This window comes from Pantherophis guttatus, chromosome 4 (assembly GCF_059756535.1).
Source record: "Pantherophis guttatus breed Tessera chromosome 4, ASM5975653v1, whole genome shotgun sequence".
NCBI lineage: Eukaryota > Metazoa > Chordata > Lepidosauria > Squamata > Colubridae > Pantherophis > Pantherophis guttatus.
In genome coordinates, this window is record NC_142066.1 from 45,033,549 (window position 1) to 45,177,727 (window position 144,179).

Consider the following 144,179-nt stretch of genomic DNA (forward strand, 5'->3'; position numbering starts at 1 on the left):
ATTTAAAAATAGAACCACATCTCAAACAAAATTGATATTAAGGGTTATCTAGGTTAGGTTTAGGTTTAGCTGCTTTAAGTTCCTGACTATGTCAAAGCTACATCTTTTAAAAAGATAAAAGAATAGTGCTAAGGACTTAGGAATGGAATAATACAATGGGATGACTGCATGGAAAAGCCACAATGTCCCTTAATGGTATGGAAAGTCAATTACAGTTCCACTTTTTTATAGTGTGCAGCTGAAGAAACATGTTCCACTAGTGCTATAATCAATGTTTACGAAAGTACGCTTGCTTCAACTGAGCTTCTAAAGGTAAACAGGTTTGGATCTGAGGACAGGAGACCACCCGTATACTAAATAGCCCATGCATATTGTGAAAAAGAAGACGGATACAACCCATAGAATGGAATGATTTTGTTGAATGATAACTCTACAAAGGTGCTGCCCTCCAGAGTAGTTTGCTGCTAGCTAGCCACACAGCAGTCTTGGCTAATCACCAAAACTGATTAGTTGCTAATCACAATTCATCAATTAGTTGAAATGAACTCAAACACATATAACAGTTTAACATAAGCCATGGACTCCAGAACATTTATCATTAAAAGCTAACATCTGCGTCTGTGCTGAAATGTCTGGAACAGCTGTAGGCCCATTAGATATGTTTATCTAAATCTGCTCAGTTTGTCTTTTTTGATTGCAAAGTAAACTTGGAGGGCTGCAAAATTTAGGGGATATTTTGTGATGTCAGTTTGGTTCAGGGAATAGGGACGAATGAGGGCAGAGAAATTCAAACCTCTTAAAATGCAAGAACTGCATCTAGGGGGAAAAAACCCAACTGAACAATTAATATAGTGTACCCTTTCCTCATCTGAGTTTTGGAATACATACATAAGGTTGTGGGCACAACTATGCCTGCTTATTCATATTTGCACAGTACACATGTACATCTGGCCATGCAGCTGTTGCAAAATCATTTACAGTCACACAGATGTGTCCTTTTTCTCCTCAGAGTCTCTTTTAAGTTGCCCATCCTTGCCAATTTAGAAGTGAAGGGACTAGATCTTCAGTCCACCTTAGTGAAACCTACTAGCTAGCCACAGTGAAACCTACTAACCAGTCCAATGCTTCTGTCAAGAGAAATATTTATTCAGGATTTTGGGATAAGATATAAAACCCCCACATAAACAAATGAAGAAACAAAAGGATTTGAACTACAAATTGTCATTCAACCAAGATTGGAGAAAAAGTTCTAATTTTCAAGGAAGAAATTCAGCTTTGGAAACTTCCTTTTTCCAGTGGAATGGAGGGAAGGGTTTTCCTGAATCCATCAAATCTGGAAATCCAATTGCCTTCCTTAAGTAACATGGATTCTAGCGTAGAAGTGTGTGTATACACACACTCTCATACACATTTTAAGTAGCCATGAGAAAATAACCAATTAGTCTCCTTCAACCCTCTAGCAGGAGACTAGCAGGAACTATTGAGCTTTTTGGATAGTCTGGCATTTGAACCCACAAAGGTTTACTGTGCTCAATGCAGTGAATAAGATGGAGACATATGCCAACAATGATTTATAATAAAGTGTTATTCTCCCAATTTATTCTCTTCTACACATGTATCTTTACAACTAAGCATGGCCCTGATATAGAGATATACTCTATTCAGGATAATTCATTCCAGGTAAAATAGGCCAAATTTCAACTAAGTAGGCTCTACCTTTCTTTGCCCTATCATATTTCCATCTCTTTTTACGGATTGTTAGCATAAGAACTCAACATCCTTTAACTTCCTGGTTAAAAGAAAAAAAGAAAAAGTTGTACTCCAAAGACACTGTTATTCACTGATACTGTGTCCTTGTTAGTCGTGTATGAGGAGGAGTCTTCATATGCAAGTACTAACAGCGCCTATCAACCACATGGTTATGATAGTCAACATAACTGTACCACATTTCTGATTTCATTCAAAAAAGCTTTGAAAGACAAACATAGGATATCTTTGCAACATTTTAAAACAGTCCAATCTTTTCCTAGGATTATGCAGCTGAAAACATGATTTTGGAAAGAGATGTAGCTGTTGCATAACACAGTTACAATATGACACATTTATACCTCAGTTTATTATTCAGAAATACTAATCATTCAGTCTCTTATATTTATTGGTTTTCTTGTTCCTACTCTGTCTTCAGAACAATAAGGAACAGCATTTAGAAGAAGAAGAGCTTCCTTTCTTTTGCACAAAAGCTCCAACTCATGTGTGTCATGTGCCAAAATTTACCTGCCATTTGCTATATTTTGCTATAGCTGCTTGCTGTAATCTGAAATTCAAGTGGGGTTTCTATCTTGCCTGTATTTCTTAATCTGTGGAGATTTGGTTGTCCCAAAAGAAAAATGAAGGGCTTAATGAAGTGGACCTTAAAAGGCAGAGTTGTTTAATGGACTTGCATGTTCAAGAAAAGCAAAAACATTTGGCACTCTGTTTGCTTCTTTAGGGATAGTTACTGCACAACAAGGCACATATCTCTACAAAAAGAGAAAAGGGCCATTAGAGTTATCTGCAAATTGTATACCAAGAGGAGGTTGAACTAGATTGTGAGTTGGACTTCTGAGGTAAAGTGCCTGCTTTGTGTGTCTTCACAGGCTTTTTGCCCTTCATACCATAAAAAGGGAACCTGGGTTTCAGAATTGACATGAAAAGGCTTCTGTCTGAATAAACGAAGGTTGCTGCCAGATCAAAGAAGAATGTTAAGCTAGATAGGCCAGTAGTTAGACCCAAAATCAGCAAGGCCACAAGTACCTCCATGCACCTCCATATTTTCCTTCTAAACAATTTAGGAGTCCATTAGATATATTACTACTCTTCCTCTGGCTCCTTTATTATCATTATGTAATAGCAACATTCTACGAATAAAGACATGGTTCTAGTTGTTCTGTAAAAAGTTTTTAAATAGAAAGCAAAAAGGTAATTAACTTTCCTCAATCTGTTTGTACCATCCTATTTAAAATTGCTACTAAGTTTTGTTGACAGAAAAAATGTCAAGGTTAAAATAGAAGTTTTCTGGTGAGGCAAACCATTAAAACTGGTATGATGACAGAAAAATGATCAGAATAGCAACACTTTGTGCAGCCTGACAAGCTTCCCTAATCATCTCTTGGTTGAGAAAGGAAATTAATTAGCATTCCTAACTAACATTCCCCAGGAAGTATTCCCATTACTTTCTAAGTATATATTTATATATACGTGTGCGTGCATACATATGATGGAGAGATTTCTTCTCCACAGTTTTAAACCAGAGAAACAAGATGAGCAGCTAAAAATTCCCATGAACAACCCAGACAACTGTTTAAAACGCTACCAGCTTTCAAATGCCACCATTTTTTTTCCATTGGGTCTATATGAATATCATCAGAATAAGAATAAAAGAAACCAACATAAATCTTGTAATACAGATACAGAGGGAGGGCATTGTTCAGTTCCAGTTCTTTCTCTCTCTCTCTCTCTCTCTCTCTTTTTTTTTTTTTTGCCCAAGAGCTTTTGGTGTTTCTTGTTAGCTTGTAGAATATTTCCTCACCATCCTATCCCCGTAATACTTTCATATCCCTCTAATATTTGAAAACAGAAAACACCAGGTTGCTTTGGTGGCTGTACATCACTTGACACAGGAATAACATTCAGCAAAATTCTATCTCTGAGAGTAGCTACATTTTCATATCGATTGCCCTACTTTGTGCATTAAGGCCACTAAGGGATTTTTTGTTTGTTTGCTTCCCCTTTTAATGCAACAGAGATAACAGCTTCTTAACACACAGTGATTGGTTTACCAGTTTGAAGAAGAACGTAGGGCTTCATCAAAGCAGCATCCCTTGGAAAATGAATGAATATGTCTGACCACTTGCCTTGTTTGCTTCTGATCAGGTCCACTCATCAGTGTGGCTTATTTTATTTATTTAGGGAATTTATATTGCCGTCTATTCGCACATGGCGACTCAAGGCGGCCATTACCTGGCTCCTTTAAGCAAGGGTTTATATGACTTTATTGGTTTCAGTCAAACCCTGAAAGAGGAAAATGGAAGAGGGTTTTTTTAAAAAAAAATCCTTATTAGCTAGGAAGAATGCATCTGAGCAAGAAAACAAGGGCAAGATCAAATATAGTCTTGATGTGGTCACCAATACTTGGATGGAAATGTGGTTATTTTCTCTTTTGGGTTCCATCCTTTAACTTCCCACTTTGATCTTCATATTGTCAGTTTTGATAGCTAGAAACTTGGTCCACATTTCTTTTCTCCCCACTCAGAGACCCTCCAGGAGGTTGCCTCAAAACAAATGTTCACTTTGTCCTGTAAACACCATATGTCTTCTTGTTTCAAGCCCAGCATTCCTGCTCTTTCTGCCTTCTTTGAATCCTTCATCACTCTGTAACATATCTGGCTGGTCTCCTTGGTTTTTTTTTTTTTCTTCCTGATTTCAGATGTGCTTAAATAGGGTAAACTGGTGACTGAAGGAAAGAAGATGTAGAAACAGAACTAATGTCGATGGGATAATGAGAGAAGCGCATGGGATAAATGTCAGAGGCACCTGAAAGAGAAGTCAAGCAATTGGCTTTGGACAAATGTCTGTCTTCATTCTTGTCTCAGTTCAGAATCAGCAGTCCACTATCAGTCCAGGAGATTTTAAGGAGCACATAGACTATAAGCAAGACATAAATTCCCTTTCTCTTCTTTCATTTCCTTTTACCATCTTATTGTCTGTTACTAGCAAGAGCTATTGGACGAAAATACCAGGACAGCAGGGCAGAGAGAGAAAAACAACTAAACCAGTGCTTACAGGATTGTTCCAGTGCCCCAGAAAGAATGAGCTCTATTTTTCCTTCACATGTTCTTCTTCCAAGAGGCACCAGTGGGGCAGGGTAAATGAGGAGCTAACTCAGAATGCCTCTGCCCCCTCTTTCTCCTTCACACTGGAGAGCTAGCAGTGGATTCACTGTAAAGGCTTTCCACAATGTCCCCCCTTTGAATCTTGCGCAAGGCTGAATAAAGGGCATCCATGGTGGAACTGTCCTTGCTGGACCAATCAGAGAGCAGTGCACGAACAGGGTATTCCTCTTGTGTAAAGGAGTCTATGTGATCTTCCTTGTAGCCTAGTTCTCCGGCCAGGTGGCGCCATGTCTCCTCTGTGGAACCATTCAAAAGCTTTTCAACCTCCTCGCGTTTGTTAGGGGGCAGGCTGGTGTAAAGATTCCCATCTCCTTTAAGACCTGAAATTGAGGAATGAGTTTGGGATAGAGAAAGGTTAAAAAAATATAACTGCATGCGAGTCACTCACTCACTTATCTGTTCCATGTTCCCAAAGTTGATTTTAGCAATTGGGGCAATTCCACACATTGCCGCAGAACAATGTGACAAATTTAAAATGAATTCAGATGGTACAGATTAACAGAATCGGAAGGGACCTTGTAGGTCATCTAGTCCAATCCCCCACCCAAGCAGGCCCTGGTACACCAGACCTCAAGCAGGTGTACCATTAGGCTTTAGTTGTCCACAACAATCCTCAGCAATTTCCATGATCCTGGGGGGAGAGAGCAGGAGGGAAAGGGGAAATGATCAGCTATTATTATGGGAGCCATAGATATTCCTTTACTGTGGAGACCCAGCATTTGGCTCAGATTCTTTTTGGTCCAAGTCAGTTTCATGTGAATTTACTCCATCCTATTTCTGTATTAACTGATGACACAGACACACACACACAAACAAACAAACACACACACACACACAGATTGGCCCAAAAATGTTGTAGATGCATTTCACAATAAAATATCTAGGTTTGCATTTCATGTAAAATTCCTTCGATGAAATATTCTTTTTAGCACATATTGTACTATCCTTTCATAACAGCATTAGAACATTTTGAAAATCATAGAATTATTGATGTTTGTGTTCTGTGATTTATAAGAAATATAAATAGATCAATATGCTTTCAAAGGTAAACTATATTCAAGATTTGAATGAAGGTTTTTCTGGATAATTTCACTGGGTAAGGCAGAATATGAATTATTCTAAATAATCCAGGTAAGATTATAATCACCATTATTTTCACATAAACATAAACATTCAAACCCCCTTTAATATTCTGATATTCTTTTCTTTGTCTGTATTACAATTAATGTTGTAACCACTCCGTTCCGAACATCTCTCAAATTAAAAATGTATAAATGTTCATTTTAGTTCCAGGATTTCTCATTTGGTACAATCCCAAAGCATTTGTACAAAGAAAGAATTTGGTGGCTCCAAATTTTGAGAGATCACCATCTGAGCACAAGTGGGTTTATAAATGAGTAAAGGACAAGACTACTCATTCACCCTTTCCATCAGGGGTGGTACTCACTTGCCTTCGCTACCGGTTTGCAAATGGGAGTCCGCTCACTCACATGCATCACCTCTGCGCATGCGCAGAATCTTCTGCGCATGCACAGAGCATCAAAAACGGGATGATTGGGTGGGTGGGCGGAGCCTCCCACAGCCGCTGCTACCAATTCACTCGAACTGGATAGAACCAGCTAAATAGCACCATTGCTTTTCATACAGCTCTTTCTAAGTGCCAAGCATTTAGCCTGAAGGACAGGCTTCTGTGGAATACAGTGCAGCTTGCTGTGTATTCTGGGACTCCAGATGACATGGAGAGCTATGATATTTAAAATAATCCTTGTTCAATTTATCTTCAGGCCTCCTAGCTGAACATGTGGGTTGCCTGTGAAAACCCAGAATCAGGCAGAGGAAGTTCAAAGAAGATTGTAGCGTTCTTGAGCTTCCTTAGTTAAGAAGTGACAGAGGTCTGAGTTTCTCCAGCCTCCTTGGCTTCTGATACCTCAAACCAACCTCAAGGGAAAACCTCAGGCCAAAATTCTTCTCATGTGGCTTTTTCAGGGGTAATGTTCGTGTCTCCACAGAGTGGAAGTCCTATCCCAGGGGTCAGCAACCTGCAGCTCTGGAGTCACATGTGACTCTTTCACCCCTCTACTGCGGCTCCCTGTCACTCAAAATATGAGTCACAACTGCCAATGAGCAATACCCACCAGCATGCGATTTATTGAGCTTTTAAACCCCGATAGGCCAACCATGGATAAATCCAAGAAAAGAAAAGTTTCAGAAGAAAACATTGTTTAATTCAACTACATATGCTAGTTTTGTGGCTGCTTAAGAAATAGTCAGGCACGAGAAAGGTTTTGTGGCTCCCGGTGTTTTTTTTTTTTTTTTTCTGTGGGAAATGGGTCCAAATGGCTCTTTGAGTATTTAAGGTTACAGACCCCTGTCCTATCTTTTGTAGGAGAATTTGTTGTTCACTTAGAGAATTGTTTGACTTAGAGAAAGTCAAATAAATGGTCTATCCAGTTCCTCCACTCATGAATATGTTGGAGAATTTTGAAAGGCCCCTTGGGCCCAGTTCAGTTCAAGTCTTCATGCAGTTTTTATTACACTGTTTACTGTTGTAAACTGCCAGAAGTGGGAGTGGCACTCAAACCAAACCAAACCAAACCAAACCAAACCAAACCAAACCAAACCAAACCAAACCAAACCAAACCAAACCAAACCAAACCAAACCAAACCAAAAGACATAAAAAGGTTACTGAGAGGTAATGCGCTGCTCTTCCACATACATATGATCTTGCCTTTTTCCTTCTTCTCCTCCATATTAACATTTATTCATAACAGTCCAGTTGGCATGGGCTTCCAGAAATAGAAAAAGAGTAATTTTTCTTATTTACTCTTTGCTCTATTTACTGGTTTTAAGGAAAATGTGGCTTGCTCTTTTTGGTTTAGCATAATCCATGAACTCAGACACTGTAATTTATAATTTATGGCTTGCTATGTTTTATGAAACTGGCAGTTATGAATTATTACATACATTATGACTAAATTAACTAGTGTTTATCATGACAAGTAATACTATTCACTAATTATTTGTTTGCAAAGAACACAGCGGTAGAAATTGTGAAGTGGAACAGCAGAATATCTAACGATCAAAAAGCAACAAATGCCCATCCTCTCAAATGTAAACCTCATGCCATAGGTTAATATCAACCACGTAAAATCTTTTGGGGAAGAAATGGGCTCATAGAGTGAATCATAACTAGTGAGTGATAGAGTTGCAATGATAGGCAACATACTGTAATTTGATAAAACAGCACCAGTCAGAATCTAAACTGATTCTTTCTCATCTACTATGAGTTATTGAAAATTGTGCATAGCAATTGTGCTAGCAATAGCATTTAGACTTATATATCGCTTCACAGTGCTTTATGGCACTCTCTGAGAGATTTACAGTGTTAACATATTGCCCCCAACAGTCTGGGTCCTCATTTTACTGACCTTGGAAGATGGAAGGCTGAGTCAACCTTGAGCTGGTCAGGATCGAACTCCAAGCTATGGATAGAGTTTGCCTGCAGTACTGCATTCTAACTACTGCGCCACCAGGGTTCCTGCTGTATATTTAACAAATGCCACACTTTTCCTAAATTATGTTTTTTTAAAGTATGATCTCAATGGTTTATTCTCCTAATCCTAATCCTGAAGTGAAACCCTTGGGTTGATCTTTTCAGAAAATTCTAAATTTAACCCAAAATAACATGATGAAGTAAAGTGAGAGTTGACATAATTTTGACAAGAATACTTTTGTTTTATGCCCTTAGATATAAAAATCCCAGTTACTAAGTAAAATATGATTTTAATGACCATACCTATTTGCTTAATAGAAGTAAATTAGCTTTTATGCCAATTGCACATAAATCCATCCATCTAGATGAAAATTGATCTTGACTTTTAGTACAGGAAGCAAAAAAAGTATAGTTTTGAGAGCTATTGTTTTTATTCTGCAAGTATTTGTATTTCATCTGGACTTAACCTTCCAGCATAAATAATTTGAAACATGGTAGAAAAGGGGCAAGAGACCCAATTTGGTGTAGCGGTTAAGGCATTAGGCTAGAACCTGAGAGAACATGAGTTCTAGTCCTACCTTAGGCATAAAGCCAGTTGGGTGACGTTGGGTCAGTCACTCTTTCTCAGTTCTAGGAAGAAACCAATGGCAAACCTCTGAAAAACCTTGCCAAAAAGACTGCATGAACTTGTCCCAGCAGTTTCTAGGAATCAACACTGACTTGAAAGCACTAAAACAACAACGATGGATTTTCCAAACTATGTCCTAGGACTGAAATCTGAGTCTAAATTCAGCATCAAGCAAACACTGTCCTATAGCATTTCTTGAGAAACTAATAATTTCCCACACTTTTGATTGGTATAGGTATCTATAAAATAGTGAAGACCATTCTCAGGAATGGGAGAAAAATATGTTTAACTTTACCTTTGACAGCAACTTGATCATATTTTGCATTTTTAAATAAAACATAGATCAAAACTAAGATATCCCCAATTTTCAAATCTCTGAAGATTGCATTGCGGCTCACCAACAATTATAAGAGATATTTATTAGGGAAAAGTCTAACCCCAAATGCATATATTCATGAACTATATACAAAAGGATATTATATTACTAATTGTCTACTATACTTGATAATTATTTGTAAAAATGGTGTATATAAGTAAAATAGATAACAAAAAAAGTTTAGAGCAATGTGCACCCCAATGCACCCCAATTTTAGTACAAACTAAAATAGAATTTCCAGAGCAATCAATTTAACTTGACATATGTGCCAAAAGAAGTGAAATGGAAAAACACTAAATCTGATATTTCTGGAAAAATGTGAAATGTTGAGGCAGAGGAATATAGCTATTTGCCCCACCTTGCTTATTTCCCCATTGTAATTTTACTTGGTTTGTTAGTTACAGTTGCATCAACAAAAACTTGTGTATGCTTGCTATCTGCCCGGAGCAAACTATAGTTGGGATTTCATTGGTGGTTTACAGGACAAGCAACAAGAGGGATGTGATCTAGAAAGTAGATGGTTCTTGGATTAACTGTCCTCTTGGTGTCTGCCAGGGCTATAGTATCTTTTGGTAATTAGTGGTTTCCTGTCTCTCTGAATTGCATTCCTGCTCTTTGGTTTCTTCCCCTCCCAGCTTCAGCTTGACCCCTCCTCTTGCCTTGTAGAGATGCTGTTTGTGTTGGTGGCTGTTGATCGTGGAGGCTTTGGCTATCAACCGAGATGCCGCTGTCACTATGAAGTTTCTCTCCTTCTGGGGAAGGCGTCTGGTTGACAGGACGATTGTTGGCACCTTGTTTGTTCTGTTTGCAGCTGTTCCATCTAGAGGTGAAAATGTTTGACAGTTGAGCCAAGCATACCTGTTCTTTCTTCTGACCCACAGTACACTACAAAATTGGCAGGGCCACTGAGAATTAATTCCTTTCTACATATCATGAAGTCTGGGGCGTGGTGAATGCTATCTTTTCAAGGCTTGCCAAGACAGAACTCTCACTGTAGGGATTAATTTGCCAATCCAGATAAGGGTGCTTTCATTTATACTGGCTTTTGAAAGACACTGCAATTGCCAACACTGATTGTGAATTCGTAAGATTAGCTTTATTTCTTCATACAGAAGGAAAAGCATTGGTGTATGCCTTGGATAGGGCAGAAGTGAGACCTTCCAGGCATTACTGAACTGCAAATCTCATCTGCCCTGACAAACATGACAGTGGTAAGGAATCAGGGGATTTGTAGCCCATCAAAATCTGGAGGATCCATCCATATTAAGATGCTTTCTTAGAAAGAGCTGGGCACAACCATGATGAACCAGGAGACTAAGAAGCCACTTTTATAAGAGTTTGGAGTTGGGTCAATGAGCTCCTAAATATCTATGGAGATTCTCAGTCATCCAGGTCACCGTTATCCCAAAGGTGCTATTCCAAGAGGCAACTGAACTTTCTAGTTTTTCTTTGAAGATGTTTTGCTTCTCATCCAAGAAGCTTCTTCAGCTCTGACTGGATGGGGGGGAATGGAAGGATTTATACTCCTGGCAGACAGCTGGACAGTTGCATTTTTTAAAGTGAGTCATTAAGGTCATCTAGAGATTTATCTATGTCATCGGGGCCATTTGCACCACTCAGGTGACCCTGATGACACAGATAAATCTCCAGGTGATCTTAACAAGTTGCTAAAAGAATGCAAATGTCCAGCTGTCTGAAAGGAGTATAAATCCTTCCATTCCACACCATCCAGTCAGAACTGAAGTTGTTCTTGGATGAGAAGCAAAACATCTTCAAGGAAAAACCAGAAAGTCCAGTTGTCTCTTGAAAAAGAACCTTTGGGAGAGCTCCTAAATAGATAAAGTGATTCAGCTATATGTACACATATGGTAATGATGTCATCTAACATTATTGGTTGAAGATATTTGAACTGGAGAATGAAGGAAAGGATGGACTTGGATCCACAAATGATCTACTTTCTTATTTCCTATTTGCTTTTTCCTAATAATTTCCTAGGCCAATCCATATGTTGCTGATTACAAGATAAAGCAATCATATGATTCTTATTATTTTCAACTCTCATTCTTGGAGAAGGAAGTCCAGTAGGCATCAATGGAAAGGAGAAGGGATCTTTGGGTTACACTTTAGGAAATGCTTCCCAATGTAATCCAAGACAACTGGCTTTCTAAAAGCAGAATATGTTATATTTAGTGATTAAAGCTTGAGATATAAGATAATGGATTTTATCTTATAATAGAAATCAGCATTCATGCAAAAAAAAATGTCTATCCATCATAGGAAAAGACAACAAACCAACCTATGTTTGGCTTGCTTCTATGTCTTTATCAATCACTTGAGCTATAGGAATCAGCAGAGGTAATAATTCATAGCATGGATATAATCATTATCAATTTCCCATTCTTTTATGGCCATATGTGTAGAGTAGCCACTTAAAAGTTGGCAATCTTAGAGGCAAGATGTATCTGGATTGGCACTGAGAAGGATCTAATTTCTAATAAGAGCAACTTAGAAATTTCAATCCTGAATGTTTATTTCTAGAGGATACTCATCCTTGCCATTCAAGGATAATTGCATGTGGTCAGATCTGAAATTATTGAAGTACATCTATTTGTCTTTATAAAGATGCCTATCACTTAAGGGAATGGTGTAAAATACAGGTAGAAGGAGGATGGGAAGAGAGAATGATTCCATTCTTCTCTATTGCATGCCAGAGACATGGCCCCTGAGCTCCACCAAAATTTTCTTATTAGAAATTATTAAAATATGAAGAATAATCATCATATGAATAATTTATCAAATTAATTTGCATCCTATCCTCATCTACTTTCTTGAGAGTGTCCCAGGAATTACATTTAAAGGTCAAATATGCTTTGCAGTACTATATGAAAAATGTGCCTCTGTTGTTAGCACATATTCACAAAGTGGCTTCCTCTTCCGCTGCTATCTTTTTCTCCTTTGCCTCTTAGCCTCCCCTGCTTGCAAATTATGTAGGGTTGCAGGAAGGCAACATTATTTAGGCCCTAGGGGACTGTTCAAGCATAGTCAATGATATGACATTTTATACACTATTTCCTTGAAAGGAAAATGAGAGTTGGACACAAATCATCATATTGTCATTGGTAAAGCTGGAGTTTATAGTTTTAACTGCAAGATGTGCTAGTCATGAATGTGTTTCGCTATGACCAGCCAAAATTACATCCTTAGAACAGGTACAGGAAGTAATTTGAACAACTGAAGGGCATCTAGTCAGTGAGCAAGATCAACTTTAGACACTGCCTGTCACTGCTCATCCATCACAACATTCCTCCTGCACACCTGTCTTCCAGACGGTCTCTGCTACTTACCTCTTGAAGGCAATATATGCCACCAGACCCACCACCACAGCTGCCAAAATGGAGCAGTAGACAGGGATGAGGTTATCAGCTGTCCCACTTCTAATGACAGGCTGGGAGCTGCCCATAATAGTGGTCATTGTGGTGCTCATTACAGTGGTCTCCAAAATATCCATAGTCTCTGAAAAATTTGTAATAGGAAAGGGACTTTTGGGAGTCCCTGGGTAAAAATCTGGAAAGGTAAGGAAACAGAAGAATAACTGTGGAAACAATATGCAAAAATAAGGCTGCATTTAGGTTAATCTATTTTCCTTTGCATATATGTTGTATCTATAATATTAATGATCCAAAAGCCAATAGTTCAGATGCTGGCTAGTGCTGGGGAATCCAGATTCAAATCTACTCAGATTCAAGTTTACATTTAGTCATAGAATCTTGCTGGGTGACTTTGGACCTTTTACTATTCAGCCTATCACACAGGTTTGTGGTAGAGAAAAGAGAAAGAAGGAAATGTTATGTTTACTATCATGAGCTCCTGAATTTGTGTGGTGGATAATGATCTAAACCACCACAACAGCAATACAGATTCAGGTCTCTATAGAAAATCAGAGCTTTGTATAACAATATGCAAATATTTATTAGATCGTGCATTCATTTAATGTCTTCTAATAAGAAAGTCCTTCAAGTTTTATGAGGTTTAATCACTAGTAAGTAGGTATTGTAGCTTCAATCACTCTGGAATAATGCTGGATAATTAGGTCACTTCACATTCTCCATCTTTGAGTTAAAGTTGAAAAATCATTTGTTGATTGATTTTATCATCAGAGAAGTTCATGCATCAAAATGAGCTTTCAGAAAAATGTAAAATTCCCTTGGGGTCCAGACACCTTTTTTATGAAACAAGAAATATACAATTTTTTTTTTTTTACTATTCTAGGTATTTTTATCTGCATTTGCAAATAGTTAGTGATCTAATTCATGTCAAAATTTCTTAAACATTCTTATATCCTGGTGGGAAGGCAAATAGAATATATCCACATTTATCATAAGCATTCTAAAATTCTAGAATGAAATAAAGCTGGAGGAACATTTCTATACTGGGGATTAAAGGAAGTTCTTTTTTTGGCACCAAATGAGGTCACTGATTCTGTTAGTACTTGCAATCACATCATACTATATTACCTGCAAATAAAGCTATAACGGTTAGTTATACTTTCACTTTTATGGCTTTCCTCCAAAATGCTTGGGAATAATAATTCCCTCAGGGCTCAGAAATGTTGGTTTAATCTGTGGTCTTAACTATTTTATGCAGTCGAGGGTTTCGGTAGTTGGAGTGAGACCAACTAAGCAAATTAGGAACTGTTTCAGCAGCATAAGGAAAAGACAACAAGATACCATGTTCTATATCTATGACTGCATCTGGGTCAATGTCTACATCTGGGTCTATGAATGCATCTGGGTCTGCATCACTGGCATTGGAATCCATCGGGGTCTTCGTTGCCACTGCAAATTGTGGATTAGTTGCTGCCAAGGAAACAAGGAGGAAGAACTTAACAAAAGAGAGTGAAAAACTTTGAGACAATTAGGAATGTAACACTTAATTAACATTTCAGTAATTAAGCAAGTGTGAACATGATCAAAAGTTCCCACCCCATCTTTGCTGAAACAATGTAATTCCCTCAAAACAATTTTGTTTGTTTATTTAACAAGGCTTATAGCTGCTCCAATTTGGAGAGACTCTGGAGAAGGAACCATTGATAATAGAATCAAAAATGAAAGAAAAGAAAACATCAAGACAATGTAATCATTAATTCAGTAAAGTTCCTATGGTAGATACCCACAATCAACCGGGGCCAAAGGTTTTTTGTAGATGGATTGATTTCATTTGCTTATGAAATATAAGAACAGTAGGGATCATATGTAACTTTAGGAAAGGTGAGATTAAAAAAATGAAAGCCACTACCAAGAAGGTTTGCTGCCTGTCCCATGATTTATGTACCTCTTGAGGAAGGGAACTCTCAATGATTCCCTCTTGATGTAAGGACCAGACAGGCAGATTCAAGAGTGACAAGATGTTGCCTGATATGTCCCAGTGTTACATCTCTATACAGCTTTAAAAGTAATAACCATTACTTTTATAATTGGACCAGAAGCCTACTACAATAGTGGTCAAGGCAACAACTTGTCAATGCAACACAGTTAAGTAACATAAGCGAGAACTCTGAGTTCTGTGGGACCTGCTAGTACCAGTGAGCTTAAGCACTTCCTTCCTATGTCCACGAGTTGGCACTACTAAAGATAGGAAAGGAGTCACCATAAAGTGATAAATCTAACTCTGATCATTATTGGTAAATTTATATCTATGGCTTCTCTCCAGAAAATTTTTGGAACAATACCTCCCTGAGTGGTTCGAAAATGTTGTTTTAGTCTGTGGTTTTATTTATTTCATGAAGTCAAGTAAAGTCCTTGTGGGAGTTAGATCAATTGAGCAAATGAAGAACTATTTCATCTGTGTAAGAAAAGGAAAATAAGGTACCGTGTTCCACATTTACGATTACATCTGTATTTGCATCTGCATTTCTATCGGTGGTGTAGGGATCCATCGGGACTGTGGTTGTCATCGCAAATCTTGGACTAATTGCTGTCAAGAAAACCAGGAATAACTTAGTAAAAGCGAATGAGAAATTGTGGCAATTGGGAAGTTTAGAAATGAATCACAATTAACTAAAGATTTAAAATACGAAGCAGATGTGAATACACAGAAATTCTCATTACACCATAATTCTTGCAAGAAAAAGTAGATGAGATGGTCAGACATGTGACACCGTTTCAGAAGTCAGGCAGAAGTGGCAGATGTGAAGGATTCTAATTTTGCAACACAGTTTGCTTTAAGGCCTGAGGTAAATTGATGTCCTGCCATTTAAGCTTAATCCGTAATAAATACAGACTGCCACATTAGGGATATTTGAACAATCCTAAACTGATCACTTCCCCCTCCCCTACAGTAATAAATCATTTTGGTAACAAAACATACATATATATCATTTTTCCTGTTAAGAACCAAAACGAATTAAAATAAGATAGCGATCAAATCACAGAGTGAAACTATTCAAAAACCATTACCCCAATAAAATACAGGGAACAATTTTAAAGGTCAAGATGTGCTTGTTTTTCTTAAGAGAAAGGTAAGCAATCATAATTCTGGAGGAAGCAGAAAGTTCTTTCTCAACATTTCTGATCTTAGTCTCTGTGGAAATCTTGCTGGTAAATCTTATTGACTGGTCAGATTCAAAACAAGATAGGTGGTCTTTAGAAAGTCAGAAATCCCACACAGTATCTTGAGAAATGTGTTCCTTCTTTTCAAAATAATCTGTAATGTAGGGTTTCTCAACTTTTGTGGCTGGGAATTCTGAGAACCGAAGTCCACCTATCTTAAAGTTGCCAAAATGGAGAAACTCTACTATAATGGCTCTAAATGTGATGGAGGTTTTAGAAAAGAAAAAGAAAAAAACCTGTCCTATAATATCCTTTCTGGCACCTTTTGTGCATCTAACATTATGTGGGTGACTGGGTGGGGCAAGCTCCACCTTTTGATTGTTTCATTCCAAAGAAGAAATCCAAATCCCACACAAAGAGTTTCCTATTCAACTGCAGGCTGCCGCTCCCTTTCCTTGAGTGGCTTTTATGAAATTTAGCCATGCCTGTGGGAACGATTGAACCTCTGCACAATTTTTCTCCATCTGGAAACAGCTGACGTCAGAACAATACTGACTCCTGATTCATCTTCAGGCAATATGTTCCAGCCATTACCTTTCTATTAATTGGCTAGAAATTAGCATTTTGTTCTCTTCTTTCAAAAGGTAAAGAATGTCCATTAATTTATCATGTTTTTGTTTGAAAGTTTCATTTGGTACCACTGACTTGATTGTGATATCTTTGAAAGTTCTTTGCTCCAATTTTCTACAATTCTGCCCTGCTTGGCTACATATGGCCAAAGATGCTATCCCAGTTATTTTTGTAAATTCCTCCACTTTTATTGTTACATGCTTGCTAAACAAACAAACAAACAAACAAACAAATGTCAGACGATCAATCAATCTCTATCTTCAAACCTTGTGAGAGCAGGATTTCTATGGAAAGTCAAATTAATAACATAGTGCTGGCTCTGTTGTAACAATCCTAATTCAAAGAGAGCCAGTTTGGTCTAGTAATTAAGCAACTGGGTTACAAGCTAGGAGACCATGAGTTCTAGTTCCACCTTAAGCATGAAAGCTGCTAGGTGACTTTGGGCCAGTCATTCTCTCTCAGCCCAACTCACTTAACAGAGTTGCTTTTGGGGGCTGGAGAGGAGAAAGGAGTATCACGTACATTTACTAAGTCTGCATTACTATTAATCTTCTCATTGTTCCCATCGACCATCTCCTTCCACTTATGACTGTATGACTGTAACTTTGTTGCTTGTATCCTTACGATTTATATTGACTGTTTCCTAATATGATTTGATTGCTTATTTGTACCCTATGACTATCATTATGATTCTTGATGAATGTATCTTTTATGTACACTGAGACAAATTGCTTGTTTGTCCAATCACACTTGGCCAATAAAAAATTCTATTCTATTCAAAATTCTATTCTATTCTATTTGCTACTCTGAGTTATTTATAAAGGATTTATAAAAATCTAAAAAGGAAAAGGAAAAAGACAAGAGTGCTTTCCTTACTAGCTCACAAAAAAGAAGAAGAGAAGTAATAGTATAGGAATGAAAAGAAGAAACTTCAAGTACTTTGTAAAACTCACTTCTGAGTGCTCAATATATTTTGAGCAAGTCCATTCTTCAGAATCCTCCTTATAAACAATATAAAGCTGTGATGGCGAGGTGGCACACAGAGGTGCCACATGCCAGAGGTGGCACACAGAGCCCTCTCTGTGGGCACGTGCAGGCACCAGAGTGCTGGAAAACAGCCTGAAAACAGCCGAAAAACAGGCATTTTTGGAGGCATTTTCAGGCCTTTTTCAGACTGTTTTCCAGGTCGTTTTTGGTGCATTTTCAGGCCATTTTCTGGGTCCTTTTCAGGTCCTTTTTGGCCCTAAAAACAGCCCAAAGAACAGCCTGAAAAACACCCCGAAAAATAGCCAAAAAACACATGCGCACCAGCCAACTGGTCTTCGGGTTTCCGGTGCTCTGGCGCATGCGCATGTATTTGCATACATGCGCATTCCAGTTTGGGCACTCGGTGCCGAAAAGGTTCGCCATCACGGACCTAGAGGAAAGACTGTCCAGTCTTGTGGGCCTCTCTTTATAATCAATTCCATAAAGTACAGTACTTAATGTTGCTTGAGTATCCTATGATATCTAAACTGGGAAACTACACTTTCTTTGTCCAAACCATGGTATAACATACTGATTTTAACAAACTAGAGGCATGAAGAAAAATTAAAATGAAAAAAGTTTCAAAATCTCCTGGGATGTTGGGTAAAAACACAAAGCATCTGCCAGAGTTTAGCCCTTGTGGTTGATTTACATTTATTCCATTTCATTATTTTAAATAAAGAATACCAAATAGATATTTTTGAAGAGTCTTCATTTCACAAATGACAACTATCAGTTGCATTAAATATGTTTGCCATTTTGAGATATTTGTAAAAATAATAAAGACAGGATGCAAATAAACAAATAGAGAAAGATAGATTTAATTCTCCATACTTTCAGCATTATCATTAGCATTTAATTCAGCTTTGGGTTTTGGCAGTAGGAACTTCAATATTCAAGTCTTCTTTAGTTCAACCAAGATTTATTACTTAAACCCACTGGCCAATACTACACTGAGAATTTGTTTGTATTTTATTTCAATATCCATATTTAATATCTTCAATATCTACATTTAATGTTGCAAAGCATAGATGAAAATTACTTGGTTGCAAATATTACCCCTCAGAAATTTAAATTAAGTATTTTAAACAATGCTTGTGATAAACTGGCTTTGTCACAACATAATTAATCAGGATCACCTTAGTTTCAAGGAAACTGTTTTAACATAAAATTTTTAAAAAGTTTTATTGAACTCAGAATGTTCTTGGAAGTATATTCAGTTTAATCATTTGTTATTTGGTTTATTTAATCCAGATGCTATCACTGCCTTATACAGTAATTAGAGGTTTTGGAAAAATTAATAGTCTTAAGCCAAAACCCCATTTTTATAAAAAGCTGAAGAAAAGTGATGAAATTGATATTTATGTTATTTGTGCATCACATAAATAACAGGCGTCATGTCTCATCTCTGTAAATTCATAGAAGATCACTGTAAATAATGTGAAATTAATCTTTTATCATCTTAGAATGTTAAAACAACAGAAATGTTTGTGGATACAGGACACCTCGGAAATTTTTCAATAAAGCATAGTTAGAATCACCTTGCTCTGGAAATGTAATTCAAAAGCTAGAATAACGATTCATATTATTTTATTTTATTTTATCCTAATATTGTAGTATTTGGAACTACAACAACAAGGATTGAACGTGTAACTCTGCATTACTGTTATATTAACATAGATGTTCTAGCTGCTGTAGGTCAACGTAAGTCAAAATGAAAGTGAAATAAAAATTCAATAGAAATTAAGTAAACAAATTGTATGCTATAAATCCATTTGTTCTCTTTGGATATAGCTAAGAAATATGGTCAATTTTTTGAGTTCTATTTACAACTTATTTTTTTAGCCCCACTGTTTTCTTCTTCCTCCTTTTTCATTCTTATTTTTGAAGTTATACAATTTCACAAATACTGATGATATTGTTGTATAGCTGTATTTATATTTTCTTTTTGTTCATGCACTTAACCCAAAATCATTATATAAAAAGATTTTGGCCTTCTTTTTTAAAAAAATACTTTTAATAAGTTCGGATCCCACTGTTACTCTGACTGCTACCCTGAGGAGTCATATTGTCAATATCGGCCGTGAAGGAAGAGAAGGGAAAAGAGAAAGTGGGCTGGGACAAGATTTATATCTGTCTGTAGTAGCACTGTTTCTCAGATTGGAGTTGTTGCATCTGAATCAGTGAAATTGGAGTGCCAGAAACCTTCATAGCAATCTTGAAAAAAGGATCAGCATAACAAACACTGGGAAGGTTAAGCTTGTTGAAGACTGTCCAGGAACTCCATTGCTCAGCTGGGATCAGAACCAGCTTGCAAATCAAACCACATCAGTTCTGGCATTTATCGTATAAACACAATTGTTTTATTCTCAGATACAGTAGTGGGCATAGAACTGTAATTTTGTTTGGTTTCTTTAAGTCAGATTTGATTTTTCCCCATGGCTCAAATTCAAAACTCTTCTTTACTCATGCTTTACTGGAGAGACCACACTTGGCTCGGTTCACACCAAGCCTGGATGTCAAAACCACAATGGCTAAGTTCAGACATTGAATTACAAACAATTAAACCACACTAGCACAAATGAGAACAGTGGTAGGTGATTATCTTCATCTTCTGTTTGTTTGTCTTGTGTCTATTTTATTAAGTTCAACTTCTACAGCCTCAAAATAAATCTAAAGAATGGGATACGTTGAAGAGGTATTTCTTAGCCATTTCTCCTTGTTATCTTTTTCTGCAAATCAGCCCTACCCATTTCCCATTGCTCTTTCTTCCATAAATAAAATATGCAGATATCTGTACTTTGATAATAACTCTACTTGCTACTATTCTGCAAAGTGGGCCATGCGTGAAGGCTTGGGATGACAAGAAATCAATCTCATATTGCAATTCCTATCTTTTTAATAGAAATGTTGCCAAGCAAAAGAGATTGGATTCCATGCTCTGTATTATACTGTCAAATTTTTGCTTTCCACTATGAGAAATACAACACATCAAATAACCGTTGGAATTCTGAGAATCTCAATAAATATTCTAATGACTTAATAAGCAAGCATTAGATAATTGGACATAGCTAAGATTACACAGAAGATGGCACATTTAATATATAGGCTCTTTTTCAATGGTTGAGAAAAAAAGGGGAAAGTGGGATTTGCCAAGAGTACCAGCATCAAAAACTGTACAGTCATTTCCATGCCAGAGCCACCATCTACATTTCAGAAGAGAATCCACTATTGATCCAGGTCCAATCTTCTCCATGCTATTATTCAACTAGGTTGAATCTTTCCTTGATCAGTTTTCATCCATTATTCCTTATCTGGCCTTCAGGTGCTTTAGAAAATATCTTGACCCCCTCCTGAGAGAGCCCCTCAAATATTGGAACACTGCTATCATGTCTTCCCTGGTCCTTCTCTTCACTAAACTAGCCTTGCCAAGTTCCTGTAACTGTCCTTCATATGTTTTAGCCTCCAGAAGGAGGAGGAGGAGGAGGAGGAGGAGGAGGAGGAGGAGGAGGAGGAGGCAGACAAGTGTCTATTAGCCTTAGCCTATCATTCAAACAATGAAAGAGGTTGCACCAACAAGGAGAGGTCATATGTGCAGTAGTAATGACAGTAGGCCCAATCAAATGGGGAATGTCTTTTAAGAATATGTTTTCAAACAGTCCTCCAATTCTAATGTTGGCACTGGTTGCTAAATTCAGAATTGCACCCTATTATTACAGTACAGTTTGCCATTTTCCCTGAAGCAAATAGCAAGAGATTCTGTTGATCTCCCTGCCATAGAAAGCTTTACCTGTTACCTTTTGCAAGTCAAGACATACTTAGGAAGCAAGAAGAGAGCAGGTTGATTTCTGTTTGTGTGTTATCAGTCACAGGGAAAACTCATCCCTCTATGGATTAAGCAAAACAAATCTGCTTCTATGTTTATATTAAAGGATGGGCTTCAGCTTCTGCCCACAGGAGAACAATTCTGATAGTTTGCATTTATGTCAGAAGCACCAAGAAACTTCCAGGGTGAAAGAATTAGCTGGTGACATCACCGTTGCCTGCAGGATGCCTTGTTGGGGACTCCGTTCATGTTTGGAGATGTTGAAGCGAAGGATGGAAGTTCAACCCCACCCCACAGAAGAACTCGGTTCTCCAACACGGGCTTGCCAACCTCCATCCCAGCATCCTAACTACCATGCTCCTCTTCTGATAGTTAACATGGAACTATTTGGTAAGCTCCCCAAAAGAGGAATGCATCTTGGGTGATTTTGTTTTTGTTTATTTCAGTGTATTTTAGGAAAAGAAAGATGATGGGAGAGTGATAATATCTGGGAAGGAGGGACTCGGAAGGGGATATGCTTTAGTTTCATGAACGTACTAAAAAAATTAAAATTGTAAATGGAAAATTGTAATCATAGTCACCTCTCATCAGTGGAGGTTGAATTGGGCATGTCATTGGTTACAAATCTTTGCGTACATTTGTGCAACTACACAATATGTTTCCACTTCTGATTTGATTTGTTTATCCAGCCGAAACATAAACCTGAGAGTGAATTTTTGAATAATCAGGAACAAAAGACATCAGGGACTGTTAACTTCCTTTGCACTACACTAGGAGAAATATTAGCACAATGTTGAGTGAAATCCATGATCTCACTATGAGGTTCCTTGCAAATATTGTCCCCCAATATTTGCAAGCCAGCAGCGCTGGCTAGGAGATTCTGGGAGTTGAAGTCCACCCATCTTCAAGCTTCCAAGGTTGAGAATCACTGATATAGAGGAAGAAAGGAGTTGCTCAATAGCTCCTTAAGCTATTTCACTTTACAGCACCATTCTCAATCTTCCTTATATGCACATGTATGTCAAGATCTCATGTGCTCAGGAATTCTGATATTTGTTGTACTAGTTAAGGTGCTGGCCTAGAAAGCAGGAGACTGTGAGTGCCAGTCCCACCTTTGCCCACAGTAAAAAAATGACAATAAAGGTTATCTATCCATCTATATTTGGATGCAGATCATGCCAGGAATAAAGGTATCATCATGAGAAAGTCACAAAAGGGGCATAGTTTTGCACAAATTTCATATTTTTCTCATTCAAAATGCTGAAGTTTATTTAGAAATAATTGCTAAGCAAAAGAAAGAAAGATAACCACCTCACCATTGAGAGAAACTTGAACTAGGGACTTGCGTGCTTGCATGCTTGCTCAACTGCTGCTGGGGGGGGGGCGGGGGGGAAGGCCCCTGACTGCTTCTTTTCTTAAAGTTCTTTATCTTAAACTAGTTTTGATCTGGCTCACCCACTGGGCAGCCCCATCCTCCCACTTGGGACCATCAGAATTTCCTTGTAGCTGATCATTCCAAATGGCTCTACCGTTCATTTTGTTTTTCAACAGCAAGAAAAAGAAAAGAACAAATCAACATGTTCCTTTCCTTAACTGTGTCTATTAAAGAGTGATGGAGGAAAAAAACAACAACCCAGGACTGTACTGGGAGAAAACCAGGACAGCCTGGGGGCGGGCGGGGGGGGGGGGAATCAAGAACATTATCCAAAGGACATTTTGCTGAACCCTTATCCCTACCTCATTGCTTGAAGCACTAATGCTAGTTGCCTATTTCTGAATATTTGCTAGGCAGGGGCAGGATCTCTGCTGCTCCATAGCAGGATTATGCACATTGTTTAGCTCCATCTTCTCCCCACCGCCGCCATTTTAAGAATGTATAATTACCTCTGCACTTGGCATCTGATGTTGCAGTACAGTCCTCCTCAGTGATCTCATCCTCCTCACACACTGTGCAAGGGAAGCAGGGGTCCACATGGTTGGCTTCATCAGAATATGTCCCCGCCGGGCACTTCTCACATAATGTGTTCTGATTTTCCCCACAAGGATAGACAAGTCCAAAGCCTATTTCACAGATGCGGCACTTTTTACATTTATTGTTCTCATCCCGGTAGAAGCCATAGACACACTTGCAGATGGTGTTGTCCGATTCCACACAAGGAGCCGACATGCTCTCCAGGCCCACACACTCCTTACAGGGCTTACATGGCTCAGTGGCACTCACTGTGTCTGAATAGCTGATGCCTGTAAAACATTGGAAGGTCAAAGCAAGTAAACTGAGAGGTGTGTTAGCAAATGACTGAGTTGAGCACCCTCCATTTGACCACCATGGGCTCCTTTCACCCAGATATGGCTTGGGACCTGGGTATTTACGAGACCACCTTCTGCCACCAATAGCCTCCCATCGACTGGTACGCTCCCACAGAGAGGGGCTCCTCGGGGTGCTGTCAGCTAGGCAATGTCGGCTGATTACTCCCAGGGGGAGAGCATTCTCTGTGGTGGCCCCTACCCTCTGGAATGAGCTGCCCCTGGAGATTCGTAGGATTCCCGACCTTCGTATCTTTCGTCGTGCCCTGAAAACATTATTATTCCAACAAGCAGGGCTGGCGTAAATAATAACATTTTACTATTTTAATGGGTTGTTTTATTAAGAGTTTTTTGGCCAATTTATTTAATTGTTTTAAATTGCTTTTAATTTTTATATTGTCATGGTTTTATTTTTGGCTGTACACCGCCCTGAGTCCTTTGGGAGAAGGGCGGTATAGAAATTCAATAAACTAAACTAAACTAAACTAAAATAAATATAGGCAACCCCAGGGAAAGCTGAAGGCCTCCACAATAGTGCACAATAGTTGTGGGGAAGTCAAGGGCTGAAATAGATGGGACGGTAATACCAATCATGATTCCATCATGTAGGTGGCAAAACTGCATATGCAAAATTGGGGAAGATATTTGTTTTCTTTTGGGCTTATGTCCAAGGAAGTAATGTGGATCCCTTGGGCAACTTAAACACTTCTCACAATGTCTATCAAGTTGACCTTCTAAAAATCCCACAGAATGATAGCACGTATCTTGGGAACAAGTTCACGTTCTATAAATGGGTATTTCGTGATTGATCAAACTTTTGCGGTAGGCCAGGCCAGGAAACATATGCAACAAGTTTGCCTGAAACTATACTTTATCAAATGTTACTTCTTTTTAACTATTTCTCTAACATCATCGCCATGACTTTCCAAATGATGCGATTAATCATTCTGCATCCATCACATCAGGGGTGAAATGTACTTACCTTTTTCTATGGGTTCGCTGATATGCACGTGCACCCTCATCTGCGCATATGCAAAGCCTTCTGCGCATGCACAGATGGTCAAAACTGGGATGTGACAACATCCCAGATTGGCAGAGGTGGAGCCTTCCTCCACCGGCGCTACCGGTTCTCCGAACTACCCGCTGCTGGCACTACTGGCTGCAGCGCGCCAGGTAGAGGCGGCAGCATTTCACCTCTGCATCACATGCTCTCAGATTTCCAAATGCACCATGGCCTTAGTTATTTGTCACTTACATAAATTTAATCTAAAAACTGGAAAACATGGCACAATTTAGCATTTATACCACCAATGGAAAAGGCTTTAAGAGTTGCAAAAAAGAGATGCAAAAATGGGTTTTAAAGACTCAGCTTGCTCACTCCTGCTTTAGCAGAAGATTTAAAAAGGGAAAAATATGGCTTCTTCTCCCAAAGAAAGCCAGTCTGAGCCTAATAAACCTTTATGGTGATGATGACAAGGTCAAGTGTTAAGATCTATGCAGCTTTCCTCGGATACTTATAGCAGTTCTTCCCCTCTGGTCATTGAGGCTTGCTCTCCATGGCCATTTTGGGTTGGGCAGCGAGAGAGATCATACACCTGGTTTCCACAGAGACATCTGACCTCCGATGGTTAAATCTGTTTAGAGGAAAACAGGTGCACACCACCTGCATGGGAGATAGATTTTAACCAAGAAAAGGGCAGGTTCTGCCAACTGTAAATTGCTGGTTCTGTTCCAAATGAGTACATTCCAATTTTCTGCTGTTGCTTCTTACAAGAAAAAATTGTTTGGTTGTGCTTTTTACTATTTTTATCATGGGGAAGGAGTGCTAGTTTCCCTATCCAAATTTTCCATAAGTTGCACAGGGAGTCTTTGGTTTCTCATTGTGCCTAGCATTTGAGATAGTTGAGGGCTGAAGAGAAATTGACAAGAGTTTGGTTAGTGTCTGGCCCAAGTGATGAGTTACAGATAGAGCTGGAGGAAATGGGAGAGGCAGGAGTACATCTAATGCTCCTCACAAGTCCTCCTTCCAGAAGACCAGTAGGCCTGTGCTGTGTGGCAGCCAGAAACAAATTATTGTGATGAAGTACCCATGCATTAGCAACCTGCTGTTTCATCCCTGATACTCTCCCACCTTTTTCAAAATCCATCCATCCATCCATCCATCCATCCATCCATCCATCCCTATCTATCTATCTATCTATCTATCTATCTATCTATCTATCTATCTATCCTCTCTCTCTCTCTCTCTCTCTCTTATCTATCGTCCATCCTATGCTGCCCATCTTTCCCCAAGCCTACCCCACCACATGTAGCTGGGCAGAAATAAACCCAAAGAAATCCACCAACCATTGCCCTAAAATTATCCCACAGATGTAAGGGGTATATAAGGATAGATGTATTCATCAACCTCTTTTATTCTGTAAACACAGATTAGAGTTTAGGTATGAAACTATAGTTTTTTCCCTGTTCAAGAACTGGATGAAAATGCATTCTGAAGAAAAGGTTTATGGCTAGAGAAAAGGAAGAAGGGATCCACTATAATTTTGTCTGGGCTAAGACAAGTTGACAGGGCTGTATAATTAGCAATGTTAGCACAAAGTCTCTTATTCCCAAAGATTTGCTCTGTTTGCTTACAGAGCAAGCAACTGCTCTGTAGTTCAAGATTGAGGCTGAGGTTAATCAAGCAAGTTGTTTTATTTGAAGGAGGCTAGAATGGATGCAGGTATTCCATGGTATCACTGAAGCTTGACTGGTTAGTATTTCTAAGGGTTTTGTAGGCCTGACACTGAAGAGTGGCTTGGTTTTCAAGAGAAGCAACTTTTTTCAGTTATGCATGTTTTTCCATACTGAAAAGTAGCGCTAAACATTCACCTCTCTTCCTTGGCATTTTTTTTCTCATAAAAATTTGGCAGTTTGATCCCTGGGACCTGAAGATTGCAAAACAGGAAGCTACATGTTACAAACTGTTTAGACTTATTTAAATCAAAGTTCAGAAATGTTTTGTTGACAAAAAATAATAACAGGTAATCAGTTCAGTGGAAAATGTTTGCCTTTTCTTCCCATTTTTTTCACTTCAAACAGCAAGATTCTAGTAGGTCAATTCAAACAGTTTTTTTGTTTTTTTACAATACAATCATGTTTAATTGAAGGAACCACAGACCTCCTGCACTTTAATGCTCCTAATCTCTTCTTGGCCTTTTTGGGGTAAAATAAAAAGTAGCATGATTTTAATTTTCCCAGACCAAAGCACTTTCCCATCACTATTGTTTAGTTTCTACCCTCAGAATATCTTTGAAAATACCTTAAGTCTTAACCCACAGAAAAAAGTAGTAAAAAGGGTTGTAATAACACAGAAATTCTATTTAAATATAAAACCTAATATTTCCCTATTCCTACTCCCCACACAAACTTTAAATCATTGAAACCACCATCACCTCTTTTGGTATGAATTGCATGAATTAATTACAGCTTGTATGGGCAGCAAGGCAGGCAGGAAGGCGGGCACAGGGGAGCAACTGGCCGGAAGTAGCCACCCGGGCTACTTCCGGGTGGCTACTTCTTGGGTTCCAGGTTGGTGCAGGAGGCTTTCCAGGCCCAGAACAGAGCGTGGGAGTGCGGTGGCAGGGTGCATGCATGGAGGGCTAGGGTGCATGCACAGGGTAGGGGTGCATGCATGGGGTTCATGCACGCATGCGCAGAGGGTGCATTGCATTATGGGTGTCGGCACACGCATGCGCTGTTGCGCACGTGCACACACACTTTCAGCATACAATGACAAAAAGGTTAGCCATCACTGCTTTAGAGTAATGAAGTATTCAGTGGCTTATTTCATGCTCTACACTGAACATTATGACATAACAACATTTTGGACTGAAGAAAAAGATCTCACAAAGAAAGCCAGATGCCCATAGGAAGACTTCAAGCAACACATAATTGGATCTTGCATTTTCCAATAACTGGTATTATAAGCTAACTCTCCAAAACTGGGTATAATATGTAGAAAACGTGACTAACAGGCATTAATAAATTTAGCAGCCATAAACTGGTCTGATCTTCTATTTTTGCATCATTACCTCTCTTGGTAATGAATTCCACAATTTGGCTGTGCATTACTTCAAGAATAATTTCTTTTTTAATCTGTCCTAAATCTCCCAATATTCAATTTCATTGGGTTGACCTTGAGTTCTAACATGAATCACATCCATTTTGTTCACATGTGTAACGTATTATATACAATTATATTAGGCTATCCTTTATTCAACTTCTCTTTCCTTAAGCTAAAACCCCATAAATATTAATCAAGTTCTTTGATTTTATATGCACATTGGCTATTACAGTGCAATAGCAATTCCCATAAAATTTAATAAATTTGTTTCCAGAAATTGGAAATGGAATTCCATACTTATTTACTTGCTATTAAGTGCTAATTATTCCATAAATTTTACTGTTGGATAGTCATGTATGAATGATTGATTATGTGCAATCAAGACAGCTAGCTCTTAGTGACCATATAGATTTTCCCTAAGATAACCTGTTTCCAACTTGGTCCTGCAGATCTTCTAATAATGGATCTCTTGTCACTGTAATTGAGTCCATCCATCATACTTCTGGCCATCCTGTTTTTCCTTCCACCTTTCCCAGAATTATAGGCTTTCAAAAAGGTTAGGTCTTCATGTATCCAAAATATGGTAATTTGAGCCCGATTATTTGTCCTTTTTTTTGCACCATTTTCAGTCCATAGCATTAACTTGGAATAATCATCACTCAGTGGTATTTTCAAGTCTGAGAGATAACCATGGATTTCAGACAATTCTTTCCACTTACTCTGTCATTCTCAGTTTCCCTTCTTTTTAGGAGAAGAATAAGAACAGAGGGAGAAAAAGAAATCTAGGCAGCCAACCAGCAGATTTGAATGAGAGGGTGGGACACTGGGACATGTTCTCATATGTTGCTGTTTTTTTTAATCAAAGATACCTACGATTCAGATCCTCTGAAGTGTAGAATCCTTGATTTATGGCAATTGTTCAGTCCTAATAAATCATTGCCAGATCAATGCATTTAAATAGATTCCCACATTATAAATTAGGACCAAGACATTTCTGCTTGAGACATACTATTTTATACTCTTTTCAAACTATCCAGTATTATCATGCTAAATAAGGATAAGATAATTCTAATTGATGGTGACATCAATATTCCAATATTTGAGGGACTGCCACAAAGAAGAGGGGATTGACCTATTTTCCAAAGCACCAGAAGGCAAAACAAGAAACAATGAATGGAAACTAATCAAGGAGAGAAGCAACCTGGAATTAAAGAGAAACTTCCTAACAGTGAGAACAATCGACCAGTGGAACAGAAGTTGCCTTCAGAAGTTGTGGGTGCTTCATCACTGGAGGTTTTTAAGAAAAGACTGCACAGTCAGTTGTTTGAAATGATATAGGAGGGTTGAGCAGAGGGTTGGATTAGAAGACCTCCAAAGTACCTAAAACAGCTCTATTCTGATTGATGCAGTTGAACATACTTTCAAGAAAGCTACTATCTGTCACCTTTCCTAAGTGTATTCCTTGCTTGCCTCTTCAGGTCTCAAATTAAGCAGTATCTCGTGAGTCCTGAAGGAGGGGGGAAGATAGGTTGGACTTTGTGTAACTATGTTTGGAAGGCAAAATTCACTTGCTATTAATTGCTGCACAGTTATCATCTGCTCATATCAATAAAATTGACCCAATTCCTTCACAAAGATCTCATAGGATGAATCATACACCACTGAGTATTATAAAAGTGCATTTTACTGCCTAAAGAAGACATATATTATGATTTAATGGGGAGTTAAACTAGTGGAAGGAACTCAGCACACAAGCAGACAAGGTTAAACAATGCATTATGATTTTGCTTTGGCTCCAGTGAGCCGGCCTACATAGAAAACAAGAGCAGAAGCTCTCCGATTTCACAGGTGCGGAGAGCTGGAGGTTGGGCAGCACTAAATGTCTATTGCTAGGATCAGGCCTCTAAAGAACCCTGTATATTTTTGATGTCACAGAAGGAACAACACTACCAAGAGATACTCTTTTTGATTGCAACTGCATAGATTGATCAGAGAATTTGGTCCTTAGTCTCAATAGCTTCTGAGGAGTATTCAGTTGAAAAGAGGTCCATGCAGAAACATTCTTCTGATATTTTTCCTTCAGCTCTAATTCAGTTGAAGAATTAGACAGATCACTTCCAATGTTTCTTTCAAAGAAAAGGATGGTTTGTCTGATATTCTCATCATGAGTAAAACATTGTTGCATTTATTTATTTGGAAGAAGCCCAAGGGTCTATCAGTGAATGTTCAAACATGAACTTGGAAATGAATTTGAGTATCTGCAGGACATTTTTTTTGTATCTCCATTTGTCTTATACAAGGCAAGAAAGACCCAGGAGATGTGATGGGGGCTGGCACAATGATTCTTTTCAGAAGAGGCAGGAGAATAACCATGTGGCCTGATCTTTTGTCTTTTTTCAGACAGTTTTCATTCCAAGCATATTCTCATTTGTGCTCACATTAATTTTTTTCTCTAGTATTATTTCTAAACTATTTCTTAATATATATTTAATATATCATGTTATGGATTTCTTTATCCATGACAAAATCGCTCAGATTCGGGAAGGCTTGGACTCTGACTGGGTAGATGCAGGTGGGGTGATGGAGGCAGGTCTTGAGAGTGTTATCTGGGAGGAGTTTGACCCGGTGACTCCCGAAGACGTGGACAGGATTCTGGGTAGACTTAGCACGGCCATATGTTTACTGGACCCGTGTCCCTCCTGGTTGGTGCTGGCTTCCCGGGAGGTTACACGAGGCTGGCTCCAGAGGATTATCAACGTTTCTTTGAGTGAGGGTTACTTTCTCGCCGCCTTGAAAGAGGTGGTGGTGAGGTCCCTCCTCAAGAAGCCCTCCCTGGACCCAGCTGTTTTAGCAAATTATCGTCCAGTCTCCAACCTCCACTTCGTGGCGAAGGTGGTTGAGAGTGTGGTTGCGCGACAGTTCCCCCAGTACCTGGATGAAGCAGTTTATCTTGATCCATTCAAGTGGGGCTTCAGACGTAGGTACAGCACGGAAACGGCATTGGTCGCATTGGTTGATGATCTCTGGAGGGCTCAGGACAGAGGTTGTTCCTCTGTCCTGGTCCTATTAGGCCTCTCAGTGGCTTTTGATACCATTGACCATGGTATCATGCTGCGCCGGTTGGAGGGGTTAAGGGTGGGGGGCACCGGATTGCGGTGGTTCTCCTCCTTCCTCTCTGACCCATCGCAGTTTGTGTTGACGGGGGGTCAGAGGTCAACCTCGAGGCGCCTTATATGTGGGGTGCCACAGGGGTCGGTCCTCTCACCCCTTTTGTTCAACATTTATGTGAAGCCGCTGGGTGAGATCATCCGTGGTTTCGGGGTGCAGTACCATCAGTATGCTGATGACACTCAGCTGTACATCTCCACCCCGGACCATCCCAATGATGCCCTTGACGTGATGTCCCGGTGTCTGGAGGCCGTGCGGATCTGGATGGGGAGAAACAGGCTCAAGTTCAATCAATCCAAGACGGAGTAGCTGTGGTTTCTGGCGTCCCGATATAATCAGTTGGTGCCATCTCTGACGATTGGGGGCGGGTTGTTGGCCCCAGCGGAGAGGGCTCACAACTTGGGTGTCCTCCTGGATGCACAGCTGTCCTTAGAAGAACATGTGATGGCCGTGGCCAGGGGGGCTTTCTATCAGGTTCACCTGATTCCCCAGTTGTGTCCCTTTCTGGATCGGGACGCCTTGCGCACAGTCACTCATGCCCTCGTCACTTCCCGCCTGGATTACTGTAATGCTCTCTACATGGGGATCCCCTTGAAGAGCATCCGGAGGCTCCAACTGGTCCAGAATGTGGCCGCACAGGTGATTATGGGAGTGTCATGGCGCTCCCATGTAACACCTTTCCTGCGTGAGCTGCACTAGCTTCTGGTGGTCTTTCAGGTGCGATTCAAGGTGTTGGTTACCACCTTTAGAGCGCTCCATGGCTTTGGACCTGGATATCTACGAGACCGCCTTCTGCCGCCGATAGCCTCCCACCGGCCAGTACGCTCCCACAGAGAGGGTCTCCTCGAGATGCTGTCGGTCAAATAATGTTGACTGGTGGCCCCCAGGGGGAGAGCTTTCTCTGTGGGAGCACCTACCCTCTGGAACAGGCTCCCCCCGGAGATACGGATGATCCCGGACTTACAAACTTTTCGCCGGGCCCTAAAGACTTTCTTATTCCACCAAGCCGGGCTGACCTAATTTTTAAATTTTTAAATTGTTTAATTTTATTCTGAATTCTAATGGGGTATTTAAACTGTTGGGCCAAATTATTTAATTTATTTTAAATTGCTTTTAAATTTTGTATTTTGTGTTTTTACCTTTGGCTGTTCACCGCCCTGAGTTCTTCGGGAGAAGGGCGGTATATAAATTTAAAAATAAAATAAAATAAATAAAATAATAAATTACAGGATAAAAATAGCTGATGAATTTTAATAGGATTAATCCTGTCTTAGTTTCCCTAATCTTATATCATAGGTCTTACATTTACCAGCTTCATTTGAATCCAAAGGTTCTGAAGAGTGGAAGCCTGATGGTTGATTAGAGGTTGCAGTGAAATCTCTTCAGTGGTCTGCTGATCTCTTCCTGAATTCTCACATTTCTAATAAGTCTTAAGGAAAGACCTCCTGAGGCAAATCCTCTCACTGGTTTCTTTCACATTGAGGAAGAAGGAAAGGATGGAAATTTTTAAACCAAACGAATCATATCAACAGCAGTGACATTCACCATTCCCAACAATAAAATAGCACTAGAAGAAATTCAAAATAAATTATCAAGCCCCTTAAGAATAAGAAAAATAGGAGCCTCTTTCACACAAAGAAAAAACAAGAGAAATTTCAGGACAGATTTAATACAATATTATTTGAATCCAGTTCTGACTGCCCATCCCAGCCACTTCACAATTTACATCCATTTGAATTGCAATGGACCTTAATCTATGCAAAATGTTTCTCTTCTTCCCATCTAAGCAAACAAATCAGGAGGTTAAGAAAGAACTTCAGCTAAAGAAACTTTGTCTGAAAAGTATTTATGGATTTGATGAAGCAACTCAGTTCTTTCTAAGCTATTTCAAGTTTTTCTCTTGCCAGTTATGTTATTAAGGAATAATAAATTTATATATGTGGTCAACAAAAGATGGAGAAGGACTGGGAAAAATTATTTGTTGGAGGCAAAGTCCACCTGCCCTAAAAAAATCCTTCAAATTTAAACCAGAGCAGGATGGAGAGAGTAGCTTAAGAGGAGGTACTGAGGCAAAAATAGGGAAATTACAAGGAGTCCTAAAAACCTCATAATTAAATAGCTAGGAAAACCTGGAGTTTAATATTCAAGGCCTTCAGTAACTCTCTCTATAGCCATTTATGCACAGTATAAGATATGAGAAATTAATAAGATGAGTCTGAAATGGTAATGTCTCCTTCCAATTAAGCCTGATCCTTGAAGACTTCATGAACAAGTTCATACGGTTTTCATTTCAACAGCAACGGTTGTCTTTTTCTCTGGTGCATTTGACTTTCCAATGTAGCCTAGAGTCCTGGAAATCTTGGGTGCTCCCCAATCCAGTTTTTAATCAGATTTTCTGAGTTTTCAAGCTCAGACAAAATGAATGTGGTGTGTGTATGGTAGAGGTGAAGGATGGGGGGGGTGGACAGAGAGGTTATAGGTGTAACTGAGATATGGTTGGATGACTCCCATGATTGTAATGTAGCCATTTAAGGACACATCAAAGAGATACCTCAAAAAAAAGGATGAAGTAACTTTAATGTCAAAAATACTCACATTGAGAAAATCCAAATAAAGTGAGCAAAATGGAGAGCATCTAACACAGGGGTGAAATTCAAAAATTTTCCCTACCAGTTCTGTGGGTGTGGCTTGGTGGGCATGGCAGGGGAAGGATATTGCAAAATCTCCATTCCCACCCCATTCCTGGGGGAAGGATATTGCAAAATCTCCATTCCCCTCCCACTCTGGGACCAGCCAGAGGTGGTATTTGCTAGTTCTCTGAACTACTCAAAATTTCCGCTACCAGTTCTCCGGAACCTGTTAGAACCTGCTGGATTTCACCCCTGATCTAACAGAATGCAGATGCCAAGTGGGTGACTTTGGAACAGTCATTGTCTCTTAGTTCAACCTGTTTCACAGGTTTGTTGTTATGGTGGTGAAAATAGAGGGAAGAAGGAATATTATATAGATTCACCACCTTGAATTATTTATAAAAATAATGCAGTAAAGGTGGAATATAAAAAAAATAAACAGGAAAAAAAGCATGAAAACAACACTTGCTTGGTCTCTACAAATCAAAGAAAAGGTTCCAGCAACACTTTCCTGAGACAAATTACAGATATTTGAAAAGAGTAAATATAATTGGATTCTAATATACAGCTTTTCTGAATATATATATAAAAATAAGACAGAGAGGGAGAGGAAATGTTTTCTCATTAAATGTGCCTAATAGGATAATGTGTTTGTTTTTTTTTCAAGTGTCATGGAAAAGCTTTCCAATGCAAATTACTCAATGAAAATCAGTCTAGCTGCATGATCAGTGATGCGAAGTGATATTTTTCTGCAGCCAAAAAACTAAGACTTTGGTACATACGCCTATTGGTTTATACATTTATTTACAACTGTAGCAAAATTCATCTAAAATTACAACAGTCCCTATCAGTTCCATACATCACGTTTAATATTAACAGCACTATGTGGCAAAATGTGTTTTGGTACATGTTGGCTGCATAATGATTTGTTTAAGAGATATTTGTGGGAAAGTAACGATGCAATGCTGGAATCCTTGGGTACCTCAAATTCTAGAAAAGACAATTTTAACAATGTCAAAGGAATGCCAGATAGGATTCTTAAGCAAGAGACCAAATGGCTAAGATACCAAGATGTGAGGGAATGGGAGTGAACCGAAAAATCCTAACATGTTCAGACATTAGCTTGAAGACATAAAGATTTATAATACATTGTACCTTGGCACCCCATATCTTCCCTAACATGCTCTCACACAATTAATGCCTTTAATAAAACAAATTCCTAGATTGTGTAGTGGATTGTACTTATTTTTAACTCTCCTTTAGAACTTCCAGATGAATGAGTGGAGACTAAAGGACAAGGTGCTTGGACCACAAGGGCAGTAAAGAGACCAACAGGTCTGTTCCTGCTATTCTACTCAGTTTTAAGCTCTTAAATATGCAGCAAATGTGTGAGAGGACAATTAGAGTAGTATTTCTCAGCCTTCAGATTGCATCATTCTATGACTGGCAATTTGCCATCCGTTTTTATTTCTTTTCTTATGAAGTCAACATACTGGCTGGGGATTCCCAGAATCTAGAGCTCTCCGGATGCTTTAAGCTTCAATTTCCACCAATCCCAACTAGATTATTTGTTTGTTTTTATGATTTATTAAATTTGTTTGCCACTCACCTCACCACAAGCATAAACTTTGTATTTATGTAATAAAATATGTCTTCTCAAACCTACTGGATTGCTTACTTGGACTAAAATGACACAATGAATTGTCACAGACAGTGACAAGGAAACTGAAATTCAATTGTTCAGAGTTGTTCTGGTGGTGAACCATGAACAGGCAGATCTATTCAGTTATGATTATGTATATGTATATGTATATGTATATGTATATGTATATGTATATGTATATGTATATGTATATGTATATGTATATGTATATGTATATGTATATGTACCGTGTTTCTTCGAAAATAAGACTGGGTCTTATTTCTTTTGACCCCTGAAAAAACGGCTAGTCCTTCTTTTTGAGGGATGTCTTAATTTTCCCCCCATGTGCCTTGCCTGGCCACCAGGCCGCTCCTTTCGCGGCCTAAAAGAGTGATCGACGCAACCCACGCGCCTCGCCTAGCTACCAGGCTGCTTATTTCATGACTGAAAAGATCAAGCGACATGATTCATGCACCTCACACACCCTTGCCTACCTGTAATGGTCATTCCAGCTACTAGTAGCCATCCACCCGAAAAAGCCTGCCATTGTCCACTCCGGCAAGCCTGGCCACACATGCACTTAAATAGGGCCATATTTTGGGGTAGGGCTTAATTTTAACGCATGCTATCTGTCTGTCTATCTATCATCTATCTCTATCATCTATCATCTCTCTTCCTCCCTCTCCCTCTCACTCTCCCTCTCATCTATCTATCTCTCATCTATTTATATATATATCGTATGTCTAGCTATCTTAGTGGCTTCAATGTTTCAGTGTTGGCTCCACATATATGCATGGCATCTTAGAAGGAATGAACCAACTTTTGATTCATTTGAAGAAATTTAAGATCAAGGCTTCTTTGTTTTGGGTGCCCTTTGAAGAGGTTTAGCATTAAGCCTATTTTTACTCTCTGAGATTTGATAGGGTTCTTCTTTTTTAACAATGCTTATAAAAATGTTAACTAAGAAAGAAGGAAATAAATAAATAACATCAATCTGGCAGCCTTCCACCATCGCCACCTTTGCTCCATATTATGTGCGGGTGGTAGTCGGGAGGATCGTGTTTGATCATGCTCTGACTTGCATCTGTTTTCCGTCCATTAGTTATGGGAAAGATTTAATATGGTGGTGTCCAATGTAAACATTAGATTAGAGTGCCAAAATTGCTGACTTTCTGCTGACCTGCCGCTTTGTTCCTGTGTCTTGGGTTTCAGTTGCTCTCTGCAGGGAATTTAGTTTTGAATGTAAAGCAATCTTTCCTTGACCTGTCCCACATCTCCAACTTCTTTGTCTACTTTTTTTTCCACAGAATTCCCCATGCCATCATTCCCTCAAAATGTCTGAAGAAGGAACAGTTGTTTTAAAGGTTATAGGAACACAGGCACCGGCTAGCCTGAAAGAATTGGCCTTTTATGTGAGGAAATCAGAACATAAGCATTTATTGATATCCAGGATGATTATTTACAGCACAAGTACTTGGCCTTGGAAGTCTCCCTCTGATTTCTGTAGGAACAGAAAAATACCCACTGAATACTTTTGATCCTAAATTATATATATATATATAAGACAGAATCCATTTCCATCATTTACTTTCCCTTCAGGAACCTGCCCTTTTCCTTTCTCCCACCAATACAGGAGCCCTGGTAGCACAGCAGACTAAAGCACTGTTATTAACATCAGCTGCCTGCAATTACTGCAAGTTCAAACCTCACCAGGCTCAAGGTTGACTCAGCCTTCCATCTTTTCTAAGGTAGGTAAAATGAGGACCCAGATTGTGGGAACAATAAGATGACTTTGTATAAATATACAAAAGTATGAAGGCTATTGCTTAATGCCTTGTAAGCCGCCCTGAGTCTTTGGAGAAGGGCGGCATATAAATCAAATTAAAAAATTAAAAATAAAAAAAATTTCCAAGTTCCTTCTAATGTGGAGAATTACGTGGGTATCATAAACTTTTATGATCATGTAAAACATTTTTAACAAAATCTGTGCTGGTTGAAGTAAGGGTTTATCAAAAGATTTTGAAATGCAATTACTTATTCCTAATTTATTTATTTTAATTTCTCACAAATATATTGCACTTAAAATAGAATATTTATCTGGTGCAGACCTATCTATTGCCATTGCCAGAATCCAGTGCCTAATTTCTGAACTCAATTAAGAGAGTAATCCTTAAAGATACAGTGCCCTTCCTAAAGATGTAGGCAACATGAGAGTCAGGGAAGTAATGTCTAACCAACCCTTCCCTTGATGCCCTAGCTGTTAGTTTAAAAAAATTTTAAAAATAAGAAGCAAAGCAAAACTCCAGCTTCTACCGGTAGCAACGTATTTACTTATTTATTGGAATATCTGTGCTTCTCACAAAAATCCCCAAAAGATTGTATAGAAAGCATCTTTCTAAGGACTCATTCATCTCCCAATAAATAGGAATTTGGGATTGATGATGCCCAACATGGGAGGCATTTTGTAAACAGGTAAGTCTTCCAGAGCAGCTATTTTGTGAGCACACATGCCACACGCTCCCTAAATTCCAAGTTTGCCCCGGGCTCCAAAGACATGCCTCTTCTCTCTTGCATAAAGGATCTGTTGTTGCTTCTATAAATTAGAGGCTCCCATAGTGAAGAATGCAAAATTTGCTTAATCAGACGATACAGTTATATCTACAACCTGGTAAGCTGGTTAGTTTTATTCTTGGTTAGTTTTTTTGTGCAAACCCAGCCCACTTAAGACTGTAAATTGGGTTTTACTAACAAAGCTAAGCGTGTCATGTGACTCTAAGCACAATTTGAGTAAAATCCAACGCACAGAAAAATTACTTGGCTAGAAGATGTTTGTGCCATTTGGGCAGCTAAAGTGCATGCATATATGTATATGTATATGCACACTTACACAAACATCTTTAGAAAAAAAACACTTTTAGAATGGGCACAGTTCCAACAGTATTCAAAATAAGCACTTGGAACCTCTCACGAGCACAGCACTTTCTATTATTTATTCAAGCTATTAAATTCTTTTCAGACTCCTGCACGAGCCTGAAAAATAGCTGTGGCTATTCTGAGGGATCATGCACCACTTAAAGCAGCCACAACTTTCTTTTCCAGGCACATGTGGAAACTCAGGCTGTGTTAATACATAGCAGAGAAGAGCTTTTAGCAAGGTAAAGTCTGAGGCACTTCTGAATAGTTTTCAAAATGTGTCGAGCCCTATTTCTGAGACCACAATTGACAATTGACAAATTATGGTGGCAAATAAATATGGAGCATTTTGGATTCAGTATGGACAATGATTGTGCCATGCATTTTTCTTTGCCCTTCTTTCATCAGCCCACCATACTGAGTGAAGGGATTGATCCACTTTTCCCATGGGTGTTAAAGGGTTCAGTTTTAATTTACCAATGATCTGTCTCCTTCCTTCTTGCTTTCAGACCAGTCTAAGACCCTGCCTACTCACCCCCATTTTGCTCTCCCTTTTAATGTACCACATTAGTCTTAATGAGCTCTCTGATCTCCTGAGGACATTCTTGGGAAATAGCCATTTTTCTTCTGAATAGCAGGATGCAGAAGTCACTCTACAGATTGAATGCTTCCATCACAACATGCTGGGTGCTCATTTAAACTTGCCCTTTGCTGTCACTATCAATGAGAGCATGGCCTTTGTCCCTGCCCTCGTAGGCAGCCTCTGTCAAATCCCCCCTTGTTAATTCTTGGGAAAGGAGTAATGAATCCTAAATTGCAAGAAAGGAACATTAAACAGCTGGAAGATTTTTTTTTAAAAAAACCATTAGGAGATTCTGAGAGTACCATGGAAGACTTCTGTGATACGGGGAGTGCTATAATTTAGTGACTGAACACATGCTTTGTATGCGTGTCCCAATACAATCTTTGCACTCTTCAATTAAAGAAGGGGTACAAAGGTTTCTCTGGGGGTGAAGATAACAGCTTTTCACTGCTGTGCTCTAAAAAAAAGTAGTGGGAAGGGCCAAAACAAAATAAGATACTCATTTCCTTGTATTTGTGTCTGTGTCTCTGTGTATGTCTGCATGTGCCTTTGGGTCATTGTTGACTCCTTGCAACTATTTGAACTAACCTCTGCTAGTCCCTAGTCAACATTATCATTCTGCCAATTAAATACAATCCCAATCAGGCAATTGGTCATCACAAATTATTTCAAATGGAATAATTGCATCAAGGAAACTGGATTCAAAATGGTAAGATGAAGAGTTCCTATAGATCAGATTGAGGTAAGAAACCCCTTCCTCTAATGCCTCAACTAGGACTTCAAGATTTCTCCTGAACCAATCACATCCTGTGGTGGATACTATTTCTTCTTTTACTCCCCATAATATAGTTGGAGACTGTTGTTGTTACTCCATGGTGTTGAAATCAGAACACAAATAAGGTTCCAAAAAGCATATGCACAGATCTATCTCTAGACATTAGATCTGTATGTGGTTCCACCAAAAGTGAATGTGAAAAGACACCCACCAAAGATGAAGAAGAAGAAAACAAATTACATGTCAAGACAAACTAAATATAAAAATAAACTGTGGAAATTGTTAAATACAAAAAAGAAGCCAAAGCCAAGACAGACAAACATCTCCAGAAAGAACACAGAATTTCAGAGAGCTGTGAAAAGAGACAAGTAACAGTATTACAACTGTTGGTGGAAACAGACATGAAAAAACTAGGAATATCTTCCAAAAGAGCTCTGAACTCACAAGCAGGTTCCAGTCTCAAAATGAAAGATAACAATGGACAGATAGTAAGTAATTCAAAAAGATCAGAGAAAGATTGAAGGAGTATATTGAAATACTATACAGTAGAGATGTCAACATCCAGATACTTTAGATGATATTACATATTTATGTCAGCCTTTATACCCATTATAACTTTCAAGAAACTTTAGAAGATGTTATATCAGCAATCTGCCATTACTAAGTCAGAAGGCTGTAGGTATTGATGGAAAACCAAGAATAAGAAGCAGTAAAGGTTCTAACCAAGGTTTGCCAACAAATCTGAAAAATGATAACTTGGGGTGGGGGGGGATCACTCAATCCACATTCCAATAAAAAAAAAAGGAAGATTTAACAAAGTGTGCAAACTGTCATACAGTGTGCTTAACTTCACATGCTATTAAAATAGTGCTTAGGATCATACAATGCATGTTAGAGCCTTACATGGAAAAATTGATGCCAGATGTTCATCTTGACTTTAGAAAAGTCTCCAGAACACAAGATACTATTGCTGATGCATGGTGGATAATTGAGAAAGCATAGAATGCACCAAGGAAGTCAATATGTGCTTCATTGATTATAGAAACATTTTGTTTCAATTACATGAACCTCTTAAAGTTGTTTAGAAAAATAGGAATTAAACAACACTTCATTGTCCTCATACAAAACTATATACAGACCAGAGCTTTAGACCAGAGAGCAAACCATCTCCTGTTTGGACTAAGATACTCTTCTTATTTATTCAGTCTACATGGTGTGTGTGTGTGTGTGTGTGTGTGTGTGTGTGTGTGTGAGAAAGAACGGGGGGGGGAGGGAGGGAGAGAGAGAGAAATTGGAAGAAAACAAGTATGGTTTCAAAATGAGAGGAAGAAAGTTCAATAATCTGTGCTGATGACACATCTCCAGTAGCCAAAATTCAAAGGATCTGCAAACTGTTTTGATAAAAATGCAAATTGGACTTTGAAAAAGCAGAATAGAATGGCATTGACACTTTTGAACTTTGGTGTTGCAGAAGACTCTTGAGAATACTATAGCCATCAATAAAACAAACAAATGGATCATCATACAAACTAGAGGTATTACTTGCGGCACAAAAAACCTTGGCTCAAATTATTGTGCTTCAAACACATTATCCAAAAACCTAGTTCTTTGGAAAAGGCTCTTGTGCTGAGAAAGGTGGATGGATACAATTAATCAATCAATGGTGATTAATGCATGTTTGGAAGAAAAAAAGGACCAGATTAAGGATAGTTCATCATGAAGAAAATCTATCTATGTGGTTGCTAAGAGTCAACACCAATATAATGACCCATAATCAATAAAAACTATCAAAGCTATAAAGCCTGCACAACCAAAAGGGTAACAAGATGACAGAAAGTCCTGATTAATTGTCCTTAAAATCACTGTATAATATTCCAAATATTACCTTCTACTTTGGAATATTTAAATGTTCCCAGAAATTGCATCCTGATAGAATTAAAAAGAAAAAGTAGGCTGATGTAATACTTTAGGGATCTGGGGAATGCTTGTGCTTTTATTGTGCTTTAGGGATCTGGGGAATGCTTGTGCCAAAAAATAGATTCATTTCATTGTTATCTTATTATTGTTTCTTTACCAATAGCAATAGCATTTAGATTTATATATCACCCCATAGCACTTTACAGCATTCTCTGAGTGGTTTACAGTGAGAAAGCATTGCTTGCATATTGTCCCCAACCATCTGGCTGCTCATTTTAGTGACTCCAGAAGGATGATAAACTGAGTCAATCTTGAACCCCATCAGGATCGAACTCCAGGCTGTGTGCAGAATTTGCCTGCAATATTGCAATTTAACCACTGCTCCACTAGGGTTCTTCTTAGCCACCTATCTTCTATAACAGAATGGCTCCATTTGGTAATTATGCTGCTACCATCCTACTCAACTGCAATGACAGTTCTAAGGGTCATCTCTTATCCTTGAACATCTTTCTTTTAACTTTTCTATTCCTAGAGTGGAGTGGAGTGGAGGGAATGGAATGGAATGGAATGGAATGGAATGGAATGGAATAGAATAGGATAGGATAGGATAGGATAGGATAGGATAGGATAGGATAGGATAGGATAGGATAGGATAGGATAGGATAGGATAGGATAGAATATCCTCTTCTCTTCTTCCCCTTCCTCATCCCCCTTCCAACTGAACACTCGTCAACCTGAGAGGTTTTCCTGTCTTTGCAATCTCTGCTCCTGAATTTCCATGCCCTTCTCCATCATTAAAATAATAAACATAAATATGGGAAATTACAGGAAATATAATTAAGGAGTTTCATAGTTTGCATACATGCCAGTTATAATAATACATGCACACTGAAAAAATAATCATTATGCATTTCTAAATTTCCTATTAGCAAACTGACTCTTCTCTTTATTAGCTGTGCCCTTAACTGACATGCAAAGGAAGTCTGGCAAAACCTTCTGAATTCATACCAGAGGAAAATTTGGGAGTAGTGCCCTCTGCTAATTTTACATCCCACATCGAGGACAGCTAACCTTGAACCAGAGAAAGATATTTATTTCTAAAACAGCTGAAAATGATTTTTCAGCTGCAGTTCTCAAACTGCCATTGGTATACATGATACTTCCCCCCTCACAATTTGGAAATAATACAAATATTAGCACCCAGCAGATTTACAAAAAGAAAGTCACAAGTGAGCACCAAATCCTCTTCCAAAACGAGAATAGTTACCAGCCAGGCAGTTGTAACCTCTTACAAAACATTCCATTCTGTTACACACATTCTCACTATTTGAACTCCTGCAAACCTTGAGATAGCTTGAGTATTAGGATCTGTCTCTTGCAGTTAGACAACTGAATTCATTGCTAATGTATTTCAAAAGAACACTAAGGGTTTTGAGCTGCTCCTTGTCTTGAATTGGCAAATCTGAGGTTCTATTACCCCTCTCAGTGGACATGGCCAAAGTAAAAAGGTTAGCAAAGGTAAGGCAAGACAATATGGTTTAATTTCAATTAAATCAAATTAATAAAATGCAATTACTATGAACACTTCCTTTTTGTATTTGAGTTCTCCTTCCAGAGTCAAAACTGCAACTGCTCTTGAAAGGACTCTGGGAGATCTTATCAAAGGCTATTGAAAGGCATAGTTGTGTATCATGATACCTACCACCACTCCAGTCAGAAATCATCATGGTATCCCTACTGTTACCAAAATGGCATAAGAGATCTCCACATTCTTCTAATCTGCTGAGACCTTCTCTCATCTCTGAATGAAGTGGAATTTACATCCGGCTTTGGCTGGCCTGCCCAAGCACACAGCTGCCATTAATCTGTATAAGCCCTTACTGTATACTGAATTATTAATGAGGGCTATTAGGCTGGTGCAAGGACAGCAGCACATTCATGGAAGGAAAATGAATGGGCCACGACCACAGGGCTGAGTTTTTCAGCCTAGAACAAGAGATTAACTAAGCCTTATTCCTTGTCACGATGATAGCACCTGAATACTATATAATAAATAATTAAACCTTTCACTGCCAAAGATCCTGGGACCCGTAATGATAGCAAATCTCAATATTCAGAAAGGCCTTGATTCCACTTCCCACTTCACTCCAATCCTTAACTTTTTAAAATGTTAAAGAGGTTATGGAGAACAACCTGCTCCAAAGCAAAATGTTCCTAGCAGAAACTTGGTCAATTAAACCTGATAGGTGCCTACTGATGAGGAAATCATTTGTTCCATTGGTAAATAAGCAGTTGAACATATATGAACATGTATATGCTGCATACTGTATGTATATATTTAGTAATGGAATCTTAGCTAATCTAACAATTGTACACTTGCTTGTGGGTATATCTATAAGTCAAATTATAAATATGAGGGGGGGATCAGAAATTTGCCTTTTGAGGAATTGTTTTGGAAGGTTATGAAGCAAGTGACAGCTTTTAGGTTTAAGTGGAATTTCTGTCACTAGAAACTTTGAGTGAAATTTAAGACTGAGTTCTTGTCACTGCAATTATTTACACTAAACAACAAAAAAAGAATAATTCTTAAATTATTATTCTTAAAATATTGTCAGATAAATATGCAGGCCTAATCAACTCTTAACTGCATTCTTACATGCATTTACTTGGAGGTAAATTGCCATCTATCTAATGGTACCATCTTCTGATCAGAAATCAATCTGTGCGTAAGGATCAAAAAAAATTTAAAAATCTAGCTGACTTCTATTTCAGCCTTGGAACAAACTTTGTAAATTGATCTCTTTAATTTTTCAGGGTTCTGGAAACTCCATTCATCTCACTATTTTTTGGTATTTAATAAACATATTAAATATATTTATTAATAAACATATTTTCCAACTATGAATGTTGCTATATTTTTATTATGGTCAATAAAGCAACTTTTCCCCCCTGAATCCTTTCTAACTTAAGCTTCATCATTTTTCATTACTTGGGAGGAAACCCTTAGAATGGTTTATTTATTTATCTTTCATCTGTTACTTTCTCTCTCTTTTTTTCTGTCTTGATAATATTCCCCTTGGGTCCATGGATTCCAAGCCAGAGATTTCCATTTTGCAAAACTTATGAACATCTCAGAGCCACAAGGACAACACCAAGGTTAGCTGTATGCAATGCTAACATGAAACAGAAGCACATGTGTTTGTCCCCACCACCGCCCACACACATTATAGTGCAGCATTCAATGTGGTAGACAAATGTGGGAGTTCTCGTGTGGTAGACATAAATCTGTAGTTCCAATGTGGTAGACAAATAATTAATCTGTTAATAGTAAGCTTTCCTCCCACCCATATTCTCAAATAGCTCTCCCAGATGAGGCAGGAAATATTGCCATCCAGTAACATTCTGGAATTTGATGCTAAAATGAATAAGAAAAAGAAAGAATCAGTTTTCCTTAATTCAGTAAGAGTTAAAGCAGTGGTGAAATTCAGCTGGTTCTATCCGGATCGCGCAATACGGTAGCACCAGCGGCAGGAGGTTCTGCCAAGCCACTCAGACATCATCACATCCCGTTTTTGACCCTCTGCGCATGCACAGAGGCTCTGCACATGCGTGGAGGAGGCGTGAGCGCTCACATTTGCGAACCAGTAGCGAAGGTAAGTGAATATCACACCTGAGTTAAAGTACTCAATCTGTACTCATAAAACCTAGCCAAGTGCAGTGGTTGGGGCTGCTATTGACCAGCATCTGGAAGCTACAGGAAAATGAGGCAAACATTTATGTATGCTCCTCAAACTATTATACATCTGCTCCATAATGTCTACTGAGATTCTCAGTTGTCAAGATCATGTTTAGGACAATCTGCTCCATAGACTGCACTGGTTGCCAATATGCTTTCAGATTCAAGGTGCCAATGATGACCTATTAAACCCCTAATAGCATGGGACCAGATTATCTGAGAGATTGACTCTCTCCAATTATACTTACCCACCCCAGTAGGTCCAGCATGTCCAGCTCCTACCTGCTAGAAAATATCATTTTCTAGCAGGTAGGAGAGGTAGCAGGGACACAAGAAGACAGCATTTTCTGTCACAGCATCCACCTTTTGGAACACCATCCCTCCAGAGATCAGACTGGCCCAACCCCACTGGACTTCCATAAGGCCTCAAAGGCCACCTATGGATGTGCTACCATCGGGCTTGAGAATCTGAGGTGCGATAAAACCTATGCAGTGATTGTGTTGACTGTCAATTCTTTTTATACTCAGCTATAGGACACGGTGGCTCAGTGGCTAAGATGTTGAGCTTGTCGATCAAAAGGTCGGCAGTTCAGCAGTTCGAATCCCTAGTGCCGTGTAATGGGGTGAGCTCCCATTACTTGTCCCAGCTTCTGCCAACCTAGCAGTTCGAAAGCACGTAAAAAATGCAAGTAGAAAAATAGGGACCACCTTTGGTGGGAAGATAACAGTGTTCCGTGCACCTTTGGCATTTAGTCATGCCAGTCACATAACCACAAAGATGTCTTCGGACGGTGCTGGCTCTTTGGCTTTGAAACGGAGATGAGCACCACCCCCTAGAGTCAGGAACGACTAGCACATATGTGCGAGGAGAACCTTTACGTTTTATAGGTTCTGTTCCATAAGTTTTATACAGTTTAATTATTTTTTTTAAATGTTTAAAGTTGCATTTTGCTATTTTTTTCAGTTTTTTAATTACCCAATCATACATTTGAGGTTTGATGTGGATGGCTATATGCATTGAAATAATTAATTAATTAATTAAGTATGAGGAGTGATGGAATCATTAAATCCCAAGTCTAAAATTTCCTAACTCATTGCTGTCTTGACACTTTGGAAAATTATGAGAGAGGCAATCCAATTTCTCTTAGTAGTACTTGCACAGTGGTATATGATTTCTGCAGTACTGTGTAACTTTGTTTTAATTATTTATATTGTTTTCTTTATATTTAGTAATACAATGATAGTTATTGTTCACATACCTCATGTATGCTGCCCAGGCTGAATCTTTCTCTCTCTCTCTATGTCTCCCTCCCTCCTGCCCCCCCCTCAATTGTAAAATAAATTCTAAATGAGACATAGATGATGTTTTGAAATCACCCAGCTCAAGGAACTGTTTTTGGATACAGCTATGTGTTCTTCTAGAAAAGTGCTAAATGGGCATCTGAGCCCTCTGAGATTTGACAAGAACCTGAGACACAAAACCAATTTGCTTTGTATTTCTTCCCAGCCCCCCTTGGCTTGCAAAACATGCCACTAGCTTCTCTACTTTTTTTTCTTGCACTGTCAAATGCCAATACAGCAACTCTTCCAAGGTCAGATTCTTGGTTGGTATTTGATATCCTGCATCTCTGCTATCCTTCCATGTTGAGATTAAGTAGCAGCCATTGATTTTGTACAAGAAGGTTATTTTTAGCTATTTTAACAAATGCTGTGAAGAGCAGAAGAGACTTTAGATTTCCTCCACCCAGCCCTCTCATTGCCAAGGTCCTCCATGCATTTGAAGGTATGGAAGCAGAGCCTGCCTGGTCCAGAATAAGATTTCCTAGAATTTTGCAGAAAAAGGCTTGCTCATATTTAGAGATAAGCTCCAAACAGAACCAGAATCAATTGCTTAATTTCTACATGTGCCCCGGAGTCTCCAATAGGCTGATTATGGGGGAAAGAAAATAACTTTGATTTTTTTAAAAATAATGGATGTAAGTGGAGAAATATCAGGACATAAAAGAGATCCATCAGAGGAGGACATTAGTTGAGCTATTGCACCAGGATCTAGTCTAAAAACCCTTTCCTGCTTGCATCTAACCATAATGCCTGCCCAGGTAACTATTAATGCTTTCTCCCAAAACTTTCTATCTTGTTCCCAACCCATATTTAAGGCAGCCTAAAGCCACCTTTAGCTATTCCAATGTTAAAATAGGGTATCTTCCTTTAATGAGCCAATATGTTGTGGCAATTTTACCATGTTAGATTTCGACAAAATTTACCATTTTGTTTAAGACACTGTCAGGTGATCCTTAGGGGGAAGGTATCTGCACAGAATCTCTTGGCCACTTTTGACTGGTTGTGGTATGCTTTGGTTCCTGGCCACTTTCCTCCATGGTTTCAAACTTGGCTGTCTCCCTTTACACACAGATATACAAATCTAGATCAATCTGAACGGAAGCAAGTGGATGGTAGATGGAGAAGATGGAATAGGACAGAGTGAGGTGGATTTCTCTCTCTCTCTGCTGCTTTATGATGTAACTCTGGCCCCATTCAGGGTGCCTGATAGGTGCTATTTGGAATGCAGCATTAAATTGTGTTCAAAAAGCAGCCTAAACAATTACTGGGGAGTTGGATGTGGGATTGCATAATGAAGCACCAGAGAGAGGGGGTGCTTATGCGCTTTCCCTCCCTGCCAACTGTTTTTGAAGCTGCTCTTAGCACCGGTTTAGCACTCTTCCAGAAAAATATTAAATAGACCCCAAGCTACCCAATGGGTTGCTGTATGCGGAGCAAACTGAAGGAGGGAGTATTAAATACCTTATTTTTCTTTCAGCCTCTGAAGCACAGTTAAGGTTAATTCTAAGACATAAACAGAAATATATAACTGTTTTGGAGAGGTATGTACTTTAATAAGTTTCACAGTATCCCACCCAGAAAATGAAAGGCAACATAAAGCAATAACCGCAGTAATACTATAATTATTCCTACTGCTCTTGGAGAACCTCCAAAGCCTAAAACTAAGCATCCTGCAGAAGCATTAACATACAATTTCCTGAATGGATTACTATTCTGGGCCTAAGAGAGAGTTTTAAATGTGTTTTCATTGATTTATTTGACTTCTATCTTATAGTCCATAGGAGTTTGGAGTAGTATTTTACTCTGGCAGAAACTCCACAAGAATGCCGAAGTGAATGAAAACAGGGCATATACAATCCTAGTTGACATTTGAACCTAGGTTTCTTGGTTCAAGACACTAAGGATGTGATATTGTAGAGGAGAACCTCTACAATATCCTTGCAACATGTTTCAAGGATACTGCAAGGTCATGTTCTTGGTTTCAGATATATAGTACTGCAAATATAGTATACAGTGTGTAATAGATTATATTTTTTAAAAGAAACTGAAGCAGAAAGAGATTTAAATATGTTATACCCAGGGACACACTATGGTAAATGGTATTTCTAAAACAATAACACAAAAGTGCAACCTAATAAGGAGTTTAGATGAAAACCTTCCAGAGAAAAAGGAGCTGAACTATTTGGACTGTCTTTTTTAAAAAACAAACAAACAAAAAATGGCCAGCTTTTTGATATTTTGTGGAGGAAAATGACTTCCTGAGAATGAAATTGAAATGAATTACTCAGAAGATCCCTTCTGAACGTGATGGGAATCATAAACGTACATATTCAAAGAATTTTCATAGCAGTTATGGAATAACTCAGTTACCAAGAAAATTGAAGACATCAGAGGTATCTGCGGGTAATCAAACACAGATTCAGCTTTGTGCTGTTAAAATCCTGAAGGATCAAATAGCATGATTGCTAAACTAGATAAATGTAGATTTAGAGTCTAAAAAGAGCACAGTTTAAATGTTCTGAACTATGCTAATATGTCAGGTTGGTTCCTCAAAGGTGCTTAATATTGGCCGGCAGGAATCCTGGCTATACCATTAGAGAAAGTTAGGCAATTCTTCCAAGAAGAATCAGTGAAGATGAAAGAACCACAGCAGCAGCCTTTAAGAACCATGTGTACCAGGCCATCAGTTCTGGCTTTCTAAGTTAGAACTGGAGACTGCTGTTCTATCACCATAAAGCAAGATTCCTCAATTAGAAGGAATGATACTTTTTATGAAGGCTCTGGTGGACTGGTGCAATACAAGTAACCTGGTTCTAAATGTTAATAAAACAAAGGAGATCATTGTAGATTTTAGAAAGAACCGGCATGTTTATACTCCATTCAGTATTAAGAATGCATCTGTAGAGGTGGTCAACAGTATTAAGTATCTGGGGTGCAGAAACTAACAATGTGAACTGGTCTCTCCACACGTCATCCTTTGTGAAGCATGCAAACTAGTATCTGCATTTCCTGCGTTGGGTGAAGAGAGAACATGTTTCTCCTTCTGTCCTGGCCACTTTTTACAGAGGAATGATTGAGAGCGTTTTAACAAACTGCATCACTGTTTGGTTTGATGGCAGCAGTACCTCAGAGGGAAAGTCCATTCAGAGAGTGGTAAGGACAGCCGAGATGATTATAGGAAACTCACTTCCCGTCATTCAGGATGCTGCTTATAAGCGCTATGTGCTTAGAGCTCAAAGCATTGTCAGAGACCCCACACACCCACTTTACGAGTCTTTTTCTGTTGCTCCCCTCTGGGAGGAGGCTTCAAAGTATTTCTAGGAGAACTACCAGATTCTGTAACAGTTTTGTTCCCTATGACATCCGTCTGGCAAACTCGCAAGATTCGTTTCTCTCACCATGTACATGTATACATCCGAACTAGACTGTGTTGCTTCTCCATGTCATATAATATATGTGGGTATATGCATAATTTTTTATTTTTGTTTATTTATTTATCTATTCATTCATCATTCATTCATTCATGTTTATGTAGTGTATATTAGAGGTGGAGACCCTTTGAGGGCTGTATGCAATGAAATTTCATTTTAATGTGTGCCAATTAGTGTACATTCAAAGTGACAATAAAGTTAAGGTTATTCTATTCTATTCTCCTTTAACACAGAGACCAAACTTTGTTTGTTTGTTTGTTGCTTTATTGTTATCATGTGTCCTACCCTATGGAGTCTTCTAAAGAAACAGTTCTAGCATTGTGAAAGTGTCTTGGAAAAATATTGCTCTATCAAAATGGGGAATTGTGACATTTAGGAATGTACAGGTACTCCTTGACTTACAACAGTTCATTTAGTGACCATTCAAACAGCCCTGGAAAAAAGTGACTTATGACCTTTTTTCACAGTAACAACCATTGCAGCATCCTGATGATCACGGGATCAAAATTTAGACACTTGGCAACTGACTCATATTTATGATAGTTGCAGTGTCCCAGGATCATGTGATTCCCCCTTTGCGACCTTCTGACAAGTAAAGTTAATGGGAGAAGCCAGATTCACTTAACAGCCATGTTACTAACTTCACAGCCGCAGTGCTTCATTTAACAACTGTGGCAAGAAAGGTTGTAAAATTGGGCGAAATTCACTTAACAAATAACTTGCTAAGCCACAGAAATTTGGGGCTCCATTGTGGTCGTGCGTTGAGGGCTACCTGTATAGATTTCTCCAAATTTGTCTATCTTAAATAATCTTTATTTGCAGGATACTGGTTGTAGTGATGCAACCTCCTTGCTCAGGATAAATTTGTATAAAAAATAACTTATTTGATGTCCTTTTTGGGCTGTTGGGTTGCTTAGTGAATATATGTTAATATTATTTATAGGCAGAGAAATTGTATTGGAATGACCAACAAGATAACCAAAATATAAACATCTTGCATGCCATTATTTATCTAAATTTACTGGAGAAGTAAATGTGATATTATTTGAATATACAATTAAAAACAACCTGCAATGAGAGCAGTTGCTGCTTTGGTTAAGAAAAAACAATTTCCTTTGCTATTTACTACTGCACTTGGGTATACAAAGGCTCTGATTATGACCACTCATTCAGTGACCATTCAAACGTACAATTTATTTATTTATTTATTATTTATTAGTCATATTTCTATGCCGCCCCTCGCGGCTTACACTAAAGACAGTATACTAACTAGCATATTGCCCCCAACAATCAGGGTCCTCATTTTACCCACCTTGAAGGATCAAAGGCTGAGTCAACCTTGAGCCGGTGAGATTTGATCCACTGATCTGCTGAACTAACAGTCAGCTGAAGTAGCTGCAGTACTGCACTCTAACACTGCGCCACCTCAGCTCTTATTGTTGCTCTCTGTTCGACAATGATGTTGAACAAGTGGTAGTCCTCAAAGTTCTGGCCATCACAGTGTCCCTATGGTCACTGGTACTTGGCTACCTCAATTGTAACATCCCAGAGTGAGCCATGGTCACATGATCACAATTCCTGAAATTCTAAAGCAACTAATACTTGATTCATAATAAATAGATTTACTCAGGAAAGCAGTTTATCTACTAATTCTATGGAAGGATTAGTGAAAGTAATTTTGTAATTAAAACGTATAGGAAAATCAGTGACATTTGTCCTAAGACATGTACATACAATAAAAATATATTTAAAAGCAGATTATTTTATGGACTTCAATTTTTAATTTCATAGAAACTTCTTACATTTCCCTCCCCTTAAAAAAAAGAACTTAAACTGAAGAAAGAATGGATATTGTTTTTCACTGTTTAGTTAAACTCTACCCAATTGTCACAAAGTAAAATTCACTGACAAAGGCAAAATCAATATATCTGTAACTTGTTACCTGAACAATTTAAGCAGGGTTCCCCTGCTTAAAGGTGCTTAAAGGCACCTTCTAAAATGAGTGGACTAATCTGTGATTATGTCCAGCCAAAGTGCTAATGATCATGAAACCTAAGCATGATGTGGATTGTAGCTCCACATAATGCTTTTGACTCCAAATTCATTTTACCGTTAACTTTATGTTATGTTTAAAAACTTCACTCTATATTTTCTGTTATATAATTAGTTAATCATGCAGCTAATCTTTCTACCTAATTAAATAGAAAGGTAGAATATAAATCAGTTTAATAGATAAAGGAGATGGAAAGTATTAGCCTAGAAAAAAACTACATTAAAGTTTTTTAGAAAGCTATTACTTGTTGGGCTTCCCCTTTGCCTTCAAAAAGCATGCTTAAAAACAGGTTCATACCCAAATGGACATGCAATTTTAATCTTCTTCTGAGTACAAAGGAGAATTATTTTCTTAAGGATGTTCATGACAATGCTCATATGTTCCCAAGGCACTAAAGCCCTTAAGGTTTCTCAGTGGTCTTTGATAACTTTGATTATGATACCCTGTTTCCCCCAAAATAAGACATCCCCTGATAATAAGCCCAATAGGGCTTTTGAGCGCATGGCAATAAGGCCAAGCACTTATTTCAGGATTCAAAAAAAATATAAGACAGGGTCTTATTTTCAAGGAAACACAGTATCATGCTGATGACCTTTTCATCATCAGGTGACTGGGGACCTCTCCTTCCCCACTACCAGCTAGAACTACCACCTGAAGGCGTACCCTCAATCCTTCCCCTCCCCACATGGTCCAGTAGGATATAATGGTCACTGATCATAATTGAGCCTCCACTCTGCCTTTAAAAGAAGTCTTCTTTGACCTGAGTGATCCTTCAAATACTGGGTTAATCAACTGATCCAAAAAGTTGCATACATTTCAGGCACAGAGCTCACTACTACTTTTAGACCAATCTGTTTTTCCAAGTTCAGCCTATGCAAGAGAACTGTCCCTATGGAGGAGTATAATGAAGAGAAACCTTGTGAATGCTGAGTCAGTACTGAAAGAAAAAAGGGTGAAATAAGTGCAGTGTACTTACTACAATACTAATAATATGTTACTTACTGTCCAGGCAAGGTTCACAAACAGTTTGGCTTACTCCACAAGGTTGGGCAACTCCTTCCCCAGAGTTACAGGCTCGACAGCATTCCCCACTGGCAGTAAATTTCCCTGTGGTGCACTGTTCCTTGGTGCCTGCTGAGCCCTAGGACAAGAGAAAAAGCAGAACACAAATGATAAGATCACTTCTAACCCTGGATGCAAAGATACTCCCCAAAACACTGCTTTTTGCTACAAACAAGCTCCAGGACTTGGCCAAGAAGATTCATCAGATTGGCAAATAAAAAACAAACAATTTTATGCATTGGCTCATTGGTGTGGAACCAAGGAAATGTACTTACTTGAAGATTTTTTTCCTCTAATGGGCTTCATGAATCCCAAAATTTCCCAAAAGGGAAATTTTTCAAACTCTCTATGCTGTCACTAAAGGAGGATATTTGTAACTCATGGTTGAAATGAGGGGTGCTTAGTGCTCTCTGAGCTTGATTGTTTTCTTGCAGATGTTTCATCACCCGAACTAGGTAACATCTGGATAACCTCCTCAGAACACTGATGATGTTACCTAATTTGGGTAATGAAACATTTGTAAGAAAACAACCAAGCTCAGAGAGCAGCAATGACCTCTCATCTCTATTCTCAGAGTTGCAATCTATTGAATAGATTCCTGGTGAACCTTCATTATTTGTTAGACATTTCTTAGATAGGGCTAAAGCTACAAATTCATTCTGTAGATAACATGAAGGTGAGAAAATTATTATGTAGGCAACATTTGAATTTGAGTGAAGTGCCATAAAATTTATGTTTAGAATTGTTTTGTTGGAAAGTCGTGGTGACTTGGTGAGAAGACTAATTGTTTGACCTAATGTAAGATAATTTTAATCAGATATTGAGTTTATCTTGGTTGATATTCCTACATTAGAAGCAAACAGAAACCCAACTGAAAGTCTACATTCTTCAACAAGGTGCAATCCAGATGTGCTGCCCTACAATTTTCACATTTCCAGTACAGTCAAGCCAAAGTCTTCTGTGAACTGTGGCCTATGGCAATTGTACTACCGCATATCTGGAAAGCATCCATCTGGGGAAATCTGTTTTAGTCCTTTAAATCAACTAGGACATTTTAAAGAGTAACCAGTCATGGCCATTGGTCAGATGGTAATCTAGAAAGTACATGTAAACAGCCTTGAATATTTTGAGGAGCAAGATTTCAAACTTAATGTATAAAATCCTGTGCAGCATCTACAACATTTCTATATACAATTCCCATATTACACAGGAAGGTTTTAGTGCAGGATATGATCACCAACTTCAGAGTAACAATGTGAACTTGTCATTTTTATCTGAACAAAAGGAGAGCATAACTTTAAAGCTTTAGGCTCACATTCAGTGTCCAGAAGCCCATCCCCAAGATGCCATTAAACTATAAATGTTGACATGATAAAAGAAAAGCACAGGTACAATAAACTATTTATTTATGTGTTAAATGTCTATATCATCACAACCTAAATCACATCTGGAAGTCTACTGGCAGCTAATGCAGGGTAAATATGATTCTGGCACCTAGTACCAGTTGGTAAATAGACTAAAAATGACTATGGTAGGTATTCATTTTGCCTAAACTGTGGTATCTGGTAGATCATTAAATGCAGCCCCATAAGGATGCATTGAAAAAATGCTCTGAGTTTCAAAATCCTCTGAGTGCAGGAAAAGCTCAACAGGTGTCCCATTTGGAGCCAGGCAAAAAGTCTCCCAGATACCTTCCACCTGTCCATATAGCAATAGCTATTAGTCCAAGAGGATCCCCCAAGTTGCAAACCTGCTGCTTCAGGGGCAATGCCACTCCCTTGAAAGACCACACATGAAGAGCCTTGATCAGCAAACAACAGTTCTGTCTTTTGGGGTTCAACATCACCCTATTTCTTCCAATCCAAGCCCCAATAACCTCCGGACATTGGAATAACATCACCAGCTGTTATACAAAACAGCCAAAGAAAAAGTGTGAAGAAAGAACCAGCTGAGGGGAAAAAACAGGGAACAACCCAGAGGCACCATTTCAGAAAACTTTCATCCATGGCAGCATCACTGTCAGATCCCCTGTCTTGAATTCAGCAGAAACACTTGAAACTTAATGGCTAAATACAAATTTTTACTGCATTCTAAAATGATGCCACTTTAGGGAGTCAATTGCCATTTGCCAGCACACTTCTATTATACCCTAGCAATTTAGGTTAGCTACTTCTTTTTCCTGCCCTTCCCATGACTTAACAGATACTTTGCTTTGCATTTCTCATGCTTAATATTAGGCAACAATTTAACTTTGACCTAACAGGCATTCCCGCCTTGAGAAATGTGAGTTCTCAACATACTCCTTTGCATCTTTTACCCCTTCCTCTTAAAGGCATCTGGAAGGATCAGGAACTATTCCTCATACCCTCTGATTCAGAGAGGCAGAAGGAAAATAAGTTTCCTTTCATGTTCCCTGTTGCCATTGCAGAAGGCCTCCAGAATAAAAGCAGCAGGAATGGGTGGCATTTCCCCTTTCCCTTCTGGGTTTCTATCACAGAAGACCCACCTTTTTCAGAAGCCATTGAGATTCTCCTTTTCTCTTTCTAGAAAAAGATACAATTTTTCCAAAGTCAGAACTGAAAAGCTTGGTGTTTATGGTCCACAGCTCTCACCCTACCTGATCCCACGGTTGTCCATACTGCCCTTTTCCTGCAGGAACTTTGTGGTAGAGGGGGCTGATAGTGCGGCAGCTCAATAGAGTGGAATGGCTGAATTGGATACCTAATTTCTGCTTGGAGAGCATAGATTCGAGATTCTAGATAGGTAATCTGTCCATGTAGACTAGTAATTTGTTTACAAAGAGGACAGTATCCAAATTTGAAAAGAATACTGAAAGACAGCTGCAAAACAAGTATTACACTGAATTAAGCCGGTCATTTTGAAATAAAATAAAATCACAATATCAAGCGCACTAACCCTGAATGTATTATTGCTATTTTTGGTTTATAGTTGGGCCGCTACCTTTGTCCTCTGTACTCCCTCTCAGTCTCCCCCACTCACAGCCAGCAGCTCCTCCCACCAGCAATAGATCTATCCCTTATTCACCTAAATTTCTGCTCGTATCCTACACCAACTCTCCTTGCTTGGAATTAGAATCTCTGCCAACTTTCTTATGTAGGCAATCACATAGTTTACAGAGGTGCTTTTGGATGGATTTAATAAAGAATGTGAAATGTGTGCATATCATTTATGGCTTTCTAAGAAGTGGCCTTACAGTGAATCATATTTTCAAATCATTCTTTTGCAATGAGGGAACAAAATGAATCTACCTTGAATAACTCCTTCACTTCTACAGAGACAGAAATAGATTCAATGAACAAATTTTGGATTCTCTGGAGCAGAAGGTAGATTTTGACAGGGAATTAAATGAAATAAATCTTAGATACTTTGCTTTGCATTCCTCAGGCATAATGCTAGATGATAGCAGGCTGTTAATATCAGAATTCTTGCTTTAAGAAAATTCTAGCATGCAATGTACTTCCACAACCACTGCTCACATCCTTTTGCCCAGTAAAATAAATGGAAAATGGTGATCACATTCACCAGCAAAAATTCAATATAGGCCAGAAGGCTATAAGGCTGCTGAAAAGGAGGATATGTATCTTTAGTAAAGCTCCTCTGGAATTGATTTAGATGTCTGATTGTTACATGAATACATAAATGTTTTTTCTTAGGAAAGACGTGAGTCCTTTCTTCACAGATTATATTTACAAATATATTTTAAACATCCCAATCTAGCCTACAGGCTTCTCAAGTTCATGCCAGGTCCAATCTGCATAGCATTTTCATGTTAAGATCAGTCAAAGTCAGGCATTTGCTTCCAACTACTAAGGAAAAAAATGAGATTCAAAGCTGAACAATAGCAACTTTTTCTGAAGTCGACAGAAAATTTATCAATATTAACAATCCTCATTTAAGCACAACATGCAATAAGAAACAAGAACTGATGTAGCCAAGATTCTTTGACTCATCTGAAGACGCAAGAAACAACGGGGCAGCAAAGAAGCCCAAAAAAGGCTAATAAATTACCACAACAGAAGTCTGAATATTAGAAAAACCAGCTAAATTTGATATTAGTAGAAGTTGGGAAGAGGCAAAGGGTCCTCCCTTCCAGATGCATGCTGATGAACTGGGCTTGCAGCTTAATTGGAAAAGAACAAGAAATGCATTAAGAATTAAAGGTTTACTTTGAAAATGATTAGAAAAAAGTGCATCGGACCCCAAACAAACATAGCACTCCCTGCTATTTGCTAAAGCACCCTTACTATTTTTCAGCTGACATTAAAGTTAATGTGATTCTTAAAGCACCTGCTACCTCCCCCCACCCCTCAAGAGCTGAAACCTTAAAAATGTTATAAAGTTTTAATGAATATCAGGGAGGTGCTTTGTTTCAGTACTTTAGAAACATACACAGCCCTAGTAGGAAAGACCAAATTACCCAGTAACATCCAATAAAAGCTAACAAAGATATTGATAAAATCAGAGCAAGAAATCAGTACAGAGAGAGTTCTCTTAATTATTTTTGTAATTTCTTTTGAGCAGTGTAGTAAGAACTTTTTTTTTTTTTTAACCTACAGGTACTTCTGTGTGCATAGAGCTGGGGAAGTAACTGTGATAAATGCCAGATTCATCTGCAGGAAAAGCTCATAAATCTGGCTTGAACTACAGATGTGGCAGAATTAGCTACTTTTTTTTTGTAGGTGTTGAAACTGACAGTGAATTGATTTCTCAAACTGCAGTATGTTCCTTGCTCCCTTGACATTATTCATTGCTGGGCAAAACATAGAAAGTTTCCTTAGGACATTTCTCATGAAATACAGCAGCTCTCCCACTATACAACTGAAAATATGCCTTCCGTAGCTATGTTAGGGATACAATTATGCTTTCTTTGAAGAAGTACTTTTGTCATGATCCGAGTATTGTTAACCATTGTTTACTGAAAATGAAAATGGAAGGATCTATCCAGGGATGAAATTCAACCGGTTCTATCCGGCTCGGGTGAATTGGTAGCAGTAGCTGCGGGAGGCTCCTCCCACCCACACAGACATCATGATGTCACTTTTTTGCAACATTTTAAGTCTCTGCACATGTGCAGAAGGCTTTGCACATGCGCAGACAACGGCGCATGCAAGCACATTTGCGAACTGGTAGGGAAGGTAAGTGAATTTCACCCCTAGATCTATCTTTCAGTGGCTTCTTCCAATAATGTGGTTTTATTATTCTATTGTTCAGTGGAAAATCTCCAGTACAAAATACAACAATGGTATCACTGCCACTTTGCCATTTAATCTCTGTTTAAATTCAAGTGCAGAAGAACTTATAATATTCTGCTAAAAAGATCTTCCATGGTTAAAAACCTCTTACCCCTAGGAAATTTCTCCCAATACATTGTAAAATCTGCTTTCTTGACATTTCAATCCATTACTTCTCATTTTGCTCTCTGGAACAAGAAAGCACATCCTGCTTCATCTTCCATCTGACAGGAGCTGATACTTGTAGATAGCTATCACAGCTCCTGTCATGTGGGCAGACTGTTGCCTTACAATATAATCTTTTTGTTATTGGTGAAAATAAATCCTGCCCCAAAGCTATCATTTATTGCTTGTTTAACTGACATCTCGAATATGGATACACAGAGTTGTTGCAGGTATCTCTTGGCTAGCATCTCTGACATCCCAACTAATACCTGTAATATTTTTGTTGTTTGGAAATTCTGGGAGTTGCTGTCTCAGTATATTTGGATGGCATCAGATTGAGGAAAAGTCTCTGCTGAAGTTCTCCAGGGCTTAAATTCTGAATTGAAATTATGAAGGTCTAAAAAATGCAACGCTTCCCAAACCCCCATCCAAGAAACACATATTCCTGATAGCCGGACTGTTGCTGCATGAAATCTGTCAATGGCTCTTTGCAGGTTCCTCACCTGCACACATCTGCAGCTGAAGGACAGAGTTTGCCCACATGTTTTCCATCCTTTACTTTGTCATTGGAGATACTATCATCGAACATAAACCCTTGCCTGGTTGCCTGTGGAATAACATGGAGGAACAGTTGCAAACAATCACTTTACCAGCCAATATACTTCAAGCATGTTAGAAGTGATATATGGCATCTATGTTGGTCCTCTGAGCCAAGAATGACAGGCAGATCCTCAATTTGAACATGTCAGCCAAAGTGTGTAGATGATTCTGTAACCAAAAAATAATGAAGGTCCACTGTGGAAGAAACTCTTATTGGATCCATGTTTTTATATTTTGAGTAAAAGGTTTATGAAATCAGTGGGGTTCTTTATATATTAACTCATTTTATTGATTTTATTCCAACTCTGTATGATAAAATTTGATCTTTCATTCAGTCCTTTACAGTTTATTTCTTTTGCGACTTTAATAGTTAATTGTGCATTGATTTTTTAAAAATGTGATTCCATAGGAACTTTTGTTATAAAAGATCAGTTATCTGGATTTTTAAAAAAAACATGATTCCGTAGGATATTTTGTTAAGAAAAGCCAGTTACTGAGTTTTTTAATAACAAGTAAAGACATACTACTGTTTCCACATTTTTTCAAAATTGTTTTCTTCCCCTGAAAAAAAAGGCTTCAGCATACTTCCTGCTGGTTAAATTCTAGAAGCATAACTGACTGTGTTAATGCCAAGACTACCCCAAGCATGACACATTCAAAAATGAATATCCACATTTTCAGTGATGTGGAAAATTTAACTTCCATGTTCATTTTTAAAAAAAAAATAATAGTAATGAGGAAGAGGAGAAGTTGAATCTGGAATCTTGCAAAACACTTCACCTTCTGTGTTTTCCAGAAACACCAGAATTACCTCCTTTTCTGTCCCCAGATTGATATTCTTCTGTAAGGGCACATGTTCTTCATTAGATTCATTCCAATATGTTTACTATTAACATGGCTCTTGTTGACATAGGTATTAGCCTCATAAAACATTCTGACAGGTGGAACAAAAGGAAGTCGGAAGAATGAAACATTTGAAGACGCTTTAATTGCTTTTAAGTCGGATTCATGCTTTGTTTGTATGTGCATGCAATGGAATACAAGGAACTGGGGAGATAAAGTTAAATTTCCAAACTGCTTTATTTTGACTTAGAAATGTTCTGTTTATGAATGGAAAAAGTGATACTGGATATCCCGACAAATGACTGATCTAAAAATCCCATCGTTCGTCACTATACACTACACTCAGTGGTGGGTTTCAATTTTTTTTACTACCAGTTCTTTGGGTATGGCTTGGTGGGTGTGGCATGGTTTGGTGGGTGTGGCAGGGGAAGGATACTGTAAAATCTCCATTCCCTCCCCACTCCAGGGGAAGGTTACTGCAAAATCCCCATTCTCTCCCGATCAGCTGGGACTCGGGAGGCAGAGAATAGATGGGGGTGGGGCCAGTCAGAGGTGGTATTTACCGATTCTCTGAACTACTCAAAATTTCCGCTACTGGTTCTCCAGAACTGGTCAGAACCTGCTGAAACTCACCACTGACTACACTACACATAATCACCCTGACTGCTTAAAGGAAGGAACTGAGATTTGCTTCACGTGAGGTAAATTTTCTCTTTTATTTATCTTGATTGGACTGATATCGAAGGCCCCCGACCTTCTTTCCTTCCGCCGCGAGCTGAAGACGTGGCTCTTCCATCAATTAAACTGATCCATTGGGGCTACACTGGTATAATTTTAAATCGTTTTTAACTGGGTTATTGATTTTAATTTTGTATTGTATTGTGATTTGTATTGAAGTTATCATTTTGTAAGCCACCTTGAGTCCCTAGGGAGAAAGGCGGCATATAAATCGCAATAAATAAATAAATAAATAAATAAATATCAGCAGCATTGTTTGTTGTTGAGATTGCAGAAATAAAGCTTTGTAACTTGTTTGCTGTGTCAGTTTTGAAGATGGTTTATTCAGTAGAAAAGGGCATTCTGTACATACTTCTTAACATCAACCTTTTACTACACTTTGTGACTAGAGTGCCTTTTATCACTGAATAAACTAGCCAGCAGCAAGATACCTGAGCTAAATGTGAAGGGTGGTGAATGGGTTGGACTGGAATCCAAATTTATAAACAAAGGATACAGTCCTAAACACCAGAAGATATCTGGATGTACCTTTTTCCCTTTAACCAGTTTGTAGCTCTGTATCAATCAAGCCACTGTATGCATTTGACAAAGTGAACTCAGTTCATAAAAGCTTTTGCTGTTTAATAAAATGCCTTTAATAAAGCAGTCACTAAGCAAGGATTACCTGTATGTAGAGACTAACTGGTTAATGAAGGTGTTTTTGTTTCTTCACGGTGGATCCTGCAATGAGTAGTTCCTCTTAAAGGTTATTATTTCAAAAATTGTTACATTACAGAACAATTCAATTTTGAGTAGTTACCTCTAAAAATGTATTATTTCAAAAACTGTTAAATTACAGAACAATTCAATTTTATGATTATTGAAGAAAATGAAAAGATCTATTTCGTGATGAGGAAATGATATGATAAACCATTCCAAGGAGTAAGCACTGAGGCCACATGATACTTGTAATATTACCTGCTTACTTGAAGAAGTAGCTCCTACTTTTATCTCTGAGGCCTTTTCCAGGTTCTCCCACCTAAAGAAAAGTCAAATAACTGAAGGAGACAGCTTTTTTTTATTTCTTTTTCTCAATGGTAACATTCATTTTGAGAAATATCTTTCTCAGCAGGTCTCATCAGATGCATTAATATGCATAAAAATATAGGTGCAATCCTTAGGTAATAAAAATATTTAAATAAGAGTAAAGTGGAAATGCCAATGAAACCATTTTGCAGTCATGGAAGTGGTTTTGCTCCTAGTTTTATAGATGCAATGTTTTTCATTTGTTGTTATGCCTAATGGTTGTTATGCAGTTTTTCATCCTATGCTTCTGTTTCTAATATTTTGTTTTGTATTGTATTTTTAATAGACTGCTACACCGTCCAGGGAACTACAGAAAAATAATAAATATTTAAAAGAGAAACAATTCCTCTGGAAAGCAGATCACATTGTCCCATATAAACTTGTCTGGATTTGCAGATCCTTAGAATAGGTATATTCCTCTGATCCTTCTTCAACCAAAGCACTGAGACCCAAAGCCAGAGAACTCCGTACCACGGTAGCTTTTTTCATCAATAGGAAAATAACTTCTTAATAGGTTTTCTTCTTTAGAGTTACAGTTGTGTTAATGTTTAATTGAAATTTTAAATTTATATTTACCGACAAAGAAATAAAGGGGTAGGTGGGTAAATTTGTTGGTAAATATAAATTTAACACAAATATAGTTTGTTATGATAGTGACTGCTTGCGAAGGCTTCTGGATTGGGGCTAAAAGGCAAAAGCGAAAGCAGTATGCTCCGTCCCATAGTTGGGTGGACCAGGTTGCCCTGATAGACCGGTCTCACTGGAAAAAAATGTTTAACTGAAATATATTTTAGGATATTTAGGAGCAGTGGTTAAAATGCAGTATTGCAGGCTAATTCTGCCCACAGCCAGGAGTTTGATCCTGAGCAGGTGAAGGTTGACTCAGCCTTCTATCCTTCCACGGTCTATCCTTCTATCCTTCCAGTAAAACGAGGACCCAGATTATTGGGGGCAATATGCTGACATGTGTAAACCACTCAGAGACTACTGTAAATCACTGTGGAGTGTTATATAAGTTTAAGTGCTAACTGCTATTGCTATTTTATTGGTTTGTTCTTAGTGCTGCATTTTGTGTGCATTTTCTTACTAGAATATTAATAGTTTTGAATATTACTTTTAGTGGCAAGAAGATAGAAATAAAACTCCTTGATCTTTACACCTGCAGAAAAAAAATGGGCACTTAATACTATATGTGATACTTGTGTAATTGGAAGTTAATGCATAGGAGTTACAGTTCATAAATTACAAACAACCTGGAAATTCAGGTTTAGACTTATTGGTGGGACTATTTTATTTATTTATTTATTTATTTATTTTATTTGATTTGTATACCGCCCTTCTCCAGCAGGACTCAGGGCGGTGAACAGCCGAGATAAAACAGAGCATACAAAATTTAAAAAACAATTTAAAAAGTAATTAAATAATTTTGGCCCACAATTTTAAACAACCCAATTAAAACCAATTTTAAATTAAAACCGAAACGGATGGGATCAAGCCAGCCTGGCTATGTGAAATAAATGAGTTTTCAGGGTCCAACGAAAAGTCCGGAGGTCTGGTATCGTGCGGATGGACAGCATGCATAAAAACCAAGATGTGTAGAGGGGTGACTTCAATTTATATGATGCAGTTATGTTGTTTTGATGTTACCATCCATATATGCCCTACAAATACCAAATATATTCCTTACTCACAAATCTGGTCTTCTGATGACTCATTTGGAATAAGCAGTATAATAATTTGCCCCATTCAATTTCTCAGGCAATGAAAAAAGTCCTACCTATAATACCAATTTATTATAGGACTTCCTCTTTCATCCTCAATTTTCTTATCTGTAAAGTGGATACAAGCATGACCTTGCTTGATTGAAATTTATCCTGTGAAAATATGCCACAAGAGCATATTAATAAATGTGCTCTGTGAGTAATAAGCATAAACAAAAGCTATTTGAGCTGTTTTATAGAGGGGGAATTTAATGAATGCCACATGGAGAAATTTTACATTCCCATTCAAATTTGATGAAAGAGAATTTGCCACAGCAGTTACTTCAAAGGACAAAAGAATTCCAAAGACATCCTGATGGGTGGGGTGTGATATGTTACATTTGCTGAGTGACAAGATAGCCAAAGGAAGTATATGAATATTTTGTATTTCATTGTCTACCCATCTCTCCAGATGTGCACAGCCTCTCTAATTCCATTAAATCACACACACACATATATACACACAATACAAAACAATGCCCCATGAGGCTACTTCACTAGCAGTACTCCTGCCATTAATGGGAAATACTAACCTTGAGAAATGGTTGGAAAATTGCCTCTATTCTTTGGAGAAATTCATTCAGCCAATTTCTTTGCCAGCAAATGTGGCGGAGAATTTGGAAAGCCATTTGTCTCTATTTCTCATTTTAACTTCTCCTCCTATTCACCTTAAAGTAGATTTGCAAGCCAGTAAAGCCTTGTAGGTCAATTTATTCTTTATTGATTCTTTAAAGACAGTTTGTTGAAATATTACAGCTGCTGTGATTTTTCATCCCGTTCCAAATCCTTAATGGCAGAGCAAGCATTATTGATTCTTTATCTTTTGTTTGTCTGGAGGGGGGTACAGCTTTCTGATTTCCGGGTCACTGTATTCACACCACGAAAATGCACTCGGACAGCTATAATAAGTACCTTGAGGGATGATGGTCCCTGGTTTGATCACAATCCTTTTCCTTGCCCAAATTGATCCCACCATAGCATTTTGTGATTGTTGTTTTTTTCACTTCTTTGCCCTGGAGAATATTTTAAACTATGCATTAGGCAGCTCTAAGAGTTTAACTAGTAAATTCCTGTTACTATGGTTCTTTCTCCATCCAATGACTGCAGGTCCTGAAAGTTATAGGGACACAAAACCTGTTCAGTGCCTGACACAGTGAAATAAGTTCTTCTTGGCACACTTAATCAATGAGCCTCCAAGGTGCCATCAATTAATCCAGGATCTCTGTGAGCTTTTGGAGGATTGATGCAACATCACATTATCAAAATTGGCAATCCTGCCATGTAAAAGCGAGAGCAAGTAGGCACCAGACAGTTACTCTAATGAGAGCCAGTGTGTAACATAGTTTAGAAGAAAGATCTTTCTCCCAAGTTGTTTTGGATTATCTAATACCTTGCAGAATTCTCAGAGAGCATCTGGACAGGACCAGATTGGGAAAGGTTAGATTATCAGACTAAGGCTGGGGAGAACTTGTTGATTCTCATTCAGCTACAGAACTCACTGATCCCAGGCTAACCTATTTCATAGCCTTTGAGAGGACAAGGTGGGGATGAGACTATGTGGCAGCAAAGGTTTGGGGCCTTGCACGCAAGAACTCACAGGCTTGATCCTCAGCCCTTGAGTAAAAAAACACCCTGGCTTAAACTATAGGCAAAGATCTTGAAAGCAAAGGGCTTATGAGTCCTACATATAGGACACATAAGGTGCTACCAAAGGGCTGCCTTCCATTTGTGAGTAGGTTATATTCTAAGAATACTTCAACCTGCAGGCCATTTTAAAAGTGATCTTAAAATTGACTTTAAAAATGCATCTAAGTGGTCAGTCCCCAGAGAACAGGCATTTAACAGGAGCTGTGGTGGCGCAGTATTAGAATGCAGTATTGCAGGCTAATTCTGCCAACTGCCAGCAGTTTGATTCTCACTAATTCAAGGTTGGATTTAGTCTTCCATCTTTCTGATATTGGTAAAATGGAGGCCCAGATTGCTGGGGCAATATGTAAACCAATATGTAAACCACTTGGAGAGTGTTTTAAAGCACTATGAAGCAGTATAGAAGTCTAAGTGCTATTGGCATATGATTATGATCATGATTTATCACTTGTTGCTTGTATGTACACTGAGACTTTCTACACCGGAGACAAATTCCTTCTGTGTCCAATTAAACTTGGCCAATAATGAATTCTAGTCTAGTCTAGTCTATTGTTATTTTTAAAAAATGACTTCTGTGTTGGCTTAATAAATATACTGCATAACTTTCTAATGAGTGTTTCAACTTTCTTTCATATGACCCTTTGGATCTAGCCCTCCATCTGACATCTAGTAATGGCCTTTCCTATTTCAGTAAGATACATTGCTTGTCTAGTCAAACTATAGATATAATTTCTACATCTAAATTGTTTTGTAGCTAAGTATAAAATTAGGATATGTACATTTTGTGCAAAGCAGTGCCCTCATCTTTTTATTTGGAAATGCAGAGGGGGCTCTCTCAAAATCAATAAGAGAAGGCTAGACAAATCACCTGTTGGAGTACTTGAAACACAGTTTATAGGTTAAAGTAATGGTAGAAGGGCAGAGGTTAAATTGATTGTAGCAGACCAGATAGATCAATAGTCAGACTTGTTATATGTTATAAAGGGAAACTGTCTTCAAGCTGTCTTGGTTTCTAGAAACTACATTGGCATATACATGCTTGGTATGGAAGTAGTTTGCCATTGCTTTCATCCAAAACCATTTTTCAGCTTTCCAATCTCATCTACAGCTCTAAAAGATTTCAACTAACCAGATAGCAGGCAATCTCTTTAGACATGTGGACATATTGATGCCCTTATAAAATGCTTCCTCAGAAAGATTTGCTCCTGATCCTAGTGGATGGCAAGACCTGGTTCAGATTCTAATGTTGACTGTTTATTAGTTTAATTCAGAGAACACAAAAATAAGATTTAATTGTTTACAAAGAATGATGTTTGCATTGGCCTAATAAATAAACTATATGATTTTCTAACGGGTATTTTAAATTTTCTTTCATATGGCCAATACAGTTCCCTTTTAGTTTTGATCTCAGTTAGGACTGCATTCTGGTGACCTAGCATATTTTTAGGAAGTTCAGGGCATCAAAAAATAGGGTAATTATGCAAAGTGGAAAGGTGTGTCACAGCTTTGGGCAGACCCAAATCTTAATGAAACTATAACTTTTTTGCTGGGACTAGTGGACAGACAACTAGAAAAGACTTGTGAAAAATTGTTTTTGCACATGGTAACTGCAGCAAATTTATTATACACACAAAGATTGAAAAACTCTGAAGTACCCACAACAGAAGAATGGTTGGTAAAAATGACAGAATTCGTAAAGATGGCAAAATTGACTTGTTTAATTAAGAAAAAGACAAAAAATACTATTTTTAGTGACCAGAAACTCATTGTGGACTTTTTGTGAACTCATTGTGAAAATAGAAAAAAAGTAAACTAGTGATTTATGGGTTTGAGAATAACAAAGAGTAGAACATAGAAAGAAAGGTGCCATGATACAATCTTAGAGAGAGGATAAAATATAAATGCATATATCATTGTGATACAAAAGATCAGAAATTGTTCCTTTATACCTTTTTTCTCCTTTTCTGCACTTTTCTTAGTTACCTATTACTTTTCTTTTTCTTTCAATGTGTTCTGTTTTGGTAAAATATTCAACAAAAAATAATTTTTAAAAAAGTAAAGCCAAAATGTAAGTTTCACTTTGAGTGTGTTTCCTGTTACAAAATACTAGGGGACCAGCCAGCCAATGTTTTTAATCTCTGACCTATCCTAATAAGATTTAGCCCTGCAGGATCTCAGACCAGAAGGTTTCATATCTTCTGCTAACTCAGCATTCAAGCCAGGCATTAAATCTGAGATCTTTTAAATGCAAAACATGACCTGTACCACTGAATTATGTATGGACTTTATCACAGCTTCATGGGTGTGAGGTAGGTACCTATTACATGGAAGTAACTGATTTCTTTCCCATCCCGCCCTTCCATCTTCATCAGGTTATAACTTCTCTTCAACGGAACCTTATTATATTCTACAACTTCTGCCCCACCCAGTTTCTGTTCAGAGAACAATGCACAGTAACTCTCAAGCAGTGGCCTGCCTGAATAACACTGAGGCCTCCTTGCCCCTTTGAAAAGCCAGATGACCTAATAATCACTACCCAGTTTTTCTGTTTCTCTTTTTAGCAACACAATAACACTCAAGCCCCCTCTGGCAGAAGGCGTTTTCTGGAAACTATGCACATCAGAGTTCTCCCTTCTCTTCGCTTCATCAAACTTAGAAATAAACATGTTTTGGAACGTTTTAATTGAATTGCTTGGTCTGTATGTTTGATGCTTGGAGTGTTTTCAGTCTTAGAACATTTGCTTTTTATTTTCTAACCCTCTTTCTCTGACTCTCTCTCTCTTTTCTCTCAGTCTTTTGGGCATCATTGCAAGCCTATGGAGCACTCCTCCTTTCCACATCAAGAACTAATTGGTTTCGCAGTTAAATCTTATTTGGGGTTGGCAACGGGACAGCATCTTCCATGACACCTAAAAGCAGCCAGCTGGTTTACCAAGTCGAGGGCAACGAATGCAGCACATACAGCTGTGCCTTCAATCCTTTACCACCACTCCTTGCCCTTCGGCACTACTTCAGGCAGCCAGCTCATCATTCTAATTGCAGGACCATCCCTAAGCGGACACACATTTTATTGACTCTGCTATACAGAAGCCCTGCCCGAATTGAGAATATACTCACTACTCCTGGGGGGGGGGGTGTTGTTGGGTTACTTTCCAATTTACCCCTCTTGAGTGTTCTCTTTCATTTCCACTGTCCCACCAAATAAGGCACATTTTATTTTCTTCTACTTATAAAGAAGATTAGCTGCTCCACAAATAAGAATTACAGGTGCTTTTGGCACTTTCCTTTGGAAGGAAGGGAGGGAGGGAGGGAGGGAGGGAGGAGGGAGGAAGGGAGGGAGAGAAAGAGGGAAGGAGGGTGGGATGGAAAAAAGGAAGAGAGGGAGGGGGAAAGAAAGGGAGGAAAGAAAGAAGGGAGGGAGGAAAGAAAGGGAGGGAGAGAAGGAAGGAAGGAAAGAAAGAAACAAGGGAGGGAGGAAAGAAAGGGAGGGAGGGAGGGAGGAAAGGAAGGAAGGAAGGAAGGAAGGAAGGAAGGAAGGAAGGAAGGAAGGAAGGAAGGAAGGAAGGAAGTCTTCTGCTGACTAAAAGAAAACAAAACAGCATGACAGCATGGCACTGATTCTGGAGTCTTGTGAGGCTCCAGGATCCCAAGGGCTGATGTTGCAATCCCAGTTATGGAAGAGCTCTTCCCCCACTTTCCCCCCTCCCCATTCACATTCACAAACAGGCAGAAGGGCACCTTCAAAGATTATGCTCAGCACTGAAAGAAACATACTCCTCTGTTGGAAATTGCCTGAGGAAAAAGGTAGAAGGGATGTAGAGTCATTTAAAAAACTGGGTTGCTAGGGCTGAGAAACCACACCCTCCTTTCCCCACTTATATGCCCAAGGCTCTCCACCTTTCTTGCCATCCACTTCTCACATACCACGGTTTAAACACTGGGTTTACTACAATGCTCGTAACACTTTTCCCTTTTGAGGATAACTTCAGACAAGTTGTGCTTGGACAATCTGTTAGCCATGAGAGCTTAAAGCCAAGCACTTGGAAATCAGGTAAAGCTTAGTCAGTTTGAACCTGGAGTTGTTTTGCACATAAGCATGCTTGACAAACCCAGAACGTTTCTGCTTTGATGTGTTTTATGAATGGCACATTAAAAGTATTGTATCAACACAGCCTTACAGTAAATGTGGTAGAAGTCTGCTGTGTTTCAGGACTATAACCTTCAGGGCAAACTCATGAGCTTGAGGACATGACTTGTCCTCTCTGAGTGCCTCATTGCCCATCACTTTTTCTATAGAGCCATGCATAATCCTTGCCCACCTATGCTTTCAATTACAGGATCTAAACACAACTCATTAGATTCCATTATACATATCACTTGTACCCCATGTCCATGCCATAAAACCTTTCCACCTTCTCTCTCCCTGCTGTCAAACATTAGAAGGTTCTTTTGGGGTAGAATTCCGAATTATTTTTCCACTGAACTTGCAAAGTACTTGGGGGTGTATTGATATCTAGAAGGCTTTCACTTCCCCTTGAGCAAATGATTAAAGGATAAATGAGAAACTTTTTAATGCCCTCTTTGCATGCTCAGTGGTTCTCTTTGCAGCTGCAAGTTTTCCAGCTGAAGACTGTCTCAAATGAATCTTCTGCTGCAAAGTCAAAGGGGCTTGGTGCCTTTTCTAGCCTGTCTTTCAAAGTTATAGTACAAAATTACATATCCATAAATCAAAGCTGTTATTTCTTGGGAGGAAATATTTATTCCTGGGAATAAATATCTAGGGAGAGCGAAAGTTAGCCATTAAAAAAATAATTGTGAAGGACAAGTTTTAAATCCTTCTCCAGGAGCTCGTTTTCAGTATAAAAATGTGTCCCCGCAGGTTCTATTAGCACTTAAAAAGAGCCAACATCCTTCAACGAATTTCAGCCTAATTTCCTTCCCAGAAGAGACGTGAAACGAAGATGACCCTCTTCTCCCCACCCACGCTTTCTGGCAGGAAAAGTCAGTGGGAATTTGGTAGCCTTTTGAAGTTTTGCTGCTGAATTACTTTGTGCTGATCTGGATACCCGCCCCTTTATCCATCCGCATCCCGCTCTCCTGCAACAGAATATGCTAAAGTGCTAAAATGCTTACTCTGCACGGAGAGTAAGCAACCAATCATTTCTGAAGCCATGTGAAAATGTTCCTCCTCCTGAAAATATTCCTCCTTTATTATCCCCTCTCTCTTTACTCTTCTGAGAATTCGGAAGAAGGAAAGTGAAATCAAGTCTCGGAATCCCAAACCAGCTTTTTCGCTTCCAGCCGGCGCGCTTCCCACCCGCTTCCGCTGAGCGGCCACAAAGAAAGGAGCTGGATGGGAAGAAAGATCATTCTCCGGGAACCCACTCGCAGAAACGCCACACCCGCTTTCCGGACCAGGGAAGCCTTTTGCCACATCCCGCCCCCACTCAAGACTCTAATCTCCGTCCCCAGATTCTTTTCTTCACGTCTTCCTCCGCCGGATGGATTTCTGTTCTGAGGGAATCCCAACCATCAGAAGTAAGGTGTGGTAGGCGGAGAGGACGAGAGCAAGGGCTCCGGCGCTGTCCCCTATATAGCTCTACGAAATTACCCACTCGGTCTACAGTCTGCACAGTTTGAATTTGTTATTCAGTATTAAAATACTATCATTACCATGTTATCATTATATCGGACTGGAGCACATCAAAAGTTCACTCCAACCACCCCTTCTCCCCTTGCCAGGCTGATGCCTCGACCGATACCTTCTGCTCTCGCGAAGGTTCACACGTGACGTACGCGAGCGCATCCCAACCTTCCCACGCCTGAGCGGCGAAGCTCACGGGGTTCACTTGCCACCCTGTGGACAGCCGTGACCGCCGCGGACCCCTTTTTCTGCGCCACACACACCCTCTTCCATCCCGCATCATCTTATACAACACCCTGATACTCACCGGTCCAGGTTTTCCTCGCCCTCCCAACTCACCCATCCACCCACTCCGGAAAAAAGCAAAAAGCCACGAACTTGCCCCCATCCCAATTTTGTCCTCTGGGATGGAGCCGCGCCTGACGCGGAAGAGTGGGGACGCGTGCTCTCCATTCTCCCACCCGTTCCCTAATGCCTCCCAGCGTGTCTCGCTCCGTCGGTCCCCGGCCGGTTTCCTACTGGCACCGTCCACTCACCCCGGAAAGCAGCAGCAAGCCCCATAGCAAGATCGTCGTCTTCTGCATGATCGTCTGAGGTAAAACAGGGCGCAGGAAAGGAAGATGCCGGTCGGGAGATGCGGGGAGGCTTCTTAAAACATTCCCTTCCCAAGGGGCGTCTCGGGATGGGCGCGGGAGAGAGAGAGGAGAAGAGCGTCGGTGGCGACGGAGGCAGCGCTAGTAACTGAGGGAGTTGGACAGCACCTGCTTTCTGTAACTGGTAAGCTCGGCCCCCTTTTTTTAAATTAGTATTAAAACGATCGATGTTCTCCTCCCACTGGTTGGGTGGTTTAAGGAGCGCACAAATAACCCAAGACATGACAACCCCTCCTTCTTTCAGGCCCCCGGGAAGAGCATATCAAAGTAAATCACTTGGTTCATTACATCTTTCTCACCCATAAAACTTTTTTTAAAAAAAATATTATCCTGAAAGTTGAGGAAAGATGTTGAGGAAAGGTGCTAAAATCCTCAGTGTTGAAGAAACTATTTTAAATAACTTCCAGGGAAAACACAGAGGTGGGGCCCAAGGACTAAAGCCTTTGCAACTTTTGAGTTCTTGCTGCTTTTTTGCCTTTTGCCTTTCTTTCTTTCTTTCTTTCTTTCTTTCTTTCTTTCTTTCTTTCTTTCTTTCTTTCTTTCTTTCTTCCTTCCTTCCTTCCTTCCTTCCTTCCTTCCTTCCTTCCTTCCTTCCTTCTTTCTTCCTCTGCAAAATCTTCTTAAAAATAAAATCTGGCCATGGCTTTGGGAAATGGTGCTCTCTCTTTGGAAGCACCCAATGCCAACATGCAATCTTGCATTTCTTTTCTTTTTTTCTAATCAGATTCCATTGGGCTGAAGAGACAAATTCAAGAGAGGGATTAGAATAAATCTAACCAGGAAGAAGGTAAGATAGCCAACTAACCAGCAGTCAAATGTAGTGTGGGATGTGTGACCCTCAGAAGTCATCCAGATGGCCATAAATTACATGGAGCCCTTATTTTTAACGTTATGCCCCAGCCTTGAAAACCTCTTGGCCTCCAGATAGATTGACCATGCTGAAATTTACAGGAGTTGCACTGCAATCTATATGGAGTAGTCAAGTTGGGCTAGGCTGATATCTGGCTAGATATTTTGACAAGAAACAAAATGAGATTGACATTTCAGGGCAAAATGGAATACAATCAAATCTGATGTTTAGGACACACTTCACTTAGAGTTTCTGTACAGTCTATATAAATTTCCATTTTTTTCAACATAAGTGTTGAACATATGTGCTCATGAAATAGATTATCAGCAGATATATATCTTCATATATACACTTTATATATACACTTATGTGTGTGCGCGCATGCACATTCACACAGACAAAATATGGACCCTACATCATATCAAAGAAAAAAATAAAGCTAATCATGACAAAAAATAGTGAACAAGGAAAGCCCTGCTTATGTGCTGCAGCTAAACTAAAACTGCTAGCAACTAAAGTTCATTTATAATTTAAATTATGCATATGGGGAATCAAAGTGGACTTCCTTCCTGGAAAGTCTCTTGGAATCTATGGCTTGATGTCATAGATCTATGTGGTTTGAATATTTATACTGTTTCATAGGGAGAACAGCCTTACTTTTAAGTCTTCCTTCCTTCCTTCCTTCCTTCCTTCCTTCCTTCCTTCCTTCCTTCCTTCCTTCCTTCCTTCCCTCCCTCCCTCCCTCCCTCCCTCCCTCCCCCCTTACTCCCAACATATTGCAATGCATTTCACTTCCCTTATCTCAGACAACTGCTTTCCACATCCTCTATTAGATCAATTGTAACAGAAACAAGGATCCAATTGTCTGACTCAACAAAATTGGCTATCTTTGTGCGCAGACTCAGAGCTTCCTGTATCTGGCCAGTCTTGCATTGTGTTTCATGCCATTGCCCTCTCATCCCCAACTTGCCTGACTTAAGAGTAACTAAATTGCCTACTTGGTTAAGAACCAGCATTTCAGAATGCCATAACTCTTTCTCTGCTCAATAAATCAGCTCTGGATATAGTGCAGCAATAGCAGGAGTTAGTTTGAATAGACCCTCTAGTTGCTCATCAGACATTTTATGGCTTCAATTGTGGCTTTAATAATGAATGCCATGTTAAAAGTTTAGCCAGGATCCTTTCTGCTTCCTTGATAAGTGCTCTCTGAATCAGATATTCAGAATGGAGCCCAGACCTTTTTTGAAAAAGAGGAGATGGATTGCTAAGCATCTGACTTGTTCCAGGGGTGCACCTACCACTATTTGAAGAATGTGAATCTGCAGGGAGAAGTTTGAGATATATATATTCTGGTATTTAGAGGGTGAATTATGGGGAGGCGGGGTTCAGGTGGCATCTGTAGGTTCAGATGGCTCTAATTTGAGCACTGGATGCTCAAAACATCTGATCCTTTTACTTTAAAAATGTGGTATGCTTCAGTGCAAACATCTGGTGCCTTGTGTTGAGCTTGAGGACCAGTCCAAGACTTTTTGTAAATTATTTCCTCCCCTATCTATCTCCAAGTTCAGTCAAAATCATCTTATTTCTATATTTGGGTAGGATGGGGAATCTATCAAGTCTTTTTCTCTTTCTTGACAATAAAAATCCCTTGAAGATCACTTGCCATGGAAATTGTTTTATTGGGCCTAATGATAGAGACAGCATTGGGAATTTTCTGCAGGATGCTCTTGAACAGGGCTGTCAAACTCACGGCCCACAGACCAGATGCGTCACGTGCTGGCCACGCCCATGCCCGGTTTAGCGAAGGGGGAGGGGGAAGTCCTGATACATCACGTGATGCTGCTGTAATGACACAAGTTTGACATCCCTGCTCTAGAAGCAGGAGCCACCTTATTTATAAACTCTTTTAGAAATAGTTCTTGAACTGACTCATATTCTTTACATTTTACTTAAACTTTTCCTTTCCTTGAAAAATAGTTTATTCTTATTTTATCCTTAGCAGGAGATTAGATTGAGAGATGCTGTGTGTCCCATCCTTATAATTGCATGATGACTTAGTTGCTTGTTTAAAATATCTTTAATGCCTTATTATTGTCAGCCACATCAGATGAAGTCTTCACATCACATGCTGAGGACACCACCCCTCTCTCTGCAGGTTGGGCAGTACATCAGTGTGATATGTGAAGAAACAAATTTTATTTTTTGTGTCTTGATGTGAACATCTGGCCAGGATGAATAAAAAGGTTTGAAATTGGCATTCGGGACTGGATTTTAGAGGGACATGAGCAACAAAAGAGCAGAAGGCTGGTTCAAAACTGAATCAGAAACATTATTAAAACTTGAGCACACCATAAGATATAGTTGTGTTGTTCTTCCTTTCCTAGAATCTTTTATTTGTAGTTGTCTTTATAGCACTGGGTTGTCCTTTCTCTGCCCTCTCTGTTTTTCTTTGATAATCTTTCCTTTTAACTCTCTCCAGCTTGCCAATATCCTCTCCGTAATGAATGGTTCCAACCAACTGCAATAGTGTGAAAGGTAAGGACATGTTTTTTCAGATGCTGATCGTAAAATCACTTTTTATAACCTTCATTACCACTTAGGCTTTGTTGCCAGCAAAGCAATATAGTCTTTCAACCTTCACTTTGATAAAGAAGGGAAGAAAAAGGAAGGGAAAGGAAAAAAAAAACCTTTTTCCAGGAGTCAATACACAGACTGACCATCCATATGTATATAGCTCTTCTTACCATAAATTCATTTATGAGATGATGGAATAGCCATGGGCAGTTTCAATATCCTCTGGCCAAAGTTAGGATTTTCTGTGCAACAAGGCTTTTGCACAGAAACAAGTCACATAATTGCTTCAGATTCTCTCAAATATAAAAACTATTGTCCTAAATAGAGTTGGGGGGGGGGTCATTGCTTTGGTTGAGCTGTCTGCTCTGATTGGCAGCTACAGAAGGCCTATCTGAGTTTTAAGTGATCCAGTTTCTCAGAACTGGAGCATTTTGTTTAATCTCCTTTTGTACGGTAGAAGTACAGCAGCTTTTAATTAAGCTGTAAAATTAGATAAGTATGCCATGGCTTTTTTGAATTGATACATGGATGGGGGGATATCTAAGAACTTTTTGACCAATTAAGTAAGCATGTAATTTGTAAAGCAGTACTTCAATGTTGCTGCTACAAATAATGAAGATGATGCATCAAATGAAATCAGAAGTGGGTATGTGAATTCTAAACTTGCTCTCAGTATGTCTCACGTTGAGCTCCGTGTGGGACATAAATCAATATTTGTATTGTTGAATCATTGCACCATAGACATGATCCAATATAGAAAGAAAATGTCACTTCCATACCTACATGCATTCCTAAAGGCACTTTGTTGTGCTTAAAGCCATATCTCTTGTTACAAATATGTGGAAAGGTTTAAACCCGGCCACGTAAGTGTTACAGCCAATTATTATTCTGATCTGTCAACATTTTTATATTCGTTCAAATATAAGAAAAGACGAAAGTCCACATTTTTTATTTTATACAATTTCTATAAAGTACACGGTTAATTTTTTAAAAAATATCCTCCTTCTAATTCTGCTAGAATCGGTAACAGATTTTATTTACTTCCTAAATAATAATATCTTCCACAATTTTAGCCTGGCCTTCTAATTTTGTTGCTAATTTGGAAGGGATGTGGGGGGGGGAGTGATTAAAAAATGAGCAGAAAAAGCAATGTTAGCTTAACAGTACTGGTCTATGAGGAAAGAGCCCTCAAAGTTGATACATGTGAGCATGCCCTTATAAGGGCCACATTAATTCATGCATGCATGCAGTCTTTCAAGCAAATTGAAAAGGGAGTTAAGAAGAAATATTTTTTTTAAAAAAAATAGTACAAGTTTGCCCAATTATGTTAGATATTATTGTGTACAAAGATATTGCCTCGGGTGTCTTTTGGCATAATAACATACAAGCAAACTGTACCGATTTTCTTTACCTAACTTTGGCAAGGATTCACCATAGCAATTCCTGAAAATGGAACAATTGCAGTTTTATCCTTGACATGTCCTGTAACTGTTTCTCTTCAGTTTCCCTTCTGGAGAGGATTGACAGTGGGCTTCCACTGGTTATTTCTCCTTAGTTATTTCTAGCCAAAAGACTCTGTTTTAAGACTTCACTGGGTTTTTTTTCCCTTGTTCCTATGCCTGCTAAAGCATGTGCATGGACAAGTTTCAGTAAGTCTGCTCCAAACGTCTGTGAAACTTGCCTACCCCAACTTTTCTACCCTCCCAGGGTCCCCTACAACTTAAAATAAGATTTCCTCGTGGTGTTTTTTTTTTTTTTGTTAACAAAACATAATTATTTAATCACCTACTATGTTTTGTCACTGCTGCCTTGCTATAGGTTTTTTTAAACAAACAAACCTTGCACTTGAAGTGGCCTTGCATGCATCTCTTTGTCTTCTAAGGCTATCTGCTGGCTTTGCCAGCCCAACTAACAGTTTTCCCTTTATTTTCCTGGTTGTTTTCCAGGAAGAATCAAATCTGGGTGGGAAGACAAAATTGTAGAATATTTTTTTTCTGCCTCTCTTTCCTTCCTTTGCTTTTGTAAGTTTTGCTTGAATCCTGGTTGTGATTCATGCTACCTTTTCCTGCTGATGGAGTTGCAATGTAATATTATTACACACTGGCAAGTCAGTGTCAGTCATTACTTCATATGGCAGCCCCTTCACAATGCTCCTGGCCTGATCCAGGCTTCAATCCAGAATCCAAGCTTCAATCAGTGGGACTGGTTATCCCAAAGACACTAAGTATTCTGTGACCATTTCTGATAGGTTTCTCCCATTGCCATTGTCCAGAAGCCCTTCTACCTCCTGGCTATTGACTTCTATGAGCACCATTCCCACTTTCTATTAGAAACTGTGTTAAAGAATTAAAGTTGTGGGTTTTGATGTGTTCTTGGGCTTTAGCCTAAGGTCATGTATTATTCCAAAAATAGACATTTTTGCTTGTTGGTGTTTTTTTTTTACTCTCTCTGAGATCTTTTCCCGCTGGTTCATTTTCCTTCAAAGGCTTTGCTTTCTGAATTTGGGGGTGTTTTTCTATGAAGTTATTCCTTTTTCTCAGGGACTCAGAAATCCTTCATCAAGCTGCTTCTGCTGCCTTCTTGTCTCTCTCAGAAGCTGACTAAAGTTGTAGAACTTGCTGTAGCAGTTCAAGGGCTTCTACCACTTGCGTCTTAGTTTTCAGGACAGGCAGCAGCTATTTGGTTACTAAATTCAGCTATTAGGCCCACAATTCCTAATCCCTTTCTGTGGATTGCAGAAATGTCCTCCAAATCTCTGCCTAGCAAGTCCCCTTTGATATGCTTTCTGTTGGTATTTCTTAAGGAAAACATATTCAATCAACACCCCCCCCCAATTCCTCCATCTCAACTTTCTGGCATAGGAATGGTGAAAGTTTCCCTCCTCCCTGTGAGATGTTTCTGTTCAGTTTTGGGTTTAGCACCACTGCTATTCTCCCCTCCCAACTGCTTCTTCCAAATCAGGCAAGTTGGCCAGAGTTTTCTTGCCAACCTCCCATCTGTAGAAAGGATGCACCAGTCTTTGGCTCGTCCATATCTGCTTTTGCAGCCTTCTCTCTACTTGATATTCTCTTATTCTACTTCACCTCCTCAACCAGCTTCTCTCCCTGTCTGGGCCCAGGTGGAGCTAATGCTTCATCTGGTCCACTTGTTAAAAACTATGGTGGCATTCTGAGTAGAGATGATGGAACCAGGTCTACCATTAGACAGCATAAGCCTCCAGTGGCAGAGGTAGATAATGACAATGGCAATCAACTCACTGTTCTTCTCAGGTCCCTTAGCTCTGCCGTTTCCCAGTATGATATACTCCAGAGGTACTGGGATTGCAACTTTCAGAACTTCAAGCTAGGTGGATTAAAGTTATGCTATTTAGGAATTCTGGGAGTAGCAATCTGAATACGTCTGGAGGGTTTGGGGAAAGTTGCCCTAATCATTCCATTCTGTGGAGGCAAAGATTCTAGATTACTACAATAAAGTGCAATCCACCAGACCTTCAATGAAATTATTGTCCCAATAGCCTAATCTCATTCTGCTAATCTCAGCAGCAAAGCTGCTGTTGTGTTTAGAGTTTAAAAGTAAAGCATATTAAATAAAGTTGTAGCCGGAGACAGGAATCACAGCCAGCTTCCACATAAGTCAGTAAATGTGGCATCCAGCAAACTGAATTTGTCAGCTCAGATCTTCCCCTCTATCCACCAGTCAAGTTTGTACAACATACTAGGGTCAAAATAAACCAAAAACTTTGTAATTTAGCATGTTGTGTGAACACAGTCCTTATGGTTTGGCAACCAGGATAAACTAAATGATACCACAACACATTCCTGGTCAGCTATCTCCAATGTGGTATTCTCTAGACAAGCCAGGATAAAAACCCCTCACTGATTCTCCCGAGTGGGTCTTGAATGCAGGTATCACTGGCTCCCTCATGCACTATCAGTGTCAGGACATCTAATATGGTTTTCAATAGAATGAAGTAACAACTAAAAGGCTTTTAAAGAGGCAGCAGCAGCCATAAGAACTCCTCAGCTACATGTGTAGCCCACATGGCAGTGCCTTGTTGGGATATGGCTTGAAGGCTGTTAGCTTACATCATTTGTCTGCATCTGTATTTAGTTCTACAAAAATACATGATGCTTCTCTATCTGTCCAAATGGGGATTTCCAGGCAGTGGAGGCAAGCGAAATCCATTACTGAACTAATCCCACCCTTTTCCTCATTCCACAATGAATCTATGTTTCTGCAATACATGAATCCCAGAATATGGGGTAGACTTCTGGGTATGTCCATTTTGACAACTGGAAATTTAGCAACCAATTTCCAAGTGCCAAAAGCATTTATTAAAATATTATTCATTTGTGAAATGCGTTTAGGAGTAAGAGAAATGGAAACAAATAAACATCAAGGAGTGGTAGACTTAGTTCTTTTCTGACTTGCTGGTCATCCTCTTCTATGCTTGAGATTTCCTATCTGCCGAACAGTTTCAACTAATATTTTAAATCTTTGAAAGTTAGCCCCTTCAGAATCAAAATCTTCTTGGTTTAAAAAAAAAAAAGGAAAAAAACAAACAAAAAAACCCCCCTCAAACCCTTCATAGTGTGTCTTTTAAAGAAAAGAAAATAGGAGCCAATGATAAAAATATTCCCATGGAATCAATAATTGTGGACAGGACGGCATATGATTACAAATGCGGGTTTAGTGGCCAATAGTGAGATTCGTATCTTGTGACAGAGCTTCCTGGATTTAGAAAATGCTCCAGTCCTTATGCCCTCAGCCAAATCTACATCCCAGATCTATTATAAAAATAAAAATAAAAAGAGACCAAACTCATCCCTTTGGAAGAACTCATCAAGTGTTTTGAAAAACCATGCAATAAAAATTCATAAGGAAGTTAAACGTGTTTTTTTTCCCCCTGGATGTCACCTCTTTTCGATTTTGAAAAGTGATGGTGGCAATCTGTGAGGTGTGGACATTTCTAAACTGCCATTCTAACAGCAATATGGGATTGGCTTCTTTCTGGTATGATTGGAAAAAGAGGGTATCAATTTAACCAATAAAATAAATAAGAATGGATAATGATATAGGATATCAAGATTTATAGTTCAATCACACTTTAGGACAGCCCAAAATATTCAGAATAAGAGGAAGATCTGCCTGAGCTATGATTCTAGATATCATATTTGCTGCCCCCTCCCTCAAATATTGAGGAGAGTTTTGACTGTAAAACTATAATAATCAATTATGCATATCTATATGTTACTTTTTATATGCTACTCATAGGCAATTTTTGTTTGCCATTTTTAGGCACTGGGTAGTGCCACTGGATCTCAATGCATGGTGATTTGTGAGTCTCATTGTTGGAAGCTATCCTGAGCAATATGACAACTTTAATATTGCCTTTTCCCTGCTCCCTCCCCCAGCAACCTTTGTACTGTCTTTTATCTATCACTTAATTACTATAGTGTATTATAACAATTGCAAGCAGCTTTTTGTGGAATACAAGGACAGTACAGGCAAAAGCTAAAAAACTCCACTTGCAAACCATAAAATGTTTCTATTGTAATTAAAATTAGTCTGGAATATTTTCAGTCAATGTTCAGATCATCTTGAGACACACACTCTCTCTCTCTTTCTCTCTCCCTCTCCCTCTCTCTCTCTCTCTCTGTTTCTCTCTCTCTCTCTCTCTTCCCAGTAGCACAGTATTAGTTAACACAGTCCATGTTGACAAACAGTCGTTGCCTTTGAAAAGTTTGTGATTACTTTTGCATATTTTTAAAAATTTCAATTCAGTGAAAAGTGGAAGTCCCTTCTGAGCTCATGAGGCTTCTCTGTATAGCACATTCCAGGGATTATAAATCTCCAGATATTTCAGTGTCAGAGCAGCATTTTGCAAGCTTGTCCCAGGAGTATATGGTTTGTACATGTAAATATAATATACAGACAGATACAATTATAACAACATGAAACAGAAAAGGAAAAGCACAGCACTGAATCAAATGGGTCACATCTGCAAAGAGAGCTGGTAGCCAGCCTAGGTAAGTGAAAACCGCTGCTCCCTATCGTAAGTTTACACACAACTTTTTTTTTTAGCTCTTAGTATTATTTAAATGCTTGACACAAGATCTTCATCTGTCTCATAGAGATTGCAGCTGATAAGTCCCCCCTCTTCCCAGATGTTCCTGGTTTTGAAGATCAGAATGCCTGTACTTTAATTAAAAAGGCGGGCGAAAGGCTGCTCCCTCCCTCTTAGAAGACAACAGGACAGTGGTATTTAATGAATTATGACAAGTAGCCCCCATTCCAACAGACAGAAGTGCCCACTGGTGCTTTATAACTATTGTAAAACTCAGCAAACAGAATGCTGGTGTGTTAACTCTTTAATCTATATGTATCCAATAATCTGAAGGCAGGATTTTTTTGTGTGTGTCCTTTCCTTTCATTTTGATCATCAATCAGCCTTTGAACAGGGCCCCAGGAATCACACATCAAAAAGTAAAGAATTGGGGTAAAACAAAACCACTGCATATATTTTTAAACATATATATTTGAACAGCTGGAATTGCTGCAGGATTATAATACTGGGAAGTATTATACAAGTATATTACAAGTAATCTTTGACTTACAACCAAAATTGGGGCCAGGATTTCCATCACTGAGCAATGCAGTTATAAAACATGAGGCCATGTGACTACATTGTTTAGTGAGCAGGAAGCATAAGGTAAGGAATGGGGGGAGGTGGGGGACGCCCTGACAAATCCAGTGCAGACCATGCACAAAGTGGGTGCTTCAATGTGGCATGAGCTCAGGGAGATTGCGGAAAGAGGGTGCAGGTTATTTGCATGCATATGTATCAATGCAGGGAGGCCAAGGAAAGAATACACTGGAGCTCAGGAGCTTCTTGCTCTGCTGCAGCTCTGGGCTTCAATAAGCCCCTCACTTGCAGCACAGCACAAAATTACAGCCATCCCTGGAAGCCTTAGCTGCCCCAGTCCTGCCAAGCAGTGTAGCACAAGCTAGTGTCCTGAAAAGCTGAACAATGCATCACAAACCTTGGCCCACCCTGGGAATTGTGAAGAGACTTTTTGGTACTTTTTGGGCCTATAAGACGTCCTTGACTGTTTGTTTACATGTTATGTTCAATTAAACCATGGCAACATCTAATGTTTGTGTAGTATTATTTTAAGCAGACTGTGTTTTTCTATTGTTGTGATTTAGATGAAGTTCACAGCACATTTTATGACCAATTCATGTAAAACTCCATGTAATCCCAAGGGGTTCACATACTTTTTCTTGCAACTGTATGTATCAGGGGTGAAATGCTCCTGGTTCGGACTGTATTGCCTGATCCGGTAGCGATGGAGGCGGGTGGTTTGGAGAACTGGTAGCAAAAATCCCTGCCCCCCTCCGCCCGGCTGAGCCGCACAATCATCAGAGGCCGTTCTTTTACTTTTAAAAGCATTTTTTCTACAACCTCTTCAGCCGAAAAAATGCTTTTAAAAGTTTTAAAAAAAAAGCCTCTGATGATCGCGCGGCTCAGCTGGGATCGTCAAAGGCTTTTAAAAGAAAAAAAAACTTTTTTTGTTTTAAATGCCTCTGACGATCCAAGCTGAGTTGCCTGATCGTCAGAGGCATTTAAAAGAAAAAAAGTCTCTGCCAATCAGGCAACTCAGCTTGGATCATCAGAGGCATTTAAAAGAAAAAAAGGGTTTTTTTCTTTTCAGTGCCTCTGACGATCCAAGCTGAGTTGCCTGATTGCCAGAGGCATTTAAAAGAAAAAAAAGTCTCTGCTGATCAGGCAACTCATCTGGGACCGTCAGAGCCTTTTGAAAGCATTTTTTTTACAACCTCTTCTTGTAAAAAACAAGGTTGTAGAAAAAATGGTAAAAACGAGGTTGTAGAAAAAATGGTTTTAAAGGTAAAAAAAAATGGCCACACCTACCCAGTCACATTACCCCCCCTCCACCAAGCCACACCCACAGAACCGGTAGTAACAAATTTTAGATTTCACCACTGGTATGTAATGTATGTATGTATGTATGTATGTATGTATGTATGTATTTATTTATTTATTTATTTATTTATTTATTTATTTATTTATTTATTTATCAACAAGTACAAGGAAACAAGTAACAGTATAGACATAGACATGGACATATGAAAGTTTTTTGCCACAAATAAAAGGAAATAAATAAGCAAAACATAGCCATAAACACATAGAATGATTACATATAAATGGGGACAGTAGGCACGCTGGTGCACTTATGCATCCCCCCTTAGGGACTCTTAAGAAACATGAAAGGTCCACGGTAGACAGCTTAAGGTAAAAGGTATGGGGATTAGCGAGACTAACAACAGGATCAGGTAGAGTGTTCCAGACATTTACTACTCTATTGCAGAAGTCATATTTCCTACAATCAAGATTAGAGTGAATTACAGTGAGTTTGAATCTATTGATAGCCCTTGTGTTATTATGGTTGAAATTAAAGTTTACAGGTAGGCCACTACCCTCCCGTTGGTAAATAATCTTATGAACTAAGCATAGGTCTGAATGTAGACGGTGTAGTTCGAGGCTATCAAGGCCTAAAATTTCAAGCCTGGTGGTATAGGGAATTTTATTTCGAGCAGAGGATTTGAGTATTCTTCTAGGAAAATATCTGTGGACCATCTCTAATGTACATATTGATGTCTGAAATACATCACGTATGCTTGGTCAGTAGCAACAGAAAGACGATAGAAAAGTTGATTAGGACAGAATGCAGGGGCCTCAAAAGGGCATAGATTAGTGTTGGGGTTCAAAAAAATTTACTACTGATTCTCTGGGCGTGGCTTGGTGGGCATGGCATGGCATGGTGGGCATGGCAGGGGAAGGATACTATAAAATCCCCATTTCCTCCCGATCAGCTGGGACTCGGGAGGCAGAGAATAGATGGGGGCAGGGCCAGTCAGAGGTGGTATTTACTGGTTCTCCAAACAACTCAACATTTCCGCTACCGGTTCTCCAGAACTGGTCAGAACCTGCTGAATACCCCCTCTGGCATAGATGTGAGGAGATAGGTGAGTGGACAGTTGAAATGCCCCTGCAATTGTAAGTGTGGGGAAGCTGCCAAGTGCCCAGATTTTGATCATGTGGACATGGGGTGCCATAACTCTGGGGACCAGTTACAAGTCCCTTAATTCAGCATCACTGTAACTTTTGATTAGCCACTGAATGAATGGTTGTAATTTCTTGTAAATGGGTGGAGATAGTCCTCATTTAGCAACCACCACCAGGACTGGCAACTCTGTCATTAAGTGAAGCAATCATTAAGTGAACCTGTGACTGTGCCTATGAAGCCTACTTTAGCTTTTCTGTGTTTTACAAACCTGGAGAGGTTCTAAATGCAAGAATTGGCCCTAAAGTTATTTTTTCATCATAACTCTGAACAGTCACCAATTGAGGCGGTCACTAACCAAGGGCTACAATAAATAAAACCACTGTTTTACACTGATCATGTCCTACCGTCTTTTGATTCACAATAAAAAAGAGCTCACTTCACCTTATTCTTAAGCAGCAGAAAGTGGGCAGGGAAGTAAGGTGGCATTCTCGTCTCTCCCTGAGTCCTGATATAAGAATAGCTGTGCCAGGCAAGTGACTGTGGGCTGCTTATTGCCCCCAATAAGGAAGGAGGATTTGGCAGCTATAGGCAGCATCTGTTCGGTCTGCTGCTGCAATGCTATTGCCAACTATTTTTAAAATTTGTGAGAGCTCTGGGAAGAATAGTCAGTGATTTTTTTTAAAAAAATCCATACAATGGATTTATTGTGGGTCCAGCATCAACTAACAAAAACAAAACAATTTATCCAGACAACCAAAGCCTGGATAAAAATCACATACATACACACAGACAGACACCATACTTGATCTTAGCAAAAAAGCTGAGAATCTATAGAGATTTATATAAACATTAGACATGCAAAAGTTTTATAGTAAAAAAACACAAACTGTACAACTGATCAAAGTTAAAAGCAGGACATCTACACAGCTGAACACAAAATAGGACAGTAAAAAGATTTGTCTAGTAGCTGACTTCTGCAGGTCATAAAAAATTAACAATCTACTTATTTAACAAAGTTATATACCTGTCCATCTTAAATAATACAAAAATGAAAGCAACAGATAACAAGCAAGTGCAAACACCCATTTACAATGCAACACAATGCAAACATTTACAGACTCAACAGATTCAGATTGCTGCTATTATCCATTAAAAACTGAAATACCAAATAAACCTCATTCCAAAATACTTGTCTAGTAAACAGTAATGAATCTGAATAACTACAATGAAGGAAGAAAAAATACATTTGTATTTTGAACAATGTATCGTTCAAACTGCTAAATTTCAAGAAATGCAGTTACTTATGGAATGAGGCACCACTGCCTTATCATGTAGGCATAATAGTCACTTCATGAGTCCAATAGAGAAGCCTGCTATTCGTGGCAACATGTTTTTAAAATCTTCATTTACATGGAATCCAGATGCTTAGGTTGCAATCTGTTTGCCTGAATTTTCCTTCATGCTATGTGAATCAATTCTACAACAAATTGGTCTGGCTATGGACCATGCTTGAAAAGATCATTCCCTTGTACCATCGTACCATCTTTAGACCCATCACTAAAGATGTGTGTGTGTGCGTGTGTGTGTGTGTGTGTGTGTGTGTTTTCTGAGGTTTTTGCGGGTGTTTGTATGTGGGTCTTTGGTTATTCGGGTTTTTTCCCGTGTAAAATTGGAAGTGTCTTGGCGACGTTTCAACGAAGTCTCATTCGTCATCTTCAGGCTGGTGTTTTTGGCTTCGTGCTCCTAGAAGTACGAAGCCGAAAACACCAGCCTGAAGATGACGAATGAGACTTCGTCAAAACGTCGCCAAGACACTTCCAATTTTACGCGGGAGAAAACCCGAATAACCAAAGACCCATATGATAACTTATGAATTTGATCATGTATACAGTGCACTTTCCATCTATATTACTGAAGGCTGAATAATCACAATTGTTTCTAATACCTGTATGTATAAGGTGCAACTCTCATAATCATGGGGAAATTAAATCTTTCCAACAACCTTGATTCTTTAATATAGGTGCATGTCTTTCCTTCATGCTCTATAATTATTTGACAACTTTTTCCCACTAAACTGGGAGTTTAGAGGTGCATTTGAATACTAAATCTTTTAGGCTTCTGATGAGCAAAGGTACTCTCTGCCTTGAGTAAGTATTTCCTGTCATTTACTTTCCTCCAATGAAAAAACACCCTTTACTAAGAATGCAAAGTTAATGTGCTATAGATTGAATCTGGTTTTGGCAGCTCTCAAGCATGTTGGCAGATGGCACCTCCCATTCCGTAAGGGGAACCTGATAAATTGGCATCTCACTTTTTCCAAGTTTGGAATTCCCCTTTTCACCTGTTTTCAACTTGGTGCCAAAAATCTACCTGCTAAGCTTTTCCCAGGCTGGCATTTGGCCCAGATGTGCTTGAACTGCAACATCCAATATTTCTGATAAGCATGGGCAAAAACTGAAGTCACACTCCATAAATGTTGGGAAGGTGCTAGTTGGGGAGTGGCTGATCATACTGGCATTTGCTCATTCTCCCTCTGCTTTTATTGCTGTCCCATAGCTGAACTTCATTTTTGAATATTAAATTTTATAAGATTAAAAAAAATGGGGGAAAAAAGGTGGGGGAAGAGTTGTAAAGAGAAAGAAAGAAAAAAGTGATGTCTTTCGACAATTTTCAGTGCAGCACAATAGTAGCAAGCCATTTCTAAAGCCAAATTACTGAGATCCACTGTTTTTGTTAAATATACAGTACAGTCTATTTTCTTGATTTTTTTTTTGTTTCATCTTCTAAACCTCTGCCTCAGACCTTTTCTTTAGACTAAGTCAACTAACAGCCACAAACACTGACACACAGTTCAGAAATAAATGGCAGGGCACCAGTCTGTCCCATATTAATATAGCAGATGGAAGCATGAGGGCTCAGCATCTGTCTGCACAGCAGATGCACCTGAATGTAAACTGGCTGGAAACAAAGCTGTCTTTAAAAAAAAAAAAACCTTCCTAGATTTCAATCTTTTCCTCCACTTTGACCCTGTTGATATTCTGATATTTTTGCTTCTTTACCTTTCCTGGACTGGGAGAAGGGAAAAGGCAAGACTGGTTTTAGCATTCTTCTTGTAATTGGGACAGAAAAGAAAAATGACATAACTTTTGTCAATTTCATGTAAAGGTGGATGGGTGAAGTCAGATGAATAGTATCTTTTGTCCATTGTTTGATCAATGAACAGTGTGTGTGTGTGTGTGTGTGTGTGTGTGTTTAATAAGCAGATCCCACTTTTCATTGTTTCATCAGTGAATTTGTAAGAAACAAAAGCAAGTCCAATATTTCCTAATGTAGTGACAAGTTTTTTCATCCTGGAACTAAAAAAAAAAAAACCTGGCTAGCTATCAGTGAGAGAGGATTCCTGCCAAAGTACATGGTAGCTGATTGGATCCAGAGTGGTTCCCTACAATGAAATAATGTGCATCAGGCAAACTGGACGGCACTGTCTGAGCCGGTATAAGTCAGAAAACACTCCTTTTGAAGCCTAACAGGAAAAGTTGAGTGGAAGTTCCTGCCTGGTGGATTGGGGGCAAGTAGAGGATAATGCCGTATGTTCCTACTCTCAAAAAATAATCAGTGGTTTGTAGTCAAGCTAGGGCCAGCTGGTCAAAGGGATCAACTCTGAGTGTCCCATTATACTTTTTGTGGATTTCATTGAATAGACCTTTAGTGATCTATTGACAACTAATACATCGATAACTCAACATGTTAGTTGTCAATGATACATTGACTTTTTTTGTGTATACATAGTTTTTTTGTTGGTGGTGTTGTATGTCTGTCAGTTTTTCTTTTTCTTTTGTTTGGTGAACAAAACACCAACAAAACAACAAAACAAAACAAAAACAACAAAAAGAGACTGTAATCTATTTTTTTTTTAATTTTGACCTTTCAGGGGCTTTTATTTCTTTTTAAGTATCTAGGGTATAACTGATTGTTTTCCCCTCTCTGTGTATGCTTTGCCTCATATTTTATTTCAGTTTCTTTGTGTCCCATATTTTAGATATTGGCACCACTGTTTTACTTCTCATTTGGTGTACATACATAATCTATGACTCATGCCAATGGGTTTCTAATGTTTTAAGATAGCCCCTCTTTGAATAGTCAGGGACAATATTATTTAGTCATTCAACAATTATTACTAGTTTCCCTGCAGAATATTATTAGATCTCACAAGGTTTTGTGATGGTGCCATTATATTATTCAAGGTGCAATGGGATTCGACTATTACCTGAAAAGCTGTCCCAGTGAGGGGGGGGGCAGCACTTCTGTATTTTTTTCTCTTTTACAAACAAATAGAGCATAAGAGTTCAGCATAACCTTTCTTTTATACTAAAAGTGATTATTAATATTCTGGGTCTGTTTTTTATTTAAATCACTGACCATCAGCAAATAAACATACTGTCCACTCCTATATTCTGAACCCAAGGTCTCTAAAGGACAGCTAATACGAAAAATAGTTTAAATAAATTTCCTCCAGAAAAGTACTAGCAGCTACCATGTACTTTGGCAGGAATCCTCTCTCACTGACATATTTCAGCTATCAACATGCAACTACTGGGTTTAGGATGCAGCCATGAGGGTTGCCAATGAAAATCATGTATTCTGGAAACAATTTTAGTTATCAGTTGGTTCACACATAGGGATGCCAACATGGCTTGTGCCTTCTCCCACTTTTGCTTTATTTATAGAGGCGATATTCTGAAGAACTTGAAAGCTTGCATGCAATTTTGTAACTTTTCAGTTGGCCTGAGAAAGGTACTCTTGCTGTAATGCCAATCCCTGTCCCAGACTTATTTGGAACTGTGTTATCTCCTTCTTCCAGAGTATGGCACTGTGCATCAGTGCAATGCTTCATCCACCAGCAACAGGCCAAGTTAAATATTGTATGAGTCTATTTGTACCTATCTAAACTTTCTATTGATTTTGTTAAAAAAAAAACCAAGCAATTACTTTACTTTGACAAAGATGGCTATCCTTAGGGGACTGTTATAAATACCTATGCATAAATAAAACCAAGAGAAGACAAGATTTTTCAGAAGTTGGTGTAGCAGGGAACATAAATATGGGCTTTTATTAAGACATGCAAACTTCCATGTCAGCCATAGGAATATGGCTATGTCATTACATAGGATTCTGGGATTTCTCTATACAAAAATATATGAATCAGGGAATTACAAAAAGTTTAATGATACAGATACTATTATACAGTATCTTTCCAATGAGAACAGGACAGCCGCAGGATCTTCTTTACTCCCACCAAACATTTGAAATTAAACATGTTTCATCAGGAACACGCACAGAATATTTGATATTGAAGGAGATGATTAAATATATATATATATCATCTGTTCAATGTTTAAAGCAGTTACTGAGTCATGGAAGAAGGACTGGATGAGTATTAAAGTCTGCCCATTTTAAGTAAATTTCTATAATGGAGCAAATTCAAAGAACTGCTTTTATGCTGGTCCGTGCCTCATCAGTGTCCCAATTAATCAGTATCCCAGTGAACCAGTGGTGGGTTGCTCCCGGTTCGACCCAGTTTGGGTGAACTGGTAATGGTGGTGGTGGGAGGCTCCGCCCACCTGCCCAGAAGTCATAAAAAAACAATCTGCCCATGCGCAGAAGCAACGCGGGCTCACAAAGCGAGCACGAGCACCCACGCGCTACCAATAGCGAACCGGTAGCGCCGGGTTTTCAAACCCACTACTGCAGTGAATATCTTATTCATTCCAGGTACCTATGACTATTCAGAGAAGCAGGATCTCTCTGGAACTTTTTCTCAGTGACAGATGTCAAATGGGACAATTAATCTTTGGTAAGTAGCTGCATGAAGGAGTTACTATAGTTGCATTGGCCTCAAAGAGTCATGAGTTTGGGGTTAAAGTTAACCTCTTCAGGGTTAACTGGATGGGTCAGTCAGCTCTGTTTGGGAATTCCCATAGCAACTTTATCACTAATAAGGATCCATGTTCTTGTAAAGGGCTTTATACCTATAGAGCAATATTCCAACCCACCACTTTTTCTATAGATTAAAACAGTGGAGAAAATTTCATGACCTGTTCTTAATGCCTAAGAAATATGACTTTTCTTTGCATTATTATTTAATTTATGTAACTATGCATGTTCATTGATCAAGGAAAGACCTTTACAAACATGCAAATCATTCTGTTTGTATTTTAAATACATATGGGTGTTAGCTTTTAAAATGCAAGTTGTCCTGATATAGAGCCATGGTGTTGCAGTGATTACAATGCAGTATTGCAGGCTAACTCTGCTCATACTGCCAGGAGTTCAATTCCTTCGATCCTGCCTGGCTCAAGGTTGATTCAGCCTTCCATCGTTCCGAGATCGGTAAAATGAGAACCCAGATTGTTGGGGGCAATATGATGACTCTGTAAACCACTTAGAGAGGGCTGTAAAGCACTATGAAGTAGTATATAAGTTTAAGTGCTATTGCTATATTAATTTTCTTCTTAAACACACTGGTACCAGTTGCATGAAAACGTTGAGCAGCATACTGTTTTTCAGTGCCTTTTTCAATGTATTTCTACGGGAGAAACAAAAATATTACTAGACTCTCTTCTATGTTAACATTTTCCCATTCTTTCCCTTGGGCTCAAATTCCACAGAAAAAGTATTTGTCTTTGAACCTCATAAATTTGCTTTCCATGAAAATTGTATCAAAAAGGAAAAATAAAAAACTTTTAAGTTCATTTACTGCTTGAAGGTCAGGTTTACCTCTACTTTATATGCAAATCTCTTGACATCATTTTCTTTTCAGCTGCCTTCTTTATATTTTGATAAATAGATATTTTCTGACTGAGCATATCCATAATGGCAGCCATTGTGAACTATTTTGTTAAGATATGTTCTCAAAATTACAAATTTGTAATTTGGGGCTATGTAATGTATTGCTTTGGAGGCATGCTATTCGGGAATTGCCTCTGTGTGCTTCAAAGCTTGTCACCACTCCACTGCTTTTTATAGCTGAGGAAGTTGGGCAGTATAAATCATGAACTGACATAGCTACCCAATTTATCTATCAAAGCTAGAACTGATATCTTCTGGGTCTAAGCTATGGGAGAGTGGGAGGAATGAGTAGATGGTTTAAATTATACTAATTGAAACTAACAGCAGAAATGGCTTGTTCAACACACCTGAGCATGAAATAGCGGAACTGACTGAACAGATGCACAAATATTTGGATGAACATCTACATGTTTATATCTTTACTGACAATCTGGAACTGCTCACTGGACTTGTGAAAGCAAGATTTATTTCCAGCTGACAGAATGACGAGCTTGAATAGAAGAACTGGTTGTTTGGGTTTGAAGGAAGAGTTCCATGTGATTGTTCACTAACCAGATCTCTGTTTAAGAAGCAGAGAGGAAATATACACTCTGATCAAAACCTACAAAGCTGTCCTAGAGATTTGATCATATTAAAACAGTATCTTTTGATGGATAAAAGGAACAGTAACAATAATCACATGATAGCAGTTCAGGCTAGTAGGGACAAATCTTAAGAAAAAGTTCAATTTTTTCTAACAAGATAGTACACAAAACCATCAACAAAACCAACAATAAAAAAAAATTCCCTTTGTCAACAATTTAAAACATTTTCAAATATTTTTTCAGTCATTTTAAAGACATATGACTCATTTCTGATTGGGCCTAGCAATGCTGAATTGTTGGCAACTGTTAATTTTCCACAGTGCCCATTTAGTGACTAAACTAATTGGCATTTTGGCTTCTTACTGTATAGTGGGAAGGTTTTTTCAATAATCATACTAGAAGTATTATTTGTAGAATTCTGGCAATTCTGTAGAATTGCTACCTTATCCCAGAGATGTCCAGTCTGGTGTTTTGATCATTTCTCAATATAGGAAATCATTTCAGCTGAAAACACAAATGTATTTTATACTTAACATTGTCCTATAGGTAACCTGCCATCACTTAGATGATCAGCTATAGCATCATCCAAAGAAGCATGCTAGTGTAAGCAAAGTTCAGATGTTTGCATCTATATCTTCCTGCTTTTGCTTTATCTCAGGAATATGTAACCTGTGAACTACGCACAGTTCCATCACTTTATGGGTAAGTCTTAAAGGAATCACCAAAATTTGGATGAAAAAGTCAGATTTCAATAGTTTTAACTTAAAATAAAAAAAAAAAACAGAATATGAGTGGAAGCAGAAATGTAATACTACTAAATAGTGAAATGATTTGGTCCCTCTCTCAAATCCCCCGAGTCATTAAAACTGACCAAAATGTAGAAAGGTTTTTCAAACAGAAAGATTCATCACCCTTTTTGGTGATGTCCCAGCACTCTCCCATTTAGAAAAGTGTCATTCTCAAAGAGAAAAAAGTTGTGCATTACTGTTTTAGTTCATAAAAAAACTTGATAGCTATGCTCAGTGCCAATCCAGTGCTTGCATTATACTCTCTTCTTACATGAAATTAAATGAATTTCATTACTTTTTCTGCCATCTTTGGGAGTAGTAGTAGCAGAAGATCTAAGTGAACTTTTTAAAAAATAGAATGTTCTATGATAATTCTGAGAACATCTTACTTTGTGATTATATTCAATTTTAATATTTCAATGTATTTGGGTTACTTATATGAGCTTTAAAGAGCCAGTTTGAGGTAATTTCTCTGGAGTTGCGATTAAGATATCAGGATAGAAACTGAGAGACTGTAAAATCTAGTCTTGCATAAACCATTAAATCAGCTCAGTGGCTTTGAATCAGTCACTCTCTCTCAGCCCTAGGAAGAAAGCAATGGTAAACCACTTCTGAAAGTTTTTCCAAGAAAACTACAAGGACTGGTTTAACCTGTCGCCAGGAGTCAATAAGGAATTGAAGGCTAAAAATTGCCATTGAAACTTAAAAGTCCTATTGGCATGTTAACTATCTTAAAGATGAATGTTGCTTAACCTTTTTTTGTAATTAAGCTCTTACTTCAAGTTAATGAATTATACAGATGTTGGAGAGTATGTGCATGATACTGTACAATCCTCACAATTATAATATTTAGTGTGTCTAAAGCACACAATCTGTGTGCTTCAGTTGCAGCATGTTATGCCATTATTATGGTTGGTCACACAATCAATCAGGTGTTTAGCCTAGATTTGGCATTTTTGTCCACCTGAGTCCTTCCCAAGTACCTGGAATAAGCAGATGTTTTTGTTTAATAATATTAAAAGTATCATCACTAGATGTAAACTGTTCCAAGTAAAGCTGCCTTTTGCAATTGATGTTGATTTTGTCAATGGAAATAAAATTTGAATGCTGGTCCAAATGTTTTGGAATTATACCGTAGGTACTTATTACTGTACTATCTTTGCTTTCTTATGCCCTGGGGATGGGGACGGGGAGGAAAACCAGATGCTCATTGCAGAATCTGCAAAATTTTGGACAGATAGCTATTCAGTCTCTCTCAGAAGACCTCCAGTGAAGAGGAATATATGACTTCATGAAGCAATCTATTTCTGTGGTTGAAAGCTCTTAGTATCTGTTCCTTCCTCGTAATAGCTACCTGAATCTACTTTCTTATAGTATCATCCCATTGGTTCTGGTTTTCTCCTCTGGGGCAATAGAGAACAAGTCCAGTTACCTTTTGGAAAAGCACCTTTGCGACAACCATGACCTTGATAAATGAGAATCTCCATAGACGAAATCCACTCTTTCTTTTGTGTAATAGCTGTTTTAGATAACTTGAAAGGAGTTGTTATATTTCCTCAGTCTACAGTGGTGCAGATTAAACATACCAGTTGTTTTAATTGTTTCTTCATTGGACTTAGTTTTCAGATCTTTCATATCTTGGTAGCCTTCCTTTGGATCTGCTCCAATTTATTGATGTCCTTTTGGAATTGTAGTGTCCATACTGTCCTAAGTGGGGCCTGAACAAGACAGGGTAGGATAGTTACTTTCCAATTTATGGATTCTTTGCTCCCGTTAACACATTCTCAAACAGCATTTGTCTTTTCAGCATCTGCATCACTTTGCTAGTTTATTTTCAACTTGTGATCTGCTAGAACACTTAAATCCTTTCACAGATACTACTGAAATTTCTAATACAGTAATGCATTACTCTATTACTTGTCTCCCCAATCCTATATTAGTGCCTTTCATTTTTTCTCTCTGATTTTACAATACCTATTAAATTTCACTGTTTGTTTCAGCACGCTATTCAAGACAGTTTAGTGTTAGCCATGAATTTTAGTTTTGTACCTTCTGCATATTTAATAATCATCCTCTCTCTCAACCCCCTTCATCAAGATAATTAAGAAAATATTGAAAAGAATAGGGCCCAAAATAGACCCCTATTGCACCACATTACAGGGACCTCCATTATGCCAATTGTAAAAATCACAATTGTATCATTTAGCCTGTATATTACCATGTTAATAATAAGCATATCATGAGAGATTTTGTCGAAGGCTTGACTGAGATCAACGTACATTATGTCCAAAGCACTTCCCCAACCTATTAAACTAATATATTTGTTCAAACCAAAAATATATTTGGAAGAAATAAAGGTCGCCTAGCATGGCCTCTTTGTGACAAATTCATGCTGGCTTTTGCTGATTTTTATTCCTATTCAAATGCTGATAAACATGCTGTTTAATAATCTGCACAAGGAGCTTGCCCAGTATGGACTGCATGTAATTTCCCAAGTCCTCTTTCTCTTGGTTGAAGATAGGAACTTAATTTGTTCTTTTTTACTCTTCTACGACATCATTAGTTTTCCAGGAGTTCTTAAGTATTCTGTGATTATTACACTAATCCTTTCAATATCCTAGGACATAATTCATTTGGCCCTGGATTCATTTACATTTGTTCTTTTACTTTTCAAGCCCCTGTAATAACGCAATAATGTTGAAAGGCTCATATTATAGTTTTCTAATTCTGCCTACACTTTTTTTTTCACTTGATCATGTATTCAACAGAGCAATTGAACTTTAATACCTCCAGTGATAAAATTGAAAGTCAGGAAAGTTAATACCAGACAACTTGGAGAGCATATACAGTATATATGCATTTAAATAACAACAATAACAATGCTGATGTCCTGCAACTCTATCCTGATTAAAAATTCTACAGTCCTAAAATTGTATGCAAAACTGAGATGTTGAAAAAACTTCCTGGAAGAAGACAATGAAAAAAAACTTTAATACTATAGCTGACAAGTCTGGTTACCACTTTTCTGATTAGAAAATTTTATTTAAAATGTTTGCACTCTGCTCCTACAATATGTAACAAAGAAAAGCAGATAGTTATAACCCTGTAAATTGAACTTGATTAAATAAATTTACCTTTATCATAAAACATTATCCAGTTGTGTCTGGACTTTTTTTCTTATGGACTAATATGACTATTTTTTTAAAGTATAGCTAGCTCTCCTATGCCCCACCTCTCATTAAAAGAAAATCAATTAAAATAGCTTGCACAATTAAAAGGATGCAATCCATTTAACCAAGAAACTGACAATCAGGAACAGTTTGTCCACGAAAGCTTTCAAATAATGACCTTATTTCATTCCAGCAAATCAAAGGCTTTTTGAAAAGGAAAGACTTGGCAAATCTTATAAAGCTTGCAATAGAGCAGGCCAGATGAGCTTCTCCTGGGAGGAAGTTTTTAGAACCAGCAAGAGAAAACTGTAGTAAAGGGCTCTGACTTTTATCTTGTACTGGGGAGGAAAAATATACCCTTGAGTACTGTCCCACATTGAGAGGCCAGGCGAGGCCTCTGTTTTTCAGGAAACAATCAGGCTTACATGCCTGCCTAGGTCAAAAAGCTTTTCCCCCACCATATGTATACTGAACAATACTTAACATTTATTTATATTTGAAATGAAGATGAAATGACCATCAGTTATTTTGGCTAATGCATATTCCACTGGGATTGCAATTGTGCTGCTAGCACCCAACCCCCTCATCTCCCACCCCCAAAACATAGGACTTGCTTCCCAGTAAATTGGTAGTAATTGAACAAGCCTGTGCATCTTTTTATGGAATGTTAAGATGCAATGGTTTTTGAGGGGCTTGCTTCTTCAGAAATTTGCAACAGATTGGAGCTATACCATTTGTTTGCTGTTAAAATGGTTAAAATGTAAACATGAAATAAATCAATAGGTAGGAATTAACACAAGGGTTATAGAAAAAGAAATCTAAGAATTTATTTCCAACAGTTTTACATTTGATCAATTTCTGATTAATATGTTAAAAACAGAGACAATTTAATCCACAAAATTTGAATTGTTCAGTAATTCAAATTTAAACATTATTTACAACTTTTTTCCCCAAAAAATAATTTGACTTTAGTATATTTAGATAAGATTCCTATTGATTTCTGGAAATCCATTTTAAATTGTTTATGTATTTACCATCTATTTTTTTGTGATCTTGCCCTATTGCATACATATAAATACTCACAAACAAATCCTGAATTTGACCTAATCCTGAAATAAATTGCTTGTTAATCAATCTCCTTTCAAAAAGTCTTGTGAAGGAGAATTTCCTGCTCAACGTCACAAATACCATAGCTAATGAAAATGATGGATGTATTATCTCAGCAGACTTCATTGAACAAAATGGCAATATAAACCACCACTCTTAGCCCTTCTATGTTTTGATTTTAGCAGGCTTTGGCCTGACAAAGAGATTTTTCATAGAGTTTCTTCACCTTCTTCTGCAGGGCCGAGCCATGTATCCTTCTTTACCAAAGACAGCTTTATCTTCTTGAAGCCTAAGAGATCTTTTTTAATTATTTATGGTGTCACTGGAATGGCTTGATAGCTCCAGTTTTGCTCCCATCTCCATAATGTTGATTTGTCTCATCCCCAGGTTATGCTTTGATGTGATGGTATTTGGGAAAGACCTTAGGGAGACTGAGTGAAGAGACACCGCAAAGGAAATTGTCAGATGTAAATGCCTTATTCTCCAATGTGTAAATAATGTATATATGGAACATCAGAGGTTGACTTATTCTTTGGACTTTAATGTATTCATAACTTACCACTCCCATTCCTAGCTCCACCCCTTGTATATATAAGGAGCCACCCTCACCATTCTCGTCGCTTCTACCTTGAATATTCAGTGAATATAGAATGCCTATCATAATTAAAAAGAAATATATTTAAAGCTTTAACTCCTATTATCTTTATTGAGTCTGATCCTGAAAATATTGCAACAAGCTGGTAGCAGAGGATGGTTAATTGACTCAATAAGTAATTAAAAATGTCCAAGAAAGATAGGCCCAACACCAGGGCCTACAGCAAAGAAATAGAAACTGATCAAGAGATGATCAACGAATCCACCAATGCGATTTCGAGAGAATCCGAAGAATACACCACTGAAGAAGAAGAACTAATGAGTGAAAATAATGACCAGAAAGAAATCGAAATAGAAAATAACGAACTCAGGTCAGAGATATTAAAGATACTAAAAAGCCAAAAGAATGATGAAAGTCTCATCGCGGACCTCCAGGAGATGCTGAAGAACAGCGGAGCAGCGAGAGAGAAAAACGTCATTAAAGAAAAACCCAAAGATCAAAAAATCGTAAGTGAGATGACTACTGAGAAAATAGTTGTTAAAAAGAAAAGATGTGATCCCGCGCGAAATTTTGAATGGCAGCCATCTTGGTTTCAACGAACTTCAAAAGAGAATGGAGCAGAGCCAATCAAAACGCTCAGTTCAAAATTTCTGGCGCGAAAAACACTATCAGACGAAGAAAGTGAGAAAGAAGTCTCAAACTCTTCAGATGATCCAAAATCAGAAAGTGAAGACGATTTAACAAAATCTCAAGTAAAATCAGCAATGAAAACGCTTTTTGCTGCTTTTGGGCCAAGACTGAAAATTACCAAGACATCTACGAAGAAGCAAGAAATCAAACCGGCGACTCAAGACCTGCACGCTCCCATCCTGACTTCGAAAGCGACGACGCCCGAGCCCAGAGAGCCATGCCGATTTCGCCCTACACCACAGACAAAATCGAATACCAACGCACACAAAAGGAAGAAAAGAACCGTCACCACCACCAGAACCCCAAAAACCGAGCCAGAGACCGACTCATCTGAGGAGGAGCGGATCGAGAGAGCTGAAAGGGAGAGAACCTTCCACGACGCCACCAAAGAAGAAATGAGCAACGCGCATGTGCGAAACTACGTAGACGACCCAGAAGGACTTGAACTGGCCAGAGAACCGCGCAGACTCATTGCAAGCATCCCAATGCCGTTCTGTAATTTCCTGCACTTGAGAGATCACGGACTGCCCCAGGTTGTAAGTAATGGACAGAATAATGTAGGTAACTTACCCAGTGACTTCCCAAAACTTAGAATTGATGGCATTAATTTACAAGAGTGGTATCAACAGCTTCAGGTTATTTTCATGAAAGAAAATTTACTATTCTTTATAACTAGCCCTCCAAGAAGACCTTGGACTTTAAAAATAGATTGTTTACATCATAGAGCATTTTTCATAATAATATCTAGCGTGTCTCCTGCAATGTATCATAGCATCAAACCAAACCTAACTGTATCAGAAATAATTCAATGCATGTTTAATCTATTTCACAGCGATAGCGTAGCTACAACCACAAGAATGTCTAAGGATTTCTTTTCCTCTAGAGTAAAACCAGGGGTTTCTATAAGTGAGCATTTGATAAATCTAAACAAAATAAGAGCTGAGCTACAATTGAGGGGGGAAGTGATTTCAGATCAAACAATGAAAAGTGTTATTATCAATTCACTTGATCCATCATGGGATAGCTTTATGTCACACTTAGATACCATTAATTTGGGATATTTATCCATAGAAAGTCTATCTAACAAATTGATAGCAGAAGACAATTCAAGAAAAAATCGATCCAGTAACCAAACAGACCACAAACCTTTTAGGAAAGTAGTCTTTCAAGATAAACATAATGAGGCCTTTAGATGCTACAATTGTGGATCCAGGGAACATAGTAGAAGAGACTGCCCCAAAGTCTCAAGAGAGAGACATAGACCAGAATATAGGAACAAATATAATTACAGACAATCTTCCACTGATAGACACAAATATAGAAGCCCACCAAATTACAAAGAAGGTAGAGGGGGTAGAGAAAATTCAAAAGAGAGGAAATCTGGGTCACTGAATGGGCTAAATAAACAAGACAGCACCAGAACACAGCAGGATGAGAATAACAATTGGCTTATTGATTCTGGTGCAACAAATCACACCACCAACAACAAAAGTATATTATCTTCATTTATAGAAGATAAGTTTGTGATAAAGGTAGCTAATCAAGATAAGGTTCAAGTACTAGGCAAAGGAAATGTGACCTTGCCTGGTCTAGGGAAAATAGAGGGGGTATTATTAATCCCAGAAATACCTCACAACATACTAAGTGCCATAAAATTAAGCAGAGAATCTGATATCAATATAGTTTTCTCAAAGGGGAAAGCAACTATAGAAAAGAACAAAACAAATGTAGGTACTGTAATGATAAAAGGAGGTCTACCCTATCTGATAACTAAAGAAAGATGTTTACATAACATTGATTCAAATATGGAAGATTGTATTGAAGCAGATGATGAAAATGTCAGTAACAGTGACAATGATGAGTGTAGAATAACTCATGATCACAAAAATACATACAAGGAAAAGAAACCAAAAATAGGTAAACCAATTCATGATGAGTGTGCTCACATCTTACACAGGAAGTTAGGACATGCAAGCTTTCCTGTAGTACAAAAAATGACCGAACACGCAGAAGGTGTCAAAATAAAAAATTGTGAAAATTATTTGGAATGCTCAGTATGTAAGTCCACCAAACTAAAAACCAGTCCCAGACCAAAAAAATCTAACAGATCAACTAACAATATTTTTGATTTGGTACATATGGACTTAGTTGGTCCATTAAGTCCCTCAATTACCTATAGAAAACGTTACTTCCTAACAATAGTGGATGACTACAGCCGATATGATTTTGTTTACACATTAAAGCACAAGGATGAAACATTTCAGAAATTTAAGGAATTCTACAAACGTATAGAAACACAACATAATATCAGAATAAAGCAAATTATGACAGATAGGGGATGTGAGTTCATGTCTAAAGAATTCTCCCAATGGTTAAAGGATAGAGGAATGTTACACTTCACGTCCAATCCTTTTTCTGCATTTCAAAATGGAGTTGCAGAGAGGAAAAATTCCACACTACAAACCATGATTAGGTGCACATTAGAGGATGCTAGTTTAGGCAAACAATTTTGGTCAGAGGCATTACATTATTCGAATTACACTCAAAATAGAACCTGGTCCAGTATTGTGAATAAGACACCATATGAGGTGATGTACAATAGAAAACCCAAATTATCACACATGCACATATTTGGAGTCACTGCAGACGTACACATACCTAAACAATTGAGGAGAAAGGGAGAAAACGTATCCAGGAGATTAAGATTCATGGGATACGAAACTGGAACCAAAGGGTACAGATTTATTGATAGTAATAACAAATTTATAGTATCCAGAACAGCTGTGTTCCATGAACAGGCCAATTGGTCAAAATTGCACCTTAATGAAATATTTCCTAATAAATGTAAAGATACGATATCTTGCGAGGAAGGAACAACAGAAAATCAAAATATTAACAAAAGTAAGAACAAAACCAAAACTTGGACTAATAGTCAGCGTAAAATAAAGACAGACACATTAACAAAAAAGGAAGCTAGATATTTGCATGATAACCATAGCAAGCCTGAAAGAACTATTAGAAACAATAGAAACCAAATACCAAATAAATACAAAGATTACATAATGCATATGAACGGAGAACAAATAACACCTAATACATATGAAGAAGTATTGAAACTTCCACATGAAGAAAGAGAAAAATGGGAACTAGCTATGGAAAAAGAGATGGAAAGTTTACAAGGATTAAATGTATTCACACCTGCGATCGCACCTAAGGATAAAACAATTATAGGTACCAGGTGGATTTATAAAATTAAGAACTTAGAAGGAGGCAATACCTTATACAAGGCTAGACTAGTTGCACAAGGCTATGCACAAAAATATCCAGAAGACTATACTGATACATATTCACCCACAGTGAGAACAGAGAGTGTCAAAACAGCCCTTGTAGTAGCATCTGCACTCAATCTGGACGTATTCCAATATGACATACAGACCGCATACTTACATGCAAAATTAGATAAGGAAATATATGTAAGAGCACCACACAGTCAATACACTAATAAGAACGAAATTTGGTTATTAAATAAGAGTCTGTACGGATTAAAGCAATCCGGCAAAAGATGGTACGATTGCTTGGTAAAAGTACTTAAGACCATGGATTTCAACGCCACCACTGCTGATAACTGTTTCTTTGTAAAAAAGAGTAATGATCATATTGAATTTGTATTAATTTACGTGGACGATATTTTATACATTGGAAAGCATAAAGAGAGCAGGGAAATCTTTGTAAATAAGTTAAATGAACACTTCTCACTGAAATCTCTGGGTAAAGTGAATAAATACCTTGGTGTGCAAATTAACAAAACTAAAAGGGGATTCAAACTTACACAGAAAGATAAAATCATCGAACTCCTAAACAAATGTAACTTAAATAATGCCAAAACCTGTGACACCCCTATGCAAACTGATTTTCTTAGAAACACTGATGAATCTTCCCCTGAGTTTAAAGACAACACATTTTACAGATCAGTTATAGGTTCACTCCTTTATATATCTAATTGGACTAGGCCAGATATTGCATTACCTCTCAATCTATTGTCAAGATATGTTAGTAAACCAACCTTGTATCATTGGGAAGCTGTCAAAAGAATTCTAAGATATCTGAAGGGTACATTAGATTTTTGTTTAATGTTGGAACCCAATAATGACAGAGAACCAAAAATTACTTGTTATGCTGATGCAGATTGGGCTGGTGATACATCATGCAGAAAGAGTACTTCTGGTTATGTTTTTCTATTGAATGATTGTCCAGTTTACTGGTATACTGGTAAACAAGAACTAGTAGCCACTTCTACTACAGAAGCGGAATATGTTTGTTTGTCCAAAGCTGCAAATAACCTTGTATGGTTCAATGATCTGATCACTGATGTTTGGAAGAAACCCACCTTACCATTTATTATGCATGAAGACAATAAAGCGGCCATTGAAATATCCAGATCCGATGCAATTGGACAAAGGTCCAGGCATATTGATATAGAGTTTAAGCATGTGAGACAACTGTCTCAAGACGGATTCATTAAAGCAATACATTGCGATACTTCTGAACAATTAGCTGACATATTAACAAAACCCTTACCTTCTAAACAACACAAATATTTAACTTCTAAATTATATGTATTATATTGTCCTGAATCAGAATGTAATTGGTGTTGTGTAACGAACCGGCATTTAGAGGGGGATTTGTCAGATGTAAATGCCTTATTCTCCAATGTGTAAATAATGTATATATGGAACATCAGAGGTTAACTTATTCTTTGGACTTTAATGTATTCATAACTTACCACTCCCATTCCTAGCTCCACCCCTTGTATATATAAGGAGCCACCCTCACCATTCTCGTCGCTTCTACCTTGAATATTCAGTGAATATAGAATGCCTATCATAATTAAAAAGAAATATATTTAAAGCTTTAACTCCTATTATCTTTATTGAGTCTGATCCTGAAAATATTGCAACAGAAATGATTAGATAAGAGACAGCATATCCTATAGCTAGATAGTGAATGGATGGGGCAAAAAATTCAGAGACCATCCCTACCTTCTGGATGGAGATGGAGGAGAGGAGAAAATTGTATTTCCATACTTGCAAGATTCTGCCAGTTAGCTTTACAATAAAGTAGAATTAGCTCATCTGGTTGTGTTTCTTATCTAGTTTACCCTTGCAGCCAATATTAATATTGCAAATATCTTAATACAATTCTTCCCTCCATCTCCCACCACTTCTACTTTACAGCCCAAGAAACTAGAGAGAGTCTCTTCTGAGCCTCTTGCCTCAACCAGTATATTGCTGCAGGATGTACTAGCTGTAATCTGTTAACTTCATGGGTTTCTTCACCCAGTCTTCACCTGTTATGCTAGAAGGATGCTATTGGCTTTACTAAAGGGCTGGCTTCTGCTAAGGTTAACTATTGAAGAAAGCTCCATGTTTTGTTTACAGATTACAAAATATCTATCCTATTAGCATAAATGAAATAAGCATGCAAAAGAAGGAATTGAACATCATCATTCCTGTTTTATGTTATTGAATTCTTTTTATCCATATCCATTGATTCCTAATTCAAGTCCAATTTTGGAAATTAGCTGGATCAGAAACAGAATTGATGTATGCAGTAGAGAGCTTTAATGATAAACAAGTGTTTGAGGGTGGTTGTTGTTTTTAAATGTGTCTGTTTGTATAAGGACTGATGTTGGTGAGGTGGGAACCAGAAGTGCTTAGACCAAACATTTGATCAAGTGCATTCCAGACCACAGACTGGAGGGACGGCAGGGACCCAGAAAGCTATTGACCTAAAAAGACAGGACTGAAATCCTGAACTTCAAACACCCCCCCCCCACACACACACACGCACACACAGAAAAAAAAATCACACAATTTGATTTCTGGATTCTATATCTGGAAGATCTGCCTTCTACTCTGCAATACAACAATTTATTGAGTAATATCAAGGCCTTGAGGTTTCTGCTGTTATCTAACCACGGGATTGAGTTTCTGGAAGAAAAGAGATTTATTGCCCTTCCTGCCCTGAATTCTGACAATATGTGCAGCCATAAACCAATTTAAAACATTAATAGCAAAAGCATGGAGATTCTGTAACAAACCCAAGTGCATTTTACTCCATAATTCAGCTTGACATTGCCAAGTTATCTGTTTTTGCAATTTCATGAACTGACCTTATCAGAAGAGTTACAAGGTTCACAGGGAGGGAGGGAGGGAGGGAGGGAGGGAAGGAAGGAAGGAAGGAAGGAAGGAAGGAAGGAAGGAAGGAAGGAAGGAAGGAAGGAAGGAAAGAAGGAAGGAAGGAAGGAAGGAAGGAAGGAAGGAAGGGCTTCAACTACTAATGTTATGAGGACAAAATTTTGGAAGCATGTTTGCTAGTTGGAATACATCAATATTCCTCTTTTTTACTGATTCCTGTTAACAGCTTAACACTTCTTCCTCTCTAGACCATACTTTGGTGGGGAGGCGGGAGACAGAATTTTATGCTTTTAATGCAATTTTGCAAGATGTGAGTAATTCTATCTTGCACCTATGTTCAGAAACTGTATAGTCTTTCATTCCAGCACAAGCAGATTTTTAAAAAAATATGTTAGCAAGTATCATCCTGATCCTCTTAATTCTGAATGAGGTAAATGGGGCAGAACATTTCTTCCCCCTCCCCCAAACTTTGCAAATGTCTGACTTCTATTAACGTCAAAGAATCCACTCTGGTTTCTATTACAGCCCTTGATTCTCAACCCTATAATTTCTGCTAATGTCCCCCTGCCACCTCCCATTTCACTTGTTAATCCTTTTTTGGTTAAAGGTTTCCTCCCTTGCTTTTTTTTTTTTATACACAGTGTCCTTTCAACAGGATATCTCAGTCTGAAGAATGACAGACCAAAGGAGCAACAAATGTGCCATAACTTTGATTTTTTACAAGGAGCCAACACAACCCAAAGCAACAATGCTTACAAAACGTGATTCATCAAAAGGGTAGAAAGAGAGCAAAAGCACTCAATTAGAGAAAAATGTACTATGCAAGCATCTTTGCATGTAGTATAGTGTGGAAAAATGCTAGGCTTAGTGAGGAAGAGGTTTTGAACAAATGAAGCTTCTTGTGTTCAAAATAAGAAAGCACATAAATAGGTCTCAAACTTAAACACAAAATATTTTTTCTGTTTAAAATATTGATGAATTCCACATGCAAAGGCCTGGCTGAATTTCTTCTCACAAGCCAGGGTTTTACAAGCTGATTGATCTGCTTATACTGTTGAGAGAATAGGATTTCTATTGTTCAAAGCAAATGAACTTCAAACACTATGAAGGGAAGAAAGAGAAAAATGGAGGGGCATGCAGACAACCTTACATTAGAGTTTACAAGACAAGAATGAAGGAAGAAGGAGATGCCTACTGTAGCTGTCCATGATTAATTTTTTTCCCTTTTTAAAGGAATGCCAGGAAGAGTTTGCTCCTGACTTTGCTATACTTTCGAAAAGAATAAAACAACTCATCCACTTAGTAAGATAATAAAAAGATATTTAAAATTAAAAAGGTGAATATTGTTGGAGTGGAGTGTTAAAGTTAAGATTCAACTCCAACCCAAACATATATTTGGCGATCCTTCATATTTTAATTCAGCAGCTTTTTCACTAAGTAATGCGAATAAAGCCTTGTTCAAATGTCATTCAACAGCCGGTAATTACCTACAGGAATATGCCTGTGCTCTTTTCTTAATAATAATATTTCTTAGTAATAATGAAATATTTTGCTATTGCCTTCTTCCAGCTCATTTTCTCTCATATTTCTCAGTAGTCGCCTATCTAAATTGTAGCCAAATCTGATCCTGCTTAGCTTTTCTGGGATCAACCAAGATTGACCAAATATACTCAGCTTCAATTTCTAACACCCGTAGTTATTCTATGTCTTATTGCCATTCTGCCAGTTCATTTACTTCAGCTCCGTATTATATACTGTTTGCTAAACTAAAAAATAAATAAATGTTCTGATACAATCCACTTTGAAGTAGTATAGTCCAGGCCAATAGAAATCCTAGAACTGGGAAATATGTACCGTATTTTTCAGAGTATAAGACACACTTTTTCCCTCCCATAAAAAAGGGTGAAAATTTGGGTGCATCTTATACACCAAATGTAGACCTGCTCACCCGCTGGCCCCCTGGAAGATGGGGCGCGCGGAGTCGGCAATAGGCTATGGCAATCCCTGCAGCCTGAAAGGAGGCCGATCCAACTGACAATCAGCTGCTTGTGCTAATCAGGTTGTGCTGAAGCTGAAACTGAAACAGGCTGTTTGCTGCAAGGAGGCAAATTACTGGGAGGCAGAGACGGTTTTTTTTTTCTTGTGCTAATCAAGCTGTGCTGAAAATGAAACTAGCTGTTTGCTGCAAGGAGGCAAATTGCTAGGAGGCAGAGGCAGTTTTTTTTTCTTGTTTTCATCCCCAAAAAAGGTAGGTGCGTCTTACAGTCCAGAACATCTTATACTCCGAAAAATGCGGTAAATATTATCCAGTCATCTGTCCTCCTGCCCAATACAGAATCAATGATCTGCCTAAGGATTAAATGGCACAATGCAAATTTGATTTGTCCCTATGGAGGAAACAAAGGAGACATCAAATATGTATTCTGAACAAACATGAAGGAGAAGAGCTGACAAAATTACAAGATGCAGGCCTACTTAGAAAAACTCCTTCCAATTCTTTTCTCTTCCATTAATGCAGAGCTCAAATATGAGCCTAACCCACCCACAAACTTATTCTAAAACCATTGATTTTATATCAACTGTATCCTGCTTACTTTTCCTGTTTTCTGAACAAACAAGAGTTTTTGCTGGAGTCAATTGATTTTCCACGTGTTACTATAAAAACATTGCAAGTTAGCTAAGATCAGGCTTACTCTGAGTTCTTCAGCTGACAGGAAGTTGCTCAGGTTCCTACTTGTGAATGGGAATCCTGTTGCTCGAATCTTAATTCTAAGCTTTGTTAAATCATAGGTCACCTTCTCTTCTTAGGACAGCTGTGTCAATCCACATGCTTACCTCCTGTTGCTGGAATACCTCCAGCAACTATTAGTGTGTCTAGTCCACAAGATTCATTGAGATAGACACAATGTTGTTCATCCATCATCTTGAATTTGGGGTCAGTGGCCTTTGGTCCTTTGTCCTTAAATCAAGTTTAATTTCCTTTATGAAAAACATAAAATGGCTTTTCTGACATGGGCAGGAACTGTGAAAATTTGGGGAAATGTTAAAAGGTCAAGGCAAACATGTAGTTGAGTCCTATGATGTCTGTTGATCACCAAGATTCCAGGTGCTCTCTAAGTTTGGAGTTCAGCAAGGACTATTCAGGTTGAAGTCATAAAGCAAGCACTTCCTTCTGTTCTGACAGGAGAATATGCTTTGAAGGACTAGGAAGGGGAACTCTTGAGTCACTACAGCTGCAGTGTTTCATGCTGTTGCATCCTCTTTTTAAATTACAGTCATCACTAAAATCCATTTAAATTTCTTCAGAGCATAGCATGACATAGACATACAGATGTGGAGTTCAGTTCTGACCTGCCAGATGTTTCTTGATTCCTACTCTCATCAATTCTACCTAGCATAATCAAATTAGGGATAATTGTATTGCACTTTGGAGAGTCAGAGTTTCAGTGTCTTGTCTTTGAGTTGGTTTAAATAAGACCTTAACTAACCAACTTGTTTCTATAGCATCCAAAGTCACCCATTTTTCCTTTTTTTCTAATAACTATTGGGTAAATGGGTGGATATATTCTCCTTATGCATTTTCTAAGAAAAAAAATGTTTTATGATGATGTAACATTCTAATAAAAGCAATGAAAAACACTCCTAGATAAATGCCTGAAGGAAGGATGGCAATGACATCACTTATCTTTGGAGCTCATTCTAAGCAAGACAATAGCTGGTTCTCCAGACACCATCTTAAAAGTAACTTTTTTCACTATTCAGTTCAATCCAATTTATTATAGTTAAAGACCAATATACTTTCTTTCCACTATGAAAGGAAAAGGAAAAAGGAAAGGAGTCCCTATGGATTTTACTTCACTAGTCATTGCTGACTATATAGGGCAGTGTTCATCTCCATTTCAAGGCCGTTGATCCAGCACTGTCCATAGACATTTCTGCAATCATGTGGCCAACATGACATCAGGGAATGCTGTTTCCTTCCTACCAAACTGGTACCTATTTATCTACTCACATTTGCATACTTTTGAACAGTTAGGTGGGCAGGACCTAGGCGAAGGCAGGCACTCACTCCTATCGTGTGATATTCAGGTCTCAAACCCAGGCTATCAGCTTTCCAGCTGAAAAGCTCAGCGCCTTATCTATTGAGCCATCACCATGCAAAGAAAGCATTACAAAATTAATCATTATTCTGTCAACAATTAATATTTGCTTTTGCATCCCTATCTTAAATAATTGTGTTACTGGTTTTATTCATAATGGCTAAATGTGCGTCAAACGTGTGGAATGCCTCTCTTGTCACTGCCAGACATCTGGCATTAAATGGAAATATGCTGGACAAATTTTCATCACAGTTCTCTCTGCAAATTTCATTAACAGCAGATAATAGTATTATCTTACTCTAGGTTCTAGTGCTACAGCCGAGGTACAACCCAGAAAACTTTATTGTATGGCTTCAAAGGCCCCTGGGAAATGTTTTTAAAATCAGTAAACTACGATAACCAAAATGATTTCCTGCTGATTTCTGGAGAGTGAAAGTAGGGTTAAATCTTCAGAAAGGTTCTCTTATATAAAATATCCTAAAATCCTACCTCCAAAAGTAAGCAACATTCATTAGTATGTTGTGTCAGAAAGCTGTAATGTGAACCAAGATGTTCTATGTTATTGGAAGGGCTTTGAAGTACAGTTGCTGGCCACAAATAATTCCTTACCTCACTTTTGTAGAGACCCAGAAAATAATATTATGTAAGTAAAAAAGGACAAGTATTTCTTAAGTGCTGAGAGTAGATATACTAATATTAAGAAGAACTCAGAATGGTCCCTCCCTGACTTTCTGGTGTATGAAGGAGGAAAAGCACAAATAGATTTGCAAAATTATTATAATCCACCAATAAAGTATATTTGTAGCCTTCCTATGAAGTTGATTTTGCTATGCTTTTGCTAGAAAAGGCTACCGCTTTTCTAGCAAAACTTCACTATATTCTGTGTTTTTAACCATTCTTTCCTACAATGCTTGATAGTTGAAGTAAAATGGATTGCACTGTCAGTCACCTGATTGTCAAATAGGGTGGCAACCACAAATGGGCCCTTGGGTAAAAACCTAGTACTACTCTTTGAGATGAAAGAGGGTGACCAATGATTTAGCACTCAGAAATGTTGCTCTCCTGTATCTTCTGGATACTTTTCAAAAGCATCCTTTGAAGTATATTTTATACCATGCAGTCTAGGTCAGGGTTGTCAAACTCAGCCTGTGGGCCAGATTTGTCACACCCTGGCCACCCCCAGTTTAGCAAAGGGGGCGGGAAGTCGTGATACATCATGTGACGACGACATGATAACGCGGGTTTGACACACCGCGTTTAGGTGTTATAGAAGTGTGAATGATTTTGGCCCAGTGGAACCTGGTAGAGAGAAAGATTCCACTCAAAAAGCAAAAATGTTATTTAAAAGGAACCTATGCTACTTTAGTCTGCATTTTGTCCTTCCCACTTTTGTGCTGGTGGCTTTGGAAACCATCCTTTAGCATGCACGTAAGCTTGCAATTTCCCCCCCACCAATTAAGTATTCATAATAAGAGTTTATCATCTTACAGCCTTATTACAATTCTATGACATTTCTAATGATGGAGCAGAGGACCTTAATATCCTTCATCTGATGGCTGAGTGCTTTGCAGCCATTTTCAAATTAACTCAAATGCTAAATATTTAATTATCTTGCTGACTACCATCTCAATTCCTGCAAAACCTCAACAACGGTTCCAGCTACTATAGGTGCTAGTGAATTCTCAGATATCATTTCCAGTCTAGTGAGACCACTTGATAAAGGGTGGCTGTCACTGGCAGAATGGATCTGAATATTTATTTTCCCAAGATCCATTAGACTTTAGACTGTGTCATAGGAAAGTGAGGGCTATTTGATAATTAAGCTGCAGAGCCTGGCTTGCCCTTACTTCAGGACCCAAGCCAGTGGTACAACTCAGGGCTAAAAATATGGCCTTGGCAGCCAAAGAATGCCCAAATTATAAAAGCAAGTGCAAGCAGACCGTTAGAAAATACTTCAACCAGCATGAGTATTTAGGGGCTTGTTGTGTCAGATGTACATGGCTACAACAGCTCAGTGTGGTATATTTCCCCCATTTTAAAATTTATTAATTCATTTCTACATATTAGCAGAACCTATACCTAAGAAATGAATCCAAGCAATAGAACTACAGAAGTAGACTCCATTGTATTCTTGTAGTTGTAATTTAAGTGATGAAAATGTAAAACTAGGCATTGCTTCCTTCCTGATTAGGATTCATAAGCATGTTCAAACAATGATATATATTCCCAATTTATACCATTCAAACAATGTTATAAATTATAAGAATACATACATACATACATACATACATACATACGTACGTACGTACGTACGTACGTATGTACGTGCATGCATGCATGCATATATACATATGGGTCAGAGCAAAGTTTTTTGATTTTTTTTGCTCTTTGGGTTTTACATTGTTGCTTAGTGATTTGGATGGTTTCCAAGATTTATATGTTAAGTTTATTTTAGGATCTACAGTACCTTTTCATATTTTCCACCTCAAAAAGGGCAAAAATTGTGCTGCTGAGTTCTGACCATCATGATTAAAGAGGGCTCTAGAAAGCAGCCCCCATCCTTTTGGGTCCCAGGGACTGGTTCTATGGAGAGATGTTTTTCTATGAACCAGAGACGGCATGGCTTTGCATGCTGCCTGCATCCCATGGATGGGGCTTTGCTTGTTTGCCTGGTTTCCGGCAGGCCGCAACCCGATACCGGCCCACGGACTGGGAGTTGGAGATCCCTGCTCTAGAGGTCACAAAGAACTCTAGAAGTTCACGTTATCCATCCTTAATTTGAAACATAGCAATAGATGGAAAAGATGGAGGAAGAAGAGAAATGGGAATAGTGTGCTTCACAACTAAAGAAACGTTACTGTATGTCTAAAGGAAGAAAATAATTGTCCAAGGTCAGAAGCGTGAGTTTGCATAGTCTGAAACCTCAGGGTCAGAAGTAATCATTATTTCCTTTCATGGGTTTGATTTTATATACTCAGCAAGTTTCCATAGCCTTGTCTTCAAAAACAGGTGAGAAATCAAGTGTCAAAAGGTAGAACTGGAGCAGCATGTAGTGAGTGGGTGACCCAATAACTTTCATAAGCAAGTTGTTGGAATAGAAATGAGCTGTTGAAGAAGCAGCTAGTCAATTAACTGCCATCTGTAGCCTGTATTGCATCTTTCAGGCAATTTCTGGTAAGGGCAAATTTGACTTCCACCCAAGCCTGATTGCTTTGCAGCTGCTCTGAGTGACTCCCACATGAGAACCTCTTTGCTACCCATTTCTGTCCATTAACAAACCAGAATACATTCAGTTTTCTAAAGCTAAATAACTTTAGTGCCTAATCTTGCAAGGGATCTGCAAAAATGGCATTTGGAATAACGATCTAGACAGGTCATTTTAGCAGGGTAGAAAAGAAACATGCAATCCTATGCATGTAGATTACAAAAAGTTATATGAAAAAACCACTACATCTTCAATTGTCTATAAAATGGTATATTACTTTTTTACAGGGACAGGAACATAAGGTCTCTTCCTTGGTAATAAGGACATTCAAAAGCCCTCACCTTGTTTGTAACTCAGATGAGCTTTTACAGGCTCAACAACATCTTCTTGTTCTGTTGGTAATTTAATTTAATCTTGCCTGTAGCTCCTCATCTTTCTTCTATTTATCACTAAGGAGTCTAGAGAGTCTTGCAGACTTCAGCTACAAACACAGAATAATGGATATGATTTTACAAAAATAATTACCATGCTCTTACCTAGCACCAATCTTTTTGCCCTTTATCACTGGCAAATTTGTGGTCAAATGATGCCGGTCTTTTTTTTTTATTATTTGTCATTGTTTTCTCTTCTCCGGAGAAGTAGTGTTTAGAACATTCTGAACAAACCAGACCAATATTTTGCTGAATATTTCACTGGGGTGGACAGAAAGTATCCATTTCAGAACAATCTTGAGCTTTTCAGAACTGTAGATGTGGAGGAGAGCATCGATCTCCAAATATTTTGATCTAGTTGCCAGCACATTTGGAATGTTGAGAACATGTTATGTAGTCTCACAACATGGTTGTCACAAGGAAGCTGTCTAGTCACAAAAGGATGGCTATGGGGAGTCTAGTAGTCTGGCCTAACCTCTCTTTTAAACTTTTAAACTTTTAAAAAATTTTAAATTTTAAATTTGTCTTAAGAATTTGGGGTGTTTTAAATTTCATTTTTTGGGCCAAATTATTTAATTGTATTTTAATGCTTTTTAACATTTGTATTATATGTGTTTTATCTGGCTGTTCACCGCCCTGAGTCCTTCGGGAGTAGGGCGGTATACAAATTAAATAAATAAATAAATAAATAAATAAATAAATAAATAAATAAATAAATAGTAGGTTGAAGAAAAATGGTTAATCAGAAGGTAAATTGATGATGATGCTCTTTATCCTCCAAAGTAGTCCCCTTTCAGATTGCACAGAGCATTTCTATTGCCCCATGCCAATTAACTTTGCTTTTGTAAAAAAATAAATAAATCTAGACAGGTATAATCAGTGGTGGGATTCAAATTTTTTTACTACCAGTTCTGTGGCCGTGGCATGGCATGGCTTGGTGGACATGGCTTGGTGGGTATGGCAGGAGAAGGATACTCTAAAAACTCCATTCCCTCCCCACTCCAGAAGAAGGATACTGTAAAATCTCCATTCCCTCCCCACTCCAGGGGAAGGTTACTGCAAAATCCCCATTTCCTCCTAATCAGCTGGGACTCGGGAGGCAGAGAATAGATGGAGGAGGGGCCAGTCAGAGGTGGTATTTATCAGTTCTCCGAAATTACTCAAAATTTCCATTACCGGTTCTCCAGAACTGGTCACAACCTATTGAATATCACCTCTGGGTATAATTCTAAAGAAATCACTAGGTAGTAAACAATTTTACTTTAAAAAAATCATTAAAAATAAAATGAAGGCAAGTTTGCCCCAAAATAGAGAAAATATAATGGGATGCCCACACATATGGTCACACCTGGGCCTCATTACTTCCTATGAGAGGTCTTCAAACTCTCCTTTTCGAGTTCTACTGTATTTTATCCAAAGCTAGGGAAAGTCAACTAGCTTTACTCCATCAGCAACCAGACAAATCCCCTCTGTCACTGACTTGCCCGGGAGGAGAAAAATTGAAATTCTCTTCTATCACTACCCTGACCTAGTGGGAAGGCATGTGCTAAAATGTAGATGTCTTCCCAAATTGATAAGCCTTGGTTAATTAAGATGTTTAAATCTTTATCACAAGAGCCGTAGAATACAAGGAAATAAACAATTGTTTTCACTAGAGATTAATATAAATTATTATGATTGTTTAAGTACGCCCTCAGCAACAGGTTCATTCATAAACCCAGCCCACCCTCTAGACCAGGGGTGGGTTCCACTTACCTTTACTATCGGTTCTCAACAGGAGCATTCACATGCTCTCGCTTCGCTTGCACGCTTGTGCAGATGTCCATGATGATGTCAAGCGAGTATGCGGAGCCTCCTGCTGCTATTACTACCGGTTTGCAAGAAACGGACTGAAACGGGAGCAACCCACCACTGCTTCAGACTAAGTTCATGTAAGCCAATTTCTCATAAAATAAATGATAAATTACACTGTAGTTAGCTTGGCTGATCCAATTCCACCCGTTTCTGGTTTTCCTTTATTCCCTTCCAGGCAGCCACGGAGGAAAAGTTACAATTCTCTCAAGATAAAGACAAAATTTATCTTTATAAATTTGGTGGCTCAGCAGACTGATAGCATTGTGATTAACACCAGCTGTCTGCAATTACTGTAAGTTCGAATCTCACCAGGCTCAAGGTTGACTCAGCCTTCCATCCTTTCTAAGGTAGGTAAATTGAGGACCCAGTTTGTGGGGGCAATAAGCTGACTTTGTATAAATATACAAAAGTATGAAGGCTATTGCTTAACGCATTGTAAGCCACCCTGAGTCTCCGGAGAAGGGCGGCATATAAATCAATTTTTTTAAAAAAAATGGAGTGTCTCTGAAAAGCCTAAACCAGAGATGAATTTCCTCCTCTAACATTAACTTTTTCAGGCTTCATTTATCTTTACATTACCTGGAGGGACAGGTCACAGTCACTTTCCTTTAATTCATACAATGTCTGAATCTCTTGAAGTGGGATTTCCTCACATTCATAAAACAAACTAACACTCATTTTTCATTCTTTCTTCTTTTTTTTTTTAGCAGAATGAGATTGCCTCTGGAGGAAGAGGAAATTCTCTAAATCACAATTTATGTTTTTAATAAATAGATTTGACTCAGGTTTTCTATTAGCTTTTATGTTTTTCTCAATTGATTATTCTTGGAATTTTCCCTTGTATTTAGTTTCTACATTTGCTTTTGGGGCCCATGCAAGTTGACACAATACTAGGTAGCAAGATGCCATCTCTCTCTGTTTATTTATCTAGTGGAGATATGCTGAATTGGACCAGGGAAACTGGAAGGCATCAATCAGCAGTATTTCAATATTCGTTTGCTATTCTTTCAGTTCCTCATGATTCCTAACAAAAAGTTCCCAGAGTTTCAAGTTCATTTTCAACATGTGTTGAAATAAAAGTTACCATAGACTCCATCCAGCTTTCACACGTCTTTCACACGCCAGTTTGGAATGAGGAAAAAGATCCTTGGTTCATCAAAGTATAAATTAAGTATATTTAATTTAGGACCCCAGTTCTAAATTAAGAAGCTTGATTAAGATGCTCTCTTGGAATCATTTTTGAGTAGAGCAGCAAAAAGTTTCCACACAATAAAGGTAATTTATGTTATCTGTGATTAAAAGAGAATGATCAGCCTCAGATTACTCAGGCTCCATAACCAAAGGTGGATATAATATGGTTTTTCCTACTCTTATCCCACACATAATCTGTTAAACCAATAGGCTAGATCCATTTAGATTTTAAGAACATAAACATTTTTCATTCAGGCCTTTCTCAACATTTTATTCCCCAGAGAAGTTAAGATTGCATCAAAATTGCTACTGGTTATCTGAATGCAATTGTATTTAAGACTGAGGGTAAATCTCTTGTTCCAAGATTTGAGACTATATAAATCATCTGTACAAAGATGATTATTATGAATAATAATCTATCATTTAGAAAATGTTGCTTCGCCCATCATCTATCCAACCCTAACTTATGATCATTTTCTGGAGAAATTACCTTGAAACTGGATTATATCAGCAAAACAGAATTGATTTTGTGTTGCATGCACTGGGGACTTTTGCCATTTTCATAGAAACATGATGATTTGTAACCTTAGCTCCTTTTTCCTTTTCCTCCATCAGACAGCCTTCTCCTTGCCCATCTGTCCAGCTGCATTTCCCCTTCTCTTCTTCATGCTTCCTCTTTCATCAGCTTGGCAGCACTAAAGCTCTAATCAATATAATAGATTGATGTCCCCCATTGGAACACCAATGCCCCTAAGCAGAACACCTTGTTCTTTCCCATCAGTCCCAGTCTGGCCTTTTAAAAGGCACTGTTTCTGACATGCTGCATTTTGCAGATTCAGTTACAGGAGCCTCCAGGCTCTGTTTGTTGGCACTGATGAAGAATATAGCCCCCAAAAGATGTCAAGGAGGTAAAAGGAAATGAAGTGAGACAGCCAAACAATCCGAGCTGCCATTCAGAAATATGGTCCCCATGGTAACCACCCCGCTCAGCCTCAGGACCATCATCCATCTTCTCATATGCTGCATTCTTCCTGCCTTGAAAGGTGGGCTGTCAATCCCAGTATCCTCAGAATGAACATATTATCTTGAATGAGTTTCTATTAAAAATATATATATATATTTTCCTTCTCTATTCAGGGGTGTCAAACTGGCGGTCCACAGGCCAGATGCGTCACACGCAGGCCACGCCCACCCATATTTTGTGAAGAGGGAATGCTTTAAAATGTGAGCTTTTCATGCTGTAAAATCAGGCCTCAAACCAGGTAATACTGGTAGTATATAAAGATGCCCGGGGGGGGGGGATTAAGTAAGGAACAGAGTTGGAAAAAATAATACATTCTAGTTTCCAGAAGGCACAAGCATACTGGAATGTTTGTCCAGGTCTCCTTAAAATTATGGGGTATTTTAAAATTCAGCCTAAATTATTTAATTTGTTTTAATTTATTTTAGATTTTGTATTTCCTGTGTTTTATCTTCTGGCTGTTCACCGCCCTGAGTCCTTCGGGAGAAGGGTGGTATAGAAATTTAATAAAATTAATAAATAAATAAATAAATAAAAGATTAGTAGAAATGTTAGCAATTCCTTGGAATCCTTTTTCCTCCTCTTGGCAATGTATTTTTAAATGTATTATTTTAGAAACATTTACACTCCATAATTTAGTCACCGAAGCTCCTGGTGTGGCCAGCCAAATTAATAAAAAAATGGCCTACAATCTAAAAGGGCAGGCAGGTTTATTTGTGATCAGTGGTTAGTTTACCAAAAGATCTGATAGATCAGTCCAAAAGCTGCTAACAATCAGTACCGTACTTCCAACAATGAATAGTCAAATACTTTTAAGAAAGCTGCCTAAGAATAAAACTCATCCCATTTATTTCCCATGTGATCAGAACTATATTAAAGTTGATCATGAAGGCCTGTATTAGTAACTATGATGAGCTAGGTGGAAAGATAATTAAAAGACAAAGATAAGTGTAAGAATGCCGAATTGTAACGATACTTTACTATTGGCAGCCAAATTATTTATACAGATATTCTCCCTGACCCATTCATCCAGATAATTTCAATTATATTGGTCCACAATTCAGTCTACTGTTTTCCTTCTCTATTCAGGGGTGTCAAACTGGCGGCCCGCAAGCCAGATGCGTCACACACAGGCCACGCCCACCCAGCTCCGCTAAGGGGAAACCGCCGTGAAATGTCACGTGATGCCACGAATTTGACACCCATGCTATAGATTGTCACAAAAACTTGCAGCCTGCTAGTAAAGCAACTTCAGTCTGCAATGCTGCACATACAAGCAAAAAGAAAGACAAAACTGTATTTCAAAGGAACTTTTTGTTTTTATTTCAAGATATCACTAATACCAGAAAGTGACTCTAAAGAGGCATTTAAATTGACTGCCTGTTCCCATCCTCCTTACAGGCATGTCTGACTTTGTTTTGTACAATTGCTCCACATTTGTTTTGTCGGTTGGTTTACACTCTGTTGGGTTATTAATGGGGAAGATTAGTTTTCACTCTGCTGAGATACTGGGAAAGAGACAATTCCCGTCTTTGCCTCTTTGGAGAAGATTAATGGAGGCATTATTTTGTATCCTGAGCATTGAGGCAAACATGCTGCTTAGGCAGGCAGGGGTGAATATAACTGAATGTTAGCTTAATTGTATGTGGTTAGATTTAACAACATATCTACTAATTCACTCTTTACAAAAACATTAACCTCTGGCATCTTTCCTCCTCTTCTCTAGAAGATGTAACATTTATGATACAGAATCCAGGCTGATGAATAAGGGCCAGTCCAGATGGCAGCAGTTTCTCCTAACAGTTGTAACAAGAAACCGGAAATAGGGAAGGAATTCCAAGGAGCAGAAGAGAGGAGGGGTATTAACAACACTTTCAGTTGGACTATAACTTGTTGCTAGATAAGAGCTCTTATGGCTGTGGAGCTGTTAAGATGCAGATATTGTGCAGAATTTGATTTTTTTAGATTCTGAAATGAGCTGACCTGATTAATGGTTTCCAAATGAAAAATAGAAGATGATTTGTAATTATCCACTAGCTTTGTGGTTCTCAACCTTCCCAACTTTAAGATGCGTGGACTTCAATTCCCAGAATTCTCTAGCCCGCCATCCTAGCTTGGGATTGGGTGTGTTTGCTTTTCTCTCATTATTGCCACATTTTTTTTTATTTTTGTCTCTTATTATATATATATATTTATCTTTATTGTTTTTACTTGTGAACCACTCAGAGTTGTTGAGAGTTAGACATTACACAATTAATAATTTACAATAGCACTGTCACTATCAAATATTCTGGCACAGCTTTTAATACCACTCCCACTCCAACCTACCAATTGTGTCACACTACTCAATTACTTCGCAGCATTCAGAAAACAGCAAGTTTTAAACATTAACTACATTTTAGTTGAATATTGGTTGAAAAGTAGAAAATGGGATAAGTTCACATTCAGATATGAGCCAAAAAATTTTCTTCCCTATCCTCAATAAAGAGGAGAATTGAATCAACTACAGGTAATCCTAGATTTCTGACCACAATTGAGCCCCAAAAGTCTGTTGCTAAGTAAGACATTTGTTAAGTGAATTTTACAACTTTTCTTGCCAGAGTTGTTAAGTGATTCACTGAAGTTGTTAAGTTAGTGATATGGCTGTTAAGTGAATCTGGCTTCCCCACTGGACTTGTCAGAAGATCGCAGAAGATAATCACATAACCCCAGGACACTGCAACCATCATAAATATAAATTAGTTGCAAAGCATCTGACCAAGCAATGGTCATAAGCAGTGGTGGGCTGCTGCCAGTTTGGGCAAACCGGTAGTTCTGATGATCAGATGACTCCACCCACCCTGCCCTATATTTCCTTCTTTCTGGCTCAGCTGATTCGCGCGGCACAGCTGATTTCCGCACCTCCATTGTTCTACTTACCAGGGCTGCCTTAGAAGGTAAGCAGCTGAGCTTCAAATTGCTGTATTTTGAATGGTACACGCAAGCGTGTTAGGTGTGTGTGCACATGAAGCCTGCGTGCATGCGCAAAGTGCATGCTCACAGAACGGTTGTTCAACCAGTTGCAGCCCACCATTGGTCATAAGTGTGAAAAACGATCATAACTCAGTTTTTTCAGTGCTGTTGTAACTTTGAATGGTCACTAAATGAACTGTTGTAAGTTGAGGACTACCTGTACTCTGAATATGAACCTGGAAGTTGCTCTGAGCATTTTGTTAGCCTACAACCTATCCATACAATGCAGAATCTGAGGACATTCTTTTTGAAAGCAAAGCAAACTCTGTGTCTAAGGCTTTTTTTCCAGGTTAAGCGTGGTTAGAGCTGCAGTTTTGTTTTGTTTTTTCCTGGAAGGGTTGTACTCTCCTTACCCTTTTTATCTTTTCTCAGTATTCCTCTATCATCAGAATATTACTTCTTTGTTGGATTTCCAGAAAACCAACAGGATCCTTAACCATTTCTTTTACAGAGATAGCAGTCAAAGCCTCAGAGTCGCTGCAAGTCCATTTTACTCTGAGATGCATTATCATGTGTGGTTCTGGTAAATGCAATTTCAATCTATCTCCTTGCAGCTGAAAAGACCTTCTGATTAACACTCGGAAGTGTTCTTCAAGGTCAAAGAACAAATGCAGTAACAGGGCTGGGGTGGGCGGTGGGTGGGAGGGAGTGTCAGTTGTGCATATATTTGTTAAGATTCCCGGACAAAGACATCAATTTTCACAGTGCATCAGCTCTTTTCTAGTGAAAGGTGCTGAAAATGGCAAAAGCCTCACAGAGCCCCTTTGAAGCTCTCAGAATCAACAATGTCTGATCATTTACGTTTGTCTCTTTGATGTTGCATTCAAAGTTTCTAGTGAGGCTTTTAAAAGTGAATTGCAGGTTGAAGTTTCTTCTTCATGTTTGCCTGTTTCTTTATTCCTGTGTTGGTTAATCTGTATGAAACTGGTAAATCTGTAATAAACTAGCATTACTGGTCAGTAGTACTGAACACCTGCCGAGGTCTTCAATCAGCAAGGGGTCATTTGCAAGCTCCAGCTTTGCTGCTTGTCCTTGATATTTTTGTCTATTCATCTATTTATATGGATGTGAAGACCAAATAATATTGCCTTCTCCTAACTGTAGTATTCTGAAAGTCTACTGAGCCCATTTCATCTATTGATTCAACAAAACTCAGAAATCAGACTTCTTGTAAAAGACAGTGTTATTTAAAAATAGAATCAATGGTAAACTACTGGTGAAATATATGGAAACTGAAAAGTCCCAATTTTTCTGTGTTTTCAATGTAGACTGGTAGCTGCAGGGAATGAAATGACAGTTTGCACACCACGTAATACATTTAGACACACATCCTGTCTCCCTGAACCTTGGAGCCTTCTAGATGTTTTATCTATCTAAAATGCATCAAATAGAAAACACTGATATATCAACCATTTTTCTCCTGAGATTTAGCACTTAAGTGACTAGAAGGAAATGTGAAGATTGCAAGAAACAAAGTGGTTGGTTAAGAATAATCATCTTATTTTGTTCAGGTTTTCACAAGAATCTACCAACTTTTATCAAATTTCTTCATGAACAGAATTTAAGATTTTTAAAAATTCAGGAGGGAGAAAAAATGAAAAAATGAAAAAAAATGAAGCTGGCATTTTTTTGATCTTGCTTAGCTGCCCATTTTCAGACCAAGAGCATTTGAAACCTGTGAACTCAATCAACATCACTTTTTGGGTGCAGAGCATGGTGTGTTGTGTTTTTTTTTTTTTTATTTGATTTATATGCCGCTCTTCTCCAGAGACTCAGGGCGGATTGCAATGCGTTAAGCAAAAGCCTTCATACTTTTGTATATTTATACAAAGTCAGCTTATTGCCCCCACAAACTGGGTCCTCATTTTACCTACCTTAGAAAGGATGGAAGGCTGAGTCAACCTTGAGCCTGGTGAGATTCGAACTTACAGTAATTGCAGACAGCTGGTGTTAATCACAATGCTATCAGTCTGCTGAGCCACCAGGTTTCTTGTCTTTCGATCCAAGTTATCAAATTCTACCTGAGTCTAATCAATTATTTCAGCTGAGTATCATGTTACAGGCACTGCCCAAGTGTTAAGTGCCTTTATTCCTAAATTCAGCTTTGATGTCAAGATTTTCCAAACTCGCTTTATGTATTTTGTTGAAGTAACTTCCTTGACTTGATTGTGCAATAGGTCAGAAGCTTCCAAAATTCCTAAGTACTTGTATTCCTCTTCTGGTGTTACTGCTTTTATCAGCTCTTCATTATCAGATTCAAATCCATCATCTTCAACAATTTTTCCTGTCTTAACAGCGATTGTTGCACATTTGTCAATGCCAAATTGCATCTCAATGTTTCTGCTAAACTCCTCAGCAGTGAGATCAATTCAGCTTTTGTTTTCCCAAACAGATTTAAATCATCCATATAGAAGAAATGGAAAATTTTCAACCCTTTTTAAGCCAGTTCGTAGCCACAATTTGTTTTTTTCAAAACGCTTGTTAGTGGTGCCATCAAAAGTACAAATAATAGAGATGACAGTGTAAGATTTCTCATCAGGCCATCAGCTTAGTTTGTTATAGCTTCATGGAAGTCTTTAGGGATTTCTGGATATTGCTGTTAATTCCAAAAATTGACTAAGCATTTCTCAACCCAGCTGTGTGGAACAGAATTAAATGCTTTCTGAGAATCAATCCAGTTCATGAAAAAATATGTTAATCTTTTCTTTGAATTCTTCAAAACCAGTTTACAAATAATCAGTTGGACTTTGGTTCCTCTTGAATTTTTGCAGCACCCTTTCTGTTCTACAGGCAGCAGGTCCTTGCTTTCTAGATATCCATAGTTATCTATTATTGTTGTCCTTATTCTTGTTGATCATATAGTGAGCCAGATATGTTAGAAGGATTTGGCATTTTTGTATAGCTATTGAGTCCTTTCCAAGAACCTGGGATAGGCAGGTGTTATTCTTTGTTGGTGTTATCGCAGGATGTAATCTGTTCCAAGTAAAACTCCTTTTGCACTTGACTGATTAGTGATTTTATCAATGCCAGTGGTATTCAAGTGATGTTCCAGTTGTTTTTGTATTGCACCCAAGGCACCTGTTACTGCCGGCAGTAGCTTTGTTTACACAACATGTGAAATCATTGACTTACAATCATTCATTATTCAAAGTTACAATGGCATTGAAAAAAGTGAGTTATGATTGTTTTTTCATACTTAACAACCATTGCAACATCCCCATGGTCACATGATTGAAATTTGAATGCTTGGCAACTGGCATGTATTTATGATGGTGGCAATGTTCAAGGGACATGTGACCCCTTTTGCAACCTTCTGACAAGCAAAGGCAATGGGAAAGCTAAATTCACTTAACAACCATTTTACTAATTGAACAACTATAGTGATTCACTAAACAACAATGGCAAGAAAAATAATAAAATGAGGGGAAACTCTCTTAACAACTATCTTGCTTAGCAACAAAAATTTTGGGCTCAATTGTGGTTGTAAATCAAGGATTATTATACCCATAGAATTCCCTCAAAAGTTTTATTAGTATTAAAAGCAATCAAGAATCAGCAATAGATGTTTTACCTTTAGTTTTAGGGTTATTTTAATAGTTTTAAGCTATTAAGATAACCATCTAATAACCCCAAGAAGCAAAATTGAAATAAGCTGGTCCTGTACAATTATGTTATGTGGCCCACCCATTTCAGTTATGCATTTAAAACTTCATGCTGAGCATTAGAAGAAAAACAAAAGCTAGTGGGAAAATAAGATTGTTTCTGGACAGGGAAGATCATTTGTTCCTAACTAATGCTGAGACTCTACCAAAAATGACCCATGCTGATCTCTCTTTTTCTCTCACTCTAGGCAATTGCCAATATTGCTTTATAAATAGAAGAAAAAGAATTTGAGTTTTATGCATCCGATATATGAAAGAAAAATGTAATAGCGATCCATGCATTCCTAGACATTAATAACATTTGAAGAAGTCACCCGGCAAAATCACTACAAAACCCAAACAAAATAGAGGCACAATGTTAAGTGTCTAAGACAGGGGTCCCCAACCTTTTGGACCTCAGGGACCACCAAGTTCATAATTTTAAATCCCGCGGACCACTAATATGAATCCACTGCGCTGCTTGCTGAAGCGCCTGGACTCCCAGTGACAGGATGGGGTCCTTCAGGAACTCTCCCTCCTCTCTCTTTCTCTCTCCCTCCCTCTCTCTTTCTCTCTCTCCGCCAAAATTCTCTCTCATTCTCTCTTTCTTTCTCTCTCTCCCACTCATTCTCTCTCATTCTCTCTCTGATTCCAGTCTCTTTCTTTTGGCCTCTCTCTCTCCCTTTCATTCTGTCTCTTTCTCTCTCTTTCATTTTCTGATTCTTTCTCTCTTTTGCTTTCATTCTCTCTCTCTCTCTCTCATTCTCTCCCTCTTTAATTCTGTCTCTTTCTCTCATTCTCTGTTTCTTCATTCTTTCTCTCTCTCTCATCTTTCATTCTCTTTCTCTGTCTCTCATTCTCTGTCTGTCTTTCATTCTGTCTCTTTCTCTCTCATTCTGTCTTTCTTTCTTTCTCATTCTCTCTTTCATTGTCTCTTCTTTCTTTCATGCTGTCTTTCTCTCTCTCTGATTCTCTTTCATTCTGTCTCTCTCCCTCATTCTCCCTCATTCTCTGTCTCTTTCCTTCTCTCTCGCTCATTCTCTCTTTCTTTCATTCTCTTTCTCTCTTTCATTCTTTCTTTCATTCCCTCTCTCATTCTCTCTCTCTCCTTCTCTCTTTCTCTGTCTCATTTCTCTTCCCCCTTTCTGTCTCTCTCCCCCTTTCGATCTCTCCACGCTTTCATTCTGTCTCTTTCTCTCTTTCTTTTTCATTCTTTCTCTCATTCTCTCTTTGTCTCTCTTTCTCATGCTCTCTTTCATTCTGTCTTTCTCATTCTCTTTCATTCTTTCTTTCATTCTGTCTCTTTCTCTTTCATTCTCTCCCTCTTTCTCTCTCCCCCTCTCTTTCTCTCTTTCTCTCTCCCCCTTTCTCTCTCTCATCTCTTTCCCCCTTTCTTTCTCTCTCTCCCCCACTGTTTCTCAGTCTCTCTCTCTCTTTGACTCTCTCTCTGATTCTCTCTCTCTCTCATTCTCTTTCTCTCTCTCATCTCGTGGACCTCTCTTGGGGCTGAGAGAAAGTCAAGTGTCTCCCCGACAGCCGGAAGAAACGGCCATGAGATCCAGCAAGAGACGAAGTTTTGCTCCTGCTCTGGAATATGGACCGAATCTCCATCCCCCGCCCTTCCCTTCTGAGGCCAGGAGAGGAGTGACTGGGAAGAGAGGGCGAGGGGCAGGGACAGCCCCTGGCTACAGCAGGGGGAAGAAACATCCTGGGGTTGCCACCACTCGTTGCTTCGGCCCACCTCCATTGCCACCCCCCCTTGCACCATTACCTCATTCTGGCCAGCAAGGGCTGCACTGCTAAGTTGCAAGTTGCACTAACCTCCCTCTACAGTGGAGATTTACAGCTCCACCATGTCTGGCCATATTCCAGAGCTCTAGTTACAGGACTGGCCATTGCTCATCCCAGAGCAGTTCCTCCACCCGGGTGTGCCGTGGACCACCAAAATTTTCTCGCGGACCACTGATTGGTGACCACTGGTCTAAGAGAAAAATGCATATCATACAGGTATCTGGAAACCATCTTCCCATTTGCCACGCTTGCAAATTCTGGTCCCTTCCTAATTTTCCTAAAAGAGTAACTAGTTTTATACAGTGGTAATTAAACCAAAAGTGGTTCTTTTGTTTTTGAGGAGAAGCAGCTGACTAAGATCTGATTAGAAGGAACCAATCTCTGTCTTTCTCTGTGATTAGGATCATGTTTATAACATGGCAGATCCCAATAAGTTTTGAAGGGTTTGGTGGGGACAGCTGGATAGAGTACTAATGATCCTGCAGAGTCAAGGAAGTTATATTTTAAACAATTCCCTACTCTTTTTGAACAAATGTTGAAATATCTTTAAAGCATGTAGATGTTACCTCGGTACAGAATGCATTGGAATCTCATTCTCCCTTTATGACAAAGAAATTGCTGACCACAAGATATGATTCTCCTTGCCATATGACAAATAATCGTCACTATGAATGGCCTTTCAGAAGTCTCTTTTCACCCACATTGTTCATTTTCCTTGAACTGAACAGATCTTCATTTGCATTTCTAGTCAATTTCTTTAACTGGTATATGTTATAAAACAATACATTTATTTTGGCAGTAAGAACAGATTGGAACATGGATCTGAATTAAGGATTCATATTAATTTACACCAGGGGTCTTTAACCTTGGCAACTTTAAGCCTGGCAGACTTGAACTCCCAGAATTCCCCAGCCAGCAAAACTGGGAGTTGAAGTCCGCCAGGTTTTAAGTTGCCAAGGTTGGAGACCCCTGATTTAGACAACATTAAACTCACGTTGTCTGATTAATAAGATTCCAGATTTCAGATCCGCATTCTACAAAGGCAGAGTAGTTTTAAAAAAAGTATAGTTGAACTAATACAAGGAACTGTTGATTTCTGATATTTACATTTCACTAATAAGGAACTCAGACTACCTAGGGCATACAGAGTATTTTTGGGTTTCTTTGAATCAGGTGGTATTCTAAACTTGGTTAATTGTCTTGGCTAAATTGTCAGAGGATTTTAAGATATAAGTGACTGTGATGTGGATTGGTCAGTTTGGTTTGGTTTGGGTTTTTTGTTTTTTTAAAAGGATCTTCTCCAGACAGTGTAAATGTCAATCTTTGCTAACATTATTTATTCATTAGTAAAGATTCTGAAAAGCAGGAGGAAGCCTGTCAAAATGAACACAATAGTGACAATTTGTTTTTTCTCTAGCTTCCATCAAGGCTTGAAATGAGCTCTTTTTTTTTTTAATGAAAGCAGGGAATCTGAAAATTATAAATCAATTGTAAAAATGCTATAATAAGTAAACAATTTCCAAGTCTTTGCAGGAGCCTCCAACATTTGTTTTTTTCTATAGCATTCATACAGGGACCAAAGACATTCTGGAAAATAAACTTGGTAGTGTTGATTGGTTGGATCTATCCCCATGTAACTGTTTTATTAGAACAATATTTTTTTAAAAAAATAGGGCAAGCATTTTGGCCAGCATAAAAGGAAGCACCATTTGGCACATTCACTTCTATAATTCACTTTCTTATGTGTGATCCCTTTCCATAATTCACTGAAATAAAGAGAAGAGTCTCATTCCTTCCTGAGAGGAATATGCATTGTGGTAGATAGTGGGTTATAGGCAATGGGAAGGAGTGTGCTACTGGCTTTTCAGCTTGAGACAGTAATAAGTCTTTGGCTAGCAGAGAGCTGCACAAATGACAAGGGGGCCTCTTCCTTCTGACTCCATAGGGATACACAAACTATTATGAAAGCTAAGTGATTATTGCAAGTGTCTGCAGCCAAATATCCCCCGTGATCATTCAGACCGAGGCAAATATTACTGTCTGTCTATAAGCTTCTTGCGGGCACATAGGTTTGTGCAGACTTTCTCAGTGTAACACCAACCATCCCTTCCCAATTCACAAACACACAAAACAATCTTATCCATGTCTATTCAATTCAAGTTTCCAGTTCCCAAAGGAAATATGCTATTGAGCAGGAGACAGTATAACTAAAGGAAGTAGAACAAAAGGGGCAGTCACGGCTAACTCCAGACATTTTCTACTGCCTGAAGTGAAAGACAAGGACCACAATCCCCATCTTTGCAAAGAATCTAAAGCAGGAAATTGAATCTTACGATAGATAGTTCGAAATCAGCTCTCTCCATCACAACTGAGGGAATGTTTTGTAAAGATCCAGGGAAAGAAAGACTATCACCATCTCTCACTAGTCCAGATGTGGCCCTCCTCCATTTGCTGCTGCTGTTATTTTGATTTGTTCCTGCCTTTTGGCATAAAGAGAACTGCAGACTAGCCCAAATCTGATAAAAGCAATTTAAATCAACTACTTCAGATGCGTTGCACTCAAATTCCCATAGTGATGCTTTATTATGAAGTGAAATATCATATTGTGAGGGAATTTGTTTTTGACATGCCCATCTAAGAGAAATTATAGCATAGCAACAATTGCCTCTTGCTTTTCTATTCATTTAGCATAATAATTGCACAAATATTATTTTGCAAGGTTCTTCCACAATTCAAAGGCCTTATGAGATGGGCCATATCTGATTCAATTGAAAGTGAAGTCCATAACTAAGGACCCCTTACTAAGAGAGCCTCCTTACCCACCAGCCTAATTTATTTTACTATCTGTTATAAAAGCAGAGTTTCTCAAGATGATCGTAATGTACAGGCAAGTTCAAATAATTGAAATGCATGCATTAAGCAACAAAAAGGTTTAAGATCATTTTCTTTTCTTTAAAACAATCCCCCCCTCCCCCACAAATGCCAAACTCTGGCCATCTTCTATTTCTGACCTGATTCATTCTTGGAGGCCTCTATGGATGCCAAGTAAAAGGAAACCAGGCCATAAAAGAACGCTGTGGCTGGACACCATCAAAGCTAAAACTAGCCAGAACATAGAAAAACTCAAAGAAGCAGTGCAAGTTCAGAAGATTTAGAGAGAGCTGGCCCGTAGAATCGCCAAGAGTCGGATAAGACTGAATAGATAATATCATTATCATCGCCAATCGATGGTTTTTGTCCCAGGCTGCATATTTGTACTCCCATTGTAGAATTTTAAAGGATAATACCATTATTTTGAATTAGGTTTAGAAACACATGAACAAAAATGCAATTGATACAAAATCCATGTCACATATTCTGATGGTAATACCAGTTGTATCCTCATGGCCACAGTTTGAAATTTGTAAAGTATTTCTAAAATGCATAGGAATATGAGTTGTCCTTAACATATGACCATAATGGACCCTGCCCATTATGGTCATATGTCATAAAGGTCGTATTTTATGATGTTTTTGCAGTGCTTGTTAAGCAAACTAATAGTTTGCTATGGGTACAGTTTTGCCAAAAACCAAAAGAAGTAAATGCTGTTTTACATGATCATGTTTTACAAAACTGTTGTAAAACATGATCATGTGACCACTGCATTTATCTCCCAACTATGTGAAAAGTTAAATATGATTTATTAAAGTTTTATTGATCTCAATGGATTCTAAGTATATGTTAGTCTGGATCTAGTCTTCTGTACTTTTTATACTCCTGATGGTTTCAAAGAATACAATCACTTGTCCCTTCCCTAAATCTTGCCAAGAAAACTGCAGGGTGTTGTGTAGGAAGTCTCCAAGAATTAGCCATGATTGAACAGAAGAAAATAAATCCATCTAATAGACAAGGAAGATGTGCCTGATCTTAGGACTGTTCACAGCTACAGTTCTGGAAGCAAAATAGAGGTTTTAACTTAACATTTGCACGGTGGTGTGTGATGTGACTAAATGGAGTACATCTCTTCCTATCACCTTTCTACCATATGGAATCCTTTTTTAGATACCAAAGGGTAAAATGAGATATTTCATGCAAGTTTTTGAATTTCACAGAAATCTTGATCACTCCCAGGGGGGAAAGCATCTGGGAAAAAGCATTTTTCTCAACAGAATCTGGGCTGCTGTCCTCTCATCAGGACTGAAATTCAAACCTTGACAGTGATTGATTTGATTCCGGGTTAAATGTTCATTTTCAAAGACTTCTTGGCTTTAAAAGCATTATGGCTCCCTAACTAATAAAGAAAGAAAGAAAAATGTTGGGGCCATTCATGAAAAGGGAGGGAAAGGCTGCTTTTGGAGAGCCCATTCTCTCTGGAACCCCATTCTGTGGCATGAATCACCGGATGGTATGAACTCAATTAGCCGAGTCAAAAAGCTGAAGATAAATCACAATCCTGTTAGGAAAATTCATGGGGTTAATATACCACTTTCAAAGAAAACTCAGACAACTGCTTCCATCCCTAGATAGATCTAGCTTAGCGTCTCCTTTATCATTGTGGCTACGGACAGGGGAAAGGATGGCAATCATTGGGAGAGTAAATGTTAAGGCCTGGCATCTTATTGCTGATTTACTGGATGATCCATCTTTCTGTGGATCCTTCAACCTTCCAGGCAGAGTAATATGCTTCACACAATTACATGAAGCAATACCCAGAACAACTGGGTTTGTTTTAACTGCAAGAGAGAGACAAGGAAAGAGGAAGCAGGGAGTAATTGGTGTGCTTATTGTGCCTACAAGGTACAATACAAGGTACTTCAGACAAGTAAAAAAAAGGTGATGTAGCATGAGGCGTATTGTCAATCATCCTGTATATACCATAGATGATGGTGATATGGCCACACACTCTGCAAAGTATGTCAGTAGCCACAACTATCAATACAATGCAGGCTCCTTCTGAAAACTTGGGTGTGGCACCAAAGCCACTTCAAAGTTTGCAACCATGGAGGAAGTTGTCAGCCAGAATATGGTTTGAAACTACTTAGGCAAACTCACAAGAAAATCCAAGAATATTTTAAAGGGGGTTACCTGTTTAAAAATACTGCAAATCAGTCAGAATATAGAGAAGAGTGAAGTCAGAGATTAAATACATGTTCACTTTTTCCAAGCAGCTCTCTTTTTCCACCAAACCCCACCTTTTTATATTCATAAATAACAATAGAGTGAATACTTCAGCTTTAAGTTCAAAGTTCTAAACTATTTTTTCATATTATAAAATAATTCAATGTACTCTGCAACTTCTTATCCATGTTATATTCAGCATCAACTCTATGACTTAAGCAACTCTCTATCCATTTACAACTCATTAATCATATTTAGCAGTAATATACATTTTCTATTTTGAAAGTTTTAATTTACTTTAATTGTTAATAGTTTCCAGTTCCCATTGTACAAAGACCACTGTACTTGGCTATTATTTGTGTTTTATAATGCAAACCATTTTTTAAAAAGTAAATCCAAGAATCTAAGTAATATTTATTGAAGAAAATTATGCAGGCATAACAACAATGACAACCACAAAATATCAGCAACTGTAATTAATCAAGAGCCAGACCTATTTACAAGACAAGATTCAAATGTTCTTGTCAATACCTGACAGACTATTGCATTTCATCTCCAGTAATCTAGGTCATTTCTGCCTGTCCTTTGTTTTTGCAATGATCCAATTTATTCTTGTGGGTTTTTTTAGTGATACTGTGAGAACTAACTCCTACAGAAATTATTAAAAACATAAGCAGTCATGTTAATTTATTTAAATTTAGTTTAAATTAAATCTAAATTCAATCCAGTCTGATTTGCTATTGAATTTTATTATTTCATTTATTGAAAAACTGAAGTTCCCCATAATTTATGAATGAGTTCCTTACAGACATAAATTATGCATGAGTAATGACAATGAAATACAGACACTGAAAGTATAGTATAAAAGAATATATCAAAAGCCCATATACATACAGCATTTTTATTGCTCTGTTGCTTTTTTTCACTTTTCTTCCTTTTTATTCAAAGTAAATAGTAAATCAAACTTGGAATTTGGGCTCGTCTTAGTTTTCTCCTTCCCCATCTTATGGAGAATAGGCCTGGGATACCATGCAAAACTCCAGGGTGGCTCTTGATTTCACTTAAGTTTTATACCACTGACTACAGGAAAAGTTGCTAAAATAGCCCAGCTGGGGGTAGAATAAGTGTTTGCACTTTTTCCTTTACAGCTGTGCTCCCTTGGATGTTTTAAAGGGTTTCCCTCCTGTCACAGTCTAAAATGGTACTCTGAATGACTCTAGACCACGGGTGTCAAAGTCGCAATGTCACATTGTCATCACATGAGGTATCACAACTTTTTTCCCCTTTGCTAAACCGGGGGAGGGCATGGCCAGCACGTGACGCATCCGGCCCATGGGCCACGAGTTTGACATCCCTGCTCTAGACCTTGGAAAACGTTAATAGAACATAGGCCTTCCGGTGCATTTAGACAGCATTTAGATTGATAATGAAGGAAAAAATTGGCCATTTTAAGTGTACACTTCAGCCTTTTAACAATGCTAATCCAGATTAAAAACACTCCATATCAGCCACTACATTTCATGAATTTATATATATGATATCCCATTTTCAGTATATAAAGCTCCGTCACTTTATCCCAAATTTTCAGGAAGTAGCTATACAGGAATTAATCATTAGATAACCATTTGTTCAGTGAATGTTGAGCAATACAATTTTAATAAATCTTAACAGCTTTTCTTCTGTCACCTAATACTGTTATTTTTGAAAACTAAGGAAGATGAAATGAAATCCAGACATCCCTGGAAAAGATTTTAATGGCATTCTAGGAAAACAGGGGAAAGATATGAAGATTGCACAACTGCAATAGGATTACAGAAGACCAACTTGGCAATTATTTATATTGTTGTGATTATACAGACTTAAATCCTGGTTATTAATTGGCTCAGATGCTGTGATGTGGAATGTTCCAAGTGTTCAAGGAATTAAACTGAAATCCTTCTATCCAAAGACATTGGGAGTAGAAGTATCAAACATGCTACGGGCTGGCTGCACCTACATGACTGAAAACCCAGCCCTTTTTGACATGTATCACATGCAATACATGTTTGAAAGGGGATGGGATTTAATCATATAGATGGAGCAGCCTTCTTAATTCTGACAGGATGGGAGAGTTTCCCTACTCAAAGTGTTGTATTTGAGCACACAGGTATATTTTTTTACTAGGATTCTTTGTCCTGCTTTTTCCCTTCAGCAATGCAGTGAGAGTTAAAGCCCCTTGGCAAGGAAGCAGCCTATGCTAATATTTAAGTAGTCCTGGGGAGAAAGGCATATCCTCCTCTTCTTCCCTGCCTCCCAAATGGCCCAGCATCTGGACTTCGATCTGGCTATCAATGGCTGCAACCTAGGAGGTGCCACCATGATTTAAGATCTGGACAATGACCTCTGGTAACAAGCACAGCATGAGATACATTTCCAGGCACTCTGTCTGCTACTGTCTCAGGCTATTCTTTCTTGGTCCCGGTTGAACAATTTCCTGATCTGTTTGTCCTGCTGTTGTATGATAGGACTGGGGTTGTATACTGAATCAGAACTGGGGTCTGAATTCAGGAGAGTTGAGCCTAGATTTTCTTCCTCCATGGATGGGATGAAGTCAGTTCATTGCATTTATAATATATCAGTTTGTTCTCAGTCTGGAAGAAATGAGTTACATCTCTAGTATCAACAGTAAATATGAGTTGGGTTGATCTGGCCTCTTGAAAGTTCTCCCTTTATTCTGCTGATGAAGACAGGGACAAAGAGTACATATCATAATAATCTAAATCATTCAAATAATATTTTCATAGAAATCTTGATTAAAAGCAATTAGCATGCTTCCTATGACTCTCCCTGGAGTTTGAATATTATGTATAATGCTTTCATCAAGGTTATCTGCAGGGTATGGTTAAAAAAAAATAAATCAAGATGGTAACCAGAATGGTGTGATGAAAACTGCATCCATTTCTATGCTTTGATCCCACCATTGTGCATGCTGGTTGTATGTAGTCCAGTTCTTGGGAAAGACTTTGCGTCACATCCCACTACTTCATTCTCACAATATAGCAGAATAAGGCAGCTGCTTCCTATGCCAAGGATTGCTCAGAGCAAGTCCCATACTTTTTGCTGCTTTGGCTGAAGAATATAGTCTTCCTCAGATTTACTTATCCTCTGATATTCAGCAGTTTAGAACAAAAGAGAGAGGCCCAGCAGAGGTGCTTCTCATGCCCTATTTATTCATAGAGGCAAACAACACCCAGGATCAGATAGAAACAAGAAAGAAAGAGAAAAAAGGTCAGGAATTAGAGGGGGGAGTGCTCTAGCAAAACTATCTTTGATGTTCTCACCTCTGAACATATGAATTAAGCAGCTTCTTTTTTGAGGGGGACATAGCAAAACTCTAGTTAGTTCACAATTGGTGTAATTTGAAAACAGCTTTTAGAACAGCCCTTAGCAAATGCCATTTTTATTTCCCATTTTGTCTTAGCATGACGATACAGTAGAAAATTCAATTGATGGGTAGAGCCAACTATCCAACATTATTTTGAATCCCAATCAAGATGTTTTTTTAAAGGTAATGGCTGTGATTCTATCCAGAGTACTGAATTTACAGAGACCTATCCAGGTATTAGCACGAGACTTTGCTCCAGTGATGGAAAACAAACCTCCCAGCAATTCAACCTGTCATGTTGACCTCAAGAGAAGCCAAATATTATCTCCCTTTTATAGATGAAGTAAGCCAACTTTAACTTGACACAAGGCGATGGTCTATATATGGTCACCTTTTAAATCACAGTGCTGTTTAAACGCACTATGATAAACCTGTACATATACTTGTATGAATGGTACTTTGAACAGATTTTAAAATTTCTTATAGAATAGATCATGAAGGATTTACTTTGATTCTTCTGGATACCAGAGGTTGTCCCAAAAAAACTTAGCACAATTTTAAGCTTGAAAATCTTAAAACTACACTAAGGCTTTGGGGCACCCTGTCCTGTGAATTCCAGCAGCAGAGCTTCAATGATGAGCAGGCAGCTTTATATCCCTGTTTGAGTTTTCCCTCCTTTCTTTAGGCAGTTCTCAGATATAGCTGTGCTTGCCACAGAAAACATGCACTGTCTGCATCTAATGGATGCTATTCCTTTTCCTTATCAAAAGCATTAAGAATAGCAGTTTGGAAAGAGACAGCTTTGCAAACCCTGACCCCAAGAGGGCTCTTGGGGATTTGAGCTTTCTGATTACTTAAGCCAAATAGATAAGAAAACAGATATGGAAGGAGAATGCATGCATTTTTACTGCATATGTAAATAGGAAAGAGCGCCCACATCGACAAACCACAGGGATGAATTCCCAATAGAATTTATAGAGTTTTAAATGGGAGCACTTTGAAATGTTTAAACATTAAGCATTTGTAGAAATGCGTCCAAGAAATGTGCTTTCCCTTTAGAATAACTCATCCAGACAGGGAGTGAAAGGTTCTTATGGCTATAAGCTACAAACAGAATCGCAATTAACTTTGCATAAATTTTTCTATCTATTCATCTCAGTTGTGTTATTGCCACATTAGCTGGCATGGCATTGCTCAAGGGTAGGATTGCGATAACCCTGAGCACCACTGTCTCCACTTGTACACACACATGTTTGGGGCAGGGCAGGGAGGAATGAGGGCAGGAATGCAAGGAAAATGAAGCAATTGTTTATAAGGGAGCGAACCACAAATAATAGTTAACAACAGTGGTAGCTTGAGATTTATTTATTATGCATTTTATTTATTATGAAATTTTGTACGAACTCAAAATAAAATAACAAATGAAATAATATATTACAATTAATCATCATGTTATAAATATGAAAACAGATCCTTGAAAAAATCCATAACATATAATAAAACTTTCTATACATAAAACAGGAAGATAGCAAAAAAAATTGGAAGGGATGTGGTACTTTTTGACATATATTTTATGAAAAGGCATAAGCTTTTAAGAGCCACGGCTCAATTCATTAGATGCAGTCATGTGACTAGAATGACGGAGGACTTAAATTGGGGGAAGAGAGGAAGATAGGTTGGTTATGTAAATGCAGGTTACAGTGTGTGTATGTGTGTGACAAATTAAAACTATCTTATCAATTAATTAACACTTGTACTGTATTGACTTTCCATTGTGTATGTTGAGACTTTTTGAGATTGCCTGAAACCTTTTTTCTGTGTGAGTTCAGCAACCTCTGACTCAATCATACTGTTAAAGTCTCATTTTTTCAAGGTCTGCAATCTGCAATAGAGGGGCCTGAGAGGTTGAAATTGTCTAGTATTGCTTTGTCCTTTGTGACATGTAAACATTGGTTTGTTTGTTTATGAACTTCATTGGGACCCATGAAAAATAAGCCTTTTTAATGTCAGTTCAACTTCAGGAGTCTTGATTCCAAGCATAAACCTAGCAGATGTTTTCATAGAAAAGTTTCATAGAACCATTCTAGATCACATAAGGCTCTTAAACTTAATTTGTCTATGACTCTATCAGATTATCATTTCAAGTAGACAGAGACCTGAACCAATAACAAATCTTTCAAATGCAGGCAGTCCTCAATTTATGACCACGGTTGGGATTAGAATTTCCATTGCTAAGCAAGGTAGTTGTTAAATTACTTGTGCTGGATTTTATAACTTTTTGTAGCATTTACTTGTCACTCCTTTTTTTTCTCCCAGTTCACATTTCTTCTCACTAACTAAAGAAGGAGTACAAACTGGCCTGTTGTGCTGTTTAATCCTCTCATTCCTTTGGAGATATCTGAGAAAAATCTTCAGCTCCAGCTTGGGTACAGAGGAGGACTGGACGAATATTCAGACACCATTATTAAATATATCAGTCTTGATTGCCATACTTAAGCAAAGACTGTCAGGTCATTAAGTGAGCATTCAGGTGAACACTATGTCCACATTTATATTGGATTACTGCTTAACTTTGCTTGTGGGAAGCCAGCAGGGAATGTCAAAAGTTGTGATCATGTAACTGCAACTCACAGAAATGTCTTCACAGGGTGGCTTTCATGCCTCAGGGAGGCCTAGAACTCACAGTTTTCTGGTTTTTAAACCAGAACTTTACCTGCTGCACCAGGTAAAGTGGCTGTCAAACAGTATTGACAATGTTCCAAATTGGCACGGGTGTGAACAAAGCAGAAGAAATATACTACAGTATTTAGGCTGCATTTAAGGTTATTTAGATACGTACAAATGATAGTATGACAACAGGCATCTCCATGGATAGTGGAAAGGCAAGATGACAGCTGCAGTGACCCAACTGAACTCTCCTCTTTTTACATGTGCTTTATGACACAGGTTAAAAAAAAAACCTGGGGCTGAATTTTCATGATGACAGCCATCAAACGTCTCCATCTGGATGCATCTTTCCCTAACCTTAATTCTCCCAACTTTCTAAGCTCGCTATGTGACATTATTTTTCTGCTTTGCAAATATTTTACATGCTAACTAATTATTGTTGGCTTTATAAAAATTGGAACTGCTAAAATAAAGCTTCTTGCAAAATCTTAGCTCTACTTCTGAGAAAGTGCTATTGTACCTGTGTAGCAGCTACAATAGAAAACAGGATGCAAGGGCATTCTTTGCAGGAGGCCAGAGAAGTCTTTGCTGTTGTGAAATTATTCACACAGACACTACCTTGCTATTTCATCAGAAGGAGGATAGCACTAGTAAGAAGTGAATTCTTATCACAAAACATAGTTTCATACTTTGTAAGTGAACTCTGTACTTGTCTTGCTCTCTCATGTTGGTTTCTTTGCTCTAAAATGGCAAACAAAGGTCACTTGTAAGTAGATCCATCCAGTTGAAATGGTCAATAGGAAGATCTGCTCTAAATGAAGTACCCCCTTCTCTTTTCCAACAGCAAACAGAATTATTTCTGCATTACAGAATCTTCCATTTACAATAAAGAAACACTCCTGTAAAGGGGCTCTGATGAATCTTAAAAAGCTAAAGAAGAAATCTCCAGAATTTCAAAAGTACATAAATAACAACCTGGGGGAAATTGTTCATCAAAAATTTGGGAAGCTACAAACTGGTTAGAGGTACCACTGGACTATAAAAGTAACCACAATAAAATTATGCTAAATTTTACCCCCAAGAAGCCACCTTCTAAAGAAGACAAAGTGAATCAGTCTTTGATTGGTGGCTTAAAGAAATAATTTTTATAACCAGTGATTTAAATCTGACCTGAATTTATTGAATTTCCCTATCTGTTCAAACTCCCATATCTGTCTCCGGAAAGAATAGGAGACATAAATGAATTTTAATTTTATTCAAAGCCTGTTTGAGTCTTATAAATAGGGATACTCCACAGTGCCTGTAGCTAGAGAAAAGGAGGGGAAGAGGGGAAGTTGGGGTATTAGCTATACAACCATGTAATCGAAATATTTATTAGCATCAATAAAACCTTCATTCCTAAACTCAGGAAATATATACCAAAGCTGAACTTCTGCCATCAAATGGTGACTGTCGGGGGTTACTGTAGAATGTAGCAATTGCTGTCTTTCAATACTAATTTGCTTTGTTTCTATGAAATCTTGTTTATTTCCCATTTTCTAATCCAGAGGCACAAAAATAAATTAAATTGCTTTAGCATGAAACCATTTTTAACCATCTATATTGGTATTAAAATCCTGGAATGGATTTTAAGATCTTCAACTATCCCATCCTATCCTCTTTCTTGCTTTGCCCTTCAGCATATCAGACAACTAATCTATTGTGGAAAATAATTCATCGCTGATACAACTGCCCTCACTCCCCCACTCTGCTTTTCTTGAACACTACAGAAACCAGCTGCCATAGGAGTCCTCAAGGCATTTTAGTTCTCCTTTTCCTGCTTAAAAGTCCATCCAAGCAAAAGTCCCCCTTGTCAGATATGTCAGCAGGAGGGCCCTTCCTTTCCTCTTGCTCTTCCACCTCCCTCTTCAGTGTGAAAAGGTCAACACCACGGGATTCTGTCTGAGGCTGAAGGAGGTGGGAAGGAGACTAGGAGCAATGGTTAAGCCAAGCCCATGTGGCTTACACACTAGAAGAAACTAAACTTTGCCTGCTGCTACCCTGTCGGGGCATACTTCCCATTTCGATTTAAAACCTGCCAAACCTCAAGACAAACAACACTGATCTGAAAGAATTAGATGTTTAAACTTTCATAGACAAGAGAAGCACAATAGAACAGATTGGCTATTGTGAATCCATGTGAAGCCTGGTCCTCCTCATCTCTTCACATTTAATTAATTTAATTTAATTAATTAAATTTATATGCCGCCCCTTTCCGAAGACTCAGGGCGGCTATCTTCCTTAGCAAGGTTTATGGAATTATTCTGACTACAAGGGAAGAAGTTTTGTCTTTGAGATCCTGACATGACAAGTCACCCAACAATTCCTTAGCTGTTCAAAGTATACTGCCTCTTTCCTTATCCATGGCCTTATGATCAGATTCCTCTATCCCCAACCAAATCTACTTTCTATCACATATAAATTTTTCCAGGATATCCATTCGTTCGGTTATTCAAAACAAGGCTCCATAGAATGCAGGTCAGTTGGCATGAAATAACGTACAGAATGCATTCAGCCACAATTTATCTCCACCCAATTGCTTGGAAAATATCCTGCCATAGAATCTGCCATCAGGCAACCGGTAGTTCTTCAAATGGTGCTTCATGGGAATGAATGGGACCTGTGGAAATGAAAGGAACTTCGTGGAAATTTTCTAGTAGATCAGTCTATTATTGGGAGGAAGAACACTTGGGACAAATGGAATATCAGAATCATATGGCCACTTTTGCTAACTGTTGTCAATTTATTGCAAATTGCTGCCTGGAATCCGACCCATTTTGTCTCCTATGAATAGGATGAAAATGGGGGAAAGATGTGTGCTTAGACACATCTCAACAACATAAGAAGGTTTCCCAAGCTTTTTACATGTCTCTGGATCCATTAGTTGAACTACAACCTGCATTACAATTTTCAAAGGAGTTTAACATGCAAAGGACTATCCACCTTTCTCTTATTCAGCTATTGAGCAAATCCAGATACACTCACCACAAAATAGAGGCATCATTTCAGCTAGTGAGTGATAGGCTAGTCTGTTTTGGTTCATGCTACTTTCACATATGTCCACAGTAAACATGTATATATTCATTACAATTTAGGACATCAATCATATTCTTAATTCATACCAATATTATACACAATTACTTATTCTCTTATATTCTCCAGCCAAGTTAAACATTTCTACAGATGTATATATTTTACCTTAAAAGTATATTTGTATGTTCCCGATATATAAAATATTGTCTTATTTCAATTAAAGTGCTTTTGAATCCTCTAAAACATGAAACAGAACTAATAATTGCTTTTATTCTAATCTACTTTTAATTGTGACAGTATGAATCATATCAGTTCAATTCTAGTTGTAGACTAAATTAAATTCTCAGCTATCCCTAAATTAAACACTTATTTTAAAATGTATTTTCTTTCAAGGATGACCAAATAACATCTCTACATTCACTGCAAAAACACATGTTCTCAGATGTCTTACACTTATTTCCTTATGAAATAGAAATATAATTTTTAAATTTCAATATGGTAATTGGTAAATATTTCTTGAACTTTTATTTGACCCAAAAACTGCATTTCAACAGTTAGTTAATGTAAACATTTAACAATGACCTCATTAATATAAAGGCTCAGATTAGTTCAGCTTGAATCAGAATTTTCAAAGATTTGTCTTCAAATGTGCACTGTTAAATGCAGGTTAATATATTATTTCAGTGCTTAACATTTGGAAAAATGAAAATTCTGCAGGCAAGATTGCTTGCAATTTGCACTCTCATTTGAGAGATATAGATTTAAATAGCTGTATCAAATTCTTCAAAAACTGGATCCATCTATTGTCCTTTCCTAGAGGACTTGATTCTCATGGAGATGTAGAAAATATGACATCTTATTTCTCCAGCTCCTCCATCATGAAAAATGGAAGGTGATCTGGTGCTTGTGTTCATAAGCTTCAAAAGTTTTCTTTTTCTAGTTAATTTCTATTAAGAGTCCAACTGACCCCAACTTCCACTGACTAAAGTTGTATTGTCTCATTCTGTGGCAATTGTGGAATGCATATGCATTCTTCTGTTTTGTGCTGTATTATTACAGCCCCAAATGTCATAATGAACATCTACCTCCACCCTGCAACTGATATACAAACTCATCATGCCAACAGAGATGAAAGCTTATGCCTTGTGCTGGGTCACTGGAGGAGCGTAAAATGAAATGAGCATGAAAATAAGAAGAATGTGAGGGAAACACCTGATGGACAAGAGGTAACATTTATAGCGTGGAAAAAGGAGACCTTTTACTCATGGAAAACTTCCTGCATGCTGCGCAGGCAGTAAATACTTCCATGAGGCCTTTCTAAAATTGATTCAGGTGAAGAAAGGCCAATTGCAATTTGCAGTTCAAACCATTGGTCGGTCTTCCAAGAGAGCAGTGATATTTTTACAATTTAACTCAGTAATCCCAATAGAGAGAATGATAGAATGAACAAGAAGGTTCAGCCAAGGGACACAGATTCTACTCCTGTCCTTCTTATCCCCTTTCCCCTCTACTGTACTTTTCTCATTCCGGATATCCTATGCTAAAATTTTCCCAACTACATGCCTGATTAGTTTTTTTCATGAAAAGCACTGTTAGTTTAAATTATTTTGCTATGCTATTTTGGAGGTAGCCAAATCTCAAGCCTTGCTCAATCTACTTTGTGTTCATTGGAAAAATATATAGACCCAGCAGCTGGAGTCTGCAACACAAGACATGTACTTAAAACTAAAGCATTTATTTTGAGTCTGAATTTATTGAGCACTCTGAATGGAATTCTGAAGTATTATCCACAACTATTCACATTGTCTTCATTTTGCAATATAATTTAGGATGGCATTTTATGGATATAACAAATATTCAGAATCTATCAGTAGATTCAAATTTAGAATCCCCACATATTTTTAAAGTGATGGGTGATCCTCTTTACTGCTCAAAACACAAACAAGTCATAACTAACTCAGTTAATTTTCTTCCAGTTGACCAATCAAAAATGCAAAGTATGTACGGAATTCACTCAGTCTCATTCTTTGACTTACCCTGTTTCCACCAAAATAAGACATCCCCTGATAATAAGCCCAATCAGGCTTTTGAGCAGATGGCAATAAGGCCAAGCGCTTATTTCAGGGTTCAAAAAAATATAAGACAGGGTCTTATTTTGGGGGAAACACGGTATCACTAATGATGCAGCAACAAAAAAAAAATCACCACATTTTCTTTCTATCTGAAAAGAAATGAAATGAAAATGCTAGCATTTTGTATTGATATTTATGTACATTTACCACCCCACAAACACCTAAATGGTTCCAAAGTGGGACAGCAATGTATGTTCAGTAATAGTTACTCGGTCAACAACCAACAAGAAAGCAATGTATGGGAAAATATAAAACATGTAAATAACAGCACTGAAATCCCTCCCCCACCCAATTCTCAATCACCAAGTTGCTATTCCTCTATTCTATTAAAAAGTGCACGTCTTGTAAAAGTGTATAATAATATGCTGGTAATTTTCTAACCAGGTGTTTTAGTTTTTATAATAATTGCATACTGGTATAGCAGCTGGATTGGGAGAAGATAAGATGTGTGGTCTACCCAATGAATTCAGGGAGGGACTAGCTTCAGGATACAGGGCCTTTCCCTACTTGCACACAAGAATAGCATAAACATGTCCTGACCACTTCTCTTTTTTTGCTTTTGATATTGTCTTCATCTCATCTCCAGTCCATTTCTGAGGCATCTTACAATAATCTTTAGCTATTTCTGTAATGCTTTTTCTTTAAGCAGACACCATACTATGGCAGTTTTGCTGTGAGTGCAGTTTAGCATGTTTCACCAACTCTTTGGCTGGTATTGCAGTTACGTGACTTCTATAGCTTAGGATCATTCTGGCATGTCTGGCCCCTAGGTATCGTCTTCTAAGCAGCAGCTGGCCAACCATGGTGGTGGAAGGTGGGGCAAGTATCTTGATGAAGTAGAAGAAAGAAGAATGTTAATTATTTGAAGGGGAAGCCCAGAAAATCTATGAAACCCTATGCAAATGTCTCCTGAACACTAGAAATAAGGGCAAGGCCATTTGTTGATATTATGCCCATGGCAGAATAAGGAATATCAGTGAGGATAGCAAATTTTATGAAAATATAATTTGCTTTTGACTCAAGGATTAGTTTTAACTAACTTGTTAGTTTTAACTAACAAGCCTTAACTTGACAAAGGAAGAAAAGTCCTGCATCTAATTTGTTGCAGAGGACAGTATCGATCCCAGGGTCTAAAAGGAGGCACGAAGTACCAAGAGAAAAACAGGGCATTCATAAAGAGAGCAGAACTGCAGCAATTCCAAAAACAAAAAACAAAAAAACAAAAAAAACCAGGTATCATATTTGATGCAACATTACATTCACATAAACATCAAATTTATTGTCATCATTATATTGCCTTCCTTGTACTGTACTATCTTGTACTGGAATCATCATATGGAAGCTAGAATCATGCTCCAATGTTCTGTGCAACTCTAAACCTCTTAAACCAATCGGTAAATAAGACAAGACATTTGTCCATAACAATAATATGAGCTGAGGGAACTTGCATACAGAACTAAGGGCATTGACTGTATTCACTGCTTTTCTTTGCTTGTTCTTGTTTTGCTTTGTTTTTAATGCTGCTTGACTTTTAAGCCCTATTCTTAGATTTGGTTTATTGTATTTTATGTATTTAATAGCTACAGTATTTGGAAACACATTTAAAAAGCAAATTAAATCTATCTTCTTTTAGAGGAAGTGCAGTCAGAATAGTGACTCACTCCAGAAGATAAGCGTGCTGCTGGAAACCTTTTCTGTTGCAAGACAAACTGTGCCTCATATTTTAATTCAGAGTTATAATGTTATTTGGAAAACACTGATCCTTATATACGCTGGGGCGCTTTTCAATGGTCCTGGAAAAATACTTCCTTTTTAAAAAATCAAAGTTCTGCCGTAGAAGAGTGGGAGATCAAAGGTCTCGCCATCTGTCAGTTTTGTTGGCAGAAACCACAGTGCCCAATTGAATTAAATTATGTAAGGACTTGTTCATTGCCCAAGGGAGGACAAGTGAGAAAACAACAAAAAGCTGGGAGGGAGATTTCCAAAAAAGATCAGTCACAATTTGCTTGATGTGTTGAGACTGTGGAACATCCCATTTACAATCCCATGTGGTCATTTTGGAGGGGAGACCAGGATACATTCCAGCTGCTTTTCAAGCACATAGTCTAGAAACTTTCAACTAGAGCAGAAATTTCTTCTCTGGTCCATTTCCCAAAGCAGAATAACAATGCAGGAATTTACTGTAGCTTATATAGACTTACTTTACCATCTTTAATGAGCAGTGGGATTTATGATCTATAATTTGCACATTTTTTCTTCAAAGTCCTATGAGATTAGCCATTGGTTATGATCCTTTGGATATGGGGAGCTCTATTGGATTATATGTCCGTGCAAATTAAACTGCAATAGGAATTGGTGGAGAGATGGACTCAGGAACCCAACACAAATCTGAACTATCCAAACAATTTGTGCTGGGGGGGGGGGCATGCTAAAATGGAAGACCTACATGGTAACCCAAAAACACAAATTTCCACCCACTCAGGGCTGGATTTTCCTATAGGCTAACTAGGCTTCAGCCTAGGGCCTCAAGATCAAGAGGGGCCTACATTCAAATTGTTAGCAAAATTAAAATTACACTTTCACTATAGGTGAAAGGGCCTCATAAGTGGAATAGCCTAGGGCCTCTTTTCATCTAAATCCGGCCCTGCACCCACTGAAACTTACTCAGTAAGGATTCCCTTAGCTTATGTTTAAAAATCAAATCTACTTATATTCTATTTTGTTTTGCCCTTAAAGACAATTTCCTCTATTTCTGATTTCAGGTTATGAGCACCATTGTTTTTATACTCAAAACCCTGCACTCTGTGGACAATAGAGAGTACAGCATATGCTGAAGAAGCTCAACATTTGCAGAAATACCCAGAATGACAATAAAGCTGAGTATATCCTGTGAATATGGAAGATTCAGTGAATTTTATTTGGAAACAGGGAAGGAAACTAAAGGAAAATGAAACAAACTAATAGAAGATTGCAGTAGAGGACGTAACTGGTTTGAACAGCATACTAAACTAAGAGTGGTTTCACACAAAGAATCTAAAACCTATGCACAAGTGTCAGATACCTTCAGCTTAGCTTTATAGAAAAGTATTTAGAATTAAAAAGAGTTCCCTAGAAGCTAAACTTCAAAAACTTAACATATGCTCAGTAGACTCAAAATGCTGAATGTATAGTACAAAAATATAGAAAGATAGGTCAGGAAATGGAGTCACTATAAACAGAAGTAGATTGCACCACAACAATGTGTTCCGATTCTGGTGAAACTGCCACCTCATTTGCCTTAATCAAGTTTATTTCTATCCCTTAACATCCTGTTCAAAACCAGACACTTATTTTTCACCTCACCACTTCCATTTTTTTCTGGCCGAACAAACTTTCTCAAAGGGTTTAATTTGGGCCAGGATTCACTCATATTAAAAATAGAATTATCTGGGAGAGTGACTCAGATCATACAGCGTGTCTGTCCTTCCCCATCAAGTAACCACAGCATTTCTCTCCCTGTGCTCAAGCATCTGGAATGAGGTAGAAGGCACAAAAGCAACTTTCCCTTTCTTTGTCTCTGGTTTTAAAAGAAATCAACTCCATAGCCACAATTCCACCTCCGATCCTAATTGTTCAGCTGATT

At 38.3% G+C, this 144,179-nt stretch overlaps 1 protein-coding gene and 3 long non-coding RNA genes across 4 annotated transcripts; 3 read left to right on the top strand and 1 right to left on the bottom strand.

Annotated features, from left to right (window-relative positions):
* Positions 1-1,125: 1,125 nt before the first annotated feature.
* NGFR (nerve growth factor receptor) lies at positions 1,126-71,576 on the bottom strand. Its single transcript, XM_034415479.2, has 8 exons — positions 71,370-71,576; positions 53,060-53,198; positions 23,344-23,700; positions 15,298-15,402; positions 14,157-14,285; positions 12,774-12,993; positions 10,089-10,249; positions 1,126-5,251 (listed from the first exon to the last, which is right to left on the bottom strand). The coding sequence occupies exons 1-8, from the start codon at positions 71,415-71,417 to the stop codon at positions 4,950-4,952; spliced, it is 1,461 nt and encodes a 486-aa protein (XP_034271370.2). The 5' UTR covers positions 71,418-71,576; the 3' UTR covers positions 1,126-4,949.
* LOC117664531 (uncharacterized) lies at positions 21,733-36,713 on the top strand. The gene is made up of 3 exons (XR_004591091.3): positions 21,733-21,849; positions 34,930-35,001; positions 36,616-36,713. It is a non-coding gene; the product is annotated as an uncharacterized LOC117664531 (long non-coding RNA).
* Positions 71,530-92,213, top strand: LOC148114076 (uncharacterized). The gene is made up of 3 exons (XR_015733781.1): positions 71,530-71,610; positions 74,816-74,871; positions 89,772-92,213. It is a non-coding gene; the product is annotated as an uncharacterized LOC148114076 (long non-coding RNA).
* Positions 92,214-115,743: 23,530 nt separating this feature from the next.
* On the top strand, positions 115,744-117,810 carry LOC117664530 (uncharacterized). The gene is made up of 3 exons (XR_004591090.2): positions 115,744-115,803; positions 115,898-116,022; positions 117,508-117,810. It is a non-coding gene; the product is annotated as an uncharacterized LOC117664530 (long non-coding RNA).
* Positions 117,811-144,179: the final 26,369 nt, after the last annotated feature.

Coding starts and splice junctions, on each gene's coding strand:
- NGFR (XM_034415479.2), bottom strand. CDS start 71,417: ATGCAGAAGACGACGATCTTGCTATGGGGCTTGCTGCTGCTTTCCGGG. Junction 23,701..53,059: donor TTGTGAACCTTGCCTGGACA/GTAAGTAACATA, acceptor AATGTTTTACAG/GCATCAGCTATTCAGACACA. Junction 14,286..15,297: donor AATCGTAAATGTGGAACACG/GTACCTTATTTT, acceptor TTTCCTTGGCAG/CAACTAATCCACAATTTGCA.